The sequence below is a fragment of the Phoca vitulina genome, unplaced genomic scaffold (assembly GCF_004348235.1).
Source record: "Phoca vitulina isolate PV1807 unplaced genomic scaffold, GSC_HSeal_1.0 scaffold6, whole genome shotgun sequence".
Lineage (NCBI taxonomy): Eukaryota > Metazoa > Chordata > Mammalia > Carnivora > Phocidae > Phoca > Phoca vitulina.
Genome location: NW_022589709.1, coordinates 69,696,360 through 69,840,538, shown reverse-complemented (window position 1 = coordinate 69,840,538; position 144,179 = coordinate 69,696,360). Strand labels below are relative to the sequence as shown.

Sequence of the window (144,179 nt, the reverse complement as noted above, 5' to 3'; positions counted from 1 at the left end):
GTCCTGCTGCTTAAGATGATGTTAAGATTTATCCACGCCATTGCATGTATTGCCAAGGAGTATTCCACTGTGGTTGTAACACAGTTTGTTCATTCATTCACCAGTTGATTGGCATTTGGGTTATTTCCAGTTTGGGGCTAAAATGAATAAAGCCACTGAGAACATTCATGTATGAGTCCTTGTATGGACATATGTTTTCATTTTACTTTGATAACTACTTGTGAGTAGGATTGCTGAGTAGTGTGGTACGTGTATATTTAACTTTATAACAAATGGCCAACTTGTTTCCCAATGTGGTGGCACCATTTTACATTCGACCAGCAGCATGAGTCACAGTTGCTCCACATTCTCACCAACACTTGATATGGTCAGTCTTTTTAATTCTAGCCATTCTCATAGGTGTGTAGTGGTATCTCATGGTAGTTTTACCTCACATTTTCCTCATAATTGGCTGATGTTGAGCATATTTTCAAGTGCTTCTTGGCCACTTGATAGAACTTCTTTTGTGGCATCTTTACCCATTTTTGATTGGGTTGTTTGCCATCTTCTATATGGGTTGTAAGAGTTATTCTGATATTTTTTCATCTGCCTTTTCTTCTTCCTTCCTTCCTCTATCCCTCTGGCTCTACTTCTTTCTCCCACTAGGTCCCCGTCCCAGTTCCTGAGAAACACACCCCTGCCCCCAGAGTTGTCCATGATCTCCCCTTCTCTCCCTCCTCCTTTGCCTCTTTCCCCCTTGTCCACACATGTTCTCCCTTCTCCTCCAGGACACCTCAAAACCTGAGAATCTGGCCTCACTTCCCATTCCATATCAGAAAGCACTCCATCACAAGCCTGCTGATCTTAGTCCTGCCTAGGTTTCGTGTTCCAAAAAGGGGGAAGGACCCCCCTCTCCAGATGAACACCTAGAGAAATAAAAAGCCTGGTGTCATGGAGGGATGGCTTTGCATTCTGGCATGTTCCTCCTCCCTAAATGATTAATAGTGTTTACATATAGAAGGGCTTTTTACTCAAACACAACACTGGAAAGTCATGGGTATTAAGTGAAGTGCATCCTGCTTAATCAGTGGTCCAACCGTCTCCAAGAACATAAGATTAATTGTTCACATAACAAGGCTCTCCCCTTGGCACATCTCCCAAGCCCAGCAGGGATTTATCTTGCCCAGTCACAGGGAAGGAGCAGCCTAGCCCAAAGCTGGCAACTTGTCTTCTTTGTTTAAGAGAACTGGTGTGACAATATTTGATTGCAAAGCTCAGAGCACTTTATGCAGTGTTAGTGCTAGATAGGTGACTATGGAATGTTTGTTTTTTTTTTTTAAGAGCTTACTTAGATATACTTCACCTGCCAGACAGTTCACCCATTTTAAAGTGTACAATTTAGTGGTTTTTAACATATTCATGGATATGTACAACCATTACCACAACTTTACAACACTTCATCACCTCCAAAAGAAACCCTGTACTCTTTAACTACCACTCCCATAACCCTTCTTATCCCCAACCCCTAATCTACTTTCTATCTCTACAGATTTGTCTATTCTGAACATTTTAATAAATGGAATTATATAATATGGTCTTTGGATCTGGCTTCTTTCATTTAGCATAATGTTTTCAAGGTTTATCCATGTTCTAACATGTATCAATACTTCATTCCTTTTATGGCTGAATAGTATTCCATTGTACAGATACACCACATCTTGTTTATCCATTCATCAGTTGATGGACATTTGGGTTATTTCCACCTTTTGGCTATTATGAGCAATGCTGCTAAAAACATTCATGTATAAGTTTTTATGTAGACATATAGTTTCATGTCTCCTGGGTATGTACTAGGAGTGGACTTACTGGGTCTAATGCTAATTCTGCTTAATCATTTGAGGAACCACCAGACTATTTTCCAAAGGAGTGACACCATATTACATTCCTTCCCACCAGCAACTGTATGAGAATTTCAGTTTCTCTATGTTCTCCCCAACCCTTGTTATTATCTGACTGGAATGGTTCTCTGATCCTATAACTATATCCTCGAACTGTAAAACATACATACACAGCATACACATCTTCAGACAATTGTCAGCAAAGAACACACACAAAACTACCAAGTCATGCCTACCGGCACATACCTCTAGAGCTCACCCACATACACATAGAATCCCACACAGACATTTACAATCACAGGCTCTTCTACAGACAGTCACACACGGTACACACGCATATCAACCCACAGACTCACATGTGTGAACGTAATCAGACATAAAACAGACCAATGCTGTTGCACAAGCGCGTACAATTGTGATGGGCTGTGCACAAACACAGAACCAGAGACACATGCACTCAATAACGCATTCCCTCTTGCCCAAACACACATACACAAACAAGAGTTGTACCCGAAAAGCATAGTTCTAAAAAGGCACACATACACAGTTACCCTCACTCATGGGGGGATAACTGAAGATAGATTGAATGTATTTACTCTGGGTGACATGGAGATGGTTGAGATTACATCAGTCCTTGGTCTGCTGGGTAGGAAGAACTTTTCATTCATTTATTTGTTCTTTAAGCTACAAGTACATACTGAACACATAGAAAAGACAAGGATGAACCAGAGAGAGTCCCTGCCCGCATGGAACTTACAGCCTAGTGGCGGGGGCAGTCACCTCTGTGAGAGGTGCCAAGAAGGAAGTGAGCAAGGTCATAGGTCACACAGGCAGGGTGCCAGGAGAGTAGTTTCTGGGTGTGTCTAGCACTGTTGCTCCCTCTTTCATCCTAAGTGAACACTATTCAGATTCACCTTTCATAAATCACTGGATAAACTGGTGTGTCTGTGTGTGTGTTAATACTAGCACTAGTAAGAGTGTGGGCTCAGGACCTAGATGACCCTGGTTTAAAATTTGATTTCTTACTAATTAAATGATCCTTCCCTCAGTTTCTCTTCCAAAATTAGGGATGATAATAGCACCTTTAGTAAGGATTAAATTAGCTGATACTTGTAAAGCACTTAGAAGTGCCTGGCCAGTGTTATGTTCTCATTAGCAGCCATCATATCATTTTCTGAGAGTACGTTTCCATAGAGCGGGTGAGTGTACTGGGAGGGGGGTGGGGAGAAGCCAGGGGGACAAAGATCAAGGAGCCTGGCAGTGCCCCGTTGACTGGAAACTGGATGAGTCTTCATCTTCTGCCATATCTGAGCAGTCTTTTGGAATGCAGTCCTGGCATGCCACCCCAGCAGGCCATAAACCAGTCTAGCCCCACCCGCTCTGCCCACAGCCCCAAACCACAGCACAGATGCACGATGGGCGGCACTGGGCATGGCTCTTGGTTTTCAGCTGTGTCAGGCCTTTCGGCAGCAGCTCTGCTGTGGGCCTGGCTTATGGCACTCACTGGTTCTGCTTGGCTGTCTTTTCTGTCTATGTAGGTCAGCACTTACCACCCTGTACCTGCCTCCCCAGGACATTCCACAGCCATCGTCAGTCTGCCCAGCTCCCAGAAACACCTCTCAGCGAACATGTGAGTAACAAGCTCAGCCCTCCATGTCCAGGTCCTGGCCAGAGGGGTCCTCATGGCCATCCCTCTGCCGCCAAGCATCACCACTCCCAAACCATCCCATCCAGAGAGACAAGAGCTCCCCTTCCTTTGTATCCTTCAATGGAAATAATGCTGAAAAACACAAATTGGTAAACCACATCAACCTAACTCATTATTCTACAACAGTAGAAAGAAACTGGAAGAGTATACACGAAAACACTGCTGGGAGGTTGGATATTGAGCAATTTCTACTGACTTCCTTCAGATTCAAAATGTTGTGTCATAAATAGATACTGCTTTAGGATCAGCGGAAAATAAATATAGCATTTTAGAGGGGGAAAACCTTGTGGATGAGAACACGCCCCCAGCTCCTTTGATAAAACCTCCCAGTGTCTCATAGTCCTTGGAGTCTAGAAGGACTTCTTGATGTCCATCCTGAGGCCATACACTGGTAACCTGAATCTGGCAAGCCAACGTGGGTTCTTTTTAATGCTTTTACTCAGGCAGATATTCTCACTTTCACAGCCTCGCTAGTGTCTCCCCCCTCCCCCACGACGCCTACCTCGATGTTATTTATCTGCCTGACTCCTGTGCGGACTGGAGAGTGAAAGTCACTGCTCTCCCCCAGGGACATCTTGCGATGTTACAAGCCCATTCCCCTCCAGCCCGCCACGCAGCCAGGATCCACTGTGTGCTCACAGACTAAAGTCAACTCCTGCCTCCTGATTCGCAGTGTCCACGTCCCTGCCTACATTAAGCCACTCCTGGGGGTCAAACATGTCCTCACTGTCAGGAGACGGAGTGGATCAGAGAGGCTTGTGACCTCTCCTTTCCCTTAACTTGCTGGCTGCAACCATTTTCTCGGGTGATACTCTGAGCAGTATGAAAAAGCACCCTGAGCAGTAGCCATCACTTCTAGGTTCGAGACCAGGCTCTGCCACTAATCCCTGGTCACCAGCTCCTGTCTCTGTCCTCGGCCGCTCTCCCCACTGTCAAAATGCCAGGGTGGCCTAGCTTAGCAATTCCCAGCTGTGTGGCACTCTATGGAGGACGCAGGAGTCGGGGAGGGCAGGGGTGTGGGCCCTCTGCAGCTGCTTCACTGCCACGCTCCGTCACCACTGCCTGCCTTCCGTCCTGAAGAAGTTTGTTATCACTGACCCAGGGGACAGGGGTCCCTGAGGTTCTGCTTCCCTTCGCCCTCTGCTGGTTCCATGGCCCTCTGCCAGGCACGCTCACCTTCTTCACCAGTTCCCTTGTCTCCCCAGGTTTGTAGCCCTGCACTCCTACTCAGCCCACGGACCGGACGAGCTGGACCTGCAGAAGGGAGAAGGCATCAGGGTCCTGGGCAAGTACCCGGACGGCTGGCTCAGGGGCGTCTCCTTGGTCACTGGGCGGGTCGGCATCTTCCCCAACAACTATGTCATCCCCATTTTCAGGTGCGTCCCCTCCGTTCTCAGGCAGCAGAGGTCGGGTCACCAAGGCCGGAGGCCATCTGTGGGTTGCATCGCTGAAGGACTCAGTGCTCCTTCAGAGCGTGGGCCAAGAAGTAGCCCTAGTAACCCCCTAACACTTTATTTTTTTTAATAGTAACAAATTATCTTTTTTATAGCTCTTCACATTTTACAAGCACTTTCTCATCTTTTACCTCATTGCATGTGCCCAAGAGTCCTTCCCGTAAGGTAGATAGTATTTTCCAGATGAGGAAAGTGATGTACAGAGTTAAGCAACCTGCTCAAGAATGGGGTTTCAGGTTTTCACTGTATAAACCCCCCAAATCCCATTCACATCCCGCCCCCTGACACTCCCATCTAGTCGAATAATGGGAACCTGCGACGATCAGAAGACCCTCAGAGCATCTTGGGAAACATCCTAGGACACTAAGCCAGTAGGCAAGTTTCCGTGACTCAGACCACCACCTGTCCATCCACACCCCAGGCCGCAGGCAGGTTACCCTGGAGGTCCGTGTCCCTCACAGCCTTCCCAGCCTTTTCCATTCTCTGGCACACCTGACACTTCCGCTCTGTCTGGCTGCTCGGACCATGACCACGGAGGCACAGGGGTCCCAGCACCGCCCGTGGCTCCTCCTATCCCCACCCCACGCCAGCCCAGGCGCAGCGTGTCACAAGGCAGTGGGGCCATCCCCACACACCAAATGCTGCCTTTATGACATACCTCTGAGGAAAGTGATAACCCACTGCACTCTCTGGGGGTCAGACCTGGAGTCCTATGTCCAGTTTGGGGGACCTTCATGTAGGTGGGGCCCGGTGTCCGGAGGAGGGCAACAAGGATGGTGAGGAGACAGAAAAGTACATCACAGGAGAAACTGATAGAGAAACTAGGGTTAAGCTGCAGAAGACGAGGGCCAGAGGGACCATAACAGGCTGTGTAGACAGGAAATCTATTTCCTGAGGGGGCAGTGAACCAGTGGATGCATCTTAGAAGGTTTTGGTTCAGTAAAAGGCTACACTTTCTAATGCATATATTTTTCCAGTAAGGTTGGCTGGTGAGGTGGTAGACCCCCTTTCTAGGAAGAGTATGGGCAAACTCTGGGTTTCCATAGATCCAGGCTTATATAAAATGATTTCTTCACATGGCAGAAGGTTGGAGTAGAAGTTATTTCCTGCAATGGAAGGTTCTTGGAATTTGTTAGAAAGTTGCAAAATCTCCATACACAAACTAAGTGTGTCTTTAACTGATGCGTTAGTTCATTCATTCAGCAAATATTTATTGAACACAAACTATTTGTCAGGCACCTTTCTAGACACTGGAGAAACACCATTGCACAAAATCTCTGCCCACTGGAGCTTACATTCTAGTGGGACAGACAGACAAATAAACAAGATATATAAGCAACATATATGGTGTGTTAACAGTAAGGGCTAAGAAGAAAAATCAGAAAAGCAGGATAGAATTTGTGGTGGGGGGTGGTGATTAAAACTTTCATATGTTGGTCAGGAATGGCCTTACTGAGAAGGAGGAAGGAAGGAAATGAGGCAGGTGTATTCCACACCACGGGAACAGCAAGTACAATTGCCCTGAAGTAGGAGTATGCCTGACCTGAAGGCCAATAGGACTGGATCAGAACAAGTGAGGGGGACGTTAGTAGTAGATGAGGTCAGAATCGCAACAGATCATCTATAATTTCCTAAGGCATAATGAGGAATTTGGCTTTAACGCTACTGCAGGGTTTTGAGCATAAAAGTGACATGATCTAACTTACATTTTAACCGGAATCCCTGTAGTTGCTGGCTTGAGAGTAAACCATAGGAAGCACAGAGACTAATTAAAAGGATATTATAATAATCTGGAGGAAAGGTGAGGGTGAACTGAGCCAACGTGTCAGCCATGGAGACAGGGAGAAGTGGTTAAATTCTGGGTATGCTTTGAAGGTAGTCACAACAGGATTTTCTGACAAATGAAATATTGGGTGTGAAAGAATAGAGGAGTCAATATGAGTCCTCCTTTTTTGCCCTGAGTAACTGGAAAATGGAGTTGCCTTTTATTGAGAGATTCAGGAAAACCGAGAGGAATGGGTTCTGAGATGTGGGCGGCAGGGGAGCAAAAGCTCAGCTGGCCACAGATTAAGTCTTAGATGCCTTTAGTAATCCCAGTAGAGATGTTGGAAAATGGTTGAGTACACAAGCCCAGCATTTTAAGGAAGGAGGTCTGGGCTTGAAATGGTATTTAAAGCCCTGGGACTAGATGAAATCATCTCGGTAGGATCAGTTGCATTAGAGAGAATGACAGTGAGCCAGAAACTAAAATCTTCATGAAATGAGGGGAGAGGCTGAGAGAGAAAATGGTAACAAGGTAGAGTGGCAGGTGGTAGAGTCTGATACTACCGGTCAAAGCTGGGGAGGGTGGGAGAATGGTCTAAAGGTGCCAATGAAGAGCAAGGAAGATGCCCACCCTAACTTATGACCGTTTCCTCCATGACAGGAATTCTCTAGGGACTATGTCTACTACTAGGGCATTTGCTTATGCATCAGGCCTTAGCCCAAAGTCCTGGTTATTCTACGGAAGAAAAAAAAAACAAAACCTTTAGAATAAGAGTGACCATGTAATTTGTCACCCAAACTAGGACACTTTTAAGAAGAAAAGAGACACACACTTTTAATACACCAGGAGAACAGGTGTAAACTGAGACTCTCCTAGGAAAAGCTGGACAAATGGTTACCCTAACTAGAATGCATGTAGGATTCCATTCCAGTGGATTTCAAGACTCCAGCTTCCCTTTCCCTCCATCTTGGCTTTTCTCCTGGGTACACCTATTGTGTCCTTAGGCAAATCATGAGCATCTAGACTCACCCGCTCCAAGATGGCAGCATGTCAAACAGTGGATGGAGTGTCAGCCATAGGTTGCCATTGAATATGTCCCGCATCTCAAGTTCAGAGAATCCTGAACATGTGTGTACAGAGGTGCCCCTTATATGGATGCGTGTGTTTGCTTCTAGGGAACCAGCATTTCCAAGAAGAGCAAGTCCCTGTCAGAGTATATTCTCTGGAGGGCTGTTGGGTGACAGAGGATCAGTGCTTCCTGTGTGTGAAGTTCTCCCTGGTGGCCCCCGATGCAAAGAAAGGTCCCGTTGTCACCGATCTTAGACATGGGTGACATATGCCCAATTTTTCTACCTGGGAGCAGCTCACCCTTGTTCTTGACCACCCTTTCCATTGTGGGAGGGCTGAATATTGTTGTCCTTTGTCCTACTTTTAGCAGGTTGTGTTAGGACTAAGGGGTTGGACTACATGTACAAGGCCCCTTTCGGCTCTTTGGTTCTGTGTATGTGTGAGGCTCTCCCCCAATCTTTGTTTTTCTGTTTGCAGTGATGCCTCTCACTGCCACCAGCCCCCTTGGTGTAGAGTACAGCCTTTTATAAAAGAGCCAGGGCTTGGGACGCCTGGGTGGCTCAGTCAGTAGTTAAGCATCTGCCTTCGGCTCAGGTCCCAGGGTCCGGGGATGGAGCCCCACATTGAGCTCCTTGCTCAGCGGGGAGCCTGCTTCTCCATCTGCCTGCCCCTCCCCCTGCTTTATGCTCTCTCTCTCTCTGAGAAATAAATAAAATTAAAAAAAAAAAAAGAGCCAGGGCTCAAAAGTATGAGGTGCCTCCTGAGCATTTGCACGTTTGCTCTTATTAGCATTATTCCCTAATAAACTGGACCTGCCAGAGTTTTAGGACTAACTATAGAGAGACTAGAGCTGACCAGACTGGAAGGGTTTTCATTTAAGATTCAGCAAGTGAGGCTTTTAATTACCGAGGGAGGAAAAGGCTGTACCTGCTGCTGCTGGGAACCGTTTTGGAAATGTCTTTCCTGTTGCCAGCCCATTTTACAGGATCCAGCATCTTGAGGCCTCTGTTCAAAAGACGGGCAGATGCAGCCCTTTGCCATGGAGGTCAGTGCTGGGGATTTCTCTCCACTGCTCAGCCCTTGGCTCCAGAAAATAGTCTGGAGCTCTTACTGGCGGGCAGCCCATTCCCTTCACTGACCACATCCCCAGGGACATGAGGCAGGGTGTCATCCATGGGTAGGAGGCCCCTTACTGCAAGCATCATCCTGGGCATCTGGCTGGATCTGTTTCTTGGGCAGAGTGGACCCTATTAAATGATGCCTCACCTGTCTTCGTACAACAGGCTGGCTCACTGTTAAGCTCCATACCGCTTTTTTCAGGCAAAAGGCAGAGAGAAAAGGAGGAGGAAAATAAGGGAAAATTCCCCAAAGAGAAACCCAAGGACATTAACGGGAAGGCCACCAGGGAGGGCACCTCTGAGCCAGGGCCTTGGGCAAGTCGGTCCTTCCCGGGGAGTTAGCAGAGGTTATTTCATCAACAGAGTGACAAGCTGATCCATGGACTGCTCGGGAGGGGCTGTGATCTTGGGGTAGGATTTGTAAAAGGGCAAGAAGGGTGTGTAAAATGACAGCCATTCCCCGTGGGGTTCAGGGAGTAGCAAGCTGGAAACAACTGACAAGGGATTGCTGTTCTATAAAACTTTGATACTGTTTTTCAAACTCAGAGCCCAAAGCTGAAGAATTAGGGTCTTCAGAAGGCATGTGTAGGGCCTACCCCCAGCCCTAGATTGTTTCTTTCAAGCAGGATGCAGGCTTTTCCTTGCTACCTAAATAATGAAGGCTTTAACCAGCCAGGACGGGGCGTGCTCAGTGGTAAGACGATACACTTCCGTGGTAGAGCAGAGGGCCAGCCTGGACTTTCAAATCTCAGGTCTAGTAGATGCTTGGCCAAGTAACTATAAGTCTCAGTTTTCTCCTCTATAAAATAGTGGCACTAATAGTACCTACCTCAGAAGGCTGTTGTGAAGAACCCGCGGGCTAATGTGGGCAAAGCACTGCCCAATGCCCAGCATACAGTAAGTGCTCAACACGTGCTAGCCCAGATGACTGGCATCAGTGCCGAAAGCATCACAAGAGCCATTCAACAAACATTTGTTAATAAGCAGTATATGCAGAACACAGAGGATATAAAATAAGTCATATAAAATCTCTGCCTTCAAAGAGTTTAGCATCCGGTAGAAAAGTCACTGAATGAATAAGAAATCAGAATTTTGGGGCACCTGGGTGGCTCAATCAGTTAAGCGTCCGACTCTTGATTTTGGCTCGGGTCATGATCTCAAGGTTGTGGGATAGAACCCCATGCTGGGCTCTGCACTCAGTGCAGAGTCTGCTTATTCCTCTCCCTCTGCTCCTCCCCCACCCCACTCTCAAATAAATAAATAAGAAAGAAAGAAATCAGAACTGCAAAGCAAGTTGAACACATACAAGATCTTGTGCTCTGAGCTCATGGGCTCAAGAGTGATCAGAGCTGTAGTGAATAATGACAAAATTCAAGCCTTCCTGTTCCATCAGGGCCTCAATCTGAGATCCTGTCCCTGCCCTCAGCACGCCCACACAGGGACCCAGCTGTAGGAGGTGAGGCCTACGTAGTTAAGCCCGTGTGGTTGATAAAGGGAGTATATATGGATAGGAAGAGGATGGAGAGAGGCCACATTTAGTATATGGTTGAGAGCGGAGAGGTTTTTAAAATAGGACTCTTGACTGAGCATTTTCTTTATTTCTTCTCTTTAAAATGCTTGCAACAACCAGAAAGACATCTAGTTTTCCAGATTCTCGGAGTCCTGGTCTCTACGCCACATGGACATTATCCAACTCCTCTGTGTCATCCCAAGGCAGCATTTCAGAAGGTGATCCCCGGCAGAACCGGCCCTTCAAGTCCATCTTTGTGCCCACCGCCATAGTCGACCCTGTGAGGAGCACGGCCAGCCCAGGGACTTTAGGACGGGGCTCTCTTCGGAAATCCGGGCGGAGCAGCATGAGAAAGAGTAAGTGGTGGCAGAGAGGTACGTGCCTAGAGCTAAGTGAGGGGATCGGACTCTGGGGTAGACAGAGCACCTTTTGCAGAAATGAGATCTTGGCTTTAAAACAAGCCTTTGTAAAGGGTGCTTTTAACTCCCTAATAGTGACTGGTTTTACTGGGTAAAGCCAGACCGACTTAAGGTCATGCCCTTGGTCACTCCATCCCTGTATACTGAATGGCTGCGATGATAGCAGCCCTGAGTGCCAACATATGATTAGAACACAGCCAAGGTGGAGGCTGGCCCCAGTTAAGACAGAACAAGCAAAGTACTTGCTGGATCATGCTTCTCAAACTATGCTCAGGGGTGCCAAAAGGGAAACATGGGAAGGATGGGGAAAGAAGCAAAGAGGGTTAAGGAGTCAATTCTCAGAGCCCCTAAATCTTGCTTTGTTATTTAATATATACACAAGGTTTAAAAAAATTATACTGTATAAAAATAAGTCTTCATATCCTTAACGCCTATCCCAAGTGCTCTTCCATGTACATGAATAGTAGCTTATAATCATACCTACTGCACTGCTCTGCACCTTGCTTTTGTTTTTACCTGTATAACATCCACATTGCTCACATGGCAAAACTTTTGTCTCCTGACATATTGAACTTCTACGTAAGACATCATTTTCAGGGATTTTACAAAGTGTTTGAAACCCATTTTTCTACAAAACATGAAGCTTCTATAATTTGCATACCTCTCTGGAAGACCATGAGCCACACAAAGCAAATCTGATTTATTCTACACCCTCTGACTTAAACTGGGCTCTGCAGTCTCCCTTGCTATCTTAAAAGACGATTAAATATGAAAGTACAGTATGGCTGGTCAAAGCAAGAGGGTGACATGTGGGACAGTATGCCACCCAGGAAAATGTGCCAAGAAAATTAAAACAAATGTCTTCGCCCCACCCTCTCCCAGTGCTTTCACCTGACCACCTGCCTGACCTCCACTCTCACTGTACTGCCTCTACCCCCCCTCCTCCTTCCTCCCCACTTGGCCCTTGCTCCGGCCTCTCCCCTCCCCCACACAAACCCTGTACTGAATGATCCACCACAGCAGCCATGGGCAAGTGACTGGACCTCTTCAGTCTTCAGTTTTCTCATTTATAAAGTGGAAATAAAAGTTGTACCTACCTCATCAGGGTTACTGTGCAGATTTAGTAAAATAATCCATGTAAGACTGATGGCACAGTCCCTGGCACATAATAAGTCTCAAGAAATCCTAACTGTTGGTATAGGATGATCATCTTCTCAGTACGATCATGGCTACTACAACTACGCAAGTCATCTCTGGTCCATCCAGTGCGTGAACTGACTCAGTGTTGACATGTTCACACTCGGTCGAGACCACTTAGGAGTGCTGAGAATTGTGTCCTATTGGCAATTGCTCACATTTCCTTTCACACACTCCTTCTCTACCTTGGCAGAGATCTTGATTGGCTTGGAGTTTTCACTGCTTGCATTGTATGCACATGTGATAAAACATTAAATCCCTTGGAAATTAGGAGCCAACAAGATAAATAGATGAGGCATAAAACCAATTTTTCACACATTTCCAGGAACCTAAGGACATGTCTGCCCAGGGCTGCTTTGACTTTCTCAGGTCCCGGAGGCTTTCTCTCTCCCTTTTCCCAAGGTGAGGCTGGTCAAGCTATCAATCTACCCACAGAGAAGAGAAATGACAGGAGAATTGACTGTGCGCCTCATAGGGCTGTCAGTGGAAAAATAAATGTCTACATTGAAAGGGCAGACTTGTGTAAATGGCGCCAGGCTTGCTCACCGCAGCTGGGAGCACCGACTGTGTTTAGTGAGCATTCTGCTTTTCACGTTCACGTCCGGCCTGACAGAGTCGCAACGCAGAACACGGCCTTGGCTCAGGCCCTCTGTGCTGGACACAGATGACTGATTCATACACGTGTCCACAGGCTATCACAAAGACTCACATCTCTGACTGGATGTCCCCTATGGCTCCCTAAATGCTCGGAGACCCTTCTGGAGAAGTGGACTGCAGTGCTTCTCAGGGTGTTTCTCCTGTCCCCCTGCCGAGTGCACCGAAGTCCCGACTGTTCCCCTGGTCCCCTACAGGACAATATGCCCAAGGGATGGAGGCCTCCAGTCTTCAGAGAATTTGCGGGGAAGGAATGACTTCCTGTTACTGAGGGAGGATCATCGCAGTTAACAAAACAAAACAAAATAAAGCTCAAGGAAGGGATAAAATCACACTCCTGGACCTTATATTTTTAGGGTTTGCCATCCTTTACCCAAAACCAACGACAGCTAACAAACACGGGGCATTTACTAGGTTCCAGGCACTGTGCTGACACTCTGCACACATCATAAAACGTAAGCCTGTCGGCCCTGTGAGACATCGCCATCACCTCCAGTTTACATCCGAGGGGCTGAGATGCCAGGAGGGGTGGCGCTCACTTGTCCCAGGCTCCCTGGGAGTAAGTCTGTGCCAGAACCTCTGTCATCCACACACAGCCCGAACCTTTCCAGATTTGCTTCCATGTGGTGTCACGTTTGCCTGCACACACCCTCCCTTAATTCCACTTAGCCTTCCTCCCCGTGGCCCCAACAAAAGTGATCCCACGGCCACATGCCTGCAGCTCCTTCAAATACCTGGTCAGAGCCCCGTCCCGCCCTCTCTGCTTCCCCCTCTCCCTCCCCGCATCCCTCCCAGTTGACTGAGTCTCGTGTTTCTCAATTTCTTCTGTCTCTTTCTTTCTGTCTCTGTCTTTCGTTTCCTCTTTGGTTTGCATGCCTCTTGTTGGCTTCTCACTGTGAAGCTGTCTCTTTAGGTTTGTCTTCTTCACTTTCCAACCGCTAGGCCTGAAGTGAGAGAGCCGGGGTGCCCGTGTGCGCGTGTGTGTGAGGGAGAGAGGAGACAAATGGAAGTCATGTACCTTCTGACAGCGCCACCTCCCCCTCCCCCCCCCCCACCAAACGTTTGGCTAGCCAGTTATTTCCTGCCAGCATCAGCAAACAGCACTAAAAAAAGAATAAGGTCACCTTTGAAAGACCCTGAGAGAATGTGAGCACGCTCAAATGGGGAAAGCACTTAACTATTCTGGGATATCAGGACACATGGCTTACACAACCCCAGCCCAGCCTGCTGTCAGCAGCCCCCGATGCTGATATCAGTGTCATATAATTCCTCAGATGGATCCCTGCAGAGACCCGTCCAGTCAGGGATCCCCGCCCTCGTGGTGGGCTCCCTCAGACGCAGTCCCACCATGGTCGTACGGCCTCAGCAGTTCCAGTTCTACCAGCCGCAGGGGGTCCCCTCCTCAGCCTCGACAGTGGTGGCAGAACTGGGACCTAAGCCCACTCCCACTGGGGAGCCTGCCCTCACATGCGCCAGCAGGGGCAGTGACACCAGGATCCACTCCGCAGCCAGTTCCCTCATCATGGAAGGCAAAGAAATCCCCATCAAGAGTGAGCCTCTACCTAAACCACCTGCATCTGCCCCACCATCGATCCTGGTGAAACCAGAAAACTCAAGAAATGGCGTCGAAAAGGTAGGAGTGAGGTGACATTAGGGGGGGCCGGACTCTTTATATCCCTAACTTTGCACAGTGTCCCAGCTCCTGAGATTTGTTTTAGTGGACAAAGAATCAAAATCGCAGCCTCAAAACAATCCTCACACACAGTGCTCCCCCCCACACACAAACTCCCTCAGACCACTCACACCCTCTGCAGATGTCCTACTAGATCCCCTTTATGCTTCCTGAATATTTCATACATAGTTCTTTCGAGCCCCACAGGTGAGTTGGAAAAAACATGGCTTTGGCATCAGACACATCTTGATTTGAATTCCAGATCAGCTGCTTGCTATCTGGTGACTTGGCCAAAACACATCACTCTTTTTGCCTAATCTGTAAAATAGCAGTAAGAATAGTAACAGCCTCATAGGATTGATGTGAAGATGAAACCAGAGAAGATGTGTAAAGTGCTTACACAAGTGTTCATGATATAGAAGAGGCAAAACTGAGACACGGGAGAATTTAAGTGATTTATCAAGGTCACAGCAAATTATGACTCCAACAACTAACTTTTACTGTGACCTCTGTGACAGAGGGTCAGATCTTTTAACTTCTAGTCCAGGGCTTTTCCCACTAGAGACATGAGTTTTTGTAAAAGTCTTAGGTTCTCATTAATACCCTTGAGGCGGGAGGAACAGTGAGATAGAGGAGGTGACATTAAGAAAATTAGGTGATTGTTATCTTTTACTTTATTGACCATCACCACCACTACTACCACCATCATCCCCACCACCACTACCATCACCACCATCAACACCACCATCATCCCCACCACCACTACCATCACCACCATCAATACCACCACCATCCCTACCACCACCATCACCATCATCCCTACCACCATCACCCTCATCAGCACCCCCACCATCACCATCACCCTCAGCACCACCACCATCACCCTCAGCACCACCACCACCATCCCYACCACCACCTTCACCACCATCACCATCATCCCCAGCACCATCATCACCACCACCACCACCATCACCCTCACCAGCATCCTCCACCATGACCATTACTCTCTGCACCATCACCCTCAGCACCACCACCACCATCACCTCCACCACCACTATCATCACCACCATCACCCTCAGCACCATCACCACCACCATCACCACCATCACCCCCATCACAACCATCACCCTCAGCACCATCACCACCACCCCACCACCACCATCACCCTCACCAGCACCCCCACCACGACCATCACCCTCAGCATCACCACCACCATCACCTCCACTATCATCACCATCATCACCACCATCACCATCAACACCAGCACCATTACCCATTCCACTCCAGAAGGAAAGATTCCACTCTGCTCTGAGGATATAAGGATGTGGTTTCCTCCTCTTCGTTAGGCATTTACTGAATGCTAACAACCTGGCAGGCACTATGCTGAGGACTTGACATGTCTCATCTCATTTAATCCTGACAGTAACCCTCTGTAGTAGGTATTATTGTTGTCATCCTCATTCTAAAATGAGGACATGGAGGCTTAAGGAGTTATAGTACATTACCCAAAGGCACATAGCTGATACATGGGAGTGTCTGGAGTAGAATCCAGATCTGATAGAAAAACTCATGCTCTTCACGCTAAGCTATCAGCTTGTAAGGAAAGGCATTTGGAAAAAGTTAGTGTTGACTGATATAAATGTTGGGGAGTTCTTTTTCTAAATTTTAGTATTCAAATAATTCCGTTTTCCAAGCCCCAGTTGCCCTTTACCCCAGGCTGTTAAATACAGCCCTCGAATTATCAGCATTTAATAAGTGCCCAGACCTCTGCAAGATATGGTGAGGGTCAAAATTATGAAGAAACTTGCATTCTCGGTGGGGGACACTAGGAGCCAATTTCATGGAAAACAGAAATGATTTCTAAACAGTGGCACAGAACAGCATTAAGCCCTAAATCAGGGATGTGCTGAAGCAAATACCTGTTGGTACAAGGTAGAGACAGAACAGGCATGGAGAGGTGAAAGAAAGAGGGAGAGAAGGGGAGACCGTGCCTCCCGTGAAAAGGGGGGCCTGCTAATCAGCTCCAGGCAGCTGTTGTCAGAATAGGGCACAGGCCTCAGCGCAATAGATCTTTGATTTTTTAAGAGACATATGAAATTCTGATTTTTCAATGCCATTACCCGATTTTTGTGTGTTGGCCACTAAATCAAACTCTCAAAACATTCTGCAGACGACATTCAGCCAGCAGAACTCTGCTCTGAGGATATAAGGCTGTTATGAAACTTATAAGCTGGAGTCGGCAGGGGGGTGCCTTAAAGAAGAGGTGGCCCTGAGATAGGTCTTAATGGCAGGCGGAGGGGAGAGAGGGAAGGCGAACCTCTTGTACTTTCTGGAAGGAACTCTAGCCTCTTGCCTCAGCGCTTTCCTCAAGGGGCTGCCCCTCCCATTTCTCCTACGTAATTTGTCATTCTTCAGTTCTCCATTTAAATAGCTCCCCCTCTAGGAGGCCTTCTGTGGCTACCCCATCCCAGCCGCGGCTCGAGAGTGCTCCACACCTCCCCTAGCATCTGACACCTCCACCACCACAGCACGATGCAGAGCAGACCCTCATAAGACACAAGTATTTGCTGAATGAACACAGAAATGAGGCATCTTAAGGAGGGGCAAGTGTTGAGAAACAGCACGAGTCGAGTCCCGGGGAAACCAGCACAGCTCCCACCTCACCTGGGCCCCTTTGCTCTCCTTTCTCTTGCAGCAAGTCAAAACCGTGAGATTTCAGAATTACAGTCCTCCTCCTGCCAAACAGTACACCTCCCATCCCACCTCAGGAAAGCCTGAACAGCCCGCCACCCCTAAGGGGTCCCAGCCTGAAGCCGCCCCCACAGAGATGAACGTCCTATTCGCCCACCGAAGCGGCTGCCATTCCGGACAGCAGACAGACCTTCGAAGGAAGTCAAGTTTGGGCAAGACCAAGACCCCGGTGTCCACTGCTTCGGCCACACAGACCGTGTTTCCCAGCAAATGAATCTACGGGTGGCTTTTCCCAGACCCCAAAGAGGTGAATTGCATTTAAATACAGTCTGCCTCCACTGATGGCGTCCTGCCATTCTTTGGCTACTCGAGCCTGGGTCCTTGTTCTGCCCATGTTACCTCTGGGAAAGGAAAGGTGGGAGCAGGGAGTCCTGCCCTGGCTGGGAAGATAAAGCATGCGGCCTTGCAAACATAACGATTTGAGGCAGCAAGGCCACCACTCAGACCAAGGAGTGGGAGACAGTCTTGCCTACCCTCCATGGAGTGTGCAGCCTCATCCCTTGTGTTCTGTGTAGAATTTCTATGGTGCCCTAAATGCTTCAGCCAGGGGTGTCACAGTGGTGGGAATGTTGGCATTGTTTCTTTGACCTCATCCCCGTGTTCTCAACAAGCATCAGAACTTCTGCACACTGGCCGCTAGTGGCTGCCATGTTGTTCCCTCCATTGAGTCGTAATCCTGGCTGCAAAGGGGGAATCTGGGGGAGGGTGTGAGATGGATACTCTGATCATTCTGAGAGTCCTCTAAAACCAAAGGGAGTCCGCTTACTGGATTTGGTCCAAACAAGAAGGTCAGAGAGGAAGCTATGATCATACTTTAAACTTCTGAATCTGTTTTCCCATGTATAATCCTATACGATACTTAAGCAGGAAGCACAGGGCTGTGGATAGGGTCCTGTATGGAATTATGGATAATTCATTCGTCCTGGCTCTAGTCTGACTTCTCCAAGAAAACACAGCATGCTTCAAGACAACTGTGTAAGGGGTTTGAGTTTAGATATATATTCCGTTTGCATTACAACATTCTTTACCTTCTCTGATTTCTTCTCATTTGGGGCAGACTGGCTGTTTCACCGGACCATGGTATAAGGCAGCAAGGTCAGGGAGAAGGTACCAGCCCAAGGCTGGAGTGGGGACACTTCGTGGAGGACAGCTGCTAGAACAGAGACGGGGCAAAGGAGGTTGGAGAGGGAAGGGAGGAGGAGGAGAAGAGGGAGGGTAGAGAGAAGGTGGGGGGTGGGTATGAGAGAGAAAGACAAAGACAGGGGGAGGTGGGGGACAGTGTCAGGGAAGAAGGGAAAAGGGGGGGGAAGGGCGGCTTTGACACTCCTGATAAGTGGAGACAGAAGGACGGAGCCTGCAAAACGAGGCGACCCCACCGAGATGGGGCCGAAGCGAGCGCCTTGCAAACAGGGTTGAGGGGGCACCCCCGAGAGCTGAGGCAGTGTTGTAAGACAACCCATTAGTCCTCCTTAGACTTGACTGCGGTGATTTAACATCCACTGCATGCTCATGAAGGTGGGCTCTTCAGTGCATAAATGCCATTTGCCGCTAAGGCTGGGTGTCATTAAAAAAACAAGGCAGGTCTAATTAGACCTTTCCCCTGGACAGTTCTTGAAATCCTGGGATTAAAAACATTGATCTTTTACATACCCCACACACACACACTTGGAAAACTGAATTGTCCACATACTTTTCCAGATATTAATAAAATGAAAACAAAACCATAATCCTGCCAAGGAATACTGCACAGGTGTCAGAACTTTGGAGTTGGTAGAGCCAACATGGTAACACGTTCTAGAGTTTTCTGTGAGATGACCAACTCCTTGCTTCACTGAGCTGAATATAATTATCCAGATGGAGAACTGGGAAAAAGTCACAAGGACAGGGAGGCATCCTGTATTTGTCAAAAGAACACCCTGTATGAGTTTAGCAATGAGTTTAGTAATCCTACTCTACACCCGAGTGGCAGATGTTGTGACCAGCCAAGCAGATATTCAGACTGTGCCTCAGGAGCAGTGGATCCAGTTAACTTTTAACTGCTGTGGCTGACAAGCGGTTGGACAGGAGTAACGGAGACACGGTCCTCGCCTTCCACATGAAACAGAATATTCTTCCAATTGCCCACTGTCTTTACTGGGTAACCTTTCTGAGAAATGTCAACAATTCGAAAGGCTTGCCACCCCCATTTCAGACTCCTCACCAATGCCCAGCATCACACTTACTCCCTCCCAAACCAAACCCCATCTCCGGGCAGTCATATGAGGATTTGAAAGGAGCAAGAGAGAGTTATTTCTGAACTCACGGGCACCTCCAATCATTTATTCCACCACCATGTTTCAGACAGTTCCTGTGTGCTGGGCACTGCAGTGAGGACAACAGACACATCCTCTCCTTTAATGTCTGCCGTTACCTCCTAAGGCAGCTCTAACTGTCCCCAGGACAGAGCCAGGGAAGCCGAGGCACAAAGGGTAGCCACAGAGAGTAGCAGAGTGGGTTTGACAGCTGCCCACGCCCCAAGTTCAAGCTCTCTGACCTCAGAGCCCAACATGGGACTGTGCTTTGTGAACGAAGAGAGGCACCTTGAGCCCAGGCCACTGACTCCCAGCCGCAGGGATGTGACATAGTGTAACGGATGCAGATGCAGGCTCGGCCACATGCAGACTGGGTTCAAATCCCCATTACCACGTGCTAGCCACATGACGTTGGTCAAGTTACTTAACCTCTCTGAGCCAGTCTCACTGATAATAGTGCAATGATAATAGCGCCAGTCTCCATGGGCTGTCCTGAGGATTAACTGACGTAGTATTATCAAGTGATGCAGCACACACCTCACACATGTCAGACTTGAATGTTTTTAAGGGAGCAGGCCACTGAAATTCCAGGTGAGGAAGCCTAAACAAGGGCATGGCCGGGGCGGTGGTGCTAAAAGGAAATGAGTATAGCCCCGTCATAGAGGTCAGAGCACAGGGTAGGCTAAGTCCTGAACGATGAATAGGAGTCAGATAGCAAAAGGGGTGGGGGAGGGACATTCCAAGCAGAGAAAGAAGCATTTAGCACTTGCAGTAATCAAGCCAAGTTCTCTTACATTTAGAGGAATCCACTCCTTTGTGGAACATTGCAGGGATCCCAAGTAGAACCAAGTACCTCATGTCTGAAGACAAATATCCCATCCTGTGAGAGCTCCATCCCTCAGCCAAGACTCAGAGTCACTAGGAAGGTGCCCCTTCACCTCATGATCAGACCCTGGCATCTGAGCACTAGGAAAGGTGCTGAGGGCAGGCTCTGATTGGGGGTGGGGTCAGGGGGACATCTGAGAGGTGATGAAGGGGCACAGCCAGCTGAGAACACACTCCTAGGACCATGCTTTTTTTTTTTTTTAAGATTTTATTTATTTGAGAGAGAGCACAAGCAGAGGGAGGGGCAGAGGGAGAAGCACACTCCCTGCAGAGCAGGGAGCCCGACATGGGACTCGATCCCAGGACCCTGGGATCATGACCTGAGCCGAAGGTAGATGGTTAAGTAACCGACTGAGCCACCGAGGAGCCCGGGCTAGGGCCAGATTTGAGGAAATGGTCTCCTTAAGCAGCATTAGGACCCTCACCTAGGGCTCGTCTCCTTCCTCTCTCATGTGGGACCAGCTACACCTCCTCTACCTTCCACCATCCCATAGACAGGGCTTTTGGAGCAGCAAGAGCTTAAAGCAGTGCCCCACCTGTGAGTTGGTGAGATGCAGAACTGACCCAGTAAATACAGGCTCACTGACTTCCAACTTCCGGTGAAACTTCGGAAGGTCCATCCACCCCAGGCCTGCCGTTCCAGAACAGCAGCGATCCAGCAGGGCCGGGTCAGGGGCAAGCTGTAGTCAGATGGACATGCACTCTTCAGTTTGCCACAGTCCCCCCCACCCTGCTTCGCTCACTCACAGACCTACATGTGAATTAGGCATGTTCTCCTGGAGTCTGTGTGCGGAACGTCATTTCAGTCAGTCTTCAGGGACGCCGTGAAAGTTGATCAGCTGATCCAGGCACTCGGGTCTCACGAGTGTAGTAAGCTTAGTCTGGGCCTAACAGGGCCAACAGTTTTGAGGTGGGGTCTAGGCATCTGTGTTGCAGCATACTCCCCAAGTGATTCCGACGTATAAGAATCAAACCTACCTTCCTCATACCGTACAGTAGGACGGGACTGTAGCCACACTGGTTGCCGACATATTGAACAATGCCTGTGGTGATAGGTAAACAGTGGATGCTCGGAGCTCCCTGAGGCCTCTCCCCACTCCTGCCCCCTGGCCCTTTCTCCACATTCTCCCCATCGCTCTACCTTCCAACAGCCTAAGAGCTCAGGCCCGGGACAGCTGAGACCTTCAGCAATAACGCTCTTCTTCATTCTCACTGGCTAGTGCCTACACCATAGAGGTTAAAAATCTTGACTATTACCCTGTTATAGAGAATAAGGCCCAAAAAGGTCCCCCAGAGATTACGAGCACTGCTATCAAGCCCAGCACTCTTCCCAGCCACTGTCCAGCCCTTGGTAATCACTTCCATCAGGCCCTTGGCTTAGGAAAGGAGCTGACTTGGAGGGTGGGCACTTCCTTGCTCACTGGTCTCCACCTTTTTTTAGCAAACGTTTTCACAGGTCCAAGCAATGCCCTTTAGCTTCCCAGCTCCTCTGGCATCAGTTAAGCAGGTATGGACGTCACTTGTCTCGGTAAGATGAGCAGGCGTGATCCCCACCCTCTCACCCACCTCTGCCCATACAGACCAGCTTCTGTGGGAAGCGACCGGCTGTGGCAGGCAGCAGAGCAGAGTCCTATTACGTCTCCGCTGGGAGCAAGGGCTGAGCAAGCTGGGCTGAGCCAGGCCAACAGCTGCTCCCACAGGCGCCTCTTGCTTACGTCTGGACAGTAAAGACCCCAGTTCTGCCTTGGGCCGAGCGTAGTGAGTGTGAGCACTTCCAGCAACCTCTCGGGTGACCGTGAATGCCAGTGGCTCGTGGAATGTGCTGGGCAGGCAAGACCAAACTAGAGGAGTTAACTCCAAAGATCCTTGCAGCAGCTCGGTGTCCCTGAGAATAAACCTTGCAAGGACATTTTGCTTGAAATAGAACAATGTTAAATGATCAAGCCATCTGTTTGCCAGGCCATAGTATTGTGTCCTAGACCAGAGCAGAAACAAAATGTTCTCAGGAAGCCCTTCTGCCTATTGACCTACACTTTGACAAATAGAATGCAACAGAGGTGGGATCAAAGGTGACGGGGGCGGGGGGCGTAGGGGAGCATTCCAGATTCACCCATCCATCCATTCATTCATTCATTCAACACCAGTTATCCATCACCCACTCTGGATCAGGCTCCGTGAGAGACTGTGGGGGTTCAGTGGTTCACAGGAGAGAGAAAATATATATGGGCCTCACAGAGTGGTGTTTCTTAGTAATTTTACTGGATCTGGGGGCTCCTTTCTGCCTTTCTCCCGTTTTTTTAATTAAATGGTATATATATATATATATCCTATATATATATATTATTATGAAACAAATAACCATATACCTACCATCTAGCTTTTTAAAAAGTAATCATTATCCAGTCCATTGGAGCCTGCTGTGTGCTTCATCCAATCTTATTCCTTCTTCCCCTCCTCCCCACTTCCCTCACAACCGCTATCCTGAACTCCATGCTTACCATTCCCTTGCACGTTTTCCGCACATGTACCATATGGAATTTTCAGTGCGGCTCATAGATCTGCTCAGTAAAACTAGTCAAAGCAGGTATCACAACCTGAGGCCATAGAAACCCCGCCGAATATTTGAACTCCCATCTGGCCTCTGTCACTGGGATTCTAAGGCTTTGAGTCATTGCTGGGAATTGAGATTTTGATGTACAGCATGTCTGGTTTTAAGAAGTTCTAGTTTAGAGGGATTTTTATACTCATTCTTCCCAGTACAGCTGCTTAGAGAGATCTTGCTGCTCCCAAATAGGTAAAATATGGGTTGTGGCTGTGCCTGAACCATTTGAGTATAGGGCTTTCCAGGTGGCCCTCCTCTGGGCCTTGCCTGGCCCCTCTGGGGAGCCAACTACAGAAACCAGAAGCAGCTCCTCAGAATCTGCAACCAAAACAGATCTGGCTGCTGCTGAAACAAAGTCTCCTAAGAACCTTGTGAAGTCTGCAGGGAAAAGCTATTCTTGTCCCCTGACTACAGATCAAGAAACTGAGATTCAGAATGTTTCAATGCCTTATGTTAGGTTTCGTGATTAGTTTTAGGGAGACTACTAAAAAAAAAAAAAAAAATTGTCTCTGACTTATCATCCAGCAATAATTGTCACCATTTACTGAGCACCTACTATGTACCAAGGACTTTACATGCATTATGCTATCTAATTCTATCCAACCCTATGAGAAGAGGTATCGCATTATCCTATTTTAGAGATTACAGTTAAGGCTCAGAAGTCAAATGACCGGCCCAAGGCAACAAGGACTAGAATCCAGAACTCTAAGCCCAGACCTTAATCTTAAATCACTGCATCCCTCTTGTTCAATGGCAACTATTAATACACAACATGGTTGAGGCTGGAGAAGTTACACAAATGGGTATGTGCTTCTGAAATCACAGGGATGTGGGTGGGGACAGGGTCAGAGGATGGTTTAATTCAGAGGGTCCAGCCCACCCAGATTAAAACTATATGGGTCTTGCAATCAAGAAGTAGTGGTGGGAAGGAAGGTAACTCAGAGTGTTCTATACAGAGATATCCAAAAAGTAAATGTACCCCTGCTCCGAGGGCAGCCAGACACAACCAAGCAACTTGAAAAAGAACGGAAGCTTGCAGTGTGGTTCTGGATCATTGACGTCAAAGCACGATAATCATTTTGCATTCCCTAGATCTCTCCCTCTCCATGAGTTTATTTCTGGTTTTGCCTGTCCTCACTCTAAATGATACAGAACAGAGACCTAGAAGATGGGGGATATGATTTCCAAAATGACCCTCCACTTTCGTCTTCTCTGTGGGAACAAGAGGGCTCGAGACCAAGAACATCTTCCAGTGTTCCATGCTGGTATTTATCCAGAGTTCAAAGGTGATTGCTTTCAGGGGTAAATACACAGCCACAGATGCAAGCTAATTATGCAAACAGGGTCACTGTGGGATGGACAAGAGCTACCGCCCGGTAAAGACTAAAAGGGATGCTAGCCAAGACCCAGGGAGAAAGGCAAAAGGCATTTGCAAAAGCCATTTTGTGTATCTTCAGTTAATGCTATTAGAATCAGTGCTAGCATGACCGACAGACTTGATGAAGGGCATTTGTGACGTCAGAGTTTGCTGTAGGTCACATGTGTCCTGGAGGCCAGAGCCATCCTGATGCCCTCCCCATGAACACAGCGACTCCCTGGACCACCCAAGAGGACTGTGAGAGCTAGTGGCAGTCAGCAGACCTTCACAAAGAAAGCAAAAGCAAGTTTGCATCTAAAAGTAAGGAGGCAGCAAAACCACCTGGAGGACCAAAGAGGAATTCAAATCAATAGCGCCTTCAAAGGGTGGTACCTACCCCTGATTCCTAGCCCTTCCCCAGTCCCAGTTCTTTGGGGAGATGTTTTACATCTATGTCAAGGAGAGAGCTGGAAAAAACTTCACTGCATGAAGAGGACATGTCAGTCACAGCTTGAGAGAGATAGCACCAGCTTCCATGACAAGGAGCAGAGCAGTCGGTCAGAAGGGGCGACACTGGTTGGAAGGGAATTTTAGATATCAGAACCATATTTCCAAATATCCTGTTCTGCATATTCTATTTATGAGCTCAATTCTTTTTTAAGCTTAAGCTGTTTTTAGATGCTGGCAATTCTGAGAGCCTAGGGCTTCTTCATCATGGAGACCTCCATCAAAGGACTAGATTTTAAAGCTTTGGTCAGCAAGGATTTGGGGGTAGCTACACCAGCTATGTTCCCAATCCACTAGGACTTTGTGAGATTGGAGAAGAAATATAATAATAATAGCTCAGGTGATGGGTTTTGGAACCAAGTCATCTGGGTTTCTGTCCCAGCATTGTCACTCCCAAGTTATGTTTCCTTTGGCAAATGACTAAACAACCTTGGATAAGTTACAACACCTCCCTAAACCTGTTTTCCCATCTGTAAAATGGGTATCAGAACCTCCACCTCATCGGGCTGTCGGCAGGATTAAATGAAATCATGCATGTACAGCTCCGATCGTTGTATGGAGTACATCGAAGGGTTTGATAAATGGTAGTTACTACCAATAAATGAATATGGAGGCACAATTCAAAATTGGAGAGTAAAAACTAGACTCTATTGTACTAACAGAAATGAGAAGGGGGGGAGCAACGAAGGCGAGTTTCAGTTGTCGGGGGGCTTCAGGGAGGAGAAACAGGTTCTGAAAGATGTTAGCATGGAGAAATGTTGTTTGCCATGTGGAGAGAAAGCACCTGGACTCTGGAATCACAAATCCCTGGGTTCAGATCCTGGTCATCTTGGCTCTCTGACCTTGGACCAAGCTAACTAACCTCTCTGAGACTTTCTTGACTCATCTGAAGAGTGACAACAATATATCAGCACTTCCTAGGGTCATAGGGAACATGAAGGGAGCGGGGAGGCCAGCTGCTGGCATGCACGAGGAATCTAGAAGTGATAGCTGTCGGAGGAGTCTGTGGGCATGACAGAGGCTTGAAGGCAGGCGAGCAGCGGAAACGCTAAGTAGGAGAACAGACTCTTACTAGCTGCCATTCATTAGACGTGTGCTCCATGCAGGTACTGCACTGACCCCTCGGGGGGTCACTTACAGGGCGGGGAAGAGCGCAGCAAGCCAGGTAACCCAAATTCAAATCCAGGCTCTGTGTTTCCTCCCTGTGCCACTGTGGGCAAGTCATTGAATCTCCGCAGCCTTTAGTCCCCTGGCTTGTAAGATGCAGGTAGTAATCGCTGTTCTTGGAGTGGTGTGGTGGCGAGGAAATGAGAGAATGGATGTAAAGTCATTAGCATGGTGCCCGGCACATATAAATCGATCTGTGGTGTCAACTATCATGATTACTCACATGCATGTTTCCCAGTGAATCCTCACAACAATTCCATGAGTTAAGTGTTAGGATCCCCTATTTATTAGATCAAACAACTGAGGCTCAGAGGATACATCACTCATCTAAGGTCATGGTAAGGAAGCAGCAGGGCTGGCTCTGTAAGACTAGAAATCTCGGATTTTTGTTCTCTTCACTTTTCACATAAGCTGGTAAACAGCCCAGGGTTGAGGTAATATGACAGTTATTTTCAATGCATCTTCTGCCATAACGCCCATGAGTCTTTCCTCTTCTGATTGCCCCCACCTCATCCCCTCCTCACCCGTTGGAGGTGTGAGGTATAGGCTTGTCTGTGCGCCGGGGCCCAGCCGGTGAGGGCACAGGTGCGGTGTCTTTGGGGACTTGCAGCTTCAGAAGGCGGACGGCGTTGATGACGTGTCCATTCTGCCTTGCAGATAGGTCTAACATGGACGTGCTTCCAGCTGGCTGGGATTTTGATGAAAACCCCTCCTCCTTGGTTCCAGTTAACAGAAATTACATGTCCCTGGCACACTTTGTAATTCAGAAAATGCATGTGCCGATGAGTGCCACTCCTGTTGGACGCACCGTGATGACCAAGGGCTGCAGGCCAGCATCCTAGCTCTCACCGCACCCCCATGTAAGGTCACAGAATGTTTTCCTCCTGGGTAGACATCAGTGTCACCTCACTCCCTTATCCATTCATTTCTACCCAACAAACATGGCTTGAGCACCGAGCGTGTGCGGGTTTTATACCATAGAGCTGGGATGCAGCAGTGAACCGTGCAAGGAGAGCTCCTGCCTTCATGAAGGGCAGTAAATGGTCAACACACACACAGGACAGCTTCTCTGTGATAGATGTTACAAAGGACACAAAGCGACCAAAGAATGGCTGAGGGGGACGAGCCACATTAGGTAGAGTGACCAGGAAAGGTTTCTCTAAAGGAGGTGACGTGAGCTGAGATTGAAGACCGAGAAGGAACCAGACATGGCAAGGCGAAGAGAAACAAGCTCAAATGTCAAGGAGATTCGTTCATTTATCCAACATTTTCATCATACGATAAATACGTGTTGAACCAACAACTGAAGAATAGGTCCATCCTCTTTGTTCCTCCCAAAAAAGACCCTCGTGTAGGAAGGAGGAGCTCAGGAGAGATGCCACAAGCATAGAGGCAAGTGGTTGCCCTTTCTCCAGCCCCGTTCCCCACCTCGAAAACAAGGGGCTGGGCCTAAGCACTAGCATTCCAGGCCTGTAGGATCCGAACACCTTCCAAGGGGACAGGCCCTCATAGCTCTTTAAGCAACGACTGCGCAGCAAGCAAACAGCAATCTGTCATTTTTTAAAAGCAGTCAGGACGGTTGTTTGGAATTGTGTAGTCAGGGCCTGTCATCTGCTTCATTTTTAGTATATGTGCTGCCGAAGCAAGCACTGTCATCTGCTTCATTATCATTAGGATCTCCGCACTGAATTTCCATGCGCACTCACTCACTGTGAAAACACTATTAGTTGGGAGCCTCCCGCCTCCTCCCTCTGCTCCTCCCCACCTCCAGCCCCAGTCTTTCTCTGGAAGATCAGGGAAGAGCCCAGGCTACGGAACTGAAACACTTGACTTGTATCCCGGGTGTGACTCACTGTGTGACTTTGGGCAAGTCACTTCACTTCTCTGAGTCTCAATGTTCTCATCCATATAATGAGGAGAATAAGACACAGCAACCATCTAAAGTTATTATTTTTTTTAAGTTTTTATTTATTTATTTGACAGAGTGAGAGAGCACAAGCAAAGGGAGCAGTTAGAGGGAGAGGGAGAAGCAGGCTCCCCACGGAGCATGGACCTTGACATGGGGCTCGACCTGAGCCGAAGGCAGACGCTTAACCATCTGAGCCATGCAGGCGCCCCTAAAGTTGTTATCCTTATTTTTAGATTAGTGTGTGAAATTGTCAAAACTCAAGGGAGAGAACAGAGATTTAGGTCTTTAAGGCAAAGGAAACTGGAGCAGTGAGTGTGACAATGAGCCCATTTAATGACCTGTCTCCACCTGTAGCGTTTTCCATTCTTGGAGATAATCAAGAAGCAGGATCACAAGAAACAGCTTTCAAGAGGTCTCTTAATTTATCATGATACTTTCTCGCGCCAACAATTACAGATCCCCTACTATATGCCAGACACTGTTCTTTGTGCTTAACTTATATTTACTGATTTAAACGTCTCACCACAACCATACAAAGTAAATACTATTACTATGCCCGTTTTACGGATAAAGGAGCTAAGACCTAGAGCAAGTACATAACTTCCACAGGGCCACACAGCTAGGAACTGGTGGAGTTCGGGAATAAACCCAGGCAATCTGACTCCAGTCTATGCTGCTAACTGCTTGCCACCTCATTTACAATGAAACATAAAAGCTTTCCTGCAGACATCGGGTTTTTCTACTTCAAATAGGCTTGTCTTCTGAGCACTCAGTAAACAAAGAGTTACTACCTGCCTAATCCTAAAACCCCTGGCCAGTAGCCCCAGCACTAAGAAGGGCTGCTTCCCCCAACTACGCTTGGCCAGCCATAGATAAATTCACACCTCCCACCACAGATGGGATTTTTGGGTGCCTATTAAAATGTCAGTCGATCTTCAAGTTGAAGTTCTTCCTACATCATTTAGCACAACCTGGAAGGTCAGATTAATGGGGAAGCCAGCCTTCCCTCGGCAGTTACCTCCTTATTACTTTCCTGCCCCTGCACTCGCTCTCAGAAATGTTACATCACAATAAATGTAGTTAAAAGAGCAAACAAACCACCACCACTTCCTTGAAATCCAGATACCATTATCTCAAATCACCTTGCCTTTGGTCTCAGAGGACACGCTCCCCACTGCTGACACCGGGCCTGATCTGCAGATGAAAGCAGCCATTTTCTGGGCCCAAGTGATATTAACCCATCTCCAAAGACATGTGCCCAGGACCAGCACAAGCACGAATTTAGGTACACGGAAGAGAAGCAGGATATATCCCACACAGGTGGCTTCCCTTTCAAGGGCTAAAAGTCACGAACAGCAGGATAAAATTCCTGCCCACGCTGGGCGGTATACAGTGAAGAGAGCATAATTGCAAATCCTATGTCACTTACTGACATGGCGGTCGCAGAATGCATCCTAGTAATCACAGACTTCGTATTCATGCCTGCTTCTCCCGCTGAATGTAAATAGCCACCTGGAGACTCTGACAGCCCTTCCGTGCTGTTGGCGCTGAATGGAGCACGTCAGCAAATGAGTAAACGCTGCGTTGCATTTGCAGGCCCTGCGAGCTCAAAGAAGCTCAGTTTTGAGTCCAAATGCAGCTGCCTGCTGGAAAACTCAAGGCTTCTTCAGGACTGACTCTGTAGCGATGGATCAGAGCCCTGCCTTTGGAGAGTGGGGGTTTGGGGAAGCCTCAGTGTTTCCCATAAATTGCTGGCAAGATGGGTCCAACGCCATCCTGCAAAGAACAAAACTGTGAACATCATTGAAGTTTCCCCAAAGAGAAAACTGCTCTGTTAAATCAGCTGGAGTCCTCAGAGAGAAAAGAAATCAGGCCCAGATGAAAGCAAATGGGCAAGAGATGGCCAACTCCCTCTCCTGCTCACTTCCGGTTTTACTGGGTTTTCATGGGAACTCGCTCATGGACAGACTGGGGCTGAGTCCTTCAGCAGGCAAGTCTTGCTAAACGCTTTTGGACCAGTTTCCCATCAGTCTTTAGGCATTCTCCTGTCCCCCTTCAGCATGATCAGCTGGGACTTCACTTGCACTCAGGAGGGCCAGGAGCCAAGCAGCATAGTCATGGAGAACAGCCAGCCCCCGGGCTGGGTGTTCAGACAGCCTGCCCTCACCTGGACAGGGGCAGCCCGAGCTGTTGCTGCCCTTCCTTCTGAACCTTCTCGGCCTCAGGGAGAGAAAAGGGCCTGCTGGCTGGACAGGACAAGGACGACACTGGTTACATACGTGGGGACAGTGGGGATGCAGGTTGAGTTTGGCCATCCAAGTAGAGTGAGGCCTTGGAGGAATTCTGGGGGCTCATGGATTTTAACTTTTTGTTTTTGAAAGGAGTTCAGACTTATAAAAATACTGCTGAAAAAGTACAAAGAATTCCTAAATACCCTTCAAAGCAAGATGCCCTAGATATTAACATCTTACCATGTTTGTTTTGATTTTCTCTCTCATATATGGTCTTATATAATATATATTAATTAAATATTACATAAATATTTAATGTAAATTATATATATATATATATATAATTTTTCCGAACCATTTGAGAATAAGTTGAAAATCAAATGCCCATCTATCCCTAAACATTTCAGCATGTCCCCTAAACAAGGATGTGCTCTTACATAACCACAATACAATGACCAAAACCAGGATGGTAACACTGATAAAGAACTGTTAACTAGTCAACAGATCTTATTTAATTATCCTGCTATGTTTTCTATTGTCTACTCTTTTTCCTTCACAGAAAAAGAAAATGTAATGTCTTATCTAGGATCCCATCCAGGATCACATAATGCATTTAATTACCATCTCTCTTTAGTTTCTTTCAATCTGGAGCAGTTCCTCAAGATTCACTGTCTTCTATGGCCTTAACATTTTGAAGAATATAGGACTTTTATTTTGTAGAATCTCTCTCCATTGGGGTTTGTCTGATGTTTCTCCATCATTAGACTCAGATTACTCATTTTTGGCAGTAACAGATAATAATCTTTCGCATCAGATAGAAGTCCCTGAGTCCATGCTATATAAATATAAGGAAAAGCTTTTCCATATAGTAGAGTGCCAACTACTAAATGTAGAAAGAATGATGGAATTTTTTAAAAATTACCATTTGGCAGCCACTAGGCTAATACTTGGTTCATGCAAGAATCATCAGTAGATATTAAAATTAGTGGATGAAAGCTTGAAGAGCTCAGAGTATTTCCTGTCATGACACTTATTAATCACAAAGAGGAGAACAGCAACTTGATAGTGGAGAAGCCCGGTAGAAAACCACTTTAACCAAAAGACCACAGTTAGCATCACCAGGAGTGGGGAACTAGACGCTGTGTACCTCCCGATAGGATGAACACCTCTTCTGTGAAATGAAAAGAAAGACATGTGTCCAAAAGGCTTAATAATTTTAAAGAGCTATAGTTCTTTCCAGGGTGCACTCACAGAATAGATTCTGAAATCTTTTTCACCTTCGCAGACCCTGCCTTGGTCATCTTCCCAGGAGGAGCTAGCAACAACTGGGATACTGAAGAGAACACATGATCTGCTTGGATGGAAACTGCTCAATGGAGTTTGTGGACCATGTGATAGTCCTCAGACATCAGGGATGGTACCGGAATACCAACAGGCTGGCCTCTGGGGCATAAGGGCAAGAGGAGAAGGAACACATCTGTCCTCATCTAGAGCATCTGTGGGTGGTGAGCCGGAGAGGGAACAGCGCATGACTCACAGGCTGTTCCATGTTACAGCAAACTCCCACCCCTCCTATTATTCTGTTCTTTTGTCAGAGCCAAACTTTATCTTGCCAATTTCTCACACCTTGGCACCTAGCTGACAAATGAAAAGACTAGACATCAAATTCCTTCCAGCTCTGTGACTGGCCAGTCTATGCAGCTCACCTTTGGAGCAGTGTGGGCAGGGGCCGGCATGATATTCTCCTCTTGGACAGTCAAGCCAAAGAGGCCAGTGCCTCTTCACAATGCCCCTAGCTCTAACCCCCTCTCCTGACTCCCAGCAAACATCCTGAGTCCTTCACCACATCTGTGTTCTTTTCTAATCCAATTCCATGCTATCTTCCCCCCACCCCTGACACTGATCAAGAGGGTTTCTGCTAGAATATACTGATTAAAGAAATGAGGACTTGGTACATAAAGAATTTCAGAAGAAAAATCCATGAAGAGAGCTACCACAGATTACAGAGAGGCTATTTGAAGTCTAAAGATACAAAATCACTTAAACCATGTATTCTGTTTTGCTCAGGAACAAGTCATTTTAAAGGGCAAGTCATTAGAAGATCTTCTACGCCTGGTTTAAAAAACTCTAAAATACAAATTTTACAACCAGCATGGGGCTCAAACTCAACCCTGAGATCAAGAGTCACACGGTCTCCCAACTAAGCCAGCAAGGTCCCCTACCCTAAAATACAAATTTTAAATTATCCGTGTTAACCAGAGAGAGCCACAGTCCCGATAAATGCAATTCAGAAGTAGCCTGAGACTCCTCGGGCCATCCCCTATCTTAAGACATCGATGAGAATTTCATTTTTAAAAGCACACGCTGCCCTGATTATTAAAGACGATGATAAGAACACAACAGTATTTGGATACATTGGTTGTTTTAAAGTTCAGGATTGTAATTTTTCACAGAAACCACCTCAGCCTGTCATGCAGTCCTGCTTGTAAGCAGGAGCAAGCATCAGCCAAACCCTGAGCAGAGTAAGGAATATATTTTGTGGTTACAGGAATGCTTTCTTCTATGTGAAGCTGCCACATGCAGGACTCAAACTACCACCCATCTCTTAATTAAATGAGTAACTTGGACTTTTTAGCCACACCTTCCTCTCAGTTAACCCCAGGGGAAAGTGATAATAAGCAACAACAACCCCAAAGTAATTGGCTTTATCTGCCAGGTGGTGAGTGAGAAGCTAAGAGGTATGGAGAGACCACAGAAAGGATAATTCAGGGATGACACTGCCTCTCACACATGGTCAGTGATGCTGTTGCCAACTGTCTGTCGTCCCTTCTCTCTTAACTCCTCTGACTCAATGTTGGTTCCATTTCCTCTGGGATGAATTCAGGTTTGGTTGGCTCCTCTTTAGCCCCAGTAGCAAAGGATCCAGAGATGCTGCCTTCAGATTCTGGAATCTACTTGTTACTACCATGAGGCCCTACAGCCCACCTATAAGTAGGTTTCGGTGACTTCATTTTCCAGAGAAAAGTCATTTAATTATCAGAGTTGGAAGGAATTTTACTTTTATAGATAATGCTTGGAAAGGTAAAGTACAGGCAAGCTGCCCACACAAAAGCAAGTTGTATAAATTGGGGGCGGAGGTAAACACACAACATCTTTGAGTCCCCAGAAACCATTAGACCACATTTGCTAATTACAGCCTCGTGTTCAAGGGCCTCTCATTCCCATTTGCTGCTTCTCACATTTTCTTTCTTCTTCCTCTCCCATTGACAGCAACAGGAAATCATTCCTAATTTGCACACTTGCTGTTTTTTAAGTCTCTGGGAATTTTCCATGACTTATCAAGTGGAGGGTTTCATGGAAATTTAGCTTTTCCTTTGAATCTGCTTAGCCAAGAGACCAAATATTTTTTTAAAAACATTAAATGAAGAATCTGATTTGTTGCCAGCCAAACAGAGGCTTAAGAAAAGCACCCCCACTCTCCCTGTTTCCTAAAGTTTTCATCCGGACTGTCAATTCCACCATAGAGATTCCAAAAAGTCATGGGCCAAAAAGTGGTGGAAGGAGTGGGAAGCGGGTGAGGATGAATTAGAATGGTCAGAATGAGGTCAGCCCAGAAATTTACCCTAGAATACCCTAGAAGAGTTTGCTAACCACAGAGTCTGGATTTTATCCTCTGGAATTGTTGCTTCTTATTCCATGTGGCTCGGGAGAGGGTGTCGTTTAGGGGAAAAAGCAGAAAGACAAAACAGAAGGGGAGAAAAATTCGCTCCCCCATGGAGATGCAAGCAGAGAACCTATAGACTCTTGTGTCTTGTTTTTTTAAGTACAGTGTTTTTAATAGACCAAAAGAGAATCTTGATGAGGTAATACGTATGTGAGTGATGTTTATGAAATAGGGTGTAAAATCTTAACCATTATGGACTATTGTATAAATAAAGCTTAGATATATAAAATATAGAAACTTATAAAAAATCATTTTATAGAGCAGGGGACACTTAAGGAATTATAAAGTTTTCATATCTTTGTTCCAAAAAAATAGAAAGTTCCAAGGCTGGCAGCTTATTTCCTTAGTATATTCCACTGTAAAGGCAAGACCTTTGGTGGGGTTTTATGTGTTTTCTGGTTTTGTAATTTATAATAATCTGTATGGATTACTTTGAAATGTGTGTTGCTTGTGTGTTCATGTTGTTTGCCCATGCGGAGTCATCAGAGATCTGTTCCATACTTTGCAACTCCGAAAACCAAAAGAAATTTTCTAGTGAAAAAAAAAAATACATGGAACATGCCTTCACTGTTGGGAAACCCTCGGATTTCTGCCACTGACAGCTTTTTGCAGGTCTGAGGAAATGGGAAGTTTAATACCAGAGTTGTTGTCTCTCACTTAAATATTGGGTGTTGGTTCACTTTTCTCCCGGGAAGAACACATGTATTTTTGGTCCTTTTTTTCCTTGCACTTGACATGATCTGGAGGAAACCAGAAGTCAGGGCCCTAAGCTGCCTTGCTTTGGGACCACTCTCCACCATCAGCTTTCAAAGAACCATTCACATACTAATTCTGTTTTCTGTTCTGTGATTTGGTGGTAGAACCACTGCTTTTTGGAGCCCAGTGTTTTGTTTGGGTTTGTGGCTCTGATGAAGTGTTGAGTTTGCTCTTTCCTAGCCAGACTAAGGAGAAGAAGCCAAGGGAAACAAGGGTCCCCTTGCTGGACACATCCACCTGCAGCTCCCACCAGCTCAGGAGACCCACGCCAGAGACCAAGGCCCGCAGTACCATCTGCTTTCCACGTGGGGAGGGGGGGTGCCCATCATGTCAAAGAGGGGACATTACCCAAGTCCCCTTCGTCAGAACTGAGTACAAGTCCCAGCTGTAAGCCTGAGAAGCCTGATGTGTGTTTTAGCATGGAACAATAAAGCCGGGTTAGCTGTCCCTCGGGCCTGGTGTTTTCAGGAGCTGGCTTGGAGGGGGAGCGTGTTATCGAGGGTTCAATATCAACGTTGAGCATTTCTTTCCCTGGCGGCTGCTCAGGACGTCCGAAAGGGAGGGCCGGGAGGAGAGGCATCACTGTGTCAGACGGGACCGGCTGGGGGTCTGTGCGGACGGCCGCCGCGGCCTCTTGGAGCTCCCCAGGCTGGGTTCGTCTCTGGAGAGCAAACTCCCAGCTGTACAACCCCGAAGGCCCAGAAAGACCTCGGCCAGAAGCCTTCTCCGCTTGCTTAGCGCGGAGGTCGGGAGCGCAGCCTCAAGAACCTAACTGCCTGGCGCCTCCCAGCTATGTGGCCGTGGGCAAATCTCTTAGCTACTCTGTGGCTCCGGTTCCTTTTCTGGAAAAGGGAGCTCTCATAGCATCTTCTTGAGGGGTGTAAGGTTAAACGTCTTAAAACACAGTAGAGCACTTTGAACAGGACCTGGCATAGAGACAAGTGGCCACTAAAATGAGTTTCACCACCTTTCAAAATGTTTGCCACATCCACCAACCATCCATACTGTTACTTACTTAAGATTATTCGAATGGATTCCATTTTAATCTAAAATTTAATTGAAAACTTTATATCCCAGCTGTAAATGGAAAAGTAACATAATTTGCTGTGAATATAAGGTAGCAGTTAAATTGTTATAACAACTCCTGTTTACTGAGTCCTTGCTACTTGCCAGGCAGTGGGCTAAGAGTCCTGACTTGTTAGAATCCTCACAGCCCTCTGAGTTCAGCATCATCCTTTTACAGATGAAGAAACTGAGGCACAGGGGCATTAGAAAATTTGCCATAGTTACACACTCAGCAAATGCGGGCGGCAGTTCGGGCTTCAGGACACAGGCTCGTCAGCCCTGTTCTGTGCCGCCGCCCTGACAAAAGCCGTATTTCATTCCTGGGGCTGACGGGCGGCGTACAGCTTCCCAGGACTTCGGTAACTAAGTGCTGCAAACTGGCTGGCTTACGAGTGAAACTCAATCTCCCCCGGTCTGGAGGCTTCAAGTCCAAAATCAAGATGTGGGCAGGGCGATGCTCCCTCCAAGACCTCCCTTGCCTCTTCCAGCTTCCAGTCACCCCAGGCATCCCGTGGTTTGTGGCTGCATCGCTCCGATCTCTGCGTCCTCACATGGCTGTCTTCCCGCTGTGTGTCTGTCTTTGTGCCTCCTCTCTTCTTGTGAGGACATGTAAGCGGGGGGGCTAGGCAGACCAATTCAGCTGCCCACCTAAGGCTTCGAGCTTGGGGCCGAAGACCCGCCAGTGTTGGAGAGTGTTCAAATCGGCAGCCACCTGAGGCCGTCTCCTTCATGCGGTGGGGACTGAAGGAGTCAGGACAAGGGAAGGACGATGCTTCTCTGTTTTAGTGAGACTTAGTGTCCAGACCAGGTGCTAACTAAGATTAACCATCTCCTGCCCCACTACTGGCTCTGTGGGTGAAGGGGGTTAGCAGAAGAAAGCTTCCCAGGGAAGGATGGTGGTAGGAAGATGAGGGAAAATGCAACCTTCTCCAACTCCAGGCAGGTGTGGAAGGCACAAGCTCATCTCTAGGTGGCGAGGCTGGAATAGCAGATCCAGACAAATGCCAGAGAGACTTCATCGGAGGTGTGTGTGAAGAAAGAATGAAAGCAAAGACAGTAGGGGAGAAATCATTTATTTTCTTATTATTTCCGTGAAAGCTTAAGAACAATCTCTCTTCTAAGAGGGGTTTGAGAGGAGGGTGAGGGGGGTAAGGAGGAGGCGTTTTCTCGCTCTGTCAAATAAGGTTGTCCTTGGTTGAAGGAGCTGCATAGATTTCGTAGAGTCGGGAGGCCCTCATCTTGAGCTCCCGGGCCACCTGACAGATGGAAAAGGGCCAACAGCAGTGCACGGCGAGCCAGTCCTCACACAGGGTGCCCTAGGGGAAGACCCACGTCTCTGTCCCGGCGCAATCACACAGGCTCAGTGCCATCACTCAGGGGCCTATCCCACCCACTGCTTCCGAGTTCCACCAAGTCAATGCCCTAAAGGAACGCCCGGGGACACCGCTCCGGCAGGACCCCAAGTGCCAAGCAGCTCAACTGCTTATCAATCCTTGCAGCTCAGAGACCTGGCCTCACTTAGGGCTTTTGCTACAAACTTCACACTTGAAACCACTGGTTTCTCTGTCAACAGCTTTTTTTTTTTTTTTTCTATTAAGACGTAATACTTATAATTCCTTCATTTCTTTGGAATGGGTACTAAATGCCTATGGTCCAACATTCTCACAGGAAGAAGGCACAGGAAGTAAAAAGTACCTCCCTCTTCCACAGCTGTCCTAGCCACCCACTTAAGTTATCTGAGGGCAACTGTTGTGGGCAGGTTTGTATCTACACTTGCAGATAAATTCTATGTCCACACAAGTACATCTATAGTCCTTCTACGTCAATAGTTGCATACTTCTGTGTCTTGTACTTTTTATTCACTTGAAATATATTTTAGGGATCATTCCACATGAATATATAAGATGTCTTTTTTATTTTTAACTGTCCACATCCTGATATGTATGACTTGTCTCTGCTCAGTCTCTCATTGTACCTCAGGCTCAGCTGCACCGGAAAGTGACGAGCTCTTTGAAGCATCCCCAGGGAGCCCCCAAAGTGAACTCTGCGGATGCCCCATAGTCTTCATTTTCACTTAGACCATCCCAAGTATATCCTCCAAATTTGGTGCAATATACCAGATGCAGTGAGAGACAGAGAAACAGAAGCAGCCCATTGACCCAACATCAGCATTATAATAGGTACCCCTTGGAAATACCTTTCATCATGTGGCATTTTGGTTCCTATGAATGAAATCAGAAATTTCTTCCCTTTCCTTTCCCAGTCTTCCACTAAGTCTGGTGTTTTTAAGCATTCTCACCCAGACTTTTTTTTTTTTTTTTTAAACCACGGGTTTGAAAGACATTTAGGTTCTTATATAGATCCAAGTTCACATACACATTCAAACACACTTACCCGTATTTTATGTCTCTCTCTGGTGCCAATTCTCAGTGCAAAGGTGGACCCGGGTAACAGTGGCCAACAAAGGCACTCTCCATGATGCCTGGCGATGTCACACTCAAGGCACATTGGACAAAACAGACCACAGAAACCTGTCAATAACACATAAAAGAAAGCCACGGTTCTCAGATGTGCCCAGAGCAACTTCACATCTCAAAGAGCATTTACAACCCGATGCCATCCATTTAATACCACACTGTCTCCCTGCAATCAGGGACTGAGAATGAATAACCAATTGTCAAAACTCAGTGGATGAAAATTGCCATAACCGAGCCACATCAAAATTGTCTTCTTTTGTTAAACACTGGCAAAGCTGAACCTGATACAATTCTGTCAGCGTTCACTATGGTAATTGTTTTTTCCTGTCAAGAGAAAAGCATTAAATAATTTTTTACAGTTGAATCGTAGCTGTTGCTTCTATTATGTTCATCTATCTATTTTCAATATTTAAAATAGACCCAGTATATGATACTTGTGAATAGCAGGCGTCTTTCTCTGTAAATGTGATTGAAAGCTCTTTTATGGTGCACTGATTCTGCCTGCTATTCTCATCAGGACTGTATTCTATTTCTCGGGCCAGAAGGTTACTCTAATTTTTGCTAGTTTCATGGGGCCACTGACATCTGCCAGTTTTAATCTGTAACTATTAGAGGATTGGTTCCTTGAACATCAACTGGAAACAGTTTGTCATTGATTCATTCATTGATCTTTAAATCCTGATACTGTTTCTTACACATTCTGCATGAACCATCTAACGCAGAGGTTCTGTTTTAAATACATTTTGGGTCACAGACCCTTTTGAGAGTATGGTGGTAGCTATGAAGTCACTCCTCAAGGGAACAGAAAAATACATAGACGTGCAAAATTGTGCATTCAATTTTGTGGGGTCCAAGGATCCACTGAAAGCTATCAACAGACTGCGGGTTAAGAATTCCTCATACACAGTTAAGATGTTATGTCATCTAGCATCGCAAATGAGGATGACCTTGAAGAACACAAATAATTAGGACTATAAAACAGCAAAAAAATTAAATAAATACCAAAAAGCTAACCGATACCTTTAACGCATGTATGCAATAAATATTTTCAGACATAATTTATATACAAGAAAATGAACAGACTGTAAATGTTTTGTTGGGTGACTTGTGACAATCACATTCTCACCCAAGTAACCGAACAAGTAGAATATTGCCCTCAGAGTTCCCTTGTGCCCCTTCCCAGACGATCCCAATCCTCCCATCCCCACTCCAGAGGCAACCACTGCTCTGATTTCTCTTCCCATTGATAAGTTTTACCTCTTCTTGGACTTCATATTAAGGGAACCATGTTTACTTTTATATCCACCTTCTTTTATTCAACATGTTTCCTGAGGTTCATCTTTGCTGTTATGTGTGTAGTGCGTTCTTCATCGTTGCTGAGTAGTAGTCCAACGTATGAATACTGAACATGATAAGGGAAATCTGTGTCCTAAGATGGCCAACCGAGCCAGCAAGAGAGTCCCAGCCCCTGCCCTGGGGCTCTTCTGGGTTCTTCTCCCCGCTCTGCTTCCCGCGCGCACACCAATCCGGGTTCCTCTCCCTGCCCCGCTTCGCGCATGCGCCAGAAGTGCCAAGTATGCGGAAGTAGAAGGGTATAAATTACCCCCTTTGTGCTCGGGACTCAGACCTTTGGAGCTCACTGTCCTCTGAGCCCGCCGGCGTTAAATAAACCTCCTATCCTCCAAGATCTCCGGGTGCCGCTTGGTTCTTCCGTCGGGCGATCCAGTCCAGGTTCCATAACACACAAACCGTTTCTCCGTACTCTCACAAGCTATTCCATTCTCTGCTATTGTGAATATGTACTATGAACGTTCCTGTACAGGTCTTCATGCAGACATACATTTTCATTCCCTGTAGGTGGATTCCTGGATGTGGATTTATGTTGAACTTGACAAGACATAAATATTTGCACCATTTAACGATCCCACCAGCAATGGACGAGAATTCTAGTTGTTCCATGGCCTCACCAACATTTGCAACCGTTGGTCCTTTTGATTTTAGCCATTTCAGTGAGTATGAAATAGTAATGACCACAGCCTTTTAGTGCACCCAACAAAGAGGCTCATGTACCATGTCACTAGCACTAGAACTTCCTGTCAAGGGCCTGTCTCTGCTACCTGTCCTGCCCTCCCTCCCCAAAAGGTGCGAGTACAAAGTCCCACTCCCAGATTCAGTGACAAAAAAGCAAAATGCGAGGAATGCTGTTATATCCTAGAAGCTCAGAATGATGTTCCAGGGTTGTGGACTTCACCCTGGCTGTGAGGGGCTGAGGTAGCACACGTGCCCACAGGGCATGAGGACTCCGCGGGGAGGAGGGTAAGGAGCAGCCTGTCTTTGGGAAACAGAACATCTATTTCATCCATTTAGGAGTCATGAGATAATCCGCTAAATCACGTACTACAGGTGTCCCTTGCCCCAAAACAAATTCTGAATTCGGCCTTGAGTGAGTCTGAGATGTTTTGCCCCACATTTAAAAAAAAAAAAAATCATTACTCCCAGCTAGATCAGAAGGCCCTACCCCGCACCGACCACTGGGATGAACAGCGCAGAGGACAGATGGCCCAGTCAACTTCCTGCAAGTTCACAGCGGTCATATTGCAGGCAACCTTGAATTAGGAGACTTGGAAATCATGGCACATACAAAAAAAATCAATCAAATCTCATTTTATGCATGGATTATGAAATAGTGCAAATGCCTGCAAATAAAAAATTAATCAAAAATTGCATAATTATAAAGCTGGCAAGCTAAGTGAATAATAAATTGTGTTTACACAATCACCTGAGCTGCACCGCTATCATTGGCAAGGAGAAATGCCCACCACCCTCAGTAAGTATATTGTAAAGACGTTGTTTTGTGCATTGGAACTCCTGTATCTTATCTTTATGACTGGTATGTCTTTTTAAAAAATACATGCTGTTATTTTTATTTTTAATCCTTTCCATCAGATAACCATGTTATCTAAGTGTTCACTAGGATGCAGTTACTAGATGCTGAAAGCAACACACGAAATGCACATTCAGTTACCTTGGGACAGTAGTCAGATGGGATTAAAAAAAAAAAAAAGGTATGAAAGCCAAATTCTTATTATGTAATAGCTAACATTAGACTTCACCATGTGCCAAGCCCTGCTAAAAATACATTGCATTCATTAACTCACTTAATTCTCACAACAATCTTAAAATACAGATACTCTTATTGTGTCCATTTTAATGGATGAGCAAACTGACAGGCAGAGGGATACGTTTATTAGGAAGGAGCAGAAGCCAGATTTGAACTCAGGTAGTCTAGCCCAAAAGTCTTAACTACTACACACAACACCATATGTTCTCATGTTTTACGTATTTAGCGTGTCACAATGGTTGTGGATTTGTGTGCTCCGAGACGGTATCCTCACTACCACTAATTTGTATTTATTCCTGTGGGATGCTCTTACATCATGCAACTTTAGGAAAGTTCCTTTTTGTCAGATGTTACAGCCCTACACAGTGGATTGAGTGGGATTAAAAACTCTTGGCTCACACCTCAAGAGGAATGGGCAAGAGTGGGACCATGGGATACTGTCTTAAAGAGTCTCTAGGAGAAAATATTGCAACATAGTTGTAAATTCCTACAAATCAATATATAAAGGATTAAACAAAAGAAGAAAATGGGGATAGGACATGAGCAGATAATTTACCAAACAGGAAACACAAATGGCCAATAACAACCATGAAAAGCTAGTCATCAGGGAAATGCATATTGGCATGAAAGCTGCCAATTTTTCAGTATTTACATTGTGGGAAAACCATAGAGAAATAGGTACATAGCCCTTTTGAAGGCAACTTGGGTGAATCTAGTAAAATTTTAAGTACACTAGGATCTAGTAATTCCACTTGTGAGCGTCTACCCTAGAGTAAGAGGCTGTTACGGGGATGTCCACTGCAGCATTATTTGTAGCTTGAAATTTAAAACTTCAATGTGCACTAATAGATGAAAGTGTAAATAAGCCACAATGGTGTAAATCATACTATGGAATAATTAAGAATGCAGTGAAAGATTAAGTACCAACAGAGTTAAATCTCTAAGACATATTTTGAGTTAAAAAAAATCAAATTTCAGGGGCGCCTCAGTGGCTCTGTTGGTTAAGCATCTGACTCTTGATTTTGGCTCAGATCATGAACTCAGGGTCATGAGATCAAGCCCTCCATCAGGCTCCAACGCTCAGCATGGAGTCTGCTGGAGATTCTCTCCCTCTGCCCCTCTCCCACTCGTGGTCTCTCTTTCTCAAATAAATAAATAAATAAATAAAATCTTAAGGGGCGCCTGGGTGGCACCGTCAGTTGGGAGGCCAACTCTTGGTTTCTGCCCAGGTTGTGATCTCAGGGTCATGAGATCGAGCCCCACATCAAGCTCCATGCTCAGCAAGGGGTCCACTGGAGATTCTCTTTCCCTGTCCCTCTGCCCCTCCCACTCCTGCTCTCTCTCTCAAATAAATAAATCTTTTTAAAAAATCCTCAAAAAATAATCAAATTGAGGGGCACCTGGGTGGCTTAGTTGTTAAGCGTCTGCCTTCGGCTCAGGTCATAATCCCGGGGTCCTGGGATCGAGCCCCACGTCAAGCTCCCTCTCCCACTCCCCCTGCTTGTGTTCCCTCTCTCGCTGTCTCTCTTTCAAATAAATAAATAAATAATCTTTTAAAAAAATAATCAAATTGCATAATGATACATACAGCATAATACTATTTATGCTTTGTTTAAAGAGTTACAAAACAATAGTACATATTACTAAAGGCTACATATATAAACACAGAGACAAAGATCTGGAAGGAAACCCTTCAAACTGATTAAAAGAGGAGACATGATTTCCTTTTCTGTAATGTTTCATTTTTTTACAAGGTGAACATACTCATGTGTTATTTGTGTATATACATATATGCAAATATATATTATCATATTTTATTTACTTGTTTATTTTAAGGGACTTGGGCTCAAAAGGGATTTGAGCTAGAAATTCAGCCTCTTCCTCTTACATTACATCCAAAGGCCTGGTGGTTATATAAGCATCCACTGCCTAAATGTTCCGGGCCTGTCCCCTGAGATGGGCTCCACCCTCATGCATGGAATGTGATTTATTATTCATCCTTCTCACTCACAGGCGAGTCGAGAGAAAAAGAAAAAGCCTACACAGAACCAGAGTGTGGAGCCCCAGAGGGCAGAAGTAGGAAAGGTGGGTGGAAAGTGCAGCGACGCATAGTTCAGATCAATTATTACAAAAAGGCAGAACCACCGAACTGTAAGAGATGCTCAAGAAAGAAATGGGCACAGTCATACATTGTGGGTGGGAGTGTAGGTTAGTACAACTTCCAAATGGAGATCCAGTTGGCAGGATCTATCAAGATTTAAAATGGTACATACTTGGGGCACCTGGGTGGCTCAGTCGGTTAAGCGTCTGCCTTCGGCTCAGGTCATGATCCCAGGGTCCTGGGATCGAGCCCCGCATCGGGCTCCCTGCTCGGCGGGGAGCCTGCTTCTCCCTCTCTCTCTGCTGCTCCCCCTGCTTGTGCTCTATCCCTCTCTCTCTCTCAAATAAATAATAAAATCTTAAAAAAAAAAAATTTAAAAAAATAAATAAATAAATAAAATAAAAAATAAAATGGTACATACTATTTGATAGGCAGGTTTATTCCTCAGCAATTGCCCAACAGGTAAACTCACACACATGCAAAATGCCATCTGAACAAAGACATTCACGGAGTGTTGGTTTGAACATCAAAAGGTCTGGAGACCACATTAAGGTACCAATGGATTTCTGGATAAATAAATTATGGTACCTTCGTACAACAGAATCTACGCAGCAATTTAAAATATTGGGTGTGTTTACAATTCTATTATTTCTAGAAATTATATAAATACACGTACAGCAAAAAATCTGGAAGGAGAGGTACCAAAATATTAACAATGATTATCTCCAACAGCTGGGATTACAGGATACTGGTTTTTGTTCTTTTGTCTCTGTAGTTTTCTTTTTTATGATGATTACATGATAGTTTTATAATAAAAAGAATAATCTACTTTCACTTAAAATTATTTTATATCTTTACAAGCTTACAGACAGTATTTTGGCTCAGGTAAGAGTAGTTGCCTCTGCAGGGAACTGGGTGGACAGATGGCAAATCTATCAAAGGGGTAGGTGCTTTTGAATTTTGCATCAGGTGCATGCTAAACTATTCAAAATCTCTCTCTTTTTTTTAAGATTTTATTTATTTGACAGTGTGCGCACAAGCAGGGGGAGCAGCAGAGGGAGAGGGAAAAGCAGACTCCCTGTTGAACAGGGAGCCTGACATGGGGCTCAGTCCAAGACCCCAGGATCATGACCTGAGCAGAAGGCAGAAACTTAACCAACTGAGCCACCCAGGCGCCCCCCCCTTTTTTTTTAAAGCACTGAGCTGACTCCCAAGGAGAAAAGCCCTCCTTCCTAGAAATGCTCAGAAAGCCAAAGCTGTTCTTGCCAGGCATAGTGCAGGGGAGGCTTAAACAAGCAGGTGAGAGGCCAAATCACCTGACCCCAGTACCCCTTCCGACTCAGAGGATTTATGATTCTTTCAATGAAGGGCAAGAAAGAAAGAATCCAGTGAGAATACAGGTTAAAATTCATTCATTGATGGGTTGTTCAGCAAACATTTTTCAGTGCCTCCTATGGACCAGGCACTCTGCTGGGCACAGCAGGGCTGAGCAAGACAGCAGTGGTGTGTGCTTTGAGAGAGGTACACTTTACCCAAGATATAATTCAGGGACACAGATCCCAATCTGAGGCCTTTTCAGTGCTTTTTTCCTCTTCCAGAAAACCAAAGAAAATCCTGGCCCACTTCATTCTATGCATCCTGGGTACCTGGTGACTACTAGTCACACCAAGCTCCTCACCCCCGCAGTGCTTACGGTGCCCTCCACAGGGAGGCGATCTGAGTGGCTGGTTTCCTCCCATCTTTCAGTATCGGCTTTAAGTTGGTTCCTCGAAGAGGCCATCCCTGACCCCACTCTCCTAGTTTCCTTCCATAATACCCTATTTCTTTCTTTCATGGCACTTATCACAACTGCCATTATTTTGCTTATTGTCTATCTCCTCTATGAAACCTTCTCTGTCTTATTCACTATGACGTCTGTAACACCCATCACCTGTCTACACAGGGGTAGGAACTCTAAATATTGAATTACAAACCAATGTGGATTAAACCTTCCACACAAACCTTCTCTGGTGCACCATCACAAACATTCCCAAAGCCGGGATACCTCGCCTCTCACCCACGACAACATTTAGCAGCCACTCATTTCCCTGTGGCTTTATCTTCACAGCTGAGCTTTCAGCAACCCCATCTCCAAAGGACTCAGAAACACCCCAGTGCACTGTGAATGCAGATAAAAGCGCCCAGGTGGGAAGAGGGAGGCAGTTTTAAAAATGTAATTGTGGACACCTGCGTGGCTCAGTTGGCTAAGCGTCTGCCTTGAGCTCAGGTCATGATCCCGGAGTCCCAGGACCAAGTCCCGCATCGGGCTCCCTGCTCAGCGGGGAGTCTGCTTCTCCCTCTGACCCTCCCCCTGCTTGTGCTCTCTCGCGCGCTCTCTCTCTCACTCTCAAATAAATAAAATCTTTAAAATAAATAAAAAATAAAAATAAAAAATGTAATTGCAATAACATGAAGAAGCAAAACGTCAAAAAGAAATGGAAATCACTGCTGTTCCTAACATATCCTTTGCTTAATGGATGACAAATTGTAGCAATAATTTTCAACATGTAATGGAAAGCTGTCCCAGGATGGGAATCTGGCATGGACAAAGTCATGGAAAGCAGCTCTTTTTTGTTCCCAAGTTTGTCACAACTATTTATACAGTGGCTGGCTTGAAATGAAATTTTGTGGATAAAGTAGCCCTTTTAAACAAGGAAAGAAGCCCAGGATCCATAGCACTTACATTCCACCTGTGTCCTGGGAATGACAGCGCAGAGGATGAGCGTTTAAGGCGATATCACCTCGAAGTTTTCTTCTGAGCCGGCTTCGAGACACTGTGAGCAGTCATAAAAGGGAGGTCCATCCGGGAATAACCACTGGGACCCAGAACATTCCAGATCACCTTGTACTGTATATCCATGGCCCCTTCTCCACGGATCATGCCAAAATGTAAAGAATGTTCTATTTCTCCTCACATCCTCCCTTCTCACCTTGTCTCCAGAATGGCTCTCAAACGGACCAGCAGGAATCCTCAGAAGACGGAGTGCGGTTGGTCTGCACATTAATGGGGGTGAGGGACAAAGCCAAGTAGTGAAGCAGCGTTTAAGGCAGGGGGGTGGTGAGGATGGTTGTTTCTTTAGCCAACTTTTTAGGTGCTCTTGGGATGGAGTAGAAATCACACTGCAGCAGCCAGTCTATCCCTCCTGACTCTACTCTTTGCTCTCAACACGCTAGAGGATAATAACAACGTATAGTCACAATAATATTAATATCTCAGATTCACTAAGTGCATTGTTGTGCACTTGTTGGGCATCCCTGGATGACAGCACCCCAGTAGTAATTTGGGAAAATCATCCCTTCACTACTGAGGGCAATACTGATAGGACTGTTCTTCGGAATGACCTAAGCCTGGCAAAATGAACTCCAGCTGCTCCATCAATTCTCAGAAGGAAAAACAAATAAAAACGTTTGGAGTTGATCAGAGTGTCAGCGAGCTCCTGATAATGCAGCTTGTCCCTTCTGAGCTTAGTTTTTAGTTGATTTTTTGGTTCTGTGAGCTACCCCAAAGCCTTCAAATGAAATCCAATGTTTGTTTGTGTATTAGTTTCCTAGAGCTGCCATAACAAATACCACTAACTGGGCACCTTTAAGCAACAGAAATGATTCTCTCACAAACTGACACTTATCAGAGGGGAGGCGGGTGAAGGGATGGGTGAAACAGGTGATGAGGATTAAGGAGGACACTTGTCGTGATGAGCACCAGGTGTTGTATGGATGTGTTAAATCACTAAATTGTATGCCTGAAACTAATATTCCACTGTATGTTAGCTAACTGGAATTTAAATAAAAACTTAAAAAAAAATTATTTTCTCACTGGAGAATTCTGGAGGCTAGGAGTATGAACTTAAGGGTTTGTTCCTTCCAGAAGTTTTGAGGAAAAGTCTATTCCATGCCTCTCTCCAAGCTTTTGGTGGATGCTGGCAATCCTTGCATTCTTTGGCTTATGGATGCATTATTCTAATCTCTGCCTCTGTCTTCCCATGGCTTTCTCTTCTGAGTGTTTGTGTTCAAATTTCCTGTTTCTTATGAGAAACACCAGCCATTGGATTAGGATCTACCCTAATGTAGTAGAACCTCTTTTTTAACTTGACTACACTGCAGAAACCCCATTTCCAAATAAGGTCACATTCAGAAGTTAGAGGTGGACATGAATTTTGAAAGGACTATTCAACCCAGTAGAGCGTGCAACCAAAAAAAAAAAAAAAAAAAAAAACCTGATCCAGTTAAATTCTAAGCCAGTGTTAAGAATGGGTTCTAGGCATTATGTTTTAATGTTAACAGCAACCCCTGAGGTGAGCACTTTTATTATCCTCACTTTAGAGAGGGCAACATGAAGACCCAGAGAATTTGTTCAAGGTCAAATAGCCAGTAAGAGGCAGAGCTAAGATTCGAGGCAAGGTCTCATCTGACATAAACATGTTCTCCTCCCCACCACACTATATTCTAGGCTTTGCCCTACTTGAAAATGCACTGATGACCCCCTAACCCCCAACTACAAGCTAGGAAAGGAAAATGGTCCACTTCCCATTTCCACGCTAGGTCTCCACATCTCCACATGGCTATTCTGCCTTCTCTGTACCTCAGTACAGGGGACAACTGAAGTCAGAGTATCTGGAAGAGAACGAGGAAGAAAGCTGAGAGAATCAGAGAATGGCTGCCATCATTATCTGATCAGAAGTCCACACGGGTAGCAGAGGCAGGAAGAAACCTGCTGAACTCAGCGTCAGATGGGCAGAGGGACAGGGATGGAGGCAGTCTCTTCTCTGTGGGGCCCAGGCAAACAGTGAAGGGCTCAAGCGTAGAGGACCAGAGCACCAAAACATGGCGGGAGAGCTTTAGCCTCTGTAAGACTCTGCTGAATAGGGACTTGGACCATGTAACAGCTCAGGTGGGTCTCTGATCAATCCTGTGAGGCTTTAGGAATGAATCCAGATCTTTCCAAAAATCAGCAAAGGGCAGAGAAAGCCATATTCTTCAAAAATAGTAGATCCAGGGTCTGCTGGATTTTGAATGCTAGTGATTAACACTTATCCAACAGAGACCTCCCCCCAGCCACCCAGCATCCCCCAGAAAGACTCTGTGGCTGAGATGCTCCCTAGCATCTGCAAAGGCAGGACCCGGAAGGGGATGCTGACGTGGTACCAGAGACGAGTCAGAATGTCCTAAGATAAAAATAGAATCGATATGCTTTGAACTTCATTCCCAGGGGAAATCATGTAGCTAGAAGAGTGTTATTGGTACCTCTCTAGAGCTGAAAGAGCATCTGAAAATATTCCAGTCAACATAGGGGGCTTTTTGTGATTATTCTTGTTCTTATAAGAGTACTACATATTCCTCCTAGAAATACTAGAAAGAGATAAGCAAAAAAGAAAATAAAAATTACTCATTAGCCTGCCATCTGGAGGCATGTCATAAACATTTGTATTTGTATCCGTCCAGGTATTTTAAAAATATCCCCCCACCAAAAAATGGTGTCTAACGTGCTTAGTTCTACAGTCTGCTTCTTTAACTTAAAAACGTACCACAACATCTTTCATCCCATTCAATGTTATTCTACAATGTGACTTTTCATGGCTGTATAATAACTCATTATATGCGTACCCCCATCAAACATTTTAGGTCATTCCAGATTGTTGCCATTATAACCAATGCTGCAGAAGTTAACATTGCTAAATCTTTGCACGTGATTTATTTCCTTAGACTAAATGCCTAAAAATGTAATTACTGGGCCAAAAGCTATATAACACTTGAGGTTCTTTTTATACGTATTGCTAAACCATCCGGCAGGAAGGTTATACCAATGTATCCTCCCACCAGCAGCAGATGGGGGAGCCCATTTCATGCACCTTTGCCAACAGTGGATTTTGTCATTTAAAACATCTATGAAGTCACCGCTTATTCTGTAAAAGCATCCCCATCCCTGAAAAGCAAGATTTTTCCTGCCGAGGAGTGCATGTGAGTCACTAGGAGATTAGTCCGGTTATTCTAAAGCCATTACATTTCTGTCCTTGTGCCTGACGTAGCTCCTGCACCCAGGGATGCTTTGGGAAAGAAAACAGTCAAGGAGGACTTGAATAAAGAGGGAACACGTACAGATTCTCCTGTCTCTGCAGACACTGAAGAGGCCGGTGCTCCAGTCTCCCCCAGTCTGGACAATCGCTGTGATGGTGGTCCTGCCAGGGGTTCCCCGGAGAGGCTGCTTCACCACAGCCTGAGCTGGCCCATGGCTCCTGGAGAGTCAAAAACAGTGATTCACTTGAAAACAAAGGCAATGGTTCAGAAGGATAACCATTAAGCCAAGACAGAGTGATAAAGAGGAGAAAGGGACCCAGTGATGTCAAGTGGCTCCTAATTTGTAGCCCAAGCTCCTCACCATCTGCCCCCCTTCCCGCTTCTCCCCTGACTTTGCCCTCTATTAACGGCATGATTATTCCAGACCCTGTCATTCACCTTTAAGGTCCAGCCTACTTCCTTAGTGTTTCTCAGTGTTCCGTAATAGCTAAATCCACAAATTTGGAACCAAGAGGCCTCAGTTCAAATGCCGGCTTGTCACTTCCTGGCAGCTTGACCTTGGCTGTTGCTTAACGTCTCTGTTTCTGTTTGTTCGAATGTAAGATTAAAAAAGATGACCTCATAGGATTATTGTGTTGAATGAAGGACATATAATTAGTTTGCTGTGTCTAGAATGTGTTTAACAAGTTGTCCTGAGTGAGGCTGCACCCCCAGGGTTTTGAGCCTTCGCTGAAGACACTTGGGCATAGAAATCGGGACTAGGCTGTGGAAGTTGAACACGCCGTATCATTTAAGTGAACAACCAAGACTTCAGAAGATGTCTTTTTTTGTTTAAAGATGTATTTATTTATTTATTTTGGTGGGGGAAGGGCAGAGGGAGAGAGAGACTCTCAAGCAGACTCCCCACTGAGTGAGGAGCCTGACACAGGGCTGGATCTCACAACCCTGAGATCATGACCTGAGCTGAAAGCAGGAGTGGGATGCTTAACCCACTGAGCCACCCAAGCGCCCCAGAAGATATCCTGATGTCAAAGTACTATACGATTGTCTGGGGTTGGGGGGCACAAAATACAACTTTGGGTTAGTTTTCTCTGAAGGGAATAGATATTCCACGTTATCATTCTGAAGTAGAAAATATGGGCCCAGGGGATAGTCTTCAAAAGTGAGGTGGAAAAATTCCCTTCTCTTTCTGGGGGCCGAAAGCCGGTTTTGCCTGAGCTCCTACCATGGGGATACTTGGGGCGAGTCCCACAGTGAAGGGTAAGCTGTACCTAGCCCCTGGAAGGGGCAGATCAAGAGGATGGTCGAGGGACCGCACTAGAATGAGTGTGAGCCTGTACATGGTAGTAATTTTTCTACTTTGTGCTTCCCTTTTGGCAAGCCTCATTAACAGTTTGTACCTGTCTCTGGTGTGTTGTGAAGAATTAAAGAAAGAGCCTGCCTCACATACGAGACAAAATAAACAAGAGACAGCAGAATTTCTTCCTGTAACAGCTGCTGTTACAGGACTACTCACCAGGGCTCAGCACCTGTGACACATGGCCTGGAGGCCAGAGGGACATTCCCTAGCACCCTTAAGGCAACACCCTGGGGGCATCTTGGAAACAGCAGAAGGGCCCTTTGAGAACCTCTAAATCAGGGCGATAAATCCAATGGGGGTGCATTGTTCTTGTTATTAAGATCCACATCTCTTTCATTCTACCAACACTGCCCACGTCCACGCCTTACAAACCTGATGTGCTTTTAATAAACACATTAGCTTGTTAACAAAACAAATGCCCAAGCCTCACCCAGGCCAACAATGCTGGTCTCCAGACAAGAGGTACAGAAATCGAGATTCTTAACAAGGTTGCCAGCAATACCTATGCAGTCATCCTGACACCAGCCAGCCTGAAACCTGACACAGGGGGGTATGAGGCCCACTGATGGCCACAACAGCCTCTGAGTCTCCCACAGGGTGGGTGGGGGTGTCAACGTGAGAGAGATGGCAAAGAACACAGAGTAGGAGGGAGGCTGGTGGGGAAGAGGACGGCTGGAACATAGCCGGTCTTCAGCGCCAAGGAGACATGAGCTGCAAGAGAGGTTAAGGTCAGGAGCTACATGTCCAGAGGACAAAGTGAAGCTATAAACAAGCCCAACCCCTTCATCCCTTAGGCATTTAGAGACAATGCTTAGAGGCTAATGAGCTTTTCAAGAGCCTGCAACAGTATTTGAGACCTGGAATAAAGTACTGGCTCCAAAATATAAAAACTGCAAAACAGACTGCAAAATTAGTTAATGCTCAACTAAACACAGAAATCTAGCATTATGCCAATCTCATTAACTGTCAAATTCACAGATTCACAAATATTTTATTACATTTAAAAACAATTTAGAGGGGCACCTGGGAGGCTGAGTCGTTAAGCATCTGCCTTTGGCTCAGGTCATGATCCCGGGGTCCTGGGATTGAGTCCCGCATCCGGCTCCCTGCTCGGCAGGAAGCCTGCTTCTCCCTCTCCCACTCCCCCTGATGTGTTCCTGCTCTCGCTATCTCTCTCTCTGTCAAATAAATAAATAAAATCTTCAAAAAAAAAAATTAAAAATAAAAACAATTTAGAATTCTCATTTGCAAAAAAAATCCCAAGTATGAATGATTGCTGAGAAACAAGAGCCAATCGTAAAATGAACTAATCACGGAGAGCCAAATAATTTCAAAGGCAAAATTATAAAAATCCTTTCACTTAATTGTATAGCAGGGAAAGTATGGATATAATGTGTGGTATGGATACACTTTAATAGGTTTGTTACAATGTGGGTTCGGGCCCATGGTATGAACTGAACTGTGTTCCCCCAAAGTCATATGTTGAAGCCCCAGCCCCCAGTGTGACTGTATTTGGAGACAGCGCTTTTAGGTGATAACAGTTAAGTGAGGAATAGCAGTGGGAGCCTGGGCTGATAAAATTGCCATGTAAAAAGGCCACGTAAGCACCCATCGAGAAGGCTACAAACCAGGTGGAGAGCCCTCCCCAGAACCCGATCACACGGACACCGTGACCTTGCACTCACTTCTAGCCTACAGAAAAGTGAGTGAATAAATTTTGGTTCACGAGGCCAGCCAGTCTATGGTATTGTGTTATGGAAGCTCAGAGTGGACTAAGACAGCTATGAAGATTTCAAACTGGTGCTGAAGAAACCATCTTATGCCTGTCTTATTTCCTCTGCTCCCGTGTGAGCTCCTTGGGGTCAGCGGGCACAAGCTGCTCCCCCCCCTTAACCCCGGAATCCAGCACACTACCCGATACCTGGCGGGCATGTGGTTATTTGGTGAACTGGACCAAACTGAATGTCCATTATCTCTTCATCTTTGAGTCCTCCTCAAATCTAGTCATCAATTATATGATCTTAACTGTGTTTCCCTCTCTAGCAAAGGTACACTTCTCAGGTGTGGAGAGAGGAAATAAAAGCAGAGAGGAGCCTCAAAGCTTCCTGCATCCCTCCACACAGACTAGGGCATTTACCGCTCAATGTGATGCTCACAATCTGGGGTTTCCGTCCTTATACTAAGAGCTTCCAATTATCTCTGACTTGAGCAGAAGAATTTCTTAGGGCTAAGCCCCTGGATTAGATTTTCCCCTGAAATGAACCATTTACAGCTTGCAGCCCTAGAATAGAATTTTCTGCTTCTAGCTCAGCCTTTTATGATGGCAAGGAAGCCTGTCCTCTATTCCAAATCAAACAGCAAAGAGAATAGCTTCTCCTTGGTGGGGGAAAAAAAGTTTTTTGTGTTTGCCTAACTTTGAACTCAGCAAGTATACTACTGATTATCTTGATACCCTGAATCTTTGGTGATTTTTTATTAAAATGTTTCAATTGACATGCATTGGCTAAAAAATTCAGCTCAAGATTATAGTTTGTGTGTCATAATGAAAATACCAAGTACAGGGGCACCTGGGTGGCTCAGTCGCTAAGCGTCTGCCTTCAGCTCAGGTCATGATCCCAGGGTCCTGGGATCGAGCCCCGCATCGGGCTCCCTGCTCAGTGGGAAGCCTGCTTCTCCCTCTCCCACTCCCCCTGCTTGTGTTCCCTCTTTGTCTCTCTGTCAATTAAATAAATAAAATCTTTAAAAATTTTTCTTAAAAAAAACACAAAAAACAAGTACAGCTACCCTTGACTGAGCACCCTCTATGTGCCAGGCACTTCTCAATTCCTTTAAAACCTGAATAATTTATCAGGGGCTGCTTCAGGTATCAGACTAAAGCACTGCTGTAACTCCCTGCACAGCTGTTAGCTCAGTGGATACTCCGGGGAATCTTCTAATAGGAAAGAGTCTGGAAACCGTGGACGAGGCGGACGGTCGCAGAGCTTTGCTACACCAGAGCAGCTGTCCATTTGCCATCAAATTCAGCAAGTTCTTCATTGAGTGGAAAGAGGACAGATTTTAGGCCCAGGCACACCAAAATTCACATGTGGCCCAGCTGCCTTCTACTTGGCTGACCTTGGGGAACACAAGTCGTCACCGCCCTCAGCTCTGGTCTCTCTCCCATAAAACTGGATAGGAAACATCCTCCCTCCACAGTGGCCTTGAGGATTCAACAAGATCACGCTCCGGGCACACAGTAGGCTTGCAGTGGGTGGCGGCTACTGTTATTTAACTTCATGATCCTGCATTTGGCCTAGGGCCTTCTGTACCCTTTCCTGAGAAACAGAGAATGGAGGCAGGAGCTGTGGGGCAGTTTCTCAGGTGTCACACGTGCTGCCCAAATACCTAAAACTTCGATCCCGGTGACCCATCATCCAGTTTTCCCAGGACTAACGGTTTTCCCAGGAGGGAGAACTTTCAGGGCTAAACTTAGGACATCCCCAGGTGAACCAAGAAGTTTAGTCACCCTAAGAGACAAGCAGTAGAGGGAGGCTTCAACTGGTGAGAGAAGAAGGCTGACTCGAAGCACGAGGCAAGAGGCCCGGTGCTGGGAGATGCAAGAGATGCATACCCTCCCCCCTTTCTGACCTCACTCTGTTCTCTTCTCGCCGCTGCTAAGCGCATTCCCCACCCCATGTCCGCACTTGCCTGGTGCTTCAGCCTGAGGGGGGAGGTTCCTATCACCCTCTTCCTTGATGAAACTTGCAAAACTAAAAAGGGTTCATTCTGCTTTCTACCCAGGCTTCCTTGATTACTTCAAACTTAACTGAAGCCAAAGCCCTGGAGTTTTGATTTCAAAGGACTAGAAACTACTGGCAGCCACCAGAAGTCAAGTTTCACTTGGTCAGGGTTCAACATTGAAAGTTAAGAATAAAGAGACACCCTTTCACCCAAGCCAGCCCTTCTTTTCGCTATCCAAGCAGGGACTGAAGGAACTGATCAGTTGCCCCTTTCCAAGCACCCATAGAAAATGATAGCAACTACTTTCTTCCCAAGCCCAGTTTTCTTCTCTTGGCTCCTCATTAGAGGAGACTGATTTTTAGACAGAGAGACAGAGAGAGAGATTTGATATGCTACCCAAAAAGAAAAAGTTAATAGAAAAAAAAAATCACCAACTCTCTACCTCATACTAGAAATAAAATGTTCATCTTCAGATGAGATGAGTGAAAGCAACAGAGGTGAGTGTACGTTGAGAAAGGAAACATCCTCAGGAAATTTAGAGAAGTAATTTCCAAACCAATTCATAGTGAGGTGCTTTCCTGTCGCTGGGACTCTCCTTCTCCCTTTGACAAGAGGCTGACTGATTCTGAACTTAGATTCATCCAAAGTGAAGCATCTCTTCTAAAGAATGTTGCGTTGATATTCTGGAACCTGAGGTCACAGCACTTTACTAACAGACATCTTATTTCTTTAAAGACACGTACACACAGGGGCGCCTGGGTGGCTCAGTTGTTAAGCGTCTGCCTTCCGCTCGGGTCATGATCCCAGGGTCCTGGGATCGAGCCCCGCATTGGGCTCCCTGCTCAGCGAGGAGCCTGCTTTCTCTCTCTCCCACTCCCCCTGCTTGTGTTCCCTCTCTCGCTGTGTCTCTCTCTGTCAAATAAATAAAATCTTTAAAAAAATAAAAAAATAAAAATAAAGACACGTACACATCTAACTGGACATGTCCATGTTCAGGGTATTAGGAGTCCCTGAAGTATGTCTCTGGGACATGCCTTACGCAGGTGTGGACCCCAGCAATGCTGGGAAAATGTCCAGAGAGGAAAAAAGCTTGAGAAAAAATTGCAATTGAGGGAAGAGGTCTACAATCTTAATTCAGGGTTCCATCAGAAAGACAACAGCAGGGAACTGCCAACTATACTATATATTCTTCACATCGGACCCACGGAGAATGACTGTTGAAGGTTCTGAATTTCAAAGCATTTATTTGAGCAGGTTTGTGAGGAAAAGCCTGTATAACACCTCCCAAATCAAGATTCTTCAGATACAGCTTCCTAATTGCCTTCACTCACTGGGTTCTGGGCAAGTCTGTCTCCTCATCTAGAAGGATGCGTCTTACATGAAGGACAGCCATTTTTCTTCTGCTTACCACTCCAATCTAAGTGCTTAACACAGTGTCTGCAACAGAATAAGCACTCAGTAATTTGTTGAACAAATGTGCTATATATGAAAATTCCAGTTTGTAAGGATAACAGAAATTAACAGGTGATTACTAGCTTTGCAAAAAAAGATTTACAATAAGATTCCTTTAAGGAGTGGACAACCATTGTCCATGTACGCTGATTCTGTCTTTTAAAATTTCATTTGTACTTCACTTTTCTAATCAAACATCTATTGTATGAACCAACTAAGCGGTAGGCCACATAGCTCTTCCACCTAAAAATAAAATGAAAAAGAGAAAGAAGAAAAAGAATGTTCTTCTTTACAGAAGAATGACAACTGTATATAAAAAAGAAATAACAGCATTTAAAAATCACCACGTTGAATAGCATCCAACATAACTTATTCAGGAAAGGATCTTGAAGGGGCACTAAAACCATTAGGTAAAAAAGAATGGAAACAGGATGTTCCCAAGGTGCCAAAATATCACTCCACAGATTTCTCATTGCAAAAGAAAAAAATGTATCTCAACTCTGGAGAGTTCCAGAAATACTCAAAATCTATCTTTAAAATGGAAAGTTCTGAGTGTTTTTTTTTAAGTATCGTTACAACAAAAACTCTGGAAGTAATTTCAAAAATACATACCTTAATATATATATATATATATATATATATACACACACACACACACATATATATATATACACACACAAACACCTTTATAATGGAAAGTTCTGAAAGTGATCAAAGTATATATTTAAAATACAGTTTTGGAAAATACCAAATTTAGTGATCATTAAGAATGGGACAAACTCATATTATGTACCTCTTGGTACAATGCAATACGAAATAATGTCTAAATTTCATCAAGTCTCTAGACCACTGTCCAACAGAAATATAACGTAAGCCACAGATGCAACTTTAAATTTCATGTTTTCAAAAAGTAAAAAAAAGATGAAATTAATTTTAATGTATTTTAACACAATTTATTCAAAGCATTATTTCAGCATGTAATCAATAAAAAAGACTATCATTACTGAGACATTTTATATTCTCTTTGTCATACCAAGTCTTTGAAAGTGAAAGCATGTTCTACACTTTCAAACAGCACACCTCAGCTCAGACTCGCCACCTCTCAAGTGCTCTACACACATGTGGTTAGTGGCTAGTGTACAGCACAGTTCTAGACTGAACCGCAGGACAAGGACAACGGGGGATAGAAGAACAAATCACCACTTAGTCCTCCAGAATGAAAATGCAGGAAGCACTCCCCTGTCACATTCTTAAGCCCTTAGGGCAAGGATCATTCCTCTCCTGTTGTTTTGCTTTCTGGAAGTGAGAGAAGGGGTTCCCACCTTATAACCAATCAAGCTGTAAGCCTAACAGTGGGCAATGAGAAATCTTAGTTGATCCTGCAAGTTTTGGGTGGGATCTGAGTATTTTCTAATACAGAGATGAAGTTAGGTCCAAAGACAGCAAGGAGAGGAAAGAGTGTAACCAAGTATCAGCGAACACTGAGACCCTACCAGAGCCAGGCACATTGATCTCTACTAAATAGTCATTAGAACAACTAAATGAATGACTTTCTCAAGATAAAAAGAGATGGACACAATGACCACAAACTAGAGAAGACACAAAACCATACTATCTCATCTCCACACCAAAACCTGCAGTGACTGCAGACAAATCAACTTCAAATTTCATCCTGGAATCTGAGACTCTTTATAAGGCCTGATTTACTTAACCTGCTTCCAGTTATCCTCTCATTTCTCCCAGACAAACATTCCATTCCTGGCATTATCTCCCCAACAAGCGCATACTTGGTTTTCGCTTCCAAGCCCTTACCCACACCGAGTTCTAAGAGTCGGGAAGGTGCACTGCTCTGCTTCAACTGCTACCCCAGTCCTAACCATCCTTTATGCTCTGCCTCACCTGTGAAGTGCTCACCCTGCTCCGTATCTTCTCCCTCCTCTCAGAGCCCTGACAACACATTCCTGTTTGGCCTGTATGCATTCTTGTTTAGTAAGTGGCTTGCAGGGGCACCTGGGTGGTTCAGTCCGTTAGGTGTCCGCCTCTTGAACTCGGCTCAGGTCTTGATCTCTGGGTGGCGGGTTCAAGCCCTACGGTGGGCTCCACACTGGGCATGGAGCCTACTTAAAAAAAAAAATTTTTTTTTAAGTGTGTTGCAATGAATGGGAAGTATGGAGGCTAGGGCCCTAGTTTAGCTCTGCCACGAGTGCACAGGATCTTCAGCAGGCCGCTTCTCATCTGTTTCTTCAGGTGGCCTCTATGCAATTCCTTCAGCACACCAGCTACACATTCTGCCTCAGAGCCTTTATACCTGCTCTACCTTCTGCCCAAAATGCCTTTTTGCCCAGATTATAGGCTAACAAAATTACATACTCATTTACTCTCAGACCTACAAGCCTACTGCTAGAAATTTACTCTTAAGATACACCTCCACAGGGATGCCTGGCTGGCTCAATCGGGGGAGCAAGCGACTCTTGATCTCGGGGTTGTGAGTTCAAACCCCACATTGGGTGTAGAGATTACTTAAAAATAAAATCTTAAAAAAAAGAAAAAAAAGATACACCGCCACAAATATAAAACCACATATTCACAAAGTTACTCACTATGTAATTCTATACAAAGTCTATAAAATAGAAAAAGCTCAGAAACAATCTAAATGCCCATCCATAGGAGACCAGGTGAACAAATTGTGATACACTTTCACAACAGTATGACACAAAGCAGGGAGAAAAGAAGAGACAGGAGGGGGGAGGGCAGAAAAGGAGGAGGAGAAGGAAAGAAGATGTCTATGCACTAACTTAAAAAAGCAATGTGTAAAATAATTATATATAACATGCTGCGTTCTTGTATGAGAAAAGAGAAATTAAAGTACATATAGAGAGAAGACAAACTGATGGTTGCCAGAGGGCAGAGGGCGGAGGGATGGACAAATGGGTGAAGGGGGGTGGGAGATACAGGCTTCCGGTTATGGAACAAGTACGTCACTGGGACGAAAGGTACAACACAGGGAACGTAGTCAGTGGGACCGTAATAGCGTTGTATGGTGACAGACGGTAGCTACACTTGTGAGAATAGCAAAACTTACAGACTTGCTGAATCACTATATTGTACCCCTAAAACTAGTGTAACATTGTATGTCAACTATACTTCAATTTTTAAAAAGTACATATAAATATTTGCTTATTTTTGGAAAAAGAAACACAGGAAAGACAATGAAGAAACTAATGAAAATGGTTAGCTATACAGCAGGGGAGGGAATATGGTACAAGAAAGTAAAAGTTCTCTAAATAGATCAAGTTTTGACTTTTGAACTGTGTATTTTACTTATTCAAAAAAACCTGAACTCTACTTAGTAGATTTATTGCTAATAATAGTACTGGATTGGTAATTCTGAAGTCACTAATAGTCCAAATGAGTAAATTTATTGAGATTATAGCATGTATGAAAAAAAAAAATAAATCAGTCCACAGTGTTTTGAAAACGGTGAAAGAAAAAAATTGAGGGCAAAAGGGAAACCTCTTCTTTACAGAAGAACTGTATCTAATAAATGTAAAAGAACTGACAAAATTAAGAACTCTCCTTATTATAACTATCAATGTAATAATAAATGGCAGAAAGATGACGAATGAATGCTGCCATTTCCTCAAAGTTTGTAGGTAAATAGGATATTCACGTAAGTCTCAAAATCATCACCTTATTAATTATAAAAGGGAAAAAGTACCTTTCCAATGGGGAAATCTGAAGATACCACTTTAACCAGTGATGTGAACACACCTACAATATATCAGTATGTCAATCCTGATGTGATACAATGGGAAACATCACCCATGTAGCCAAGCTTGTCAAGAATTTTAAATCTGGATCTAATAATGAGAAAATAGACAAATCCAGATTGTGAGGCAAACTAATAACAATTGCCATGGAGTCTTCAAAAATGTTACTGTCATGAAATATCAAAAAAGAAAAGAAAGCTGAGAAATTGTCTTAGTTTGAAGGAAGTCAAGAGACATGACCACAAAATGTAATGCTTAATCTTTGATTAGATCCTAAGAGTTAAATATTATTGATGAGTTATTGGGAAAATTTTATTACTTCATTTTTATTAGGAAAGTTTACTACCTATTATTACTGCATCATGTTAAATTTCTTGAGCAAAATATGTGTATACACACACACATACACATACACACACGTATAGTGATTATACAGGAAAATGTCCTAGATCTTAGGAATTACATGCCAACATATTAAAAGGTAAAGTGTCATGATCTGTGCAACTTACTGTGAAATGGTTCAGAATTTTTTTAAAGTATATTCTAAATGCAGGGGCACCTGGGTGGCTCAGTCGTTAAGCGTCTGCCTTCAGCTCAGGTCATGATCTCAGGGTCCTGGGATTGAGCCCCATGTCGGGCTCCCTGCTCAGCGGGAAGCCTGCTTCTCCCTCTCCCACTCCCCCTGTTTGTGTTCCCTCTCTTGCTGTGTCTCTCTCTGTCAAATAAATAAATAAAAATCTTAAAAAAAAAAAAAAGTATATTCTAAATGCAAAATGGTATCCTGGATTGGATCCTGTAATAGTAAAATAGTAAAATGACATCAGTGCAAAAACTGGTGAAATCCAAATAAAGCCTATAATTGAGTTAATAGTAAAATACCAACGTTAACTGTTTAGTTCTGATAACTGAACCAAGGCTATATAAAATGTCTGTTAACACGAGGGGAAACTGTGAAGGGTATACAAGAACTCTCTGTACAATAGATGCAACTTCTATATAAAAGTATTCCAAAATAAAAAGTTTATTTAAAAAAAAATGTGTAGAGAGAGAGAAAGCAAAGGTGGCAAAATGTTAGCAATTGGTAAATCTAGGTGATAGGTATATGGATGCTTATTGGCCAATTCTTTTAACTTTGCTGTAGGTTTAAAATTTGTCAAAATAAAATGTTAAAGCTACAGAAGGTTAAAAGTAAATGGATAGAGAAAGATTCCACATGAACACTAACCAAAAGAAAACTGATGTTATTATATTAATATCATCGCCTTTAGGCAAAAAAAAATTTCTAAAAACAGAGGAACACTTCCCAACTAGAAAAAGTTCAATTCACTTCCCAACTAGAAAAAGTTCAATTTACCAGGAAGATAAGAGAATTTAAATGTATATGCACCTAATAAAACAGCATCAAAATATATACAACAAAAAGCTGTCTGAACTATAAGAAGAATAAATCCATGATCTTGGGAGATTTTAGCACACCTCTCAAAAACAAAGCAAGAAAACAAAACAGGGCGCCTGGGTGGCTCAGTCGTTAAGCGTCTGCCTTCGGCTCAGGTCATGATCCCGGGGTCCTGGGATCGAGCCCCACATCGGGCTCCCTGCACCGCGGGGAAGCCTGCTTCTCCCTCTCCCACTCCCCCTGCTTGTGTTCCCTCTCTCGCTATGTCTCTCTCTGTCAAATAAATAAATAAAATCTTAAAAAAAAAAAAGAAAACAAAACAGTAGGATACAGATTTGAACAGTTCAATCTACAACCATGACCCAAAGGACATATACAGAACATTATGATTGCAGAATAAACATTCTTTTCAGATTCACATAGAACATGTATAAAAACAGTTAGCTGAAGAAGAAAAAAAGATCTGACAGTGTATGTTAAATTGAATTTAAATTAAAAAAAATTTTTTAAAGATGTCAGTTAAAAAAAAAACATATATAAAAACTGATTTATACTGACTGGGACACAAGCATGTCTTTATGGGAGGAGGCACAAGTAGGATTCTGAGGTGCTGGTGTTGTACTGTTCTTTGAATGTGATTACATAGGTTTTGCTCTGTTGATAAATTGTTTTGTTGTTGTAATATTTTTCTTAATTTAATTGTTTATATTTTTCATATTTTGAGTGTATATTATATATTTCTTGTTACTCACTTTTTGTGTGTGTGCATATCTCACAACTTAAGAAGAATTAAAATCCTTTAGGAAGATACCAATCTCCTATCAATATAGTAAGCCCAATGCAGCTTGTTTTTCCTAAAGCAATTCAATTAACTGCTGTTTCTTCAGTTGAGCACCAGATGAAGCAATGGGCTTATGCTTACAGGCTTTCTTGTACAAAACTTACGTATCTTTATTTTTTTTTTTAAAGATTTTATTTATTTATTTGAGAGAGAGAGAATGAGAGAGAGCACATGAGAGGCGGGAGGGTGAGAGGGAGAAGCAGACTCCCTGCCGAGCAGGGAGCCCAATGCGGGACTCGATCCAGGGACTCCAGGATCATGACCTGAGCCAAAGGCAGTCGTTTAACCAACTGAGCCACCCAGGCGCCCCAAAATTTACGTATCTTTAAACACAAGAAGTATATTTAGCCCAGCAAGATGCTCATTCTAAGAGAGACACCAAGGAATTGAGCCTGCAAGAACAAAGGATCTATGAATCCCAACTCACATTAAATCTAAGTTCATCAGCTCATCTAATAAAATAGGTAATAATCCGCAATACTAAAATTATTTTCCATCTTTCTTGTTTGCTTTTTGTTTTTTGCCACACACATATAGTTTAATTTACCTAAGTTAAACATAAGTGAGTTTGTATTTAGGCACCAGGAAAGATTACTTGATTTAGGGAATAACTATGGCTATACAGATTGAGGGAGCAGCAAAAGAATCTAGAGGGCAAGCAACAAAACAGTGGCCCCATAGAAACCAACACAAAGGACATGATTATAGCCTATAATAATCTTAAGCCAATACATCCTGGATGTATTATTATATTATTACCATTAATATTATTAATCAGTAACACCTACTAAAGGCTTACCACGTGCCAGGTACTATGTTATATATATGGTTTCCCTACAATGTTTCACCTAAACATCTCATGCTAAGTCTAGAAAGTAGCTAGACACTATATTACTTCCATTTTACAGATGAAGAAACTGAGGCTGAGTAACTGGCCAAAATCAACCAAGTAGCAAATGGAAGAAGTGGAAATCTAACCTAGCTAGTCTGACTTCAGAGCATGTAACTTTACCTGCTATGCTATGCTGCCAGCCCTTACCAGATAAAGGATGACTTGCACTTGACCTCTAAGGGATCTTTCAGTTCTAATATGAAATGACTTACTTCAATCAATCTATGATAAAGCATTCAGTGTGGTCCAGTAATGTCAAACTGTTGCAAAATAAAGAAGCTCAGTATCGGGGCACCTGGGTGGCTCAGTCGTTGGGCGTCTGCCTTCGGCTCAGGTCATGATCCCAGGGTCCTGGGATCGAGCCCCGCTTCGGGCTCCCGGCTCAGTGGGAAGCCTGCTTCTCCCTCTCCCACTCCCCCTGCTTGTGTTCCTGCTGTCGCTATCTCTCTCTCTGTCAAATGAATAAATAAAATTTTAAAAAAAAAAACAAAGCAGCAGCAGCTCAGTATAATCTCTTGACTTAACCTGAAAATTAGAACTCAGGTTCCTTACAGTCATCAGAATTGGTCTTTGCCCATACTGTCTTTTTTTTTTTTTTAAGATTAATTTACTTGAGAGAGAGTGCATGCGTGCATGTGAGTGGGGGAGGGATAGAGGGAGAGAATCTCAAGCCGACTCCCCAGTGAGCACAGGTGGCAATGCAGTCTGGATCTCACTACCCTGAGATCATGACCTGAGCCAAAATCAAGAGTCAGACACTTAACCGACTGAGCCACCCAGTCTTTGCCCATATTGAACCCTTAAAGAAATGAAAATATTTTTCTCTAGTGTCAGTCAATACCTAATATTCTTCCTCATATGAAGCAGAATGGCACAGATAACATCAAAAGACATTCCACAGGAGTAAAACAATAAATCTGCAATACAGCAGACATGATCTTTAAACACAACTGGACTTGAGACAAATCTAACAAATGGCAGATTTCTGGGGGGTGGAAAATCCTCTCTTAAAATGCCTAAATTTAGTGTAAATCATTATAAACTGCTTATAAATTATTGATGTTAGCCCTAAAAAAATACTATTGGTGGTTAATCGAATATATTAAAGCTAGAAGAATTCTTATAAATGTAAAACCTATTTGTTTTTTATACAAAATACTTGTTAAGTCAAAATATTCTGTGTTTTTTTAAATCATCATAAGAGTTCTGCCCTTTAAAAAGTAAAACTAGCTAATTCAGTTTTTCTTTTTAAAGAAGAAATATAACTAACTCCATAATGGTATAATATAAAAAGTTGTTAGATGATCCTTAGCCTTCATAAGTAGTATAAACTACACCTCAAAAAGAAACATACTGACATTTTTGTATTAATCTGAAAGACTAGAAGCTTCTGGGAAATAGCAATAGTTTGTAGTTGTTTTTTTATAGCAATAGTTTGTTAGAAAGAAAAAAAAGTATGGTACAAACTACTTCTCTCAGAGGTCCCAAGAAGGAAAAAAAAAAAAAATTTATTAGGTTAGGAATCCAAGATGACTTGGTGTAACTATGATTACAGAATTTGATGGTTAGAAATGAAGTCTTTTAAGGTCCAGCCTAAGGTCCTTATACCCAATCTGTCGACACAGAATAGTCACATCCCCAGAAACCAGGACATATCTCCAATCTGCATGAGTTTAATGAACCAGATAGATAATTGTATCACCAATATCTGCCCCTAGCCCATTTTCAGTGAGATGAATTTTCTTGCTCATGAGGTCCACGTGGAAAACAGCATGCTCAGAAATGGGGGTCTTCCCAGTGTGCTCTTTTCCCAGGACAGGAACTCGCCGAGGCCCCAACAGTGGATCATCAAATCTCATCAGCTTCACTTTAGAAAGGTCTATAGCAAAAAAAGATGATCAATATGAGCATTTAATTACAGTCACTGCCTCAAACCCATGCCTGAGCCTGACAATTCAAGCTTTAAACACACTGGTTGTTTATCTAAAAGATATTTTCATGAGATTATTAAATAAGACTCAATTTCAGAAAGCAGAGCTAAATCTAACAAATCCTCCTGTTAGCTTCTACCCAGATCAAAGAGGCAGAGATTCCATGTAACACCTCACCTTGAATTATAAACCACGAGGAAGGATTGAGTATATTTTTGACCATTATCCTATATGGTTTCTCAAATCACTTTTTATATGCTTCAATTAACCAATTTTCAAAATATCAGTAGGTCTAAAACTTCTTTCTCTTTCTTGTCTTGGTTCCTGGGATACATTAAAACTGCGAGAGTCGTAGCTTTTTTCAAAAGATACTTCTAGAGAAAGAATTACTACTCTAAGAAACAGCATTACCAGTTCCTTGTTTTGCTCCAAGGATGAAAAGTGTTGGTAGAGACTGGTGAGCTGGTGAGAGACAAGCTGGTGAGAGACAAGCTGGTGAGAGACAAGGAGAGACGGAGAAGGACGGGGAAAAGGGCACAGCTTTCTGAGTTTTGAGCTTCTGGATGCACTCCAACCCTGCCCTGCTTGAGATTTTCCTGATCTGCTCTTGTGCGAGCTGATAAGATGGCTCCTGGCAAAGAAAGCACTTGGCCCTTGAACAAATTTATGATCCAACAATCCTGCCAACAACTGAGCCTGAAAAAAAATTTATTTATTTCAGCAATTCTGAGGCATCCCGACATCAAATGCTTTTATTTTATACAGTAGAAAAACAACATAAGTGACTACAAATGCTGATTCTGGGTTTATATCTCACTCTACGTGTAGCATGGCTAGTTATACTTAACTCGATCCGCAGAAATAGAAGGTATTTTCTGAATTAGTTCGCACCCCTTTCTAAAGCAGATTGCTAGGTGGTCCATGAGCTACACTCCCTCATGCTGCCTTGAGAGTATGAAGCTTAGCATGAGAGGGATAAGAGATAAAAGCAGACATTAATGCAGCTGGTGGCTATGCCAGGAGTACAAGTTATCCAGGCATTATATTCTCTTTGGGAAACAAAGACTGAAAGACTGTACGTTTAGCGTAGGGATATTGAAGCTTACAGAATAATTATCCAAGACCACTATGAAGGCAAACCTGGCCAGACAGTCTTATTTGGGGGAAAAAATACAATTCATTTTAACAGCTATTACATTTCAACATGCACACTGGTGATACTAAATATTTTGCTATGGAAGCAGTGTGAAGTTCTGCCAGGAGATTTTATGCATAAGGCGTTTACTGCAGATCTGCACCTCCCCCCCTCGCTCTCTTTCTCTATCCTTCTCTCTCTCTCTCCCCCTTCCTCTCTGAAACAGAACTCCCTCATCATTCCCATCAATTCTGAATCAAACTATTCAAAGAAGCCTTAATACTAAATCAGGCATCTAAGTGACAAAACATATTTGATGTTTCACCATGTAGCTCATTACTGCCAATAATTCTTGGAGCTTTCTTAGTGGTTTTACTCTCTTTTCTTATTGCAGACCTCTCTCATCATTGAAAATGCAGAAATTTAAGTCTGCAACTACGCAAGAATTAAGGCACGTAGAGAAAAGATGAGACTGACTGACAGTCCCTAGGGACTGATAATGTGAAATGCAGCCTTTCACCTCCATGTTATCAGTTCATATGCGGCATGGGCTGGGAGTGATTTAAAGTCATTATCATCAAATAGTTACTCAGTGGCCTTTGTGGAGAGAAATGATGGTTACACTCCAGTTCCTCCTGGACCTAGATCATAATCACCCTCAATGCTATTGGCACTAATTGGACGACTTACTGGCTACTGCAGCAAACAGAATGAGAAATATGTTACTGAATTTCACTCCCTTCCCGTCTCATACACTCAATATACTTAGCCCCCTTATATATCAAAGCATCCTGAGGGCTTTTGGAGAAGTCTCAAGGTTAGAGCTCTTCTGCAGATACTTGAAGGAGTATCAATTTCAAATTCCACCCTAACATTTCTATCCATTTTCGAAAATTCATAGCAGCTACGAACATCAAACTTAAGTACTTTATGATAATATTATTCACAGCTAGTATGACAAAGGATGTAAGAATTATGCCGGAAGCTTAGTGAGAAAAGATGAGATACAGAAAACACATTTCAGCACAATTCTGAAGAACCTCATCAGTCCTGTATCTGAGCATATTTAAAAGGGAGGCAGTTGTAACATTACAAAATACAATTTCCAATATAGGAAAACATCTTATTACATGCTATAACTTTATAATAATCCTACCCAGTGGGTCCACAGAACTATCTATTTTCTTTAAAAGCCACCACAATGTTCTTCAAAGATAAGAGTTCTACCTATTACAAAATCTTCTCATGACCGAATATATGCAATATAGAACAGCCAAATGGAAGGTTACAAGATGGCTTCCTTGTACGTTCATATTTCAAAGTTTCCAAATTCTGCTTTCTGTGGCCTGAAAGTTCTAAGAATGGCACTACCTGGTTTACCAAGAGAACATGATATATGTCTATAACAACATGGATGAACCCTGACATTTTGCTAAGCAAAATAAGCCACTTATTCACTGTTTCATGATTCCACTTATACAAGGTATCTAGAATAGTTGAATACAAAGAGACAGAAAGTAGAACAGTGGTTACCAGGGACTAGAGGGAGGGACAATGGGGAGGTGTTATTAAATGGGCACAGGGTTTCAGTGCAGGATGATGAAAAAGTTCTGGAGGTGAATAATGTGATGGTTGCACAACAATGTAAACTTACTTGATACCACTGAACTGTACACTTAAGAAGGAATAAAATGGTTAATTTCATGTTACATGTATTTTACAATTTAAAAAAATGTTTACAAATGAAAAATCCCTAGCCCTAATATGCTGCTCCTACACAGCAAAACATGAGAGCATCCCTCCCGCTGACATGCCCTTCCCCCTTCCCCCTCCCAGGTATAACTTCCAAGGTCACATCCAAACGGTTATTTTCTCTGTGATTCATGCCTGATCACCACAGCTGGAAATAATCTCACCTTCTTCTGTGCTATCAACTTTATCTATATCTCCCTTACTGTACACAGCAGTTCCTCCTTAGATTGTGATCATGTACTTGAATAGTTCGGCCCTACTCTTTCACTAGATGCAGCCTCCTAAAGAACAGTACTTTGTGGAGTCCCCAAAGCCTTAGTACATACGCAGGAGTCTCTACATATATACTACATACTCTATGTTGAGAGTCTCTCAAGAAATGTCCACAGAAGATGCATGAATGACCTCAAGAGAACAAAAAAATACCTGTAGAATGAATTCCAAAGGGCTATTTTAAGTCTTCTATGTTAATGTAATATTGCTGACCTGAATATAGTTCCATAAATTAGGTTACTGTCTCGGATTTCTAAATCTTTTCAGAAAATTTCTATACTGATAGAATGTGACCCAATCAACTCTTGATTGCCATCAAGAAAAGAGAGAGAATGCAAAACAGGGAATCTCAAGATTAATTTGTCTTTATAATTTGGAAGAAAAATAATAAAGAGATACACTAACTCCCTTCACACCCCACTCAGCCTCAGACCTGGCTGAGTGATTTAAAAAAAAGAAGCTATAAATTATTATATTAAATCTAATCATGGAAGATCTAGACTTAATCTTGATAAGAAATTAAGATTATTTACATATTTTAGCTGGAAACACATTGTTTAGAAGAAAGAACACAAGCTTTGGAGTCAAAAAGACCTGAATTTGAATTCCAGCTCCAGGATACCTGAACGAAATCTCCCTTGTTATTTAGCCTTTCTGAGCTCCATGTCATCATCTGTAAAAGGGAATGAAAATACCCTCTCCATTTTCAGGAAGTTAAAGGATTAAATGGCTAATAAATGGCAGACACTCAACAAGTTCTACTGTTTCTCTTTTCCTTCCCCAGGAACAGACCTAGTAGGCAGGTTAGTTTAAAATATTAAGTACATGTGTGCCTTCAATCTAAAAACCTCTAAGAGATAGAAATTGCTTGTTACAATTTGAAAGCTAGATGGAGACTTAGAAAAATATCTAATCCACTATCCTCATTTTACTGAAAGAGAGATCAGTTTAGAGTTTAAGTGACATGGCTAAGTCACCAAGCTACACAGCCACAATGTCCCAAAGAGAAAACAGGTTTCCTGATTCGGAGTCTAGTATTCTTTGCACAACATGACACTGCTGTCCCTAAGCAGGCCAGTTACTCTTCTTTCTTCCCTCTGCTTAGAACCCATCCTAACCAACAAACTACTACCAAATGTGCATTTCAGGGAAACCACTTACCTTTGATTCCTCGGTCCATTTTCATTAAACGCCTGATTATAGAATCGCGGTTATCTCCTTGCCTGATTTCAATTTTGGTTGAGAAGTGGCCGTTGGATGGCTGGGGATTCACTAGGGAAACTGCCACACCAGGCTAGGAAAATAAAGAGAAAATGACTTATATGAAATTAAACTTGAATACTGCTGAGGGAGAGAAAATCTCTGCTCAATTTTTAATGCCCAATGAAAAATTTAATTCTAGTATTCTAAAATCAAGACCAAGGGATACTCAAATATAAAAGAGAAAATGTACAAAAGCTCATGCTTACAACCAAATGCCTAGATAAAAATGACTCTGAGTACATATATAAATACTGATGATGGATAATAACAGTAATTACATTTTCTCCTCTTCAACTCCCATCATTTATTGAATTTCTACTGTGTACCAGGCACTGTACTAAACAATTTATAGACATTATTCCTATATCCTGAAAGGTAGCTCTTTAAAACCCCTTTTCACAGATGAGAAGCTGAGAACCAGAAACATTAAAAAAAGTACTTCAAGGTCACATAGCCAATAAGAGGCAGAGCCAGAATTAAACTCAGTCATACGCCATACTATGTCCTACATTATATAAGCTATATAGTCAAAGACCCTGCTCATTATTTTAAGTGGAAAAAGTCAACTAAGTCTTATGAAAGACTTAAAGACATAGTAGCTTAATAGAATGTTTTAAAGTACCTCAAAAGAAACCTATCAGTGGGGCACCTCGGTGGCTCACTTGGTTAAGCACCCAACTCTTGATTTCAGCTCAGATTGTGATCTCGGGGTCGTGGGATGGAGACCCAGGTCAGGCTCTGTGCTCAGCGAGGAGTCTGCTTCTCTCTCTCTCCCTCTGTCCCTATCCCATTTGCGCATGCATGTGTGTGCGTACTCTGTCTCTAAAATAAACAAATCTTAGAAAAAAAAAAAAGAAAAGAAACATTTGTACAGGGAGCTCTATTTCATGTACCTATCCATGAGCCGAAGGCCTGCAGTTTAAAAAGCCACCGTATTTTAATGTAATGAGAATATTCATAATACGATGATAAATTCAGCAGATATTCATGATCATGATTACCTCATTCTTTCAAAATAAGCTTTTCCTCTTTGTTGCATTTTCAATTAAATGTGGTAAAAGTAATAGGATACTTATAAGTCCTCCGCTTCTCAAGAAAAGTAGGGCATTTTGTGGGTTCTCACAATTGCACTCCACTGGGCAATGGATTTTTTGAGACTAAATAAAGAGAATCTCCCAAAACTCCAAAATCTGCTTTTCTTCACCAATACTGGCCAAAAAATAAGGGGGAAAAAAAAGCAATTCTAGTATAGCATAAGATGATTCATCAATCTGGTTTATGCCAGAAGTCAAAAAGTCTTGAATAACATTATCAAACCAAGACTCATCTAAAGTATGAAAGCTCCTCTTCACTGTTTCAGAAAAACCTTACATTTCAATTTCCAGTCTATTTTTTAATAAAAGTCAGGTTTTGACACAAAAATAAACTCAAAATGGATTAAGAACCTAAATGTGAGACCTGAAACCATAAAAATCCTTGAAGAGAGCAGAGCAGTAATTTCTCTGACATCAGCTGTAACAATATTTTTCTAGATATGTCTCCTGAGGCAAGGGAAACAAAAGCAAAAATAAGCTATTGGGACTACACCAAAATAGAAAGCTTCTGTACAGCAAAGGAAACAACCAACAAAAACTAAAAGACAACCTACTGACTGTCATTTGCAAATGACATATCTGATAAAGGGTTAGTACCCAAAATATATAAAGAACTAATACAACTCAATACCAATAATAACAATTAAAAACACAAATAATCCAATTAAAAATGGGCAGAAGACATGAATAGATATGTTTCCAAAGAAAACATCCAGATGGCCAACAGATACATGAAAAGATGCTCATCACTCATCATCAGGGAAATGCAAATCAAAACCACAAAAAGATACTACCTCACACCTGTCAGAATGGCTAAAATCAACAACACAAGAAACAACAAGTATTGGTGAGGATGTGGAGAAAAAGGAACCCTTGTGCACTGTTGGTGGGACTGCAAACTGTTGCAGCAATTCTAGAAAACAGTACATAAGTTCCTCAAAAAGTTTAAAATCAAACTAACATATGACCCAGTGATTCCACTACTGGGTATTTACCCAAAGGAAACGAAAACGCTAATTCCAAAGGATATATACACTCCTATGTTCATTGCAGCATTATTTACAACAGCCAAATTATGGAAGCAGCCCGTGTCCATCAATTGATGAATGGATAAAGAAGATGTGTTATATACAGAATGGAATATTATTCAGCCATAAAAAAGAATGTCATCTTGCTATTTCCGACAACATGGATGGATCTACAGAGTATAATATTAAGTGAAATAAGTCAGTTAGAGAAAGACAAATACCATATGATTTCACTCATGTGTGGTCTTTAAGAAACAAATGAACAAAGAAAAAAGAGACAAACCAAAAAAAACAGACTTTTAACTATAGAGAACAAACTGATGATTGCCAGAGGGGAGATGGTGAGGGGATGGGTAGAAGAGGTGAAAGGTACTAAGAGTACATTTATCATGATGAGCCCTGAGTAATGTATAGCATTGCTGAATCACTATATTGTATATCCGAAACTAATACAATGCTATATGCTAACTATACTGGAATTAAAATTAAAAAAAAAAAATTCAGGTTTTAAAAATCGTATTTTGATTTTAAACCCACAATAACATCCGATGCCACCCATAAGAGCAAAGGAAAGTGAGCATAGTGCCAACCAGGGAATTAGAAGAGCTCAAACCCAGCTTCATTCTAACAAACTATGTGGTCTAGACCAAAGCAATCACTTCACGTCTCTGCACCTCACTTTCTTCCATCTTTAAATGATGGGCTTGGATGTAATATCTAAGGTCTCTTCTAGCTCTAAAATGCAATGATTCAGTGAGATTCTTTCAACTTACTTCTGTTCTAAAAACATTAAGTGGTTTCCCAGGACAGCAGTCTTCCCTGACTTTATCTTCTGCTTCGGAGGCAAACTTGACTTCTATGTGTTCTAGCTAAATAGGAGGGAAAATGAAAGTCATTAGTATCACTTAATATGATTGAAATTAATCATCACCTCATTTCCCCAAGGAGCAAAAACTAGGTTCTCCACTTAACACGAAATGATCTGTGCATTCTTCAGAAAACCAGCCAAGCACAGGACAGGACTGAGAGAGCACTCTGAAACTCAGGATCAAACGCTCCCATGGCATAACATTGTTTGAAGAGCAAGAGACTAAATCATTTACATATCATCAAAAAAAAAAATTCTTTAATTAAAAGTTTTAAGAAAACAGTGTGCAATTTTATTATTTTCCATACAAACACTAAATGAAATCTATAATCAATTATTTAATTGTCTCATAGTATTATTATTTACATAGTCATGTTCACCACTTTCTATAATGAAATCTGGCATCTATCTGCTGTATAAGAGAAAATGAGATCAGCATAAAAGGCTTCTGCTTGAATAAATAAAAGTTCGGAAATTTAGCATTTGAGAATAAAAGACTTCCGCTTAATTTTATTTTTTTATAAAAGACTTTCACTTAAATAAATGAAAAAACTCAAAAATGTAGCATACTGTATATGCCTGAATATAAGATGACCCTCAATAAAAGGGTCCCCATTGTCCCAGTAAAAAAATTCGAAAACTTTTTGGACCTCCAGGAATACATATGAACATTTAGAAATATAAACAAAATAATTATCTACCAATACTTAGTAATTTATTTAACTCATTTATAATTATATGACATAAAATGCTTATTTAGAAATAACTTTCTTCCATTAATTACCATATTTCATGGAACAAATTTTTTTTTTTTAAAGATTTTATTTATTTATTTGAGAGAGAGCACACAAGCAGGGGGAGGGGCAGAGGGAGAGGGAGAAGCAGGCTCCCCGCTGAGCAGGGAGCCCAATGCGGGACTCAATCCCAAGACCCCAGGATCATGACCTGAGCCGAAGGCAGACACTTAATCACTAAGCCACCCAAGCACCCCTTTCATGGAACAATTTCATTCAAAATCTAAACCTGCATTTTTTAAGTTAAGTGTCTTCATTATAACAAGAACCACTTTTTTGAGTCCTCTAACAGTTTCGTAGGGCAAATTATCTTCCCTTCTGCCTGAGTTATCTGAGAGACTGCATTTTTTAGAATCTATATAAAGTGATTGGGGCAGAAAAATGGAATGGGGAGAAACTCCCCAGAAAAGTCAAAGCTATCGGTAATGTTTTAGTTCTTGAGTTGAGTAGTAGATTCATGGGTGTTCATTACATTACTAACTTTAAAACAAAACAAAACAGGGTCAGGCATGGACCTATGATAATACCTCATGAACAAATTCTAATTAAGTCAATTCTGTAAATCTGAGGTATAAACGAGAAGGGGGAAAAAAAGAAGCAATTCTTCCATAATATGAGAGATTTTATGTATAAAATAATTGATAAATGGAATAAGATCACGCTATTTTTTTCTTCCGGAAACTTGTATATCCACCCAATCTCTTTCCCTCCAAAAATATTTTTGACAAGTATATTTGGCAAAGATACTAAACACAGAAGATGTTCACAAAAAGCTTTATTATAAAACAAAAGAACTGGATTATATTTACTATAGTTAACTAAATCCTTGGCCCATCCTACCTCAAGGGAATTGGTCAGGTAGACTATATTCTCCATCAGTACTGCCTGCTCATCAAATTCTAACTGCAAATCCAGAACACGAGGTCCCATCTTCTCCAGATTTTCCTAAGAGCCAAAACAGTTTTGAAAAATAAAAATCGTATTAAGGATACGTTGAAAAGAATCCACTTCCTCCAAAGCAATCATTCTTCTCTCAACTGATAAAATCTTCAAATTTGAACAGCTAAAGGAAAGGCCTTGGACTCATGGTTTCCCTTATCTATGTTTGCTTGTTAATGAAATTATTGGCTCAGAATAATTATCACTTGAAGTATGATAAGATTAAGGCAACACTGAAAAGACCGGAAGGACAAGGTTTTCATTTATAAAAGAAATATGAAAAAAAAAAAAAGAAATATGATTTTATCATTGTTTATTTAGAATGAATTAATATGCAAACCCAAAGAATTCACTGTGACAAGGAATCAAACAAATGTGCGGAAATAATCTCTTTAGGTAACCAAAAAGAAAAAAAAATTTTTTTAATTTTCTAAGATAACACATCTTTAAAGCTAATTCAGAGAAGAGTGCATTAATAATAAACACAAAATTTCTACAAATCAAAAAAAATTTTTAATTCATATGGGTACTGAAATAATCCTGTGGCATGTGAAAAACAATTTATTCTTAATTTTCTTGAACATGAAACAAAGTATTTGCCAAAGAAAATGTGACCTTCGAGATCCAAGTTCATATGCACAAGTATAGCTAACTGCCTAGCATGTACTGCACTTACGTGAAAGTTACCTGACATGATTCCTAATATTCACTCTTCTCATTTACTGTCCAAGTTGTTTCTTTTCCTCTGAAAAAGTCCTAGAAGCCATTTTCTTATTCTCAGATTTACAAAACACTTTGCAAAGTTTCAAACTACTAATATGCCTAGCACATCCCCAATATTACTGAAAAAAATATATTACTACTGAACCAGACTAACACTGGTTTTCTAAAAGCCAACTCTTTTTTTTTCTTTTTTTAAGATTTTATTTATTAATTTGACAGAGACAGCACAAGTAGGCAGAGCAGCAGGCAGAGGGAGAGGGAGAAGCAGGCTCCCCGCTGAGCCAGGAGCCCGACGTGGGGCTCGATCCCAGGACCCTGGGATCATGACCTGAGCTGAAGGCAGTCACTTAACCAACTGAGCCACCCAGGCACCCCTAAAAGCCAACTCTTGAATCTAGTATCATTTAACTACAGAACTTTTCAAATCAGTTTCACTGGAATCTGTAAAGTACATCATCAAACTTAATTGCCTTTGCAATCAACAATGAAATATTTTGGGACAGCTGGATGGCTCAGAGGGTTAAACATCTGCCAGCTCAGGTCAGGTCATGATCTCAGGGTTCTGGGATCAAGTCCCGCATCAGGCTCCTTGCTCAGCGGGGAGCCTGCTTCTCCCTCTCCCTCTGCCCCTCCTCCCTGCTCATGCTCTCTCGCGCACGCTTTCTCTCTCCCTGACAAATAAATAAATAAAATCTTGAAAAAAAAACCCACCCCACAATGAGATATTTTGTTGAATCCACAAATTGACAATGAATCTGGCATTCTGACCAATGGCACTAGCTAAAGTAGGGAACCAATGAATTACGAGCATATCGGCAGATATATTATAACTTGATTGGTGTAAGTCAATCCAAGATTCTAAATTATTTCTGAAACTTCAAAGACCATAAGTCTCAGAGAGTTGATTCTAATCTAGGAGAGCAAAAAGGTTTTCCTAAGAATATAATCTACTCCATACAGGACAAGCTAAAAGTTTTGGTCCCGGCAGGCATCTATAGCTTAGAATAAGATTCAAGAATGAATCTAAACTACAAGAATAACCACTATGTTCCTAGCAGCCTGGAGACCCACTAATTTACATTTTAAAAAAACATTCACTGAGCCTACTTTTTGAGAGAAAGTATTAAAGTGTGTTAAATATATTATTTCATTTACTCCTCACAGCACTCCTAAAATGTAGGTTCTATCAATTTCCTCATTTTATAGATGAAAAACAATGTGACCCAGAGAATTTAAGTGATTTGTCAAAGGTCTAAAAACTAAGAAGTGACAGACAAAAAGGATTTGGACCAAGATTTGTCTGACCCCAGAGCCTGAGATCTTAAGCAACATACAGCCTTCTTTCTGTTTCTCTAAGAAATCAAATAAATCTGTTATTTCTATGAAGAAAGCTGAGTCTAATGCAATGATTCTCAATGGGAGTGGTAGGGGGTGGGAGCAGATTATGTCCCCAGAGACATTTAGCAATGACTAGAGAATTTTTGGCTGTCACAACTTGAGCGGGTGAGGAGGACATTCTATTGGCATCTAGTGGGTAGAAGACAAAGACACTGCTAAACATCCTATAATGCACAGGGCAGCCTCCCACCAGAGAACTATCGGCCCACAATATCAGTAGGACCACTGTTGAGAAACTCCGGTCTAACCACGATAAACAATGTTTATCCTGTTAAGCTAAACCTATACAAATGTAGTATCTTTGTTCCAGTAACAGGATCTAATAAAAACATCCTAATGTAAGCCAAAAGAATACGCCTCCCTGCCGAACAGAAAAGGAGGTAGAACATGAAGAGAATCATTTAGTGAGCAATTCCAAATCAGTTTTTCTTCCATAATGCATATTTCCAAATACTCAGCAATTTTACAGATAAACCCCCAAAATGATCACTCATTTCTCACAACTACTGATCAAAAAGTACTATTTTTAGCAGATTTCCTGGGAGAGACTATACCCAAAGTTTTCCCGTTCCTTCCACTATCCTATCTAAAGAGTCCTAGCTACATGAAGTCCACAGCTTACCTTAATCATGGCAACAAACGGCATCACTTTCTTCATGTATTTCTTCAACTCTGGCAAATTGCCCAGTTCACTAGCAATGACTTTGTTATCAGGCAATTTTCCACTGTTGGCCTAAAAAAAACATTGGGGAAGAATGTGGAGAAAAATATTTTAAAGATAACACATAATAGTAGATGTGCCTGTACGTAGGAAGTCAGCCAGACACAGAATGGTGGCCTTGACCAGTCTGCTGGAAAACAGTAGAAAAGGAAGCAACCCCACACATCCTGGGGAAGTGAAAGGTGAACGTGTAATATAGAAGGGAGTCTCCCATTCCCTCTAAAGTTAAAAGATACATGTTTTTTAGGGTAAAGGAGAAAACAGGTGCATCCTGCTGAATATTTAATTTTTCCTTACACTAAGAACACCTCCAGGATTGTAACATTAGATCTCACTGGGTGAGAAAACAAAACAGTCTTATAAAGATCTTGTTTGTCTCTAAACTTGTAAAAACACTTCACTAGTCATATCAAAATGAAAACTGCACTATTACACAAGATTTATAGAATGTCTGCTTTTGAATACTCTTCCTTATAAACTGTTACCACTAAGGTAGAAAAAAAAAAAGAGTCTCTGGCTATCCACCTGTTAAAAATAGTATCATTTCTATCTAGCCACAAATAAATGCCTGTATCATGTATCATTAATATGCACAGAGTCCCAAATGTGCTGCCTGAATTTAAATTCATTTCTGCAAACACAACTGTACCCTTCTACAGAGTGAGAAATGAAGCAAGTGGCTGTTTCAGAATTTTGGGTGACTTATTTTCTCCTTATTGTAAAAAGCATGGCATCAAAGCCAAAGGTTGGGAATGAATCTAAATGAAAAGTATTGTATAGTTAAGACTTCCAATAATACGTTTACTTTTAATTCTAACCTTTACTAAAGTACAGGGGGAAAATATTTCCTCCACTTGTCAATGTGCTGCTTTGAAATACATATGAAAGAGAAAAGAGGGTAGGAAACACTGCTTTTCCTTATACCACCAAAAAGGTGCCACATACAACATAAGAATATCTTCCTTGAAATAAGTCAAACAGAGAAAGACATGTATCATATGACCTCACTGATATGAGGAATTCTTAATCTCAGGAAACAAACTGAGGGTTGCTGGAGTGGGGGTGGGGTGGGAGGGATGGGGTGACTGGGTGATAGACACTGGGGAGGGTATGTGCTCTGGTAAGTGCTGTGAATTGTGCAAGACTGTTGAATCTCAGATCTGTACCTCTGAAACAAATAATGCAATATATGTTAAGAAAGAAAAAAAAGAAGAAGAAGGTAGCAGGAGGGGAAGAATGAAAGGGGGGAAATCGGAGGGGTAGACGAACCATGAGAGATAATGGACTCTGAAAAACAAACTGAGGGTTCTAGAGGGGAGGGGGGCGGGAGGATGGGTTAGCCTGGTGATGGGTATTGAGGAGGGCACGTTCTGCATGGAGCACTGGGTGTTATGCACAAACAATGAATCATGGAACACTACATCTAAAACTAATGATGTAATGTATGGGGATTAACATAACAATAAAAAATTAAAAAAAAAAAAAAGAAAAGAATATCTTCCTTGATCATAAACTAACATTCTTTCAGTTCTTTTAGATGAAAACAAACAAAAATTTAAAAGAAAGCTGATCATTCCAAATAATGCCAGAAAATGATGTTGCTTTGAAACCATATATCTAGTCAATAATTACTAAATAAAACTGTAACTTCTAAAAGAATAGCAGTTTTTAATAAAAGATGCATTTTTAAATATCTGGGACATTACATTCTATATTTAGTTCTGACCACTTCCTTGAAAATGCTGTTATGAATATGTAACCCACTAAGGCATGATATCATTTTTCTACCTACCAAAGTGGCTTTTACTTTTTTACTTGCCATACGTCAAAATCTGCAAGCAATTCTAAAGACTAAATTCTATTTTCTTTTTTTTTTTAAGATTTCATTTATTTATTTATTTGAGAGAGAGAGAGAGAGAAAGAGCATGAGAAGGGGGAGCTGCAGAGGGAGAAGCAGGCTCCCACTGAGCAAGAAGCCTGATGCGGGGCTTGATCCCAGGACCCTGGGATCATGACCTGAGTCAAAGGCAGACACTTAACCGACTGAGCACCCAGGTGCCCCTAAATTCTATTTCGATTATACACAATCAAATGAAGTAGCTTTCCATAAAAATAAGCTCACGAGGAATACAAAAACACTCTTCTCCTTCCATCAAATTTCCAAATGTAAAAGTTTTTCTGAGTATTTTTTTTTTTTTTTTTAAAGATTTTATTTATTTATCTGAGAGAGAGAATGGGAGACAGAGAGCATGAGAGGGGAAGGGTCAGAAGGAGAAGCAGACCCCCCGCTGAGCAGGGAGCCCGATGTGGGACTCGATCCCGGGACTCCAGAATCATGACCTGAGCTGAAGGCAGTTGCTTAACCAACTGAGCCACCCAGGTGCCCCTGAGTATTTTTTAACTATGAAAATTTCTGAAACAAAATCTAAAGTTCTCAAAAATCAAAGCTAAGGATTTTCCTTCAGTTATCACTTTATGTTTTGCCCATAATCACTGTATTTTCTCTCTCTCCTTCTCTTCTTTCAGTGCACCTTAACAATTTGTGTCTATGGATACCTCTTCTTAATAACATGAGCAAAAATTCCACAACATATACTTTGTTTCCATATTTTGAATGTGAAAGAAAAAAGGTAGATGGATTTTTTTCTTCAGGAAAACTTAGAACTATGCTTAAATATTGAGTTTCCTTTAAACACAACAATCATATTTAACAGCTATTTACCTGACAGAGCCAAAAACATTCAGCTCTCCATTTCTATAGGTAATTATTAAATTGACCATTTTGTTTTAAATCACTCAAAAGCCAAGCTTCAAATTTTTCGAAACATAATGAGGTGAAGGCTTCATGAATCCCAGTGTTCAAGTCAGAACAAACCCAAATGGCAAACTCAGTCCTTTTGCTTCATAATTTTAACCACATATGAGAAAGTCCCACACCTTTTAATTACATATGACTAGATCCACTATATTTTTGTATGAAAGTTTCAGAAATGATAAAAAAGACGGCAACTTTTCCCTCAGCAACCACTTAAGAGCCAGCACGGCTAACAAAAAACACTCCATGCCTAAGGGTAACTACACGAAGTTGCCTGTCTTCCTTCTCTCAGACACTACCAACATCCTAAAACAACAACAGCACAGGCAGGACACAACAACGCTGGGGGAACGTCTGCTGAGAGCATCACCTCGAAGTGATCACGCAGCACTGAAAGGGTGGTATGTTGCCAAGAAGGATAGTTCTTCGCCACATAGATGGTGCAATGTGAAGGTTTCTGAGGTGGCTGCTTGTCAGTCTTCTACAGGGCAAAAGAAAGGGAAAAAACATTTGATCACTCTTGTATACACCAAAAATGAAAGATCCCTCTCCCGGTATATACCACTATTGCTTTTAACATTAAGAAGCATACACATCCTCCAAAACTGCATTAGCAGTAAAGAGAGCCGGACACATTTGAATGATAGTGGTCTTAATTTTCATTACTAGTAAATGTTACCTGACTAATCACTTTAAAACAACAACCTTTAAAAAAAAAAAAATGCCTTCACCTTCCCCTTAGCTGGCATCATATAGTTCTTGAGTCGCAATCTAAGGTCATGTGCTACTTCCATGAGATACTGTGAGGAACGTATCAAGGCTTCATCCACGGGACCTGCCAGAGGCCATGAAGCACTCATAATGGAGTCAGGCTTTAAGGAGAAAAAAAAAAAAAGTTCAGTGGGATTAAAGCCACACAACTATTTTATGGTTCTTGATTACAGTTCCATACCAAGGCTACCATCTGTAATTGCGCGCTCGGAGTTCAAACCTGACTACCCATAACACACTTCCACAGCCCCTGATCTAATGTTCCCTAGAATTCAAGCTGTGAAGTCTGACTCTACATTCTTAATTAGCATCCATTTGTACAAGTGTATTAATACCCACACACATATGCTCACTTTCAAAGAAAATTATGTAATGCTAATTTGCCTAAATTTAATCATTATTACATAAATTATATACACTCTCAGTTTTTATCCTATTAATACATACAGTATTGAAAGTATAGCTATTTGGTATATGCATCACGAGCACATTTTTACACTGTTCATGCGTTAAAAAATACAAAAGAGCCTGACTAATAAAGATGAAAAGAAATTATTAAACCAGCCAATCTGTTTATCTACAAGCCTAGGAGAAATAATTGCATTTATCCTCACAGTAAGGAGACTAATACAATATCCCTGAATATGCAGCCCTACATATGCCAGAAATTTTATATAAAACAAAAATATTTATGCAAATATACACTTCCATCTTTGTTTATAAGCTGCTCATAACAGCCGTTTATATCATTCTCAATATTTTCACCTTTTTAACAGTTGGAAAAACAGTATTAGTTATACATGTATTCAAATTAAATGTATTTTTTAAATATATTCAAATGTACTTTAACATTTCCTAACAAGAATTATGAGCTAAACAAAATGCAGTCACATGTTTTTAAAATACATCCACTGTGTGTATATAAATAAAGGCACACACACGATGTATCTGTCTAAAGAGGAGGTAGCTTCAGTTTAACCTGTTGTAATAATTACAAGATGATGAATCCAACATTATTCCTGAAATATTTTTTTCAGTCTTTTCTTCTTAAGTAACATTATTACTGTATTTATTTAATAAGGCCAAATCAAAACAGCCCACAACATCTTAACCACATACAGATACCTTTCCCAGCAGTGTCCAGATGTGCTCACACAAATGTGGACAGAACGGAGCCAAGAGAAGTGTCTGAACTTCAATAAAGCGGAACACAAGGTCTCTGTGCATCCCTTCTATGGCCAATTCACGGTATTTATCTTTTGCAGCCTGTAAGATGTGAAATTATTTGCCATTTTTCTCCCCAAACTTCTTTAAAATAAAATTAAAAGAAAAAAATCCAGTGCCTCTATTTTAATGCATTTTTAAGCTTTTAGTCTTTCAAAAATTCCATAATGAATTCTCATAAAGGTTTTACTTCATTTTTTTTTTAAGTGATCTCTACACCCAATGTGGGGCTCGAACCCACAACCTCGAGATCAAGTGTCAAAAGCTCTACCGACTGAGCCAGCCAGGTGCCCTGGTTTTACATTTTTAACAACTTGCAATTAAATGTTCATCAATCCTTGTCAAAGGATATTATGGTTTTATATTAATGATTCTCAAGAAAAATTTTTTAAAAAGACATTTTGTAACAGACATAGAAGTTGCACGTGTATTAAGGGCTGATGATACTCTGAACAGCCTATAAGAAAGATATTAAGTATCAAAAAGGCTATAAATAGGACACATTGCTATGTTCAGCACTTATCCTTATTTAACCACATCTATGAAAACCAAGTTACATAAATCCCAATGTGATATTTTACAAAACTGATTGAGGAAACCTACATTTTTAAGCCCTTGAACTGCCAAACTTAAGGAAACACTGCCACCTTGTGGAAAACATCAGAAAATGCTTGATTTCAAACTAAAGGCAATTAGTTACAATTTTGCCTTTATCAATTTAAAAATGTTCTCCTGGGGGCACCTGGTGGCTCAGTCCGTTAAGTGTCTACCTTCAGCTCCGGTCATCATGATCCAGGGATCCTTGGATCGAGCCCCATGTCTGGCTCCCTGCTCAGGCGGGGTGCCTGCTTCTCCCTCCCCCTCTGCCTGCTGCTCCCCCTGCTTGTGCTCTCTCTCTGTCAAATGAATGGATAAAATCTTTGAAAAATAAAAAATAAAAAAATAAAAATAAGAATGTTCTCCTGGAAAATGTGGCTGATTTGTAGATTTAACCTCTTTATTAACTCATAGCTCAATTAGAAACAGAAATACTTAAATAAACACAATAGAGGATCAAAGAAAATTATTTAAAACCACAATCCACTGAAGAATTTAAAAATTGCGTGGCAATATTTTCAGTCTCCACTTTAGATTATAGCAGGAGGGAAAAAGGGTGAAATACATCATATCCACACTAACATATTTTATAACTACTAAAAGAATAGCCTACCTGAAACTCAAAAAACCCTGTTTTCAAAGCTTCTTTAAACATCATCTTTTCATAATTTTGATCTGTTTTTATAATTCCTGCATTCATCTCACTATAGAATAGGGAAAAAAAGATAACTGAGTTTAAATGCAAGTACACAAAGATATAAAAAACTGCCCCATATACTAGTGAACAGTAAAACAGGAACAACGCCTGAAACATTTAAGACCACTCAACCACAAACCCACTTAACTGCAACACAGTTAACGATGTCCTTGTCTAAAAATTTCTGGATGGAAACTTTATTAGGAAGCCCAAAATGCTAGCTTAACAAAGGCGGTCAGGTTTACTTGCTGCATTTTAAACAAGTGACATTGGATATTAAAAAAAATTTTCTCATGCTACCAAAGGCCTTTCATAATTTAGCCTAATCTGGCCCCAATGTGTCTGATCTCCTACTCTACCCTCCATATACTGTACCTCAAATAAATATCACTCTTTCCATGGCTTTCTCCTCTCCCTGTAAAAATCCATTTATTTTTCAAGAAACCCAGAATGCACATGCCATCTCCTGTAAATTCCCTCTATCCCTATAACTATACTTGTAATGGGTTCGATAAGTGTTTTCTTCTCCTGCTAAACTAGAGTGAAGGATCAAGTCCCATTCACCTTTGTAATGGGAATCAATTCTTAAGATGGCTCCTGATACAAAGATGATGATAAATGTTTTTTAAAAGAAAAAAATTGCCATCTCTCTTTTTCTTCAAATCTATTTTTCATTTAACCATGCTGCCCTTCTCTAATGCAAGACAGCATGGTAAAATGGTTATGAGAAAGAAGCAAATTCATAACCCCCAACTGAAATCACTAGCTTTGAAGCATTTAATAAAATACTTAATTTTTCTAAGCTTCAATTTCTTTAACTATAAAATAGAGCAAATATCTTTATCATATAAGCTGTGAAGCTAAAATCAGATAATGGATGCAAAGCACTTAGCAGAGTACCTAGAACAAGTAAGCTTGCAATGAATTGTAGCTATTATTAACATCTAATTTATTTTAGGAGGGAAAAAAAAAAACTTAAAAGTGCAGGAGGACTAGGCAACTCTAAAGTACCACGGGCTGGAGTCGACAGATCACCTGGCAAAAACTCTATCATTGAAGGTGCTGGCAGGCCCACTTCTCAGGCTGTCCCAGTTGGCCACCATTTCTTTCACCCACTCCAACCAGGTGTACAGACGGAGGATGCCTGCATCGGCCATGGCTTCCACAAAGTTAGCATCTTCAACGGTGTCACCGGCATCAGCCAGAGCCAAACGCATTCCTGGAGGAGGAGGACGACAATGAAGAAGAAGAAGAGGAAGAAGAAATGTGGTTAGTGACTATCAACGATGGGTATACTTTGCAGTTGGGTATACTACAAAACCTACATCGAAATTAAGAAATAGCAGATGCTTTAAACGACTGCCATGGATCAACAACAAAAATAAGAGCCACCAAAAGTAGGATCCACAATGTTGTTCAAATATGTGAATCACCTGTATTGATTTGCATACACTTAGCATCAATATATGTTTCTTCGCAGGCACATTGGTTGAGTTAATGAGGTAAAGTGGTCTTGAATGAAGGAGAGGAAGAAAATGATAAACTGGAAATACAGACCCCTATCAACATCTCAGCCTCATTTAGAGGCAGCAAAATACTATATTTTAATGCATGAGAGAACACACTGGTGCCTTACATATACAAAAATACATTTTAATTTCTTCTTTCTAAAAGCAGATGCTCCTAAGTTTTCTAACAAAATTTTACTTTTCAACCAAAATCTTCCATTCTAAAATATTGAAAAAAACATTAAAAAGACCCTGATTAAATTACAAGACATCCTTGCAATGGAACACTGTATTGCTGCAAAAGAGTGTGGAAAATTCTTTATGTATCAATATGGAGTGATCTCAAATATGAAGTGATAAGTGAAAAATGAAAAGTTCAGAAGAGTATGTATTGTGGCACCATTTGTGCCTAAAAGGGGGGAGATGAGAACATGTAACATTAAGTTATGGATGCATTAAATATGCTTTCCAATATACAAGAAGCTCAAAACATTTCTTTTTATTTGAAATAATTTTATGCTTAAAGAAAAGGTGCAAAGACAGCAAGAGAATAGACATAAACCATTTAACGGGCTTCCCTAATGTTAACAACTTACATAACCATGGTTTCAAAACCAGAAGCTAACATTAGTACACCTATAGACCTTATTCAAATTTCACCGGTTTTTCTTCTAATATCCTATTTCTGTTGCAGGAGCCAATCCAGAAAACTACATTGCATTTAATCATTTTATCTTCTTGGTCTCCTCAAATCTGTGACAGTTCCTCAGTCTTTGTCTTTCATGACCTTGACATTTTTGATGAGTACTAGTCAGTTATTTAATAGAATTTCTCCAAACTTCGTTTGTCTGATTTTCCTCATGATTAGACTGAGCTTATGAACCTCTGGCAAGAATATCCCAAAAGTGATGCTGTGTGTCTTCTCAGGGCATCACTACCAGGGAGGTACATGATATTGATGTGACTTACTACTGGTGTTGCAAGCTTTCATCACTGAGGTAGTGTCTGTCAAGTTTTCTCGACTGTAAACTGTTTTTCTTTTTGTGATTAAAAAAATATCTTGGCAGAAATACTCTGAGAATATACAAACATCTTGTTTCTTCCAGACACGTACACCCATTGATTTTGGCAACCATTGGCAGATCTTGCCTATAACAATTATTACTGTAATTTTTGCCTAATGGTGATTTTGTATTTCACTCAGTCTTTATACATTTATTAATATGAACTCTTCGGAAAGGAAGAGCTGCCCCTACTCCCCCACTTACTCATTTATTCAACTATTATTTAGATCCATATGGACTCACAAATATTCAACCTATTCACTGGGTTACAATCCAACACTATCAATTTATTTCTTAAATTGTTCTAGCTTGGATAATTGAGAGCTCCTTCCAGTTGGCTCCCGTACCTTTCTTTTTTTTTTTCACCTTAATCACCCAGTACTCATCACAATAAGCATATTCCTTAATCCACATCATCGTATTTTGCCCATCTCCCCACCCCCCTCCCCGCTGGTAACCATCAGTTTGTTCTCTACCGTTAAGAGTCTCTTATGGGGACACCTGAGTGGCTCAGTCAGTTAAGCATCTGCCTTCAGCTCAGGTCATGATCTCAGGGTCCTGGGATCGAGTCCCACATCAGGCTCTTTGCTCAGTGGGGAGTCTGCTCCTTCCTCTGCCCCTCCGCCTGCTCGTGCTCTCTCTAACAAATAAATAAATAAAATATTTGGGGCGCCTGGGTGGCTCAGTCGTTAAGCGTCTGCCTTCGGCTCAGGTCATGATCCCAGAGTCCTGGGATCAAGCCCCGCATCGGGCTCCCTGCTCAGCGGGAAGCCTGCTTCTCCCTCTCCCTCTGCTGCTCCCCCTGCTTGTGTTCTCTCTCTCGCTGTCAAATAAATAAATAAAATCTTTAAAAAAAAAAAAAGTCTCTTATGGCTTCTTTCCCTCTCTCTCTCCCTTTTTCCACCGCCTCCTCCCCCACCATATATTCATCTGTTTTGTTTTTTAAATTCCACATGAATGAAATCATATGGTATTTGTCTTTCTCTGACTTACTTCACTTCATATTATACTCTCTAGCTCCATCCATGTGGTTGCAAATGGCAAGATTTCATTCTTTTTATGGCTGAATAATATTCCAGTGTGCATGAGTGTGTGTGTGTGTGTGTGTGTGTGTGTGTGTGTGTGTGTATACATACCACATCTTCTTTATCTATTCATCAATCGATGGACACTTGGACTGTTACCGTATCTTGACTATTGTAAACAATGCTGCTATAAACATAGGGGTGCATGTATCTCTTTGAATTTAGTGTTTTTGTGTTTTTTGGGTAAAAGCCCAGTAATACAATTACTGGATCATAAGGTAGTTCAATTTTTAACTTGTTGAGGAACCTCCATAGTATTTTCCACAGTGGCTGCACCACTTTCCATTCCCACCAACAGGGCACAAGCCTTCCTTTTTCTCCACATCCTCACCAACACCTGTTGTTCCTTGTGTTGTTGATTTTAGCCATTTCTTTGGGTAGCAGAGATATTCTAAAAACATTTGTTCTTCCGGGGCACCTGGGTGGCTCAGTCGTTAAGCATCTGCCTTCGGCTCAGGTCATGATCCCAGGGTCCTGGGATCGAGCCCCGCATCGGGCTTCCTACTCTGCAGGAAGCCTGCTTCTCCCTCTTCCACTCCCCCTGCTTGTGTTCCCTCTCTCGCTGTGTCTCTCTCTGTCAAATAAATAAATAAAATTTAAAAAAAAAATTTGTTCTTCCAATCCATGAGCATGGAATATCTTTCCATTTCCTTCTGAGATCTTCAATTTCCTTCATCAGTGTTTTATAGTTTTCAGAGTACAGGTCTTCCACCTCTTTGGTTAGGTTTATTCCTAGGTTTCTTATTATTTTGGGTGCAATTGTAAATGAGATTGTTTTCTTAACTTCTCTTCCTGCTGGCTCATTACTGGTATATAGAAACACAACAGACTTCTGTAGATATATTTTGTATCCTGAGACTTTACATAATTCGTGTATCAGTTCTAGCAGTTTTTTGGTGGAGTCTTTCAGGTTGTCTATATACAGTACCATATCATCTGCAAGTTGTCTGACTGCTGTGGATAGGACTTCCAGTACTATATTGAATAAAAGTGGTGAGAGTGGACATCCTTGTATTGATTCTGACCTTACGGGGAAAGGCTCTCGGCTTTTCACCATTAAGGATGATGTTAGCTGTGGATTTTTCATTTAAGGCCTTTATTATGTTGAGGTATGTTCCCTCTAAACCTACTTTGTTTAAGGTTTTTATCATGAATGGATCTTGTACTTTGTCAGATGCTTTTTCTGCATCTACTGAAACAATCATACGGTTATCCTTTCTCTTACTGATATGATGTATCATGTTTATTGATTTGTGAATACTGAACCACCTGTGCAACCCAGGAATAAATCCCACTTGATCATGGTGAATGATTTTTTTTTTTTAATATATTGTTGGAGTCAGTTTGCTAATATTTTGTTGAGGATTTCTGCATCTCTATTTATCAGAGATACTGGCCTTTCTTGCTCTTTTTGTGGTGTCTTTATCTGGTTTTGGTATCAGGCTAATGTTGGCCTTAATAGAATAAATTTGGAAGATCTTCTGCCTTTTCTATTTTTCAGAATAGTATGGGAAGAGGGGCACCTGGGTGGCTCAGTCAGTTAAGTGGCTGCCTTCAGCTCACGTCATAATCCCAAGGTCCTGGAATCGAGCCCCACATCGGGCTTCCTGCTCAGCAGGAAGCCTGCTTCTCCCTCTCCCACTCCCCCTGCTTGTGTTCCCTCTCTCACTGTCTCTCTGTCTGTCAAATAAATAAATAAAATCTTTAAAAAAAAAAAATAGTATAAGAAGAATAGGTATTAACTCTTCTTTAAATGTTTGGTGGGAGGGGCGCCTGGCTGGCTCAGTCAGTGGAGCATGCGCCTCTTGATCTCAGGATTGTGAGTTTGAGCTCCACATTCGGTATAGAGATCGCTTAAAAATAAAATCAATCAATCAATCAATATTTGGTAGAATTCACCCATGAAGACATCTGGTCCTGGACTTATGTTTGTTGGGAGTTTTTTTATTACGGATTCAATTTCTTGGCTGGTAATCAATCTATTCAAATTTTCTATTTCTTCCTGTTTCAGTTTTGGGAGGTTATACGTTTGTAGGAATTTATCCATTTCTTTTAGGTTGTCCAATTTGTTGGCATAGAGTTTTTCATAATATTCTAATTTTTTGTGGTGTTTGTTGTTATTTCTCCTCTCTCATTTGCGATTTTATTTATTTGGGCCTTTTCTCTTTTTTTCTTGATGAGTCTGACTATAGGTTTATCAATTTTATTGATTTTTTTCAAATAACTAGCTCCTGGTTTCATTGATCTGTTCTATTGTTTTTTAGTTTCTCTATCATTTATTTCTACTCTAATCTTTATTATTTCCTTCCTTCTGCTGGTTTTAGGGTTAGTTTGTTGTTCTTTTTCTGGCTCCTTTAGGTATAAGGTCAAGTTGTTTATGTGAGATTTTTCTTGCTTCTTGAGGTAGGCCTGTACTGCTATAAATTTCCCTCTTAGAACTGCTTTTGCTTTGTCCCAAAGGTTTTGAACCGTTGTTTTCATTTTCATTTGTTTCCATGTACTTTTTTATTTCTTCTTTTATTTCCTAGTTGACACACTCATTGTTTAGTAGCATGTTATTTAACCTCCATGTATCTGTGGTCTTTCCAGGTTTTATTCTTGTTTTGTTTTGTTTTTTTTAAAGATTTTATTTATTTATTTGAGAGAGAGAGAGAATGAGAGACAGAGAGCACGAGAGGGAAGAGGGTCAGAGGGAGAAGCAGACCCCGCGCTGAGCAGGGAGCCCGATGTGGGACTCGATCCCGGGACTCCAGGATCATGACCTCAGCCGAAGGCAGTCGCTTAACCAACTGAGCCACCCAGGCACCCCAGGTTTTTTTCTTGTAATTGACTTCTGGCTTTGACTTCTGACTTTCATAGCATTGTGGTCAGAAAAGATGCATGGTATGACTTCAATCTTTTTAAATTTGTTGAGGCTTTTTTTGTGGCCTAATATGTGATCTATTCTGGAGAATGTTCCATGTGTACTTGAAAAGAATGTGTATTGTGCTGCTTTAGAACAGAATGTTCTGAACATATCTGTTAAATCCATCCATTCCAGTGTGTCATTCAAAGCCATTGTTTCCTTGTTGATTTTCTGTTTAGATGATCTGTCCATTGATGTAAGTGGGTGTGAAAGTCCCCTACTATTATAGCATTATTATCAATTAGTTCCTTTATGTTTGTTACTAGCTTTTTATGTATTTGGGTGCATATTTACAATTCTTACATTTTCTTGTTGGACTGTCCCCTTTATTATTATATGGTATCCTTCTTTAACTCTTATTATAGTCTTTGTTTTAAAATCTATTTTGTCCATATAAGAATTGCTACTCTGGCTTTCCTTTGACATCCATTTGCATGACATATGTTTCTCCATCCCCTCACTTTCAATCTGCAGGTGTCTTTAGGTCTAAAATGAGTCTCTTGTAAGAGCACCTGCCTGGCTCTGTTGGTGGAGCATGCAACTCTTGATCTCAGGGTTGTGAGTTCGAGCCCCATGTTGGGCGTCGAGATTATTTAAAAATACAAACATTATTACATTTGATGGAGCCACTGAGTTTCCTAAGTCTATTCTCATTTTGCATAATTCTTTTCTCCTCTTTTGTTCAGTTTGATTACTTTCCATTACTCTGTCTTCTAGGTCATTAATTCATTCTTCTGCTTCTTCTAGCCTGCTGTTCATTCCATCAAGCATCTTTCTCATTTTGTCTATTGAGCCTTTTTCTCTGTTATGGTATTCCTTATCTCTGTGTTAACGGTCTCAGGGATGTCCTCCACTCTTTTCTCAAGTCCAGTGAGTATCCTTATGATCACTGCTTCAAATTCTCTATCAGGCATGTGACTTATATCTGTTTCACTTAGATCTCCAGCCATGGCTTTGTCCTGTTCCTTCATTTGGAACAAATTTCTCTGTCTTCTCATTTTGTCTAAATCTCTGTGCCTATTTCTGTGTGTTAGGAAAGTCAGCTATGTCTCCTGTTCTTGAGGGTGATGGCCTTATGAAGATGTTCTGTAGTGCCCTACTGTGTAGTATCCCCTGTTCCCCAGGGCCTGGTGCTCCTAGGAGTGTCTCCAATGTGCTGCATGCGCCGTTTTGTCCTGGCCACTTTATCCTTCAGGCCAGTGGTCTGCAAAGGCTCTCTTTGCTTGTTGTGGGCAGTGTTTGGTCCCTGGCCTGAAAGTGGTGGCATTTTAAATAGGTGTGCTCTGATCTGCTTGTGAAATGAGATCTGTCGCTGCCAGAACCAAGGACACATCAAACTCTTAGGGTGAGAAACACAGTGTGGGCAGGGGTTTGAGCTGGTCTTCTGGGGAAGGGAGCCTGCCAGGCTGGCTTGACTGAGGCAAGCATGACTGGGAGGGGTAGTTTTACCAGAGCATGGAGGGGTGGGGCTTGGTGTAAGCAAGTTAGGTGGCAAGTGTCAGCACTGTGCTGCTTCCTGCAGGTGGCCCTATGCATATGCTAAGGGGTGGGGAAGGGAATCGGACCTGCCAATTCCTTTGCTCTTGGAAGGGTTTCTCTGTGAACACTGCCTCTCTGTGACATGCAACTAACCTCCCCACTGTGTGCCCCAGGCACTCTTCAGATCACTTTCCATTCTATATGTCTACACCATGTTTGCTAGCCTTCTCTCCAAGAGCAGCCCCAATGTGCTCTGAGCTCTCCCAGAGCCAAGCACAGTGACCTTTAAAACTCCAGGCTTTAAGCTCCATTGGTTTCAAGAACTCATGAAATTTTGGCCCTCTCACTTTCCAAGCCAATTGCTATGGGGATTTGTTTTCCCTGTGCACTCCCCTGTGTACTAGTTTGTCTCTTGCCCTTCTCTGCAACTGTGCCTACGTACCTCCCCACCCCCTGTCAGTGGCCATGACCTGTTTCTCTCCCAAACCACATCTCTGCACTTCCTACCTTCTTCAGTATACCCTCTCCACTGTCTTTAGTTGTGGAGTTTGTTCTGCTAGTCTTCAGACAGATTTCTGGGGTATTTAGGATGATTTGGTAATTATCTACTTGTATGCATGGGACAAGGCAAGCCTAGGGTCCTCCTCCTACTCTGCCACGATCTTCTGTCTTAAATAAATCTGTGTCCTTGCAAATGTCCTCATCCTTACTGAAACATTTCCTTATTCTCTGGCACCCTAAGATGCTTCATGCTCATCTTGTATTTTTCCTACTCCAGCCCGCCAATCAATCACTTCTCCCAGGCACCCGAGTTCCATTTATTGGAGAATGGTATTTAGAAACCAAGTTCTAAATGCCAGGTGTGTCCCTGCTACTAGTGTGTCACTGCTCATAAGCCCTCTCAGCAGACATGGCTAGGGAAATGTATGCACGTATACTAACCTACCATATACAGCTACGTTTTTTTTTTTACTTTTTTTTTTTTATCCTCTGAGCCATGTCAAGATTGTTATTATCACCAACACAATAGTCATTTAATAGAAAAACTGAAAAGTCTGCAGCATTTCTTCTTGCTCCTTTCAGTGAGTGTTATTCTTTTCGGTCCCCCCGCCCCCTATGCTGGCCCCTGCCACAGTATTTTTTGTTATTTCTCATTACACCTTGTAACTAATTATTGTTATACAATATCTCTTTTTATTACTCTCAGTCTTTATTTTATTTTTTAGATTTTATTTATTTATCTGACAGAGAGAGCAAGAGAGCACAAGCAGGGGGAAAAGTAGAGGGAGAGGGAGAAGCAGGCTCCCCGCCAAGCAGGGAGCCCAATGCAGGGCTTGAACCCCCGACCCTGGGATCATGACCTGAGCCAAAGGCAGACGCTTAACCATCTGAGCCATCCAGGTGCCCCTACATCTACATTATTTTTACATCATTCTGTCTGTATATAAAATTAAAACCATTGGAAATTGCCAATTCCAATCCAACAACACAGGGTACATTCTAGCATTCCCCCTTCATTATCTGTATCTTTTTTAATAGTAAGCTTTCATCTACAATAAATTTATTTGTTCAATCCCAGTCCACACATAAAATTAGTTTCAGAATTGCTAACCTACACCTCATGTAAGAAATAGTTTTACTAATTACAGTATTTGTGTGTAGTTCTTTTTGGCTTACAGCGTCCAGTCAAAACACTTTCTCAAAGTTAGTTAGGTTAGTTCTTTCCCAATCCCTTCAGCATGGCCTCAAACTGTGCTAAGCCAAGATCCGTGGAAAGACATGCCATGAGGACCAAAGCAATGAATGGTTCCTTCAGATCAGACAGTGCATTTCTTCCCTGGACAAAGTAATGATGAAATCAGTACTGAGACCAAGGAGAAAATATTTCTTGAAAAAAACAAATGATCCCAGGTTCAAGTCACCTATATTTATATCAAGTATGAAGGAAATTGGAAAACCTTCATAGTCAACATCTCTACAAACCAACTCTTTAATCTTACAAGTAGTAAGAAATTAGAAACAAGCCAGGTAGCAATTACAGTGAGTTTCTTTTTAAAAAAGACTCTAATAATCTTAGCTTGAATTTGTTCCTAAACAGATCACATCAGCAATTCTTACATTGTTTATACACAAAAGAAAATGTATTTTCAAGTACTGGAAAAAGCAAAGAAAAAAGCAGTAAAACTGAAACAATAATTTTAACTTGCCTTCTATAATCTGAAAAGAATCAGACCCTATATAATAGCAATAATACTCACCATCGGCTGAAAATTTGTCAATCGCTTGGGTCAAGGTGAGGAAGTTGCCTGTGGACTTCGACATCTGAAACAGAAAGTCAATGATCAGGCATTATTAAGAATATATATAAATAAAATAAACCAAATCAGCCAAATCAAAGCAAGTAAGTTAGCCACAATCAAATAAAGACAAAAAAAAAAATTAGAGGGGGAAAGCAAAAGATATCTTGCACTAATTTTACAGAGGTGGAAACTGAAATCCAGTTAATAGAGTGACTTATCTAGGTCACTCAGCTAGGCAGGGACGGAGCTAGGACAGGTCTCAAGTCTGATACTCAATGCACTACTCTTTCCAGTAGGCCATACTGCCCCCTAGGAATCGGTTTAGACATGCATAATGATTCCACAATATCTCTGGAACATTACAGCTGGTCATAAAGAAGAGCTTTGGAGCAATGAGAATCATTCAGAAATGAATGGACTAGCATATGACATCAGAGTTAGGGTTTTAGGGAACTTCACTGGCTTCACAACAAGTGGTTGTTTCAAGTTGTGCTCTACCTAAGGACACCGCATTTAAGGATGCACTGTGCACGGCCTGACAATCTTTACTATTTAAGGATTTGCTGTCTTTGGGGCGCCTGGGTGGCTCAGTCGGGTAAGGGTCTGCCTTCAGTTCAGGTCATGATCCCGGGGACCTGGGACCGAATCCCACATTGGGCTCCCTGCTCAGCAGGGAATCTGCTTCTCCTTCTCCCTCTGCCTCTCCCCCTGCATGTGCTCTCTTGCTCTCTCTCACTTGCTCTCCTGGTCTGTCTCTCAAATAAATAAAATCTTTAAAAAGAAAAGAATTTGTTGTCTTTATCAGAACTTTGCTGATACCAAAGAGAGGTGATAATCCAGTCTTCTACTACATGGCAATAAAGTATCTAGTTCTAATAAAATCAGTACAATGTATAGTACAACAACATTGAGACCAAAGAAAATGCCACGTTATAACACAATTTATATTTATATACACACATACACATATATACAAACATGAAAATGTATATATATAGTGCTACTTTGCCTTACAAAGTAAAAAATGAGTTTGATAACCAAAAGTCCTTGTTGATCTAAAAAATCTATAAAAGAGCCCATGCTTCTAATCAAAGAGCTGTTTTTCAGTCTAATATAGAGATTTTTTTTTTTAAAGATTTTTATTTATTTGACAGAGAGAGAGAACACAAGCAGGCAGAGCAGCAGGCAGAGAAAGAGGGAGAAGCAGGCTCCCCGCCGAGCAGGGAGCCCGATGCGGGGCTCGATCCCAGGACCCTGGGATCATGACCTGAGCCGAAGGCAGACGCCTAACCGACTGAGCCACCCAGGCACCGCCAATATAGAGATTATTTTAAATGCGGGCGCCTGGGTGGCTCAGTCGTTAAGCGTCTGCCTTCGGCTCAGGTCATGATCCCAGGGTCCTGGGATCGAGCCCCGCATCGGGCTCCCTGCTCCGTGGGAAGCCTGCTTCTCCCTCTCCCACTCCCCCTGCTTGTGTTCCCTCTCTCGCTGTGTCTCTCTCTGTCAAATAAATAAATAAAATCTTTTAAAAAAAAAGAGAGATTATTTTAAATGAACTTTTTTATTCCTTTTCAATATTAGGGCGCCAGTTAAAAATGATATTTCATTTTGCAATTCATACCATCTGCTATTTGTTTAAATCTATACCTATTTTCTGGGCGCCTGGGTGGCTCAGTTGGTTAAGCGACTGCCTTTGACTCAGGTCATGATCCTGGAGTCCCTGGATTGAGTCCCACATCGGGCTCCCTGCTTGGCAGGGAGTCTGCTTCTCCCTCTGACCCTCCCCCCTCTCATGTGCTCTCTCTCATTCTCTCTCTCTCAAATAAATAAATAAAATATTTTTAAAAAATAAAAATAAAATAAATCTACACCTATTTCCATTATGACAGATATTTATAGCAAAGAATACTCTTTTCCAATTAATATTCCATCAGTTGTAGCAAAATTCACTGATTGTAACAAAATCAACTTGCTACAAATATTATCACTAAGAAATAAATAACAAAGCAATTTTCAGTTTAGGTGAGGAGGGGTACCCTTTTCAAATGTGCACAAAAGCATCACAGGGTAAGCAAGGGCTTTGTCATGAGGTTTGAAGACATTGATTAATGAGATAAAGTCTTACATAGCCTATGAAAAATCATATATATTAGTAGTTTTAACAATACCAGAAGCAATAGTAGTATAGAGAGATATATAGTATACTGCCTGGGAAGAAGCATTAAATAACAGTTAAGAATCCAACAAATTCCAAAGTTCTATTATTTTAATTCAGTGGCTGACCACAGTATAGAACAAATCCCACCAAATTATTTTCTCAACTTAATGAGAAAGATATTCTAGGGTCACAATGCTAGGATTTTTATATTTCTTATCTCTCTCCCTCTCCCTCTCCTCCAGTCACAATTTGTGTCACCTTCTACCATTCTAAATACAAATGTTAAAATAGGTAAGTTTTCCCAGTCCCTCCCCTCAGTTAATACTATTTACTCCAATCACTCCCTAATTTATGCTGGTAGTCTTAAACATTTTAAATGGAAGATTAACACTGATTTTTATACTCTTCATTTCTTTAAAAAGTACAACTTCTGGGGAGCCTAGGTGGCTCAGTTGGTTGGGCGACTGCCTTCAGCTCAGGTGACAATCCTGGAGTCCCAGGATCAAGTCACGCATCGGGCTCCCTGCTCATCAGGGAGTCTGCTTCTTCCTCTGACTCTCCGCCATCTCATGCTCTCGCTCTCTCATTCTCTCTCAAATAAATAAATAAAATCTTAAAAAAAAAAAAAAAGTACAACTTCCTACATCTGAAAAGTTTTCTGCAGAATTTTAAACTTTCTTACCTTCTCAGAGTTGAGGAGGAGATGTCCATTTGCTCTCACAGCAGCAGGCCATTTGTCACTTTACAGGTAAATGTTTAAAGACAGAAAACAAAACTTTAAGGTTCAAGTTTAAGCTTAAAAAGTTGAGGTAAATGCTGAAAGATTTATAACAGTCTGCTAAGACAAATGTTCAAATGTACTGAGTCCTGCTCATAACAGGAAACAAATGAAAACAAGAAGTGTCCATTAGTAAAGGCCTGGTTACATAGGCATACAATGAAATACTATGTAATTCATTCAGGCAGGGCTAGATGTGTGAATATAAATAGATCTTAGAAACATTACATGGGGAAAAAAAGTGTCTACAATGTGGCATCTTTGTATAATTAAAAAAAAAAAATAAGCATGGGGCGCCTGGCTGGCTCAGTCAGAAGAGCATGACTCTTGCTCTTGGGGTCGTGAGTTCGAGGCCCACGCTGGGGTAGAGATTACTTAAATAAATAATCTGATGCTGGTTTTTTTCAGAAACATGTCATCTAGAAGAAATCATAAGAAAGCAGTGGCAGAGATTACCTATGGGAAGTAGAGTGATGTGGGGGCATGGGGCCAAAGTTCCCTTTTTACTTTTTTCTTTTATGACCTGTTCGAATTTTTGAACTATGTATGTACCACTCATTCATTCTAGCAATGAGATTATGCGAGGATAGTGGTTGGGAACAAGAGTCCTGAGCCAGACTGCATCCTTATTCTGCCATTGCTGGGTAACTCAGGGTGAATTATTTGAGCTCTCTATGCCTCAGTAAGGTTCCTTGTCTGTAAAACGAGGATATTATAGACCTTCCTCGAAAAGTTGTAATGAAAATTAAATGAGTTGTTGTGATTAGAACAGTGCCTGGTGTTACTGATCATTATGACTTACAAGTACCTGATGTTATTACTTACCTATAATTTGTAAAATCTAATACATGTCAAAAACTTGATGTAAAGGGATGAAGCCTCAACCATATTACCAACAAGTACTTCTGAGATATCCAATTTCTCCGAAAATACATTTTAAACAATAACAACAAAAGAATCGGATAACAAGAACCACATCAGATTTATTCTATTCCTCTACTTTGAAATCTTCCTTTTATTCTTGAGAAAGAAAATGTAATCTCATTCTAAATACAGGAAGTCACATGAGATTGTTTTGGTGATAGGCAATGAAATTTGAACAGAGGGAGGGGTCTATTTTATAGGCTACTTGAGAGACTGGAAGGAAAGGCACAGAGACATATCTGGGTCAAGAGGGAAGATGATAGAAGGATTACTTTTGAGCACACAGGATTAAAAATGCTGCTTAGATTCAGACTCTAGTCAAAATACCACTACCAGGGACACCTGGGTGGCTCAGTCAATTAGGTGTCCAACTCTTGGTTTCAGCTCAGGTCATGATCTCAGGCATCTCACGGGATCAAACGCTGTGTCAGGCTCCATGCCGGATGTGGAGCCTGTTTAACATTCTTTCACGTCCTCTCCCTCTGCCCCTCCCCTCCATGCTCTCTCAAAAAAAAAAAAAAGAAAAAAAAGAATACCGCTACCAACTAATGCTGTAACCTTGGGGCTCTGAGCTCTAAAGGGATGTTTCCTTCCAATTCTAATGTTCTAGGCTCTGTCTTAAATCACCTTTATTTCTGTACCTAAGAGGTCAGAGTCACAAAACACGTCAAATAAAGTACTGAAAGGCTGTCAAGGTATGAAATGTGACGTGCTTTGGTGAGCCCAAAGTAAGTATGAGGATTTCTAGATGTAACAGATAGGAGAAGGTGTACTTTCTGCTTCAGTATACATTTAACAGAAGAAAAAGAAGGCAACTGGCAAACCTAACTATACCCTGCATAGTAACTTCTTAAATATTTGAAGCCGCAAGGCATAAATTTAATCTACAGCCTTTTTAGCACTCACCTTTGTTCTGGCCACATAGCCACATGATTATAAAGGTAATATGAGAGATGATTTGGAACAAGATCCTTGCCAGACACTCGGAGATCCACAGGATACCAGAACTCAAATTCCTGCTTTAACTGATCTAATTTTTCCTTTGGGATCTGAGTCTTAGGAAATGGAGCCTCCCTGAAGAAAACATAATCCCAAACCTCCTTGGTCATCTGTTGCGGTCTGTATTAAAAATAAAACAAACAACAACAAAATATATAGGTAATTTCTTTGAAAGAATTAATATTTTCATCTAATCATGAAGTAGGAATCTCTCTCTTAATATAGTTACACTAACAAATGATGACAATAGACTCAGATAAGAATGAAGAATGGTAACAACAGGAGAGGGACTATTTATTACTTTTTCTCAGTGTAGCAGCAAAAAAATGAAAACATCGTAACAAAATTCTGCTAAATGAATTCTTATGAAAACTAAATAATAAAAAAAAAAGAACTTTCAGTGTGTAAATCAAAAGATCCTATCCCTTGCTAACAAACTATACTCCTTTGCCTCATCCATTTACCAACCTGATGCCCAGCGGAGACTCTGCCTGTCCACGCAAGTTCCCCCCCTGCAGCAGGTGTGCAACTGTGTAAAATGCCATGTAAATAGTGGAATCAGAGAGTGATTCGATCAGCCACTGCTCATCCCAGGGCAGACGAGTACCTGCAAGATAAAAAGAAAAAAATCAATGCATGAGGAACTCGAGAGATACTTCATCTAGAGAATCCACATTTTCAAAGCATATAGCATTTACAAAGCTCCTTATTTTAAGAAGGTCTTAAATGTGCTTGAATACTTAATAAAATAGACTGGTAAATAAAAAACCAAATGGCTAAAGCACTAGAAACTTTCTATTAAAAAAAAAATCCATAAAGTTATGTGGGTCATACTTCTACCACCAGGTAGATGGTAGGGCATCACCTCTTAGTTCCCTTCACCCTCTAACTGAAGCCTCTCACTTCCAATTCAGAAAAATAATACAAAAGAGGGAGAAAAGGTAAAAGTGCTAATTTGCCATGTAATTGGCAAAGTCATTCAAACAGAAGAATTTGAAGTATACATTACCTAAACCATAAGTTCTCGAGCAAGCATGCTCTTGTAGCCAACCTAAGGTAGCTTCAAAATTCCTCCTGGTCTCCTCACAGAATCTGGAGAGAGTAAAAGATAAAGTGCCTTCCTTCACATTCAGTATCTTCCACATTTCTCATCTCCTCTCCCTTCCCTCATCACTTTTTCCCTTCTTACGTTTCCAGTCCCTTCAAGCACTGGGATGTCTGTTTTTTCCAGTTCTCTTCTCCATAATCCAAGTACCTTGGGAGTGAAAAGATTGATTAAAAAAAAAATAAAAGTCAAAAGGATAAGTAAAGTGACTGAAGGAAATTTCTTTCTGTAAGAGAGACTAACCACTGATCACACAGGGCCACGACACATTCATCTGAAGATCTGGACATAACTTGCTTCTCTGGTTCCATGTAAATAAATGCATCTCCCTAAACAAAAGCAAAAATATATCAGATATTAAGTCAATCTCTATTCCTCAGGGATAATAAAAACAACTTAAAAAAATGTTGGGGCGCCTGGGTGGCTCAGATGGTTAAGCGTCTGCCTTCAGCTCAGGTCATGATCCCAGGGTCCTGGGATGGAGCCCCACATCGGGCTCCCTGCTCAGTGGGGGGCCTGCTTCTCCCTCTCCCTCTGCTTCTCCTTCTGCTCGTGTTCTCTCTTTCTCTCTGTATCTCTGTGTCTCGAATGAACAAATTAAAAAAATCTTAAAAAAAAAAAAAAAATGTTACACCACCCATAACCCAAACCCCACATGTTCGTTATGTCTTCCCTCTTCCCAGTAGAAGTTATCTGCCTTTCTTTCTATACAACATTTGCTTTTGAAAAGGTGAGCATCTTTGTCAACAGATCATCTTTCCTATATTAGATTATTCCTTTTCAGTAGAATGTAAAAGATGTTCAATAGTTTCTAATTCTGTGGTCTGAAGGTCAGACTGCCTATGGAAGCCTTTTATCCTTGTTAGAATAAAAATATAAAAAATTATGAAATTAAATGCATGGAACCACTGCTTTTAAAAAAACAGACGCACAAAAATTAAACATGGAAAATATTGTTGCTAAAGATTTATAGTGTCATGAAAAATGCCCACTAGGGGCGCCTGGGTGGCTCAGTCGTTAAGCGTCTGCCTTCGGCTCAGGTCGTGATCCCAGGGTCCTGGGATCGAGCCCCGCGTCGGGCTCCCTGCTCGGCGGAGAGCCTGCTTCTCCCTCTCCCACTCCCTCTCTCACTGTGTCTCTCTCTGTCAAATAAATAAAATCTTTAAAAAAAAAAAAAAAGCCCATTAGAAAACTAACCATGAATTTAATTATTTATCAACTATAAATATCTCTTAACATATTATGGTCCCAAACTTATCAGGCTATTTTTAAAAATAAATCCAACATTGTTATTCATAAAATGATTCCTTTTTCTGTGTTTTTAATGTAATTCTTCAAACTGTTAAATAGCTAGGACTTTGGTTTAAAGATGGTAAATTAAAAACAGACATTTAACTCTACTGCCTCTCAAAATTTCAACAAAATGACAACAAAGAGGGTTTTTCTTTTTTCTGACAGCATGAACTTACAGAGACAAAACAATAAGACAAAAAATAATATCAATCAAATTTTCGAAACTAAAAAACAGGATATTTAGCAGGCTGAAGAAAGCTAGCTGAATCCTAAACCAGCAGCAGAGAAGGTGAAAAGCCATCCAATTTGCATTACAGAACCTCCAAAAAACTCAACAATTTGTGGTACAAGATAGTTCTGGAAGCGGAGGCAACATGAGGCTGAAAGTAAGAGGACTAACTGAAGTTTTTAAAGAAGAGGTTAGAACCCCAGATACCCTAATCCCACACTATACAGATTTGCAACTGCCCCTCCCTATGCCAGCAGAACAATGAAGGTATATTTTTTTGGAGAGGATGAGAGAATAACTCAACCAACTAAGTTGAGGCTATGGGTATCACAGTAGGAATAAATGAATTAACCGGAAAGTCAGCACACTGGGGATTGGTATTCCCCCTAGCAATCTTTTCAACTCCCAGAATGCTCAGTTAGCTTAGCTCTTTTAAGCCAGAAACTGGAAGACTCTTTTGGGAGGAATCTAACAAATCCAAGAAGCTCTAATATCAAGGCTAACATAAAGGCTTCCCCAAGGGAACTCTCTTACACTATTGGTGGGAATGCAAGTTGGTACAGCCACTTTGGGGAAAACAGTGTGGATGTTCCTCAAAAAATTAAAAATAGAGTTACCCTATGACCCAGCAATTACACTCCTGGGTATTTACCCCAAAGACACAGATGTAGTGAAAAGAAGGGCCAAATGCACCCCAACGTTCATAGCAGCAATATCCACAACAGCTAAACTGTGGAAAGAGCCAAGACGCCCTTCAACAGATGAATGGATAAAGAAGATGTGGCCATATATACAATGGAATATTACTCAGCCATCAGAAAGGATGAATACCCACCATTTGCATCGACATGGATAGAACTGGAGGGGGTTATGCTAAGTGAAATAAGTCAAGCAGAGAAAGTCAATTATCATATGGTTTCACTTATTTGTGGAACATAAGGAACAGCATGGAGGACATTAGGAGAAGGAAGGGAAAAATGAAGGGGGGGGAATCGAGGGGGAGAAGAACCATGGGAGACTATAGACTCTGAAACAAATTGAGGATTTTAGAGGGGAGGGGGGTGGGCGGATGGGTTAGCCCGGTGATGGGTATTAAGGAGGGCACGTATTGCATGGAGCACTGGGTGTTATACACAAACAATGAATCATGGAACACTACATCAAAAACTAATGATGTACTGTATGGTGACTAACATAATAAAAAAAAAAGAAATTAAAAAAAAAAAAGGCTTCCCAAGACCCAAACAGCCCTTCTATTTTTTTTTCCCAAACAGCCCTTCTAGATCTCCCCCAGTGAAGCCCTACTCACATGCAAAAAGATCCTGATCACCTTTTTGTACCTACTCTTAAATATCAACAACCTTTCTCAGAGAAATAAGAGATTAAGATTTCACATCCATGAAACAGGAGTAGCATCCCATAAAAAAGGATCAATCAGATAGCAAGAATAAGCTCTTAAACTGGCCCTGAGTTGGTAATTTCAAAGGTGGATAACAGGTATATAGGAATTCGTCATACTACTCTCCACTTTTTATAAATTTGAATTTTCCATACCAAGAAAAAAACTTTTCCACATGCTCAGAAATAGCAGATATAAAAAACACAGAGTTAACAAACAAAACCTTATAGGGAGAAAAAGTTGAGAACTCTCCCAGAAAGAAAAGGACTTCCAGAATCAAGAGAACCAATATCTGAATAATTAGAATTCAGAAAAAGAAAATAAAGAACAGAAAGAGATAAACAATCAAAGAAAAAGTCAAGAAATTTTCCCAAAATTAAAGCAAATTAAGTCTCCAAACTGAAGGAATCCACCAAGCACCCACAAAAATTAATAAAAATTGACCTACACCAAGGAAAATCATGAAATTTCAGAATACTGGGAAGAAAAAGAAGATTCTAGAAGCTTCCAGAGGAAGGGAAAAAACAGGCCATTAACAAAAAATCAGTTATTACCAAAATGGTTTTGGACTTCTCAGCAACATTACTGAAACAGAACACCAGGGGTAATGTCCATTAAATTCAACGGCAAAATTACTTTCAATCTAGAATTCTGTCCCCAACCTATCAAGTATGAAGACAGACTAAAGATATTTCAGAGATGGAAGCTCGCAAAAATTTACCTTCCAGGTACCCTTTTTCAGGAAAGCCACTAGAAGCAGAGCTTCACCAAAATGAGAGAGTAAATAATAAAGCAGCAGCAATGGGATCAAGGAAACAACAGGTCCAACTCAAGAGAAACAAAGGAAATTCTTAGTAATAGTGGAGAAAGATCCCAGATGACATTTGTGCACCAGGAGAGTAAGCAACTAGTCCAGATTAAAATAGGACAGAAGGCTCTGGGAGAACTTTCTCCAAGAGGGAACCAATAGCATATTGATGTGTGAAAGTATTAAGAGAAGAAATAAACAGGGCAGAGTTTGGGGATGGAGTATTGATATATTTTAAAGGAAGAAAAAAAAAAAAAGACAATTACTAACGCCAGGGGAAAATGAAAGCTGGGAAGAAAAGTTCTCATTGTACACTTCATTGTGGATCAGTGATGCCTCTAAAATGTACATTTTTGTAGTACTGCTCTCACAAGTTATAATACACCTATGCTAGGAAGACAGGAGGTAGAAAAGTATACACAAATGGTGAGGTTAGAAAGAAAGACACAGTTATAAGGAAGAGTTAAATCTTGATTTTCTACAGTAGGAAGTCAATAGCTAATGCCTAAAACTGAAAAACAAAATTCAGAAATTGTATTAGCATTTAGATTATAGATCTGTAAGAGATAGAGGTTAATATTAAAAGAAGCAATTGAAACAGTTAAAAGTAAGCCTGTTCAAGGAAGAGAAACTTAAGACAATGTGGAAGGATGGAGAGGAAACTGCTGGTTTTTTATTTTAATAAGCTTTACAGACCACTGTCTCTCTCTACTAAGGCCATATACAACTGTCAGAAATCAAAATTTAATTTAAAAACTAATTAAGCAGCACAACAGAAAAAAAGTTTCAACAAAAATGAAGACAGAGGGGGAAGAAAAACAATGAAGTAAAAAGTAAAGCACTACACAAAGAGAACTGTAACTACCAGTATCTTAAATGGCCGCTGCCAGGAAGCATCATTAAAGTTCTCCGTTTGTGCTTTGCACATGCCAACTTTATAGCACTACACTCATCAACGTTACAGGTGGGATGTTCAAGTTAAATGAATTGCTAAATAAGTCTCCTATTTTCTGCCACAAAATTATTTATCTTTAATTCAGCTCCAGGTTCTATTACAGAACTCACCACTAATTAACAGTGAAGTCTATTAACTAAAAGGTTTTCTCCTAGGGGCGCCTGGGTGGCTTAGTCGTTAAGCATCTGCCTTCGGCTCTGGTCATGATCCCAGGGTCCTGGGATCGAGCCCCGCATTGGGCTCCCTGCTCAGCGGGGGGCCTGCTTCTCCCTCACCCTCTGCCCCTGCTTGTGTCCCTCTCTCACTGTGCCTCTCTCTGTCAAATAAATAAATAAAATCTTAAAAAAAAAAAAAAAAAAGATACTAAAAGGTTTTCTCCTAAACCAGCCTTCAGAGGATAGCCTATCACATACAGTGTCAATCATCTTTTTCTGAATAGTCTTCTTTACATCTTGGACCTTCTGTCCTTTAAATCCATCCACCAACATTACCTAAAAGAATGAGAAGTGGGGGGAAAAAAACAGACAAAACAATTAAAATTTGCTTTGTGTTCCCTCCAAACTTTTTCCTAACTGAATTTACTTCCATCTGCAACCAAGATATTTTTAGTGTGAAATTTATCACATTTATAATCTTAAGTTTTTATTTTGCCATAGCTTAGACAACTAATATTTACAACACACTTGCTTCTCTTTTGGTGTAACTAGGATAGCTACCATGAACATGATTAGGAAGGAACCCTCACTTCCCACTTCTCAGATTTCCATGTGGAGAGAATTTCAATATGCTCACTCACCTCATTCCTGAAGGCTTTGGGAAAATGAACTGAGTGCATGCCGCTCAGCCCCATTTAGACTTCTGTTTCCAACTCTGCCTGTTGCCAGCGAGCATTTTCCTTTGCTTGGCCATGTGATAAACCTAGCCCTTACAGGAAGGCCTGTTTTCCAACTCTGCCTTTTATGTAGTGAGGAAATTTAATTCTAGGGCCAAGTATTAGCTTGCCCATTGTTGTCACAGATCTAAGCCACACAATCCCTTATAGCTGATGTTCTGATCTTCAGCTATGTGACTCCTATTTCTCTCTGAAATAGCTTCTATCTTAAATGGAAAAGACACAAGTTCTTTTTTGACCCTCCAAACCCTCTACCATGCCAAAATGCTTTATTATCTATTTAATTCATCATTATAAAATTATACTTATTGATCATCACAGTACAGTGGTTAAGAGCATAAATCTTAGGGGCACCTGGGTGGCTCAGTCGGTTGAGTGTTTGACTCTTGATTTCGGCTCAGGTCCTGATCTCATGGTTGTGAGACTGAGCCCCGCCTCGGGCTCTGTGCTGCGTGTGGAGCCTGCTTAAGATTCTCTCTCTCCCTCTCCCTCTGCTCCTGCCCCCACCCCACTTGCACATGCCCGTACTCACTCTCTCTCAAATAAATAAATAAATAAATAAGCAAGCAGGCACAAATCCTAGAGCCAAGCTGCCCAGTGTGAGTACCAGTTCTGCCACTGGCTACCTATCTGGCTGATCTTAGGTAAATTACTTAATATTTTAGTACTTCTATTTCCTCATCTATAAAATGGAATACTGCCTACTTCACAAGGTTATTTTGAGATTTAAATAAGTTAACATGTAAGTGCTATATAAGTGGTGGCTTTTATTATCACCCAAAATGTGTAAGTCACTTAAAAAAAGATATATAACCAATTGTTGATTATCTAGAAAAATGAGAGTAAAGGTAAAAATAAAGAATTCTCATTCATGGCCTTAAAAAATCTTCATTTCAACCTCAAGTCATAGCAACTTGGCTGGATTTTTACTTTCTCTAGCTTAGTCTTCTTTCCATGGAAATGTAAGCCACATTAACATATGCACAATTAAGGAGAAAAGAGAGGTTTAAAACATGTTTTTGTGCTCACCTGACATTTACTATGCATTAGTAAGTAAATTAATGAACTGAATAAAATTGCTAATTTAAAATATGAACTCCTCAATTAAAAGAGCAAAAGAAGGAACCAGGTATTGTCCATGCAATAAATCTATGGAATTTACTGCAAAATAATATGAACTTTAAATAATCTTCTCAGTAAACTCATTTCTTAGAGATTCCTAGAGGGCACAAAAATATAATTTCTGTAAATGCTATCGGATAAAAAATAGATTAAAAAAAGAAATCTAGGGGCGCCTGGGTGGCTCAGATGGTTGGGCATCTGCCTTCAGCTCGGGTCATGATCTCAGGGTCCTGGGATTGAGTCCCGCATTGGGTTCCCTGCTCAGTGCAGAGCCTGCTTCTCCCTCTCCCTCTGCCACTCCCTCTGCTTGTGCTCTTCTGTCTATCTCTCTGTCGGATAAATAAATAAAATCTTTAAAAAAAAAAAAAAAAAGAAAAAAGAAATCTGGAAGGGTACCTGGGTGGCTCAGTCGTTAGGTGTCTGCCTTTGGCTCAGGTCATGATCATGGGGTCCTGGGATCGAGCCCCAAGTTGGGCTCCCTGCTCAGAGGGGAGACTGCTTCTCCCTCTCCCTCTGCCCCTCCCCCTGCTTGTGCTCTGTCTCTCCTCTCTCTCTCTCAATTAAATAAAAATCTTTAAAATAGGGCGCCTGGGTGGCTCAGTCATTAAGCGTCTGCCTTCAGCTCAGGTCATGATCCCAGGGTCCTGGGATTGAGTCCCACATAGGGCTCCCTGCTCGGCAGGAAGCCTGCTTCTCCCTCTCCCACTCCCCCTGCTTGTGTTCCTGCTCTCGCTATCTCTCTCTCTGTCAAATAAATAAATAAAATCTTTAAAAAAAAAAAAATCTTTAAAATAAATAAATAATAAAAAAGAAATCTGGAAACAGAAGAACACAGTCTCATATTAATCTCTCTCAAATCAGTATATAGTTGAAACTATCCTGAACTTTTCTATTTTTTTCTAAATCACTGAAAAAATTAGAGCAAAACTAAAAAATTATTACTTACACCATCATAAAACCCTTTTAGATATAACTTCTCCTTTGCTTCTCCAAGTTTTTCTCGGTCATTCTGGCTTTGAACTTTCAAATCATCACAAACGGTTACAGCAGAAAGATTTCCAAAACCTGGGATTTCAATGATTGGCACCTGCAAAGAACAGCAATGTTGGGAACTTATTCACACTGAATGAACATAAAAACAGCCCCATGGGGCATAATCCTCTCGCCTCTACTGTCCAATGAAGCCATTTCAGATTTTATATATCATTACAGAAGCAACACACATCAGGCAATCACAGTGACTAACATCCAGATGTGAATGTGTCTTCCTATTCTCCTCCACAGGAACTATCCAAATTCTCTGCACCAACACCCAAATTGTCCCTCCCCCACTACAGAACACACCTTCTCTAGCTCACAACCCCACACTGGCATATAATTAACTAAATAATAAACAGTGAAACTAGGAAAATGATGTAAACAATTTAAATTAAATTTATGGATGGTCTTATTTCTGGTTTATGATAAGTCTTCTAGATTCTTCATGAAAGTTATTTGCTAGTGATTAAAATTTTTTTCTTCTCCAGGCATTAATATGAAACATAACCATTCATGACTTAAATGGCAAAATTTTGTCTTTAGAAGCTTGGAAACAGGCCGGCCATAGTAGCAAAATAAGCATCTATAAAATTGGTGATGCTAAGAAAGTCGTTTGTTCCAGAATTACAGGTGCCGGGCGCTAAGAAAATGCTTATTGTTGGTCTTTCTCTCACTCTTAACTGACAGCAAATACCAAATTAAAGTAAGTAAACTCTTATGCAAACTCCCTCTCATTTTTACATTCACCAATTATTCAATTTTGTTACAAGGAAAATGTTAGCTCTTTTTTTTTCACTGATAAAGAGATGGGTATGGATATTCTGAGTCACCTATGTACTCACCGGCTCAAATGGCAAGACCATGTCATCTCTAATTCCATACTTTGCTCGTAAGGCCTGCAAAAAAATTTTGTAAATTAACACTCATGATTAGCACTTTACCAGCATAACCATTGAGAGAACCAACACCAAAACTTTTTTAAATTCTTTGTTCTCCTCTCCATATTTTTTTAAAATTTCACTGAAGGGTGCCTGGGTGGCTCAGATGGTTAAGCGTCTGCCTTCGGCTCAGGTCATGATCCCAGCGTCCCGGGATCGAGTCCCACATCGGGCTCCCTGCTCCTTGGGAGTCTGCTTCTCCCTCTGCCTCTCTCTCTCTGTCTCTCATGAATAAATAAATAAAATCTTTAAAAAAATAAAAAAATAAAAAAAATAAAATTTCACTAAATATCTCAAGAAGGGACCTATGACTTTTAAAAACTCAACTGTTTAAGTTAGAATGAATGGCTTAAATGATGAAAAATAGTATGCCAAAAGCAAAAATTCGCACACATACACACACACACACACACACACACACACACACACCCCCCAATGAAAATGAGTTTCATATCCAGGTTGCAATGAAAATGTGAATATCAGAAAACTTTTTTTAAAGTTTTATGAAACCCATCAAAACAGATTTAAAAAGATCCTATCAACAGATGCAAGAAAAGCATTTGACAAAAACCCAACACCCATTTATGATAAAAACTCCTAATAAACAGAAATAGATGCAGACCTTCTAAACTTGATAAAGACTATCTGCAAAAAATCTACAACTACCATCATACTTAATGATGAGAAACTCAAAGCTTTCCCACTAAGATCAGGTATGAGGCAAGGATGTCCCCTCTCACTGCTTTTCAGTATCGTTCTGAATATCCTTGCTAAAGCAATAAGGGAAGAATACAAAATAAAAGGTATACAGATTGGGAAGGGAGACATAAAGCTGTCTTTGTTCACAGATGGAAGGAACATCTATATAGAAAATCCAAAAGAATCAAGGAAAAAAACTCCTGGAACTAATAAACAATTATAGCAAGGTTGCAAGATACACAGTTAATTATACAAGTTAACTGCATTCCAATGTACTAAGAATGAACAAGTGGAAGTCAAAATTAAAAATAAAGTAACATTTATATTAGCACCCCCCAAAATCAAATACTTAGGTACAAAAGTAACAATACGTACATAAGATCTATACCAGAAAAACAAAAAACTCTGTGAAAAGAATCAGAAGACTAAATAAGGGGCGCCTGGGTGGCTCAGTCATTAAGCATCTGCCTTCGGCTCAGGTCATGATCCCAGGGTCCTGGGATTGAGCCCCGCATCGGGCTCCCTGCTCAGCAGGGGGCCTGCTTCTCCCTCTCCCACTCCCCCTGCTTCTATTCCCTCTCTCGCTGTCTCTCTCTCTCTCTCTCTGTCAAATAAATAAATAAAATCTTTAAAAAAAAAAACCTAGGGACACCTGGGTGGCTCAGTCATTAAGCGTCTGCCTTTGGCTCAGGTCATGATCCCAGGGTCCTGGGATCAAGCCCCACATCGGGCTCCCTGTTCTGCGGGAAGCCTGCTCCTCCCTCTCCCACTCCCCCTGCTTGTGTTCCCCCTCTCGCTGTGTCTCTCTCTGTCAAATAAATAAACTCTTTAAAAAAATAAAATAAAATAAAATAAATAAAATTTAAAAAAACAACCTAAATAAATGGACAGATACTTCATGTTCATGGACTGGAAGAGTCAGTATTGTCAAGATGTCAATTCTTCCCAACTTACCTACAGATTTAATGTAATCTCAACTGAAATCCCATTAAGTTATTTTATGAATATCAACAAATTGATTGCAAAGTTTATACAGAGAGGCAAAAGACCCAAAATAGTCAACTCAATATTGAAGAACAAAATTGGCTTCTGGCTTCTAGACTTCCTATAAAATTACAGTAATCAACACAGTGTGGTACTAAGAAAGGAAGAGACAAATGGTTCAGTGGAACAACACAGAGGCCAGAAATAGACCCCAAAAATATAGTCAATTGATCTTTGATAAAGGAGCAAAGGCAATACAGTAATTCAAAGACAGTCTTTTCAACAAATATTATTGGAACAACTGGACATTCACATGCAAAAAAAAAAATGAATCTAGACACAGACCTTATATTGTCACAAAAAATAACTCAAAATGGATCACAGACCTAGATATAAAACACAAAACTATAAAATTTCTAGAAGAAAATGTAGGTGAAAACTTAAATGACCACGGGTACGGTGGTGCCTTTTTAGATACAACATCAAAGACACAATCCATGAAAGAAATAATAAGCTGAATATCATTAAAATTAAAAGCTGCTCTACAAAAGACAGGATCAGGAATTAAAATAAAAGACAAGCCAAAGATCAGGAAAAAATATTTGCAAAAGACACATCTGATAAAGGACTATTATCCAAAATATACACAGAATTCTCAAAACTGAATCATAAGAAAACAAACAATCCAGGTCGCCTAGGTGGCTCAGGTCATGATCTCGGGGTCCTGGGATTGAGCCCCACATCAGGCTCCCTGCTCAGCGGAGAATCTGCTTCTCCCTCACCCTCTGCCCCTCTCCCCACACACACTTGTGTGTGCGTGCACTCATGCACTTTCTCTAAGAAACAAAATCTTAAAAAAAAAAAATCTGATTTTTTAATGAGCCAAAGACTTTAACAGACACACCTCAACAAAAGAAGATACATAGCTGGCAAATAAGCATATGAAAAGACCACATCATGTCATCAGGAAAATGCAAATTAAAACAACAAAGAGATATCACTACACACCTATTACAATGGACAAAATCTGGTACAATGACAACACCAGATGCTAGTGAGGATGTGGAGCAACAAGAACTCTTATACACTGCTGGTGGGAATGCAAAACAGTACAGCCACTTTGGAACACAGTTGGGTGGCTAAATATATTCTTACCATAGGACCCAGCAATCACACAACTTTGTATTTACCCAAAGGAGCTGAAAACTTATGTCTACACAAAAACCTGCAAATGGATGTATACAGCAGCTTTATTCATAATTACCAGTGCTTATTAGCAACCAAGAGGTCCTTCAGAAAGTGAATGGATAAACTATGGTACATCCAGGTAGAAAGAAAATGAGCAATCAAGCTATGAAAAGACACAGAGAAACCTTAGATGCATATGAGTAGTTGAAAGAAGCCAATCTGAGAAAGCTACACACTGTATGATTCCAACTACATGTCATTCCAGAAAAGGTAAAACTGTGGAGACCGTAAAAAGATCAGTGATTGCCAGGGGTCACAGGGGAGAGAGATGACAGAAAGACCACATGGGATTTTTAGGGCAATGAAAATACTCTATGATATTACAATGATGAATCTGTGTCATTATACAGCTGTCCAAACCCAAAGAATATACACCACCAAGAGTGAACCCTAAGGTAAACTACAGACTTTGGTGGATTATGATGTGTCAATGCAGGTTCATCATGGTAACAAATGCACCCCTCTGGTGGGGATTTTGATAATGGAGGAGGCTGTGCACATGTGGGGGCAGGGAGTAAATGGGAAATCTCTATACCTTCCTCTCAATTTTACTGTAAACCTAAAACTGCTCTGAAAGTCTTTTAAAAAAAGATTCTATGAAATATTATACTTAAAATACAAAAAAAGGAAAATACATAAACATCAAGAAAGAAGGCAGAGATAATAGTTCAAAGATACATGATAGCTTTTTAGCCTAATTTCATAGTTCAGTGGTACCTAATTAGATGATTAAGAAGAAATAAGAACATGAAACTCAGATACTCACTTGCTTTTTCTTCAGATCTCTGAGGGCAGCAAAATCATCGGGGGAGTCAGAAGGAACACTTGTGACCACACCAGTGCCTTATAAAAGAAAGTGTGCAATTAATTAATACAACCAGAATGCAATTACCAAAGTATTTCTAGAAAGAAAGAAATAAACTCTTTACCTTTATCCTCCTTAATGGTGAGCATTGGAAGAACATAGATCACCTTATTAGATGTTAAAGGTGCAGAAAGTGATGCACCAAGAATTTCCTGTGCAACAAAAAGATCAGCATAAAGGTGAAAAAACTTATTTTAACCATTAAAATTTAAAACAGTGTTAATATTTTTAAGCCCTGAGAAGCTAGTATTTAAAAATAAATGAAGTAGGGGCGCCTGGGTGGCTCAGTCGTTAGGCATCTGCCTTCAGCTCAGGTCATGATCCCAGGGTCCTGGGATCGAGCCCCGCGTCGGGCTCCCTGCTCAGCGGGAATTCTGCTTCTCCCTCTCCCCACTCCCCCTTCTTGTGTTCCCTCTCTCGCTGTGTCTCTCTCTGTCGAATAAATGAAATCTTTAAAAAAAATAAAAAAAATAAAAATAAATGAAGTAAAACAAAATACATTTTTTATACATACTAGACTACAAATAGTTGTAAATAATTATGATACCCAAATGTAATGTGGTAAGGTTGTGAGTCAATTAGTACACTAATATATTGCTTGTGACAGTGTACTCCTTGAGGAAAACAATATAGGAACCATAGCAAGAGACACAAAAATGTTCACACAACCTGGACCCAGCAATCCAATCCTAGAAATTAATCTCAAAGGAAAAAATAACTTTTTTTCTTTGAGAAGTCTGCCCAATGCTGTGTTAACTACAACAGCAAAACCTGGAGACAGCTAAAACTTTAAAGAATAGAAAATCATTTAACAAAATGAGATACCAACAAAATAAAATACTGTATATCCATTTAAAACAATGATTACAAAGACAAACTGAACAAAAAGGATATAACCAGTTTCTCTTTAAAAAAAAAAAAATTCCGAAGATTCAACAATACTGAACCCATACCCTTAGAATGGGAACAAAAGCGCTTGCAGCTGCTTGCTGAGCCAAGGAATGCACTTTTCAATTCCACACAGTTCCCACCCATCCACTTTACTCATAAAGAAGCTACTTATAGTCACATGGGTGAAGGCTAAATATCATGACAGTCTCAATAAGGGCTGCAAGCTATTTTTTTATTTATATCACACACTCCAGAATCTGCTCAAATTTACATGGAAAGAAACTGTGTTAGGAACAGAAAATATTTGTGTTATTCACACAATTCCTAAAAACGTCTCAGACAGAACTCCGACATCAGGAACTAATGAGATGCGGCAGCACTGCTTATCACAGAAAAAGCCAAACTATTCCAATATCCATTATAGAGAATGGCTAAATAAGCTGTGGTAGAGCCAAACAATGGAATACTATGTGGCTGTAAAACAGAAGATACAAGGAAGCTCTGCACTGATAAGGCACATACCAAGACATAATTAAGTAAAAAAGAAAGCAAGACAGAGAACAATGTGATTAAGTATACTGCCATTGCAATATTCAAAAGGGGGAGGGGCACCTGCGTGGCTCAACTGGTTAAGCATCTGACTCTTGATTTTGGCGGAGATCATGATGTCAGGGTAGTGGGATTGAGCCCCGAGTCAGGCTCTGCACTCAGCAGGGTATCTGCCTGAGATTCTCTTTCTCTCTCCCTCTGCCTCTGCCCCTGCTTATATACGTGTGCTCTTTCTCTCTCAAGTGAATAAATAAAATCTTTTTAAAAAGTAAATAAATAATAATATGAGGGAGAAAGAATACATACACAGGCATTTGCTTATAAATATGTGAAATACTTCTGGAAGGATATATAAAACAGTGATTTTAGTGAATGCCTATGGAAGGGGAAACTGAGTGACTAGGGACATATTTTGTATCTTTTTGTCTTTCAAATTTTGAGTTCTACTAATGTGTAACAATCTAGTCCAAAAGTAAGTTTACAAAATAAGCAAGAAATAAAAGCTCAATTCAAAAGAACTGAGATAGTATTCTACTCATCTTTTTCTTTTAAAATGTTACTTATTGGGGCACCTGGGTGGCTCAGTTGGTTAAGCGTCTGACTCTTGGTTTTGGTTCAGGTCATGGTCTCAGGGTTATGAGATCGAGCCCCGCATCAGGCTCTGCTCAGCACAGAGTATGCTCGGAATTCTCTCTCTCCTTTTCCCTCTGCCTCTCCTGCTCATGCTCTCTCTCCCTCTCTCTCAAATAAATAGTATCTTTTTAAAAAATAAATAAATGTTATTTATTAAGATACCTAAGATCAGCATTTACCAAAGGGAGTAAAATATGCTCTGAAATACTGATAAGTAAATAAACCGTAAGGATAAAAGCTACATAATCATCCAGATTTAGTTACCATCAACCAAAATTCTTCAGGGAAAAAAATGGCTGCAATTCTATACCAGGAATGCTGGTAATCATCTTCTACTGCAGCTATTAAATCTCTTAGGAAGGACTGTCTGTATTTTTCAACCAGATACTTACCGAACTGAAACATAAGACTCAAAATGCTATGGTGATATAGTCTACACAATGACTACTCCACAGCAAAAAGAAAGAAAAAAACCACTCCTACACACAACATGTATGAATCTCAAAGACATAATTTGAGCAAAAGAAGCCAGACACAAAAAGAGTACAGATTATATAATTCTGAATGAAAAGTTCAAGAACAGCAACTAATCTTCAGTGACTTAAATCAGAGCAGTGGTTACCTTTGCAGAAGAGGGGTAAGTACTGACTGCAAGATGGACAAGACAGCACTTTCTGGACTACTGGAACTGTTCTATATCTTGATTTGGGTGGTGCTTGCCTGAGTGTACACACGTATAAAAATGCACCAAAATACAAAATTTAGGATTTACACACTGCATTGTATGTATACCTCAATTAAAAAGATTTTTTTCAATGTTCTTTCCTCAAGTATCATGGCTGAAATTCTCCTCTAAATCTAAGCACTAAAATAAAAAATCTGCTACCCAACTCACCTCTCCCATTAATTCCTTAACAACAGGCACCACTCCATTGTGTTTGGTAAAGCCCTGGTATGACATATTCCTGGCAGCTCTTTGGGTACAGATGAATATATCACCCTTCACCGTCTCAAACCCAATGTACTTCATATCAGGGCGAACCCAACAGTTGGTCTGTCCAAACATGGTTTCAGGTCTGAGAGTAGCAGCTACCAAGAAGATATTTTTCCCTTTCAGGCCACTAAGAAGAAAAAATATATGTTTATGTAAAAAAAATGTTGTGGATTCTATCACATCTATCTATTATTTCAAAAAGATAAAGCAATAACTCTTTGGCAACCTACCTTAATTTGGATGGGTATGGCTCAAGCACTTTCAACTTGATTAAAGTATATTCCTGAGGTCCCACGCCCTAAACAAATAAACAAAAATTTGAGAGGATAAAAAAACTTGGATTAAACCCACCAATCTATGTGAGAGATCTGAGTCAAATTTTTTAGATGGATTCTCGCATTGTTAGAATAATTCTTTCTTCCAATGAGGAGACTACGAGTAGGGAGATGACTACATTCACATAAAAGTCTAATGTGAGGGCACATGGTTAAGCATGGTTCAGATGGTTAAGCGTCTGCCTTCCACTCAGGTCATGATCTCCGGGTCCTGGGATCGAGCCCCATATCGAGCTCCCAACTCAGCAGGGACTCTCCCTCACCCTCTGCCTCTCCCCCCTGCTCATGCTCTCTCTCGAATGAATAAATAAAATCTTTAAAAAATAAATTAAAAAAATAAATCAAGGTCTAATGTGTAAGAAGTGACTTGAAAGGGGTGCCTAGGTGGCTCAGCCAGTTAAGCGACTGCCTTCGGCTCAGGTCATGATCCCTCTGCTTCTCCCTCTCACTCTGCACTGCACCCCCCTCCAGCTCGTGCTCTCTTTCTCTCTCTTTCTCAAATAAATAAATAAAATCTTTGGGGAAAAAAAAAAGAAGAGTGACTTGAAAGGCCACCCTCCCACCCCACACCAGATCAGAACCCATAAAGGAAGCCCAGACACTACTAAGTAAAAACAGTTGGCTAAGAGCTCACTTGAGAGTGGAGGACAAGAGGAAAAAAATTAGAATAATCACCCAAAACGGTGTTTACCAAAATGGGAGTCAGAATATGTAATCAAACAATCCCACAGGCATCAAAGAAATACTCTGGACCTGGGGTCAGATGATGTGCATTCAAAACCTAACCTAGGCCATTACTAATGGCTTGACCCAAGGGAGTCACAGTCTCTCTGAGCCTTCATTTCTTCATCTGTAAAATAACTGTACTGTGACTCACATTGGATTGTCCTGGGGAGCAGGTAAGACAATGAACAAGAAAATGCTTTGAAAAACTATAACATACTACCGGAATTTAGGATATTGCTGTGGTGTTGACTACATTAAAAGTTAACAGTAAACTCGGTCTTCCAAATTCAAAATTTTGATCAACTCTCACTTCTATTAGATAAGTTACATCATAATTGAAAGCTGACTTTGAAAAGTAATCACTAGACTACAAATGCATTCAGAGATGGTAATAAAGGAAGATACAGCATAGGGAATCCTAAGGTCAGATTCTGTCATTGTTACTGATTGACTGTGCTATGGCTTTAGGCAAATCACCCTGGCTTCACTCAAGTATTACAAGGAATAATGCTACTAATGTGTCTTACAGGAATGTAGAGTGAACTGATGTCATGGCATGGCTAGAAGCACTTTGGAAATAAGCAAGTAGGCACATGATCAAAACAAGTATAAATGGAATCTGTGTATATCAGTTAGCCACATATCTCATTACCTTGCCCCATGCTCTTTTTAGAACAGTGTATTCTCCAAGCAGTGCTTCTCAAATATTAGTCTGCATGTGAATCCTATCAAGAGCTTATTAGAGACAGATTTCTGGGCTCCACCCCCAGAGCTTCTGATTCAGCAATTTCGGGCTAAGGCCCAAGAATGTGCTTTTGTGGGCACCTGGGTGAGTCAGTTGTTAGGCGTCTGCCTTCGGCTCAGGTCATGGTCCTAGGGTCCTGGGGTCGAGCCCCACATCAGGCTCCCTGCTCAGCAGGAAGCCTGCTTCTCCCTCTCCCACTCCCCCTCCTTGTGTTCCCTCTCTTGCTGTGTCTCTTTCTGTCAAAAAAAAAGAATGTGCTTTTGTATCACATGCACATGCAGCTGGTCCTAGCACCTCTCTTGGAGTAACAAGGTCCTAGACAAGACACAGACACCTACAGTGCCGCTGTGCCTCCCTCTTCACAGTCACCGGAATAAAATTATTTTCAGGTTTCTGATCTATTCTGTAAACTCTATGGCCATATTATGAAATATTATAATAGCGACTCTATGTCACAAATAATTACCTCTCCAGTTTGCCTGTCATGATCCATGCAGGGCTGTCCGTCTTTTGGAGAATAAATGGTATACCTAAAAAATAAACAATAAGTGACAAATATTATTGTAATATACAAGTTTTATCCTAACATATTTGCTTTTGTTGCTAGTATCTAACAATATTTCTTCTAAAACTTCTAACTGAACAAATGTCTACATCAATTATTTATGCTTTTATGAGTAGTTGCCAGCCTAGTTATTTAATGAAAGCTTTCTGCCTTCATCAAAGGTAATACCCTGAAAAATATGCACTGATCTTGGCTTTGTGGTATGAAACAAAAGATTATGAAATATAATTTCAGTTATGAAATACAAGTAGCTTTTAATTAATCCACAGAATCAAGGAAGAATCTTAATTTATAGAAAAAAAGGACAAACTAACACATAAATAAAATTTTTTGTGCTTGGCTGGAAATACTGAACAGAATCTTTAGGGAGATCATAAAAGCCAACACTCCAAGAGGGAGACAAACCATAAGAGACTCTTAATCATAGGAAACAAATTGAGGGTTGCTGGAGGGGAGGGGGGTGTGTGGATGGGGTAACTGGGTGATGGACATTAAGGAAGGCATGTGATATAATGAGCACTGGGTATTATATTAAAAAAAAAAAAGCCAACACTTCTATTCTCCCTGTTTTTATTTGTCATAAACACTAAGCAGCTCAGAGGCATTAAAATACTGGTAAGACAAAAAGGGAAACAAATGAGACATGAGAACAAAAAGAAAAAATTTACAAAATGAGAAAGGATAATGGGAAAAAGAAGGCTATCTATCAAGCAGTGAATTACAATGCAAGACTTATGATTCTTGCTTTATTATATTGAAGGACAACAAACTCACCGCTTCCCAAATTTTATTTTGCTTCTTTCTCTTAATGTTAAAAACTGCCACCTGACAAATGAATCATAGTAAGGATTAACATCAGTGGTGATGAAGGAACGACGCCAGTCTACCTATAGAAGAGAAAAGAAAAAGGTAATTTTTGAGAAATTTGTATAGTCTCTATGAAAAAGAATTCCCACGAATCAATTATTTACTCTTCTACTCTTTATTTTCCAACCTATAATTATATCAAACATTAAAAAGAAAACAATTTTCAGGTTCTATCTATTAAATATATTAATTATATTAACTTGTGTTTAATTGGTCAATTTTGAAATACGCACATTCATATAACAAGCATATATGAATTATAATAAATTAAGAAAGAACACTTAAATAATACCTTTAAGTATTCCTAAATATATAAGCTAAACTTTGGCTTCTTCATATTCTTTGAACAGAATTCCCTTCTACTAATTGTTATTAAAACATATTCCAGGGGCGCCTGGGTGGCTCAGATGGTTAAGCATCTGCGTTCAGCTCAGGTCATGATCCCAGGGTCCTGGGATCAAGCCCTGCATCAGGCTCCCTGCTTGGTGGGGAGCCTGCCTCTCCCTCTCCCTCTGCTGTACCCTCTGCTTGTGCTCTCTCGCTCTCTGTCAAATATATAAATAAAATCTTTAAAAAAAAAATATTCCAATACAACAAATATTAAAGTACTTCACTGCTTACATCAAGACCCATAACAATAACAGTACTAATTCATTAGTGCAATACAGGTGGAATATATTATTCTAAATTAAGAGTGGTCCAAATCTCATATAATCATAAACACAATGTGTTCTTCATATTTTCTTAAACTATGGGAGTGATGGACATACCTTCAGACCCATTCTCTTCAGATCCTGAATAGCCAGTGGTGGGAAATAATCAAGCCAATATTCTGCTTCAGAAAATTTGACTATCTCTTCATCAGAGAGACCAAGGGATTTCATAATGCCCCACTGATATTTAGAAGATCCAGCTTTAGCAGCAGCTTTACTCTGAAAAAAAAAAACAATAAAAACAAACTCCATCAAGGACCAACCAACAAATGGTTAGCAAATTCCAGGATAGCAATAATTTTAAGTGAATATTCGATTTGGTAATTTTTTATATTCCAAAACATGCTGTTGGTATGTCAGAATACTAATGGATTTTGACATACTATTTTGTCTGCCAAATTTTACAGTCCAATACTAAGACTCTGATATGAGAAATAACTAAATCATTGGAACCATAAAGAATTATCATTAAAGATAGGATGTCAGCACCAATCTCTATTTCCTTTTTTCTAATACCACATGTATCTTGTTTTAGTTACAAATAAGCTATTAACGAGAGTTTTGTCTTTTTCTAATATTTACCAATATCAAAAAGGCAACCAAATGTCAGGGGTTGGAGATGGGTAAACAAGTTAACTATAAAAACTATAAAAATAACTATCAAACTATAAAAATGGGTGGCTCAGTCGGTTAAGCAACCGACTCTTGGTTTTGGCTCGGGTAGTGATCTTGGGGTCATGTGATCAAGCTCCATGTCTGGCTTCACATTCAGCGCAGAGTCTGCTTGTCCCTCTCCTTCTACTCCTCCCCCTGCTCACTTGCTCACTTTCTCTAAAACAAATAGATAAAATCGTAAAAAAAAAAAAAAAAGGAAGAGCGCCTGGGGGCCTAGTCGGTTAAGCGTCAAACTCTTGATTTCAGCTCAGGTCATGGTCTCAGAGTCATGGGATCAAGCCCTACATTGGGCTCCATGCTCAGCAGGGAGTCTGCTTAAGATTTCCCCCTCCCTCTCCCTCTCCACTTCAACTTATACGTGCATGAGTGTGCACAAACGTGCTCTCTCTCCCTCTCTCTCTCTAAAATAAATAAATAAATCTTTAAAAAAAAAGAACTAAAAAGGCAGGGCAAGGAGTTTTGGAGGTGACAGAACTGCTCTGTATGGTACTATGGTGTCAGGAACATAACTCCACATATTTGTCAAACCAACACAACTATCTACTACAAAGAGTGAATTTTACTGTATATGCATTTGTTTAAAAAATCCACCAGGATAGGGGCACCTGGGTGGCTCAGTTGTTGAGCGTCTGCCTCCGGCTCAGGTCATGATCCCGGGGTCCTGGGATCGAGCCCCGCATCGGGCTCTCTGCTCAGCGGGAAGCCTGCTTCCTCTCCCACTCCCCCTGCTTATGTTCCCTCTCTCGCTGTGTCTCTCTGTCAAATAAATAAATAAAATCTTTAAAAAAAAAAAATCCACCAGGATGTTGGAGGAATGGAAGATGAAATGTAGACTGTGACAAATGTATCTAACAGTATTATAAATATATGATACAGCCACACTTTGAAGTGGGTTAAAAAGAAAGGAGCTTTTGAAGTAACTCTGGGGGGTGCCTGGCTGGCTTAGTTGGTAGAACATGCAACTCTTGATCTCAGAGACCATGACTTTGAGCCACACGTTGGGTGTAGAGCTACTCAAAAAAAAAAAAAAAAAAAATAACTTTGGAAAAGAACGTGTTGACTAGATTCTAAGGACAAAAAGTAGACAAAAAGCATATACAAACACTGTACTTTCATTAGTAAAACTGTTTCTCCCAGGGGTATGGGTTAGCAATTCTGGAACTACTAGTAGACTAGGATTGAACAAATTATATACTATAAATAATGAGAGCCAGGTTTCTCACTGTTTGGAGAAAGAAGTCACAAATTAGCAAAGGGAGAATGCTAGAATGAGGCCCATGGTTATAACGGAGCCAGGAGTATCACTATGAACTTTTTTTTTAAAGTAAACTCTACCCCAAATGTGGGGCTCATACTCATGACCCCAACATCAGGAGTCACATGTCCTACTAAATGAGCCAGCCAGGTGCCCTGTAGGATGAACTTTTTGAATGTATATAGAGATAGGTAAAGAAATATAGACAGGTGCATATATGTGGGTTACCAGGATTATTATATATATTTCCTTGCTCTTTCTACTGAGAAGGGCTATAAACAATGAGTGTACCTAGCATTCAGAACTTAGTTTCTAAATACAGTTTCTCAATAAAAGGAAACAGGATTCCTGAGAGAAGTGGTTGATTCCAGGCTGCAACAGGGAAAATACAAGATGAACCTGGAGTATGTTGGGCACTAGGAAATAATAAAGTGCTTAGAAAAGAAAAAAGATGGAGGCACGTCAGACAGACATAGGAGCCAACCGAAAAAACTCTCAGTGGCCAAAACCAGAGGAAGTTGAACAATAACAACTGCCCCAAAACACCACACAGTACTGGAGTATAACTCAAAGAATAAAATAAATATGCATGAACCCACACAGATATATAAAAAAAAAAAAGCCTGAATAAATAAGTAAATGGGGGAGAAAGGACAACTATTCCTTTTCAGAAGAATTCTAGGTAATAAATGTAGAAGGAATGAAGGAAATGGAAAATCACCATTAGAGCAATACAGTTACAATTGTTGCAGGCAAGATCCACTGACAAATGCTAAAGTTAGTGAGAAAATATTTAAAAAGAAGATTTTATCTCCAGGGGCACCTGGCTGGCTCAGTCACTTAAATGTCTGACTCTTGATTTTGGCTCAGGTCATGATCTTAGGGTCATGAAATTGAGCCCCGCATTGGGCTCTGTGCTCAGCAGGGCATCTGCTTGGGATTCTCTCTCTCTCCCTTTCCCTCTGCCCCTTCCCCCGCACTGACCCCCACTCTTGCTCAATCATTCTCTGTCTAAAATAAATAAAATATTTTTTAAAAAGGAGATATTATTTCCATAGCCTCAAAGTATCTCTCTCAAAATATTTATGAATCAAAGGAAAAAATGGAATCCTTACAGTAGAAAAACGTGGCAGACACCACCAAAGCCAAATGATCAAGGTTAACGTCAACCGTAGTAAGATATCAACATCATATACTCACTGATATGATGCACTGAGGAGGACACATCACCTCTCATTCTACTCATGAGAAAGCATTAGACAAAGCCAAATTGAGGGACATTCTATAAATGATCTGACCAGTACTCTCCAAAAGTGTCAAAGTCATGGAAGACAAAGATGGAAGAGACTAAGGAGACATACGAAGGAGACATAACAAGTAAATGCAATGTGGGATCTTGGATTGGACCTGCAAACAGAATAAGGATGTCAACGAAAAAACCACTGAAGGTCAAATAAGTTTGTAGTTTAGTGAATAGTATTGTTCAAGTGTTGATTTCTTAGTTTTGAGGACTGTACGTGGTTCTATAAGGGGAACTGGGTAAAGAATATAAGGGAACTCTGCTCTACCTTGCAATCCTTCTCTATATCTAAAGTATTTCAAAATAAAGTAAAAAGGGGAAAAAGGCCATCAAAAAGTCAGAAAGATAATTTTTGGCTTTGTTACTTTTTCAAAATTACTGAGTACTTTTTATGTGCCAGGTCCTGGGAATATAAATATAAATTAGACAAAAATATAAAATTTCAACCAAAATAAATAGTATTAACCCCAAACCTTTTTTCCTTTAGCTTTATCCTTAATTATTACATCTTCTGTTTTAACATTGATATCTTCCTCTTCCTCTTCTTCATCTGGAAAATCAGGGGGGCAACCATAAAGCTCTATTTCTCTTTTCAACTTATCAGCACATGCCTATAACAAATACAACATTAGAGTGAAGTTCAAAATTCAAGTCAGAAACAATCTGAATTTTTTTGGTATTTCTATGGCCAACTAAAATTGAGATTTTCTACAATACATCTATACACATGTGAATCATTACAGAAAATCCATATGATATCATTCATGTACATCAAAATTCACTAATTTATAAATTAGTATTTTACTTCATTTATTCAGCAAGCATTTATTCAACATTCAAAGTACTCAATGTAGTATACTATATGTTAGGTATTAGAAGTACCAACATACATAAGATATAGTGTTATCATTTTGAATAACAACATGAATAATAGTATCTCTCAATTTAAAGATTACTGTCTTGTATCTTCTATCATCATCTCAAGCCTGCAAGGTAGACAGGACAGGCATTAAATTAGAAAACACATGGAACGCCTGGGTGGCTCAGTTGGTTAAGCCTCTACCTTTGGCTCAGGTCATGATTCCAGGATCCTGGGATCAAGCCCCGCATCGGGCTCCCTGCTCAGAAGGGAGCCTGCTTCTCCCTCTCCCTCTGCCCTTCCCCCTGCTCATGTTCCCTTTCTCTCTCTCTCGCTGACAAATAAAATCTTTTAAAAAATAAAATAAATAAATTACAAAACACACACTAGAGATGAAGGGGTTTATCTGAGGTTATACAAACTACCAATATACGCCTTTTGATATGATACAGCGGGAGGTTTACCTCACCAATATAGTATTCTTGTCAAAATATTTCACTCAAATCTAATCATGAAGAAACAATCGGAAAACTCAGATGATGGGGCATTCTATAAAATAACTGGCCTAACTCTCAAATGACATCAATGTCATGACAAACTAAAAGAAACCAAGAAGAACTGATAACAAAATCCAACGTGTGATCCACAGCACACAGAGTAAAAAACTGCCAGAAAGGACATTTTCGAACAACTAGAAACATCTGACTAGAGATTAGATGAAGATAATATTACATCAATGTTAAACTTCTTGGAGGGGACAATGAGACTGTGATGATGCAGAATGCCCTTGTTCTCAAAAAATACACACTAAAGTACTAGGAGGTGGCACAACATGATGGGTGCAACTTACTTTCAATGAGTTCATAGAAAAAGAGAGAAAAAAGTGTGCATGTATTACATGTGTGTGAACTAAAGCAGTTATGGCAAAATGTTAATACTTGGTAACTACGTGTGAAAGGTATATGGGTGTTCATTCTCCTAACCTTTCACCTTTTCTGCAGGTTTGACATTTTTCAAAATAAAAGGTTGGAGAAGCAAAAGAAATGGGAATTAAATTTCCCAACCCTCTTGCATTTAGGAAATCCTTTCAACTCTAACTGTCTGGCCCCTTCTTTACTTAGAATTATTTCCAATACACATTTATGACGAAGACCTTTGCAAACATGATGAAAATATGATACAACTAAAAAAAAAGAGCTGATACACATAAAAAAACTTTATTACTTGATGCTGACTTCCTACACCTCATGTGTACACAAAATATCACGCTATTTTACTTAATAGTTATAATCTAAGTTGAAATATCAATATGTAAGGTCACCAACAGAAATATCAAAATTATTAGAGCTCACTTAGACCTTACTGTGTGCCCTTTATGCACTTCTTCAAGTATCTTTTAAAAATTAATTTTCGGGCGCCTGGGTGGCTCAGTTGGTTAAGCGACTGCCTTCGGCTCAGGTCATGATCCTGGAGTCCCAGGATCGAGTCCCGCATCGGGCTCCCTGCTCTGCAGGGAGTCTGCTTCTCCCTCTGACCCTCCCCCCCTCATGTGCTCTCTCTCTCTCTCTCTCTCTCATTCACTCTCTCAAATAAATAAAATCTTTAAAAAAATAAAAAATTAAAAAATTAAAATTAAAATTAATATTCACAATAATAAATTCAACTCATTTCAAAAAACACTGCAATATAATATATAAGTATCTGAAAATCCTATTTCAAGCTCTTAAATTGGACATCACATTTGTTTTAACCTAAAAAGAGTAGAAACCAATCCCAAAAGCAATCTTACCTTGATGGGCATTCCAGTACAGTGTAAACCAAAGGGAAACAGACAAGTTTTTCCTTTCAGTCTCTGGTATCCTACTGCAAACTACAGAAAGCAAACTAAATTTAAATTACAAATTCAAATGCTAGACAAATATAAAATACTGACTTTTCACAAAGATTATCAATTTAGTTTTCCTTTCCTCTCTTCCTTTAGAAGGAAGTCATTCCAAAATTCTGTCCACTATTCCTTTTTTCTGTCTTTTCACCATCCTAGGAATTACTTATACTTACTACATACCACATATGCAAATTAAATATAAAAATATTTAATAGAAGTAAAATATTAAAATTATGCTTAAAATTAAGGAATTCTAAGTTCCCTTAACAGGAAATAAATTCGATATATGTCATTTTCTTCAAAATAGTATTTATCAAAGACCCTCCACCCCATTTTATTATACACAGAGGAAACTTTACCTCACATTTGGATAAAGAAAATGTGTGTCCCAAATGAAGGCGCCCATTCATATACGGATATGGGAAGGTTACAAAGTACTTGCCCTTGCTGCAAAACAATCATGTAAAAAACAAAGTACAGAGAAGAAAATGTTAAGTTCCTTTTACAATGACGGGGTGGGGTGAAGGGAAAGCGTACTACAAACAACTTGTTTAAATTCTATTATTTAAGAGGCACCTGGGTGGCTCAGTCAGTTACACATCTGCCTTCGGCTCTGGTCGTGACCCTGGGGTCCTGGGATCCAGCCCCTCATGGGGCCCCCTGCTCAGTGGGGAGTCTGGTTCTCCCTCTCCCTTGTGCTCGCTTCGGCAGCACATATACTAAAATTGGTTCTCCCTCTCCCTCTGCCCCTCCCCCCTGCTCATGCTCTCTCTTTCTCTCTCTCTCTCAAATAAATACAATCTTTAAAAATAAATAAATTAAAAATTAAAAATTAAATTAAGTTAAATTTATAAGTCTGGAAATTAAAAGCCCTCTGAAATTGAAACTTACTTTTGATTTAGAAAGAATAAGATATTTATAGGTAGACATTAAAGAAATAAATATCCTTGTAGCAAATACTGGAGGTTTAACTTAAGCTAAAATGCTGAGTAAAGATAATTTACTAAAGATGATTTTAATACTCTTAGGAAACTGGATTAATTTAATGTTTTAGTAACTAAACAAGATTTGCCTTCATTAGATATATATAAAGCAATTCAAAGTCCGTCAGGTAAAATAAAGTATCTTCAGTATTATAAGATACATGGTAAATTAAGTTAAAAAGCACCTTTTTAAAGCTGCTTAATTAATTATGTTATATCCTCTTCTCATGAGTCAAATGTGTAACATACATACATGTTATGAAGCACAATAAAATGAACACCTGTCGGCACACTCTCCAACCGATGAGCCCACTGTAGCTGTACTGTGTGCTCCTCACCCCACTTTGTGGAAAGGATAAGGCAGAGTGTATTTATAATGTCTGAAACAGGCTGAAGGAGGTAACTTCTACTTTCTGCATTTGAAATTAGGATCCTCTTTCCTTTGGAAGTCTTTTTTTTTTTTAAAGTAAGCACGGGGTGCCTGGGTGGCTCGGTTGGTTAAGTGTCCAACTCTTGATTTTGATTCAGGTCATGATCTCAGGGTTGTGAGACTGAGCTGCACATTGGTCTCCATTCTCAGCCCAGAGTCTGCTTGAGATTCTCTCTTCCTGCTCCTCCCTCCGTGCTTGTGCTATCGCTCTCTCTCAAATAAATAAATAAATAAATAAATAAATAAATAAATAAAATCTTTAGGGGAAAAAAATAAAAATAAAGTGAGTTCTATGCCCATTGTGGGGCTTGAGTCACATGCTCTACCAACTGAGCCAGCCAGGTGCCCAATGGTTTTAGAAACACAAGGTCTAGAACTTCACAAAGTATTACTCACCTAGTCTGGTTCTCTACATTAGATGCATCGACCTCAAACACTTTTTCAGTATCCCATTTCTGTTGGATTTCTTTCTCGATCTTCTTCAAAAAGTCTACTTTGGCTGTTCCTTTTCTTTCCTATTGGACACAAAAGAGATAGAATAATCCACTCTATACTTTGACAGGCTTGCTTTAGAAAAAGTGGGTTCACAGAACTGAGCTGTTTACTGAGAGGCAATTTTTCCATGGTTATCTTGAATTTTAAACATGATTAAAAATTATGATTATCACGATCTGTCCACTTTAAACCTCAAAGGGATGGTCAATGAATTACTTAAATATATAAAAGCTCTGAAACACTTTTTTTTAAATCAGACACCAAAACAGATACTGTTGTCAAATAGATACTGTTCCTATTTACTTAAAATGTATAAATACTTAGAAAAGTATAGGATGGAGTAGTACCTGCTGGCCAAGCTGCAATTATTCCCACCAAAGAAGGATGCTGAGACCCAGTGGGAAGACGCTGAGGGAAGATTAGTCATCTACATGGTTTTTTTTCAAGGAAACTGATGAAGAACTTCTCTTCAAATGGTTAACAGACTATTAATATGAAGTTAAAAGGAAACAGAATAGCAAGCATGTCTCTAGTAATATCAGATCTACATGGCAACATTGCCATCATCATCCTGATTTCGGCTGAAACCGAAAGCAAAGCACACACACGATCATCCTATTTCTGAAAAAAAGAAAGGTCAGAGCTCCTTTCTCAGTTGCTGATTCTGTGGGGAAAAAAAAAAAAATTAGCTGCTAAAAGCAAGTGTGCCGAAGCTGGAGTGGAATGAACACTTACAGAACAGAGAAGTGTGAAAGCTGGATACCAATGGACCATCCCCAAATCTAATTCTGTTTTCAAACTTACTTTTAGTTTCTAAAATTTTATTCTCTGGTATAAAGTTATCTGAACTAAAATTAGATTTTCTTCCCCTTCTTATATGCTAACATTTCCAGATTCTGCAGCATTTTCAAATGAGAAAATATCTGGGTTCTACTCATACTTTTTTTTAAGTTTTTTTTTGTGTTTTTTTTTTTAAGAAATCTCTACACCCAACATGGAGCTCTAACTTACAACCCTGAGATAAGAGTCCCATGCTCCACTCACTGGGCCAGCCAGGCACCCCTGGGCTCTACTCATACTTTTACAACCTACTAAACAGGTGACCTTGCCAAGTCACCTAACACCTGCAACTCAGTCTCCTTTAATCATGCCTCCCTCTCTCCTTTCAACCAACAATTTAAAAAATGCTTCCCAATTGGGCACCTGGCCAGCTCAATCAGTAGAGCATGCAACTCTTGATCTTGCAGTTGTGAGTTCAAGCCCCACAGTGGACACAGAGCTTACTTAAATATATATTTATACATATATTTTATATTACTTAAAAAAAAAGTCGGACATCTGGCTGGCTCAGTCAGTAGAGCATGTGACTCTTGATCTCAGGGTTGTGAGTTCAAGCCCCACACTGGACGTGGTTTACTTAAAAAACAAAATGCTTTCTAGTCGTATCACAGATATACTGGATTCTTAACTGTTTTCTAAATGGTTACACAAATTTGAGCACTTTGCAAAGAGGAATTCTGTGCAGTCAACAGAACCCCAACCTTAACACTATTTCTCCAATAACTATCTTAAATATACTTTGTGTATTATGTAATAAAAATAACTAACAGTATTAAAATTAAGATTTAGTACAAGGGATGCCTGCGTGGCTCCGTTGGTTAAGCGACTGCCTTTGGCTCAGGTCATGATCCCAGGGTCCTCGTATCGAGCCCCGCATCGGGCTCCACCTGCTCTGAGGGGAGCCTGCTTCTCCCTCTCCCTTTGCCTGCCCCCTCCCCTGCTTGTGCTCTCTCTCTGTCAAATAAATAAATTAATTTAAAAAAAAAGATTTAGTACAAATCTACTATAAAGTTGTCAGCTCTGTTTCATTATTTTCAGTTCCCTACATTTTTTTTTAAGCTATTGAATTTTTTTTTAAGATTTTATTTATTTATTTGACAGAGAGAGAGAGAGAGAGCACATGCACAAGCAGGGGGAGCAGCAGAGGGAGAGAGAGAAGCAGGCTCCCCGCTGAGCAGTACCCTGGATTCATGACCTGAGCCGAAGGCAGACACTTAACCAACTGAGCCACCCAGGCGCCCCAGTTCCCTGCATTTAAACCAAAGAATGGTTTACTACTTTTTAAGCATGTTTAAGATAGAAGACAAGGACAAGTCAGCTTACAAGGAGGAGGTGAAGCATGTTTAAGATAGAAGACAAGGACAAGTCAGCTTACAAGGAGGAGGTGAAATATTGGATTAAAGTAAGAACCCTGATACAAAGGCAGAGAGGAAATGAGAAAGAATTCCATAATTTGAGAAGTCATGGGGACGCCTGGCTGGCTCAGTCAGTGGAGCATGCAACTCTTGATCCTGGGGTTATGATTTCAAGCCTCTGTTGGGTGTAAAGATTACTTAGAAAAAAAAAAAAATCAGGGACATAACAAGTTTCTCCAGTAACCAAAGGAAAATGAAAGTGACAAGGAAATCTTTTGTTTCTATAAACCCTGACCAGATCATAATTGCTGTGACTGGAAATGGTATCAAAACACATATCTGATCAAGTCAATTCCCTTTCAGAGATTCTCTGTAGCTGTCAGGATAAAGTCTATTCTGTAAAACCTGGCACTCCAGGCCCTTCTTGTCTAATCTCTGCCAGATCCCTCCCTCCTCCCCTTTCTTTCATTCCCCCACTGCAGGCCCATCAAGGCATCTGTATTTTCCCAAATGTGCCAAGCTCCCTCTGTCACCTGAGCAGCTGTTCAAAGTACTTTCTCTGCCCTCATGCCTCACCAATCTCTTTGCCTTGCTCTCTCATCCTTCAGGTCTCAGCTAATCACCTGCACTGGTCACCAAGAGGTTATGATATGCCATTCTTAATATGTTCCTACCTACCAATATTTCCCCCATGCCAGCACTTATGACACAGTGGTGTCGGTATCTGTCTGTCTTCCTCACAGGACTACTGAAGCCTGTTCATGGTGGGGACTGATAACTTGTATCTCATTATATCGTCAAGGTCTAGCTTATAGCAGGTTCTCAACAAATATCTGTTCAATATTTAAAGATTTTAAAAGAGAAGTGAACATGGGGTGCCTGGGTGGCTCAGTCGTTAAGCATCTGCCTTCGGCTCAGGTCATGATCCCAGGGTCCTGGGATGAAGCCCCGCATCGGGCTCCCTGCTCCACGGGAAGTCTGCTTCTCCCTCTCCCACTCCCCCTGCCTGGGTTCCCTCTCTTGCTGTGTCTCTGTCAAATAAATAAATAAAATGTTAAAAAAAAAAAAAGAGAAGTGAACAATACATTGCCCGCTTTTGCATATTGTGGCCATAAAAAAATAACAGACTAGGAACTAGGTGCATATGTGAATCAAGGTACTAAGCAATTTGGACTCTTTCCCAAGAATTTCCATAAAAGTAAGTGTGGTTGCATAAGGTTATTTCCTTTTCCAGGAAAGAATAAGGGCCTTCATCTATTCACTCCTTTCCATTTTTGCTGCTAACCACCTTCATTCAGACCCTCAGCTCCTTTGCTCCTTCTTACTACAAAACCCTCCTCCTAACAAGTAACCTATAAGTTACAAGTCTCTCTACTTCTATACATGCAAACCGGTTTTCAATAGTAATATACAAAGACTACCATTTGAAAATAAGCTATGGCAGGGACAGCAGATCACCTACCCAATACCTGTTCCTTCTCTTTCTTCAACAACAAAAGCCCAGTCTTATTTAAGGCAGTGCATTAGAGGTGGTTAAATGTACTCTTCTATGTTTCCAGATGAATTCCCAGTTAGACTGGACCTATGTTCCAGCAAAGGAGTTTTAGGCAGAAGATTCCACCTAGCCCTTACAAGAGCCTGCACAACTCCACGGTGGCGGGCTGGCTCAGCCGCTAGAGCATGTGACTCTTGATCTCAGGGTTGGGAGTGCAAGCCCTACATTGGGTGTAGAGATTACTTAAAAATAAAATCTTAGGGGCGCCTGGGTGGCTCAGTCATTAAGCGTCTGCCTTCGGCTCAGGTCATGATCCCAGGGTCCTGGGATCAAGCCCCACATCGGGCTCCCTGCTCAGTGGGAGGCCTGCTTTTCCCTCTCCCACTCCCCCTGCTTGTGTTCCCCCTCTCGCTGTGTCTCCTCTGTCAAATAAATAAATAAAATCTTTTAAATAAATAAATAAATAAAATCTTAAAATAAAAAATAAATAAAAAACAGCCTGTACAACTCCTAACAGCTGATTTAACCTGTAAATAGAATAGGCAAAGTGCCTAGGTTGCCTACAGAAGCCTGGGTCGCCTATAGAACCCTTTGTCTATAGGCTTCCTATAGAACCCTAGACCAATTCCTTGAACTCTCTAACCTATAGGGGCTCACAAAAATATTTTAATTTATTTTAAAGTCAGAAATAAAAAACCAACTTTAAGGTTGAAGAGAAAAACTAATACATTTAATATTAATTAATATTAATTTTATCATTTTGGATTATTAATATGTTAATACTATTAACATATTAATAAAACTTTAATATATTTAATATATGTATTTAGCAACACATATAATAAATATAATATTAACATACTTGTCTTTATACCAACAGCCTAGCTTGTGAAGCCTAGTTGTACCTCCTACCCTAGGGTCATGAGTGATATGAAATCCCACTGTATCGTTACTAAATTCCTCTTTAACCAACTTGAGTTGGCTTCCATTGCATGCAACCAAATGATCCCTAAGACATTTACCCAGTTGACCTGTGAACTCCTGGCAGACAGCAACTTTCAGAACTTTTATAGTCACCTCAGCCCCAAGTACAATGCCATAGACAAAGAAGTTACAGGACAAATATTTTTTGCTTAAAAAGGACCATGTCACCCATTTAAAGAAGAACATGAAAGCAATAGTCGTCACAAATTACTTAGAACTATATATTTCTTTTCATTATTATTGAGCACACTAAATACACAAAAACTCTTCTTTGAGGTTTCTGCTTCTCAGAAAAAATTTGCTTCTCAAAACATCAAAGTCAATTGTAATGAAATCTGACTTTGGCCCCAGCACCAATTTGTTATATAACCTTGGAAAGTCACTCCATCAATCTGCGCCTTAATTTATTCACTGGCTATTTAACTAGACAATTGGTTATAATAATTAGTTAGAAGGTTATTTGCCAAGATCAGAATTTCTAAACTTTGGCACTATTGACAGCTTAGGCTAAATAATTTTTTGTGTTTTTGTCTTGTGCATTTTAAGATGCTTAGAAGCATTCCTGGCTTCTAGCCACTAGATGCCAGCAGCACACGCCCCAGGTGTGATAATCCAGTCTCCAGACCAAATGTTCTCAGGGGGACAAAATCATCCCCAGTAAAGAATCTCTAAATAGATAACAACTCTTTCATATATTCATAGTATCTTGCAGCTTAAAGCTTTTATGAACATTAACTTTTTTGATCTTAACAACAACCCTAAGAAGTGGGCAGACTAACAGCTATCATTTCTCAAAAATGATAAATCTGAAGCTCAGAGATCGTCATGTCAACAATTGATCGAGATGGACAAAAATCCTCATCTTCTGACTTCTATTTCTGCTTTCTCTTGGGACTCTGGCCATCTCCTAGCTCCACCACTTACTAGCTATAGAACCCTAGGCAAATTGCTTAAACTCTCTAAGCCTCCATTTTTCTACCTATCTATAAAATGAGAATAAAAATTATGCCTACCTTGTAGTGTTAGTATGAGGATTAAAAGACTTAATATGCATGAAGAACTTAGCATAGTGCTGGACATAGGGTAAATGCACAATGTCAACCAATACCACAAAGAGACATCTAGACATCATGTGATTTTTATTAGGTATGAAAATGGCATTGGGGTTATGTTTTAAGAGAAGTTATCATTACATTAAAAAAGCTTACTAAACTATGTATTGATGTAAAAACCTTATACTAAAATATGTCAAACATGTACACATGATGCCTGGAACTTGCCTAAAATGAATCCGGAGGGGCAGGGTCCAAGGGAGGGATATATGAAACAAGATGACCCTGAACTGCCAATTATTGAAGTTGGGTGATGGGTATATGGAAGTGCCTAACACTATTATTATCTCTGTTTTGTTCACTATTTAAATTTTCCAAATGAAAGTTTAAAAACAGTATTTTTTAAGTTGGCTATTATGTGTATTATATCACATCCCCAGATCCCCTCTAAAAGTCCGATATATAATTAGAAGAGATTAAAACTGTCAAAAGCTCTAAAAAATAAATACTACCCTGATGTGAAGAAAATTATAGTTTGGTATTTACATATTCAATATTCTACCCATGCTATCACATGTTCATTGTCTTACACACTTCATATTGGTAAGATTTCCTCTGGAAAGAGAAAACTTTCCTTATGGGAGGTGTTTGCAAAAGACATTTCCTCATTAGCTTACAACTGGGGGTAGCACAATGATTAAGAGAATGGGCTCCAGAATGGAAACAAATGAATTCTAATTCCTCCTCTGAGTAGACCTGATGCCTTATTTTCCACATCAGTAAGATGGGGATAAAAATAGCACCTACTTTTACAGGGTTGTTTTGATGAAAAAATATGTAAAACACTAATGCATGGCACAGAATAAGCAATCAGTACTTTTTATTATTTTTATTGTTACTTATTCTTTCTAAAGGGAGTTCTTACTGGATTCTTCCAATAAAATGAACTTTAACGTGAGCCCAGTATCATGACAGTGTAAAACATGAATATTTTCAGAGGCCAAGAAGTAAATAAAGCAAAACAATCATATCTACCAGAAATGTTGCCAGTTTCCTTATATAAGGAAATATAAAACTTAAAAAGAAAAAAGAATGTATTAAAGTCTTTCAAACTGAAAAGCCCATTCCCATTAACACCAAAAAAAGAGAAAGACCTGCAAATTCCACATTAGCTAAGGATATCACCGTAGGGGAGTGGGGTTGGTGGGGAGTCATCGAGCAACCTGGAACAGAAGAAAAAGCCCTGGACCAGGACTCAGAAGGCATGTGTTTTCCTGGAAAGCAAGATGACATAGTGACTGAGAAATGAGTCAACCTCTTCGAGTTCTAATCCACTTTCATCATGTCCTAGTTATGAGAAGTTGGACCTGTTAGTTAAGCAATCTATGCCTGGGTTTCTGCAAATAAGAGTGCCTAACTCAAATAGATTAGTGTGAAGACTCAATGAGACAATTCAAATAAAATGCTAAACACAAAGCATGACACATAAGAAATGTTAGTTATTGATATTATTGGTCTTAACTCTACTAAAATTCCAACTCCAATAATTCTTCAACCCCAACAGGATCTATTGATCATGACCTTTTTTCACTAATCCTTAGGCCCCTCCCACCACAAGTCCTTATTTCCATCCCTTAAATCATCTATATAATCACTCCTTCACTATTCTCTTTACCATTCTTGCCTGGCAAAACTCCAACCCTCCCATGCACCTGCTCTGTTCCCTCAGCCAGACAGCTGAAAGTGGCAGGAGATAAGAATTCAACCATGCTGACCGGCCTCAATTTAAAATCATGTCCACTAATGTCAAGTGATACCCAGCAATACTACTAATTTCTGAAATCCACTTAGTTACTTACTCCTTCTAGACTAGTGCTTCTCAAACTTTAATGTGTAACTGTCCAATACAGTAGCCACTAGCCACATGTAACTTTTTAATTTTAAAATTATAATGGGGTGCCTGGGTGGCTCAGTCGTTAAGCGTCTGCCTTCGGCTCAGGTCATGATTCCGGGGTCCTGGGATCGAGCCCCGCATCAGGCTCCCCGCTCCGTGGGAGGCCTGCTTCTGCCTCTCCCACTCCCCCTGCTTGCGTTCCCTCTCTCACTGTGTCTGTCAAATAAATAAATAAAATCTTTAAAAAAAAAAATTATATTAAAATTCAGTCCTTCCATTGCACCAGTCATATTTCAAGTGCTCAATAGCCACATGTGGCTAGTGGCTACCAAATTAGTGCAAATATAGAACATTTTCATCACAGAAAGTTCTAATGACAGCAATGTCCTAAACAAGCCTCTCTCCTCAAGCCTCCAACATTTCCTCTCCTATCCTTATTTTTAGCTGGTAATCTTGGCTCTTAATTCAATGAGAAAACAGAAATGAACAAAAAATTTTCAGTCTTCCTCATCACATCTGCTTACCCACATGCATGTGTACCCATACAATCTGTCTTCTTTCCTGTTACATAGATGAGTGTGGTCCTGCTTAACCCCTCTACTGATGACCTGATCTCATCCCCTTTAGTCTATTCAGGAACAGCACATTAATTTTTCCTATCTACAGGGTAATTCCCATAAGCATACAAGCACTGGGTAATTTCTACCTCTAAAAAAAGAAGAAAAAAAAAAAAGTCCTCCTTTGACCTTCACCTATTACCCCAATCCTCTGCTCTCCTTTATAAAATTCCTCATGAGTTGTCCATACTCAGGGTGCCTAGGTGGCTCAGTCCGTTAGGCTTTTCACTCACATTGTTGCTTCTGCCTACAAATCTTTTCCTCCATATAGCTGCCTGGCTTGCTCCCTTACCTCCTTTTTGCCACAATGCCACCTTCTTAGCAAAGCCTTTCTTGATCACCCTTTTAAAACTGCAGCCCTACCCCACCTCACACTCAGTGGTCTCCCCTTTCTGCTCTATTTTTCTTCTATAGCACTTACCAGCACCTGACATTATTTTACCGTGTATCTTATTAGTACGTAACTCTCACACACACATGTAAACACCATGAATGTAGAGATTTGTGACTGTTTTACCGGGAAGCACTCAATAATTTTTTGTTAAAAGGAGGAACGAGGTTACCTACTCCTCTCTCTCCAAATAGGTTTCAGACACTTCGGTGAAATTAACACACATAACATTAAGTAGGGTGTAAAGTTGAAGATACCAGCTCCTGGCTCAACAGCTAGCAAGAAAAGGCACATCCTCACAACATCCACATCTTTAGCGTGGGGGTCAAGGCATTCCCCTTCTTTAGAGAAACATTTTTCCCTTCAGGACAACAGCTACCACGTGGAGCCCCTAGCTTCTGGCAAAAGCCGACAGATCAGCCACGTTCTAGGGCCGGGCTGAGCGGACTCTCTTCCCGCCAGAACTCACCGCCATGGCACCGCCCAGCTAACTCTGCAACCCCACGACAGTGACCTCGGTGATCCTCTCAAAGCAGTGATTACCACCTTTCCCTTCCGTCTGGGGGACAGACAGGCCTCCCACGACACTGAAGCACACACTTTACACCTGATGAGGCAATCGCCCGCCCACTGCGAACTACTGCGTTGCGCATCTCCGAGCCCGCCGGGAATTGTAGTTTCCAGACCACTAGACCCAAGGTCCAGCAGGCGCCTATTGACTACAATTCCCAGAGAGGAACAGGCTACCGGAAATTGACCCAGGGGTCACCCTGTGGTGACACGCAAGTAGTGATGTCACTGGCATGTTGAACTACAAAGTCCATGAGGCTGTTCGGGAGCGCGCCCTGGCTAAGGTGGAGTTCCCCGACCTTCAACCTTTTCACCCTGCGGCGCTGGGTTGGGTGTCTGTCAGGATGCCAGGATGCAAGGTTTATTAGTCTTCAGTGACTGAGGTGCTAATTATGGCTTGCCGCTGTGCACAGATATTTACTACTGTCGATAGCATTCAACAGCCCGGAATCCAGACATTTTATAACCGTATTAACAATCTCTCTTTTTAAACGTGGAGGCTTGAAACCTACCGGGCTCCAGTGCCAAGCTCACACTATTCAACTGTACTAAGGCTGAGCTGTCCGATCCGGTAGTCACGAGTCACATGTGGCTATTTACGTTTAAATTAAAATTCAGTAAAATTTAAAATTGAGTTCTTTAATCGCACTAGCCACTTTTCAAGTGCTCGATGGTCCGCGTGGCTAGTGGTTAAGGTATCATCGGACAGCGCAGATGTAGAACATTTACATCATAGGAAGAAAGATGTATTGACAAGCAAGGATCCGAGGTTTTTACTTTCTGAGGTCAGATTACGTACTCTCTCACCTGCATTTATCTATTAATTCACTAAACATTTATAAAGCATCTACAAAGCACTTTTGGGGGGGGCGGGAGGGATGTAGATGCCCAGCCCAGAAGTGTGTCTTCCTAAAGGACTAAGGGAGAGAAATTTTAAATAAAAAGTTTAATAAATTTAATGACTTTAAAAGTATATGTGTATATGTATATTTATACTTTTCTCTCTTTTTTTTAAAGATTTTATTTATTTGACAGAGAGGGAGAGAGTAGCAAAGGGAGAGGGAGAAGCAGACTCCCCGCTGAGCAGGGAGCACGATATGGAGCTTGATCCCAGGACCCTGGGATCATGACCTGAGCCCAAGGCAGACGCTCAACGGACTGAGCCACCCAGGTGCCCCTATATTTATATTTTTCAATAACTAGTTATGAGACAAAAATTTAATAATAACCCAATGATGCCTGGCACATGGTATGGACTCGATAAAATTTGTTGCATGAGGGGCGCCTGGATGGCTCAGTCTGTAAATCATCTGCCTCCAGCTCAGGTCATGATGTCAGGGTCCTGAGACTAAGTCCCCTATAGCGCTCTCAACTCAGCAGGTAGTCTTCTCCCCCTCCCTCTGCCCCTCCCCCCTGCTCTGCACACTCTCTCTCTCTCTCTCTCAAATAAATAAATAAAATCTTTCCAAAAAATAAATAAAATAAAATTTGTTACATGAAAGGATGTGAACAAGGAAACTTAGGCTATGGAGAACCTACCAGTAACTCTCCTGCCTCTGGGCTCTTACACACAAAAATATTCTCCATCACTTTCCATACCTTCTTACTTTAGCTACTAACAATTTAGACATATACTTCCCGACAGCCCAAGTCTGGGTTAAATGTCCTCCCCTCCTAAATGTTCCCTGAAGCACACCCTTTTGCCTTCCCTTGGGAAATTTCTCTCACTGAATTTTTTTAAAAACATGTATGTATTTATTTGAGAGACAGAGAGAGAGCACGTGCACAGGGGACAGGGGCGGGGGGTGCAGAGGGAGAGGGAGAGTGAGAATCTCAAGCACCCTGCTGAGCTTGGGGCTGAGGCAGGGCTTGATCTCACCACCCTGAGTTCTTGACCTGAGCAGAAATCAAGAGTCAGACACTCAACCGACTGAGCCACCCAGGCACCCCTCATTGAATTTTAATTGCCTTGTTTATTTATCACTAGACTGGAAGCTATATGACAGCGGAGGCTGCCTAGCAGAGTCTGGCACATAGTAGGGGCCTTATAAACATTTATTGAATGAATATAAGAATCCTCATCCTCCACATCTCCCATAACTATGGTTATAGTTTCCTGTTCTAATTCTGCCCTTATCTGTACTATTTGTCATCTTTGATTCATCAGCTTCCAATTCACACTGGTAATTGAAATTATTCATACAATAGATATTCATTGGTTACCTCCTGTGAACCTGACATAGAGCTAGGATATAGTAGGGAACAAGACAGACATGGTTCCTGCCCTTATGGGGTATGAGACGTCAAAGAAAATAAACAGGTTATTATGTGATTACAAATTATGAAAAATCTATCCCCTATTTAAATGCCCCCATCCGGGGCGCCTGGGTGGCTCAGTCAGTTAAGCATCTGCCTTCGGCTCAGGTCATGATCCCAGGGTCCTGGGATCGAGCCCCGCATCGGGCTCACTGCTCCGCGGGAAGCCTGCTTCTCCCTCTCCTTCTACTGCTTCCCCCTGCTTGTGCTCTCTCACTCTCTCTGTCAAATAAATAAAATCTTTAAAAAAAAAAAAAAAATAAATGCCCCCATCCCCTATCCCCTATTAACCCATTTCTTATGTAAATGAGTAATATTCTTTTTTTTTTAAGGATCATTTGGATTCCATTCATTCAACAAAAATTTATGTAGCTTCTACTATGTACAAAGCACTATGCTAGGTGCTGGAGATGCACCACTTTTTTTAAAGTTTATTAAGTAATCTCTACACCCAACATGGGGCTTGAACCCACTACCCTGAAATCAGGAGTTGCTTGCTCCTCCGAATGCGCCAGCCAGGCACGCCTGGAGATACAACACTTGAACAAGACAGGCGCAGTCGCCTCCTTCGTAGCAATCGCAGTCTAGTGGAAGAGGCAAACACTGAAGCAAATGGAGAGAAGGAAACCCATGAAAGTGTTTTCAGCGAGGAAGGGACATGGCCCTATTTGTGTATTATAAAGTTCATTCTGAAGAAGAATTGGAAGAAAGCGAAAGTGCAAGAAGGAGGCTACTGCAATTGTCCAGGTAAGAGGTGAGGATATTTTAGATTATGGCGATGGCAATCAAGGTAGAGAAAGGCAAACAGATTCAAGAGATATTTAGAGAATGAAATTTATTACACCTTAGTAATATGGCTTTTTAATTGAGAATTGTCAGTTCTTTACTATGCTGTATGGAATACCCTTTCTAGATAAATGAAATTAGAAAGGTAGCATAGTGGATAAGAATTCAGGCTCTGAATCAGACAGACCGAGTTCATCATTTTACTAGCTGGGTGACCTCAGGCAATTCAATTAACCACTTTGTAAAATAAGGGTCATAAAAATAAGTACCTCATAGGATCCCTATGAGGATTAAAGAAATAATATGTATACATATAATAATATGCGTATAAACCATATATACATATATATGTATACACCTGGCATATAGTAAGAACTTTAAGATGTCAGCTATTTTATTATTATTTTAGGAAAGTTGGTCTATAAACATTAGTCTGATTAAAAATAGAAAAGTTTACCTGTGCCCCACATTAATCTCTTTCCTAACCTAACTGAGCTACTTATCACCATATAATTGTATGATACACCTTCTCCAACTGTCAGACCATACTGCTCGTTCTTCAAAACTCCACAACAGAACTCACTTCCTCTTGTTTTTTTTGTTTTTTGTTTTTTGTTTTTGTCCAAACTCACCCCACCAGTCACTCTACTAAATTCTACTGAATCACCACATCTCAATTTAGATCCATAAAGCTATAATTAGCTTTAGCTTGTCTCTGAGTCTCTTTGTGTTTGTTTTTCATGCATACTTACCTAACTTCCCTATCTTGAGATGACAGAGTCAGAGGAAGGAATTGTGGGCACTTCTTTTAATACTTCTGTTCCACAGGTACGCAGCACTCAAAGAATACTGTTACTTCCCTACCCAGTTAGACATCTTTTGTTTTTAAATTGGTTTTTTTTCCTGCATTAGTATTCTGTCTTTACTTTTACACTTTCTGAATGGTGAACGGATTTTTTTTTTTTTTTTGTAATGATACAAGCAATGAGTATGAAGAGAAGAAGGAAGAATCCTTCTAGGACTTCCGGGCTTAGCTGATCCTGGAGTTGCTCTGTGTGCAGCCTTTGACAGTGAATAGGCAGCTGAGGAAGAGTGTGTGGTGGTTGTGCTCAAAGGCTTTGGAGTAAGATGCCTGGGTCTAAACTGACGCTCTGTCCCATGCTAGCTCTCTATTCCTTCAACCTTGGGACTCTGGATCCTCATGTGTAAAATGTGGATAATGATAATACCCATCTCTTGAGCTTGCTGTGAGAATAAAATGAGCTACACCAAGCAAGGCAATTAGCCCAATGCCTGGTTCATAGTAAGTGAATGTTCAAGAAATATTAAGCTAAAGAGAAGGAAGGAAGGAAAGAAGGAAGGAAGAAAGAGAAGTGGAGAATATTGGAAGCCAGTTTGATCAGTGCTGTGGTCTCAATGTTTGTGTCAAAATTTATATGTTGAAATCCCAATGCCCAGTCTGAAGGTATTAAGAGGTGGAGCCTTTGGAAAGTGCTTAGGTCGGGAGGATGGAGCCCTTATGAATGGGATTTGTGCTCTTATAAAAGAGAATCCAGGGGCACCTGTGTGGCTCAATTGGTTGAGCATCCGACTCATGGTTTTGGCTCAGGTCATGGTCTCGGGGTTCTAGAATCAAGCCCTGCATTGGGCTCCGAGCTCAGCAGGGGATCTGCTTGAGATTCCCTCTCCCTCTTTCTCTGCCCCTCTCCCCACTCTCTGTCTAAAATAAATAAATAAAATCTTAAAAAAAAAAAGAACCCAAACAAAATAAAACAAACAAAAAGAGAACCCACAAGCTCAGCACACCCTTCCACTTTGTGAATAAACAAACAAAAATGTGGGACCCTGAAGACAGCCCTGACGCTGGCACCCTGATCTCACACCTCTAGTTTCCAAAACTATGAGAAATAAACTTCTATTGTTTATAAGACACCCAGCCTGTGGTATTTTGTTATAGCAGCCCAAAAGGGAATAATAAATGGAAATTCTAAATCTGACTGATATGAGTTAGGAACAAGTAGCCATGCTAATTGGGAAGACTTAGATATTAAGACAAATGTAACCAAATTAGAGAAGTTGCACTTCATAGGTCCTAAAATTTTGAGAAACCTCTGTTGCCTAGATTTCTGCTAAAGTAGTGATACTTGTAATTCTCAGGAATTAGCAATCACTCACTCGTGCTATGCCACTCCAGACTCAGGAACCATAAGCTTCAGCCTGCCATCTTGTCAACATTCCACAAAGCATTGCCAGCCATGTCATGGGCTCATATGGGAAATGTGACACCTGAGTCATCAAAACACTGCTTGTAATTCCTAAATAGCCTACCTATCCGAATTGTCACCACCATTAACATCACCATCGTGGAGCAGAGTCCTAGGGCTCCTCAGGGAATGAAAGGAAGGAAGGAGGAAAGGAAGAAAGAAAGGGAGGAGAAAAAGCAAAGGAACAGCTAAAGACAAACAATTATTTATTAATGAGATTCCAATTTTGAGGACCATATATATTTATATATATACATATATATATTTTTTTTTTGAAGAGAGCAAGAGAGCGTATGAGTGAGTTGGGGGAGGGGGGAGGGGCAGAGGGAGACAGAAGGAGAAAATCTCAAGCAGGCTCTATGCCCAGCAGTAGGCTGATGTGGGGCTTCATCTCATGACCGGGAGATCTTGAACCACGTGGAAATCAAGAGTCGGATGGTTAACCGACTGAGCCACCCAGGTGCCCCTCGAGGACTTTATTTTTAAAATTTATTTTGCACATTTATGACATTTAAGATTCCTCTTTTTACAGTATCAATGAAATGAGACTGCTCTAAACTATCTAAATTGGGGGCACAACCATAGGCCTGCTTTTTTTTTTTTGGTCACACTCTCAACATCTTAGTAGCCAGAAGTCAGTATCTTTTTCTAGATGTTCTTCCATATAGTGTCTGAGAATGCAGGCTCTAGTGTTAGATTGCCTGGCTTTGAATCATGGACACCCTCCACCCCCTCTCTTCCAAACTTGTTGTGTGACCCTGGGCAAATCACTTGACCCCTCTAGGACAGTAACATGGTGATAATAGTACCTAGTACTTATTTGGTAATATTGCTGTAATGTTATATTAGTCATCCATTAATATTTACTGAGGATCGGGACACCTGGGTGACTCAGTTGGTTAAGCGTCTGCCTTCTGCTCAGGTCATGATCCCAGGGTCCCAGATCGAGTCCTGCATCGGGCTCCTTGCTCAGTGGGCAGCCTGCTTCTCCCTCTGCCTGCCGCTCCCTATGCTTGTGCATGCTCTCTCTCTCTGACAAGTAAATTTTAGAAATCTTTAAACAAATATTTACTGAACATCTATTACCTACCAGGTTTTGTTTTCAGTGCTAAGGAAAAAGGAGGACAAAATTCTTGACTCCATGAAAATTTATATTCTAGTTAGGATGAGGTAGAGAAAACCAATAAATAAAAAAATTTCAGACCATGAAAATGAGGAAGATAAAACAGAATTATGTGACAGAAAATAACCAGAGGAGGGAAGTGAGGTGTCACTTTAGATGGGATGGTCTCGGAAGGCCTTCCTAATGAGGTGGTATTTGAGCTGACAAGAAAAAGTTAACGATGCAAATACATATGAAAAAGAGTTCCAGGCAAAAAGACCAGAAAGGCCCTGAGTTGGGAAGGACCTTGAAATGGTTGAGAAACCAAAGATGCTTTGTCCTCACTCCTCTCTCCCCAAACATCCAGCATACCCTCCTCACATTCAACTGATGATTTCTTCTTAATTCACCGAAAACATAGAAGCAATCAGTAAAGAACGTCCTTGAGTTACATTTCTTACCTCTATCAACAGGTGCTCTTTTCTCTACATATCATGAACAATCAGAACTCCAGTTAAGACCTACACAACATTTGTACACTAAATCCCATTCTTTGTTCCTACTAAGAGATTTTATTGTTGCAGTTGCTCACCCCGCCTCTCACATCATCAGATTTTCTTTCTTCATTACATCATACTCATCTGAATCCATACATATCATCTCACCTAATGCAAGCAAGCAGACAAAGAAGTGAAAGAAAAACAGAACAAAATGCAAGCTAACCCTATCTTCTCTATCCCACAATGCCTTCTAGTACCGTCATTGCTCTATTCCCTTTTACAGTAAAACTCTTCACAAGAACTGTCTTACTATCTGTAATTCCTCTCCTGAACCTGTTCCAGTCCGGGGTTCATTCCTTCCACTCCATGGAACTATCGAGGTCATCAGTGATTTCCACGCTGCCAAAATCAGTGGTCAATTCCTTATCTTCATTTTACTTGATCCAAGAACTATATATATGACACAGTTGAAAACTCCATCTTTCCTGAGACCTATTTCTTTTCTCTCTGTTCTGCTGCCTCATGGCCATGCCTTCTCAGCTTACTTTCTTTTTTAAAAAAAAAATTTTTTTTTTAAAGATTTTATTTATTTATTTGACAGAGAGAGACACAGCGAGAGAGGGAACACAAGCAGGGGGAGTGGGAGAGGGAGAAGCAGGCTTCCCGCTGAGCAGGGAGCCGAATGCGGGGCTCGATCCCAGGACCCTGGGATCATGACCTGAGCCGAAGGCAGACGCTCAACGACTGAGCCACCCAGGTGCCCCTCAGCTTACTTTCGAAATAGGGGAATGCCCTAATGGCCTTTCTAGATATAGTCACTCCCTAGATGATCTTATCCAGGCCTATGGTTTTATTTTTTTTAAAGATTTTATTTATTTATTTGAGAAAGAGAATGAAAGAGAGAGAGCACAAGAGCAGGGAGGGTCAGAGGGAGAAGCAGACTCCCCGCTGAGCAGGGAGCCCGATGCGGGACTCGATCCCGGGACTCCAGGACCATGACCTGAGCTGAAGGCAGTCGCTTAACCAACTGAGCCACCCAGGCGCCCTCCAGGCCTATGGTTTTAAACACAATTTACATGCTGATGAATCCTCAATTTTTAACACCAGGCCCAATCTTTCTTATGAACTCCAAACTCACAGACCAAAGAGTCTACTTGACATCTCCACTTGGATTTTTATGTTATTTATCAGTTATGCCTAACAAACTACCCCCAAACTTAGTGACCTCAAACAATAACCATTTATTATCCCTCACAGTTTCTGTGGGTCAGATGTTTGGGAACAACTTGACCAGGTGGTTCTGGCTTGAGGGGTCATGAGATTACAGTCAAATGTTGGCCAGGGCTGCAGTCATCCAAAGGTTTGACTGGGGCTGGAAGATCTACTTTTAACATGGCTTACTCACAAGGCTAGAAAGTTAGTTGTGGCTATTGGTAAGAGGTCTCAG

General features: G+C 41.3%; 3 protein-coding genes across 5 annotated transcripts in view; 1 reads left to right on the top strand and 2 right to left on the bottom strand.

The window, feature by feature from the left end:
* SH3RF2 (SH3 domain containing ring finger 2) overlaps nt 1–34,178 on the top strand; it is a 125,796-nt gene extending 91,618 nt beyond the window's left edge. The window contains exons 6-11 of one of the 2 annotated variants that reach the window (XM_032404446.1): nt 3,416–3,507; nt 4,791–4,961; nt 10,621–10,874; nt 14,045–14,403; nt 17,138–17,440; nt 31,428–34,178. In XM_032404446.1, coding sequence (XP_032260337.1) covers nt 3,416–3,507; nt 4,791–4,961; nt 10,621–10,874; nt 14,045–14,403; nt 17,138–17,407 — 1,146 coding nt within the window. In that variant the 3' untranslated portion in view covers nt 17,408–17,440; nt 31,428–34,178. Of the gene's footprint in view, nt 1–3,415; nt 3,508–4,790; nt 4,962–10,620; nt 10,875–14,044; nt 14,404–17,137; nt 18,357–31,427 lie in introns of those variants that run through there. The other variant, XM_032404447.1, reaches the window with a different exon arrangement.
* A 2,657-nt stretch (nt 34,179–36,835) lies between these two features.
* Nucleotides 36,836–56,528, bottom strand: PLAC8L1 (PLAC8 like 1). 2 transcript variants are annotated; one of them, XM_032404444.1, is made up of 4 exons: nt 55,849–56,528; nt 49,519–49,655; nt 38,082–38,218; nt 36,836–37,003 (listed from the first exon to the last, which is right to left on the bottom strand). In XM_032404444.1, the coding sequence occupies exons 1-4, from the start codon at nt 55,908–55,910 to the stop codon at nt 36,863–36,865; spliced, it is 477 nt and encodes a 158-aa protein (XP_032260335.1). In that variant the 5' UTR covers nt 55,911–56,528; the 3' UTR covers nt 36,836–36,862. The 2 variants fall into 2 exon arrangements, with proteins under 2 accessions (XP_032260335.1, XP_032260336.1); XM_032404445.1 differs by lacking the exon at nt 55,849–56,528 and adding an exon at nt 54,960–55,283.
* Nucleotides 56,529–64,119: 7,591 nt separating this feature from the next.
* LARS1 (leucyl-tRNA synthetase 1) lies at nt 64,120–136,032 on the bottom strand. Its single transcript, XM_032404443.1, has 32 exons — nt 135,664–136,032; nt 126,468–126,586; nt 125,018–125,105; nt 124,563–124,643; nt 122,388–122,525; nt 118,742–118,903; nt 117,879–117,991; nt 117,006–117,069; nt 114,964–115,031; nt 114,635–114,860; nt 111,731–111,818; nt 111,568–111,644; nt 107,775–107,828; nt 106,841–106,981; nt 104,294–104,371; nt 99,440–99,525; nt 99,281–99,346; nt 99,101–99,183; nt 98,560–98,698; nt 97,999–98,211; nt 96,073–96,130; nt 93,191–93,254; nt 83,927–84,110; nt 82,808–82,898; nt 81,499–81,639; nt 80,334–80,474; nt 79,973–80,083; nt 76,689–76,799; nt 73,847–73,951; nt 72,118–72,213; nt 69,121–69,253; nt 64,120–64,747 (listed from the first exon to the last, which is right to left on the bottom strand). Exons 1-32 carry the CDS (start codon nt 135,667–135,669, stop codon nt 64,542–64,544), a joined length of 3,531 nt encoding a protein of 1,176 aa, XP_032260334.1. The 5' UTR covers nt 135,670–136,032; the 3' UTR covers nt 64,120–64,541.
* Nucleotides 136,033–144,179: the final 8,147 nt, after the last annotated feature.

What these genes read in the sequence shown, in the direction of transcription:
- LARS1 (XM_032404443.1), bottom strand. An exon ending in TCTGGACACTGCTGGGAAAG is followed by an intron (nt 80,475 to 81,498) that starts GTATCTGTATGT and finishes TTCTCCTTAAAG; the next exon opens with CCTGACTCCATTATGAGTGC. An exon ending in TGATGCCAGCTAAGGGGAAG is followed by an intron (nt 80,084 to 80,333) that starts GTGAAGGCATTT and finishes TTTGCCCTGTAG; the next exon opens with AAGACTGACAAGCAGCCACC.
- PLAC8L1 (XM_032404445.1), bottom strand. Translation starts at nt 55,081, where the DNA reads ATGAATTGGTTTGGAAATTACTTCTCTAAATTTCCTGAGGATGTTTCC. An exon ending in CATTTTATTTCTAGTATGAG is followed by an intron (nt 49,656 to 54,959) that starts GTAGAGAGTTGG and finishes TTGACTCTCCAG; the next exon opens with GAGCCATGGGCCAGCTCAGG. An exon ending in GAGAGAGACATAAAATACGG is followed by an intron (nt 37,004 to 38,081) that starts GTAAGTGTGTTT and finishes GTCTTCCCCTAG; the next exon opens with GGCACCCTGTGTGAGGACTG.